This window comes from Desmodus rotundus, chromosome X (genome assembly GCF_022682495.2).
Source record: "Desmodus rotundus isolate HL8 chromosome X, HLdesRot8A.1, whole genome shotgun sequence".
In the NCBI taxonomy this organism is placed as follows: Eukaryota; Metazoa; Chordata; class Mammalia; order Chiroptera; family Phyllostomidae; genus Desmodus; species Desmodus rotundus.
Window position 1 is genome coordinate 21,314,626 of NC_071400.1, and position 140,870 is coordinate 21,455,495.

Consider the following 140,870-nt stretch of genomic DNA (forward strand, 5'->3'; position numbering starts at 1 on the left):
CAAATTAGAATGGGAATAAGGAAACCTAGGTTTTAGTACTCGCCTTGCCATTTTTTTCTTGTCCCTTGTGTGATATTGGACAACTCTTTCAGCCTTCCTAGATTTTCATTGACTCATCTTTAATATTAGTTGGTTGGCCTTATGCAATAGTTTTCATATGTTTATTATTTATTTTATATACCGACAAATGGATAAACAATCTGGTATATCCATGCAATGAAATATCATTTGATCATAAAAAGGAATAAAATACAACATGGATGAACCTTGAAAACATTATGCCAAAAAAAAGAAGCCAGTCACAAGAAATGGCATATTATATAATTCCATTTATACGAAGTGTCGAGAACAGGGAAATTTATGGAGACAGAAAGTAGACTAGTGGCAGTCTAGGGTTGGGGGGTATGCTGGGGCAGGAAGAGGCATGGTGGTTAATGTATATATGGTTTCTTTTGTGGGTAATGAAAATGTTCTTGCCCTGGCTGGTGAAACTCAGTGGATTGAGCACGGGCTGTGAAACAAAGGGTCGCCAGTTTGATTCTCAGTCAGGGCACATGCCTGGGTTGTGGGCCAGGTCCCCAGTAGGGAGCACGCGAGAGGCAACCACATATTGATATTTCTCTCCCTCTCTTTCTCCTTCCATTCCCCTCTCTCTAAAATAAATCAATAAATACAATCTTTAAAAAAAAAAGAAAATGTTCTGAAGTTGACTGTGGTGGTAGTCACATGTACCTGTGATTATACTAAAAGCCATTGAATTGTACACTTAAAATGGGTGAATTATATGGTATGTGAACTATATCTTAATAATATCATTTAAAAAAAATTGTACACCAACATTCATAGCTGCATTGTTTATAATAGCCAAAAAGTGGAAACAACCCAAATATCCATCAACTGAAGAATAGATTAAAAAAATGGTATAGCTATATGATGGAATATTATGCAGCCACAAAAAAGGAATGAATTACTGATTCATGCTACCACACGAATAAATCTACCTCTAAAACATGCTAAATGAAAGAAGCCAGATGCAAAAAAAAAAAAAAAAACCTACATATTGTATGATTTCACTTATATGTAATGTCCAAAAGAGGCAAATTTGTGGAAAAACAAAGTTGATTAAAGGTTTCTAAGGGATGTGTGTAGGAGGAAATTGGGAGTAGCTATTAACAAGTATGGGAGTTCTTTTCGGGGATGATGAAAATGTTCTGGAGTTAGATGGTGGTGATGGTTTTACACAATAATGTGAATATATTAGAAACCACTGTATTTTACACTTTAAAATAATTGTTTTTATGTGAATTTATCTTAATTTTAAAAATTTCCCAGAAAGGCTATAGAGGAGTAAATCCTGATTTAATGGCAATTAAAAAAAAAAAAAAAACCAGCACATGGTGAGTTACTGAAAAGAACCAAATAAAATACTGGGGATTTTTTAGAAGCTTGGGAGAGAGTTTTAAAGACGAAGTAGTCAGAATCATCCAAGTTCCTACATTTGGATGCTATTCTCACCAGGCATCTTTTTTAATTATAATTTGGCTCGTGTACATTTTTTTTTTTTTGAGAGAACATTTACTAACCAGAGTTTTCAGGTCTTCTTGGCCATTACATTTTTTCATGAAAAAAAGAATGAATTGATTTAGAAGAATTTTGAGTTGGTTTATGAATGTTTTCTAGTCATCCCTCTGAGGCATAGCTGACCCTCCCCCCTCCTAATTTTTGTTCCAAAATGGAGGCTCTTAACTCTCCGTACACCCAGAGAATCTGAGATAAATTTATTACTCGAGGGGCCCTGGGAAAGGAGGGGATCCAAACAGCTCTGGACTGGCTTAACAGAGAAGAAGAGGGAGTATGTTGCAACTTTATAGTCTCTAGACTACACTGACAACAAAGGAGAAAGCTCTGGGCTTTCTTATCAGCCTGCCCAGAAGTGCGGAGCTATCTATAAACGCTCCAAGATTTTGCAACTTTTAACTTTCCATGTTCGTTATTTTGATTACTCGCTGTCTTTTCTTGTAAAGCTTATTTTCAAGGCCAGTAGCAAAAACAAGTTCAGATGAGAAAGAAGAAACTAGCTCAAATAGTATTGGTAGGATTCAGTGGCTGACTGAACGTGCACGTGTGTCGAGGAACTATTACGGCAAGGTTTTAAGTCCCGTAGCTCTTGCGAGAATGACCACTACTGCTACAGAACTTGTAAGGAAAGTTGTGAGAAGAAACCTTCTTTACCATTCAAATTTAATGCTTAGAAAATGTTTGTGCAAGCAGTATCTTGGTAAATGTTTTTCTTGTAAACATATATTTCCCTTAACATTCTAATAACTATTATAGACATCTATATGATAGGAATGACGTGCAAGCAAAAACCACCAGTTTAAAACAAACTTAGTGAAATTAATCCGTCATTTAAATAACATGATTTTTATTCCTTTTATTCGTCTAGTTTAGGTCTTCAACTCCCAGTTATAGCATGTTTTAAAATTGTTGCCTCTATCCGGTATACACAGGGAGGATCCAGAATTCACATTTTTCATGTGCTGAGATCCTGGGCGCAGCCGGAATTTTAGAATTGCAACCCTAGTTGACGGGAAGATTGGGAAAGATAGCGGCTTCAGCGTCCAGCCTACCCCAGGGCTCGCAGCCCGAGACCCACCAACCACAGCGCACGGCCAAATAGCCGCTGCCTTCGAGAACATGCGAGGCCCTACACATGTCCGCGCACGCCCTCCGTCATCCGTTAGAAAAGAAACCCGGATGTGCAGTGGTCGGGGTGGGGGTGGTGGAGGAGCGGCCCCTTACCCATGAGGCAACGCGCTTAGCTATATATCTCCGCCGTGGTCTGAACCGCTCATTCCACGCCTGGAGTCACTGTGGCGGCCGATTTTCCTCGGCCGCCGCGTAGTGTTTCCGTGCGCCTCCGCCTTCTCCTCCTCCTTCCAGTCGCAGTTTGGCCGACCGGTGCCGTTGGCGGTAAGTGTCCCCCGCGCTCGCCCGCGCCTCGGGGAAGCGGGAGGAGGCTCTGGCTCGCGGTTGTTACCGCCTTGCCCTGAGGGCAGCAGCGGCGGCCTAGCGGTGAGGAAGGCATGTTGAGGGTCTAGATTCCGGCGTGATCCGCCTGGATCGCCCATGTTGCGGGGGAGGGGACGGCGAGGTGGCGCGTTGCCGGGTGGGCCACCATCTTGCGCCAGCCCTGGCGGGGAAGGGATCTGAGGAAGGTAGCGGCTCGGCGGAAGGGTTTGGCGGGCAGCTCGGGCTGTGGTCGCGGGGGCTGCCGCCACTGCCTCCTCACCTCTTCGGGTCTGTGAGTCTGTCCCATGACAGGTTTTGTCTTTCTTTTTGGAGGCAACTCCCTTTGGTCTTTTATACTTTCGATGCCGATGTTTGGCGACACCCGCCTATCCGCAAGTCTCTAAAGTCGTAGGCAAAGAAACCAGAGAAGGTTCCGAACTTTCGGGCTTCGGGGACCTTTGGGCCCATCGTTTATGCCCAGGTTCCCCCCACCCAGGTTACGGGTCGCGGAGTGCTCACATCCTTGTTCTTGGCAGAGGGACTTCGCTCCTCCGTCATAGAAATCGTGCTCTATTCCGTTATTGTCTAGAGGAGAAGAGCCCTGAGAAGAAACGTGGAGTTCGATACACAATTTTTTTTAACAGTGAGCTTTGCAGGTTTTACTTAATGGAAAAAATTCTCTCATTCTCAGGCTTTATTCTTCTCTAGACACGGAGGGAGTTCCTCTTGACTATCTCAAGTTTTAAGGCTTCTATTAGGGAGAAATCAGAATAAAATGTCAAGTGTACCAGCTTCTGGAAGCACGGGAGATCTTCAAGGGATTCTCTTTGTTTGCAAAGATTTTTTACTGTTTTTTAAATATGTGGACTTAAAATTTGCCTTTTGTTTTCAGTTTTGGTGTGTGAATTTTAATGTCTTCTAGTGCCATTAAATATAAAATCGAAACCAAGAAATAGAGTTTTAAACAACAAAAGTCTTCTCTTTGCATTCGTGAGATGTCCTGCTTTGGGGGGTTATTGTGAAAACTCAAACTGTCTCCTTAAGGATAAATTTTGCAGAGCCTATGAAGACACTGGTTTGCTTTATTAAGTTATGGCTGTATGGTCTCGATGTTTTAACATTGGTACAAATTCCACTATAATTGTATTTTACATTTGTATATTTCATTGATTATTACCCATTTTGAGGTGGGCTGTGGGTATTGATAGAACTGTTGTGGAGGTGAGGAAACAGTCTCAAGGAGATTTTACCGAAGTGGCCAGCCAGTGTTCAATTTACTGAATTATGCCCCACTTTTCACGGGACTGAGGTGGTTAAGGAAAATAAACAAGGAGGCTCACCCCCAAAAAACAGGAGAAATATTTTTCAATTCCCCTTTATATTTTTATTTTTAATACTTAACATCTTTTCACCTTTTTAGTATTTAAACAATATTATTATTTCCAAGCATGTTGGAAAGTTGAAGAATAGCACATTGAAAAAAGTTTTGATGTTGAAGGGCTCCAAATTTCAGCTTCCCCTGTTCAACCTATTTTCTTTCCTTAGTCGTTTTCTAGTCCAATCCAGTTTCTTCAGCACAGTGTTTTACTACGTAGCATCAGCATTTTTAGTTGAAGAAATGATTAAGGGGATAAGGATATATAATTCTGTACCTCCTCTTCCCTCCCATTTGTTCTCTTTATTCAAGAGGACATTTAGAACCATACAAAGTGGAGGGATGGAGCAAAAAGGAAAAAGGACTCATGGACATGGACAACAGTGTGTTGATTGCAGGGGGGAGGGGAGTATAAGGGGGATAAACGGTAATGGAAAAAAAACTACAATAAAATGTTTTTAAAAGAACAATATTTTTGTTGCTCTTGTTATACTAATAGGAGAGGGAAGTACCTAAATGAATAGCAATTTTTATAAATAAAAGAAATCTATAGTTTTAGTGACAGATAGGATATTGGAAATATATATTTAAATATTTTGTTATTTCAAAACTAACTTAAAAGATCAGAAATATGTATGACCTATTCACTAATTAGATAATATAACAATATTTTTTCTGTCTTCCTACATCAAGAAGGATTTAAAAATATTTGGTTTTCAGTCAGGTTGTTTTAAATAATGACTCAAGAAGACTTGGTTTACTCAGTAATGGTATCAAAAATGTGTGTCTAGACTTTTTGATTCATTTTCTGCAAAGCAGTTTTCTTTTAAGGAGTGTTTGTATTCACTCTGAATATGTCAGGAAAGATAGTCATCACTATGTACAATCTGGGTCCAATGGAACATTTTACTTTATTTTTTATATTTTAAGTCATTTTACAAATAACTTACATAAGAATCACAAACTAGTGAAACCAACTTTATTAGGTATTTAATAAGAATTTATGCGTGGTGTACTTCTTTGTATATAATTAGAAAAACAAAAGATACATTTCAGAAGCTGATATAGGAATTCAATTAAGACAGATATTAAAGACATTTGCAAAAATGTAAATCAGTGCCACACTTCTCATTAAATTTTTTGTTTAGAAAAAAAATATTTTCATTAAAACTATATATGAACATGTATTGGGCTTATTCATGCTTCAAATAAATAAATATTAAATTTTTTAAGTTTTTATTTTGGGGGGGGATTTTAAAAATTGTTCAATTACACTTGTCCCCATTTTTACATATTACTCTCCCCTGCCCTACCAGACCCCCACCTCCCACATTCAATCCTGCTGCCTTTTGTCTTTGTCCATGGGTCCTTTATACTTGTTCTTTGATTTGACCCTCCCCCCTTTTTCCCCTTTATAACCCTCCTCCCTCCCCTCTGGTCACTGTCAGTTCTTTATTTCCATGTCTTTCATTCTATTTTGCTCTCTTGTCTGTTTGGTGATTAGGTTCCACTTATAGGGGAGATCATATGGTATTTGTTTTTCACTGCCTGGCTTATTTCACTCAGCATAATACTCTCCAGTTCCAGCCATGCTGTCAGTGAATAGTAGGAGTTATTTCTTTCTACTACATAGTATTCCATTTTATAAAATACCACAGTTTTTTGATCCACTCATTTACTAATGGGCAGTTAGGCTTTTCCAGAATTTGGCTATTTCAAATAACACCACTATGAACATTGGGGTACATAGCTTCTTTTGCATTGGTGTTTCAGGATTCTTAGGGTATAATCCCAGCAATAGAATTGCCAGGTCAAAGGCAGTTGCCTTTTTAGTTTTTTGAGGAAATTCCATACTGTTTCCCACGGTGCCTGCACCAGTCTGCATTCCCACCAACAGTGTACTAGGGTTCCCTTTTCTTCACAACCTCACCAGTATTTGTTGATTGCTGATTTATGACAGTCATTCTGATAGGTGTGAAGTGGTATCTCATTGAGGGTTTTTTTTTTAATTTTTTTAAAGATTGTATTTATTTATTTTTAGACAGAGGGAAAGGGTGGGAGAGAGGGAGAGAAACATCAATGTGTGGATGCCTCTCATGCACCCTGGCCTGCAACCCAGGCATGTGCCCTGGACCAGGAATTGAACCTTTTGGTTCACAGGCCGGTGCTTAACCCACTGAGCCACACCAGCCAGGGCCATCATTGAGTTTTAATTTGCAGCTCTCTGATAGCTAGTGGTGCTGAGCATCCTTTCATATGTCTCTGGGTCCTTGGTACGTCTTTCTTGGAGAAGTGTCTCTTCAGGACCTTTTCCCATTTTTTAATTGGATTTTTTGTCTTCCTGGAGTGGAGTCGTGTGAGTTATTTAAATATTTTGAAGATCAAACCCTTATCCAAGGTGTCATTGGCAAATATATATTCCCATGTGGTTGATTCTTTTTTCATTTTGCTGATGTGTTCTTTACCTGTGCACAAGCTTTTTAATTTGATGTAGTCCCCCATTTGTGTATTCTTTCCTTTATGTCCCTTCCTGTAGGGAATATATCAGTGAAAATATTGCTGCATGGAATATCTGAAATTTTCCTGCCTGTGTTCTTCTCTAGGACTTTATGGTATCACAACTTATATTTAAGTCTTTTATCTACCTTGAGTTTATTTTTGTGTATGGTGTAAGTTGGTGCATTTTTTTGCATGTGGCTGTCAAGATCTCCCAATACTATTAGTTGAAGAGACTATTTTTCACTCCATTTTATGCACCTTTCCCCTTTGTCGAATATTAATTGGCCATAGGGACATGTGTTTATTTCTGGGCTCACTATTCTGTACCATTGCTATATGTGTCTGTTGTTATGCCAGTACCAGACTGTTTTGATAACAGTGGCCTTGTAATATACTTTGATGTCAGGTATTGTGATGCCACCTACTTTGTTTTTTCTCAAAATTGCTGAGACTATTCAAGATCATTTACAGTTCTATGTAAATATTTGAAATATTTGTTCTAGATCTGTAAAATATGTCATTGGTGTTTTATTAGGGATTGCGTTGAATGTATAAATTGTTTGGGTAGTATGGACATTTTGATGATATTAATTCTTCTAATGCATGAACATGGTATATGCTTCCATTTATTTGTGTCTTCCTTTTTTTTAAAGACAAAAACATATTAATTTATTAATTTATTTTTTTTATTTTTTAATTACTTTATTGTTGTCCAATTACAGTTTTCTGCATTCCCCCCCCCACTGCTCCCTATTTGTGTCTTCCTTAATTTCTTTCTTCAGTGTTGTATAGTTTTCTGAGTACAGATCTTTTACCTCCTCGGTTAGGTTCATTCCTAGGTTTAAAAAAAACTTTATTTGTTTTGTTGCTATATCAACTGGGATTTGTTCCTGATTTCTGTTTCTGATATTTCATTGTTGGTGTACAAAAATGACAATGATTTCTGAACAATTGACTTTCTATCCCACTGTCGTGCCAAAATCACTTACTAGGTTGAGTGGCTTTTTGGTGGAGTCTATAGGGTGTTATATGTACTGTATTTTTCAGACTATAAAATGCACTCCCCACCCCCACCCCCAATTTTGGGGGGAAATGAAGCTGCGTTTTATAGTCTGAATGTAGCTTATCTGACTCGAGCGGGGGGGTGCGGCAGTAGAGCAGGGTTTTTTTTTCCCCTATTTTTCTCCTCTAAAACCTAGGTGCATCTTACGGTCTATTGCGACTCATAGTCTGAAAAATTCAGTATACTGTCATGTCATCTACAAACAATGAGTTTTGCTTCCTCATTTCCAGTTTGGATGCCTTTTATTTCTTTTTCTGGTCTGATCGCTGTGGCTAGAACTTCCAATATTATGTTGAATAGAAGCCTTGAAAGCGGATATCCTTGTCTTGTTCCTAATCTTAGTGTAAAAGCTTTAGTTTTTGCCCATTGAGTATGATGTTGGCTGTAGGTTTCTCATATATGGCTTTCATTATGTTGAGGTATGCACCCTCTACTCCCACTTTGCTGAGTGTTTTTATCATAAATCGGTGCTGTACCTTATCAAGTGCTATTTCAGCATCTATTGGTATGATCATGATTTTTGTCTTTCCTTTTTTTTATGTGATGTATTACATTTATTGATTTGTGAATATCATACCATCCTTGAATCCCAGGGAAGAATCTGACTTGATCATGGCATATGATCTTTTTAATGTATTGCTGGATGCGGTTTGCCAATATTTTGTTGAGGATTTTTAGCGTCTAGGTTCATCAGCGATATTGGCCTGAAGTTTTCTTTCTTTGTTGTGTCTTTATTTGGTTTTGGGATTAGGATGATGTTGGCTTCATAAAGAGAATTTGGGAGTCTTCCTGGTTCTGGATTTTTTTGGAACAGTTTGACAAGGATAGGGGTTAGCTCTTCCTTAAATGTTTTATAAAAATTTTCCTGTGAAACCATCCTGCCCAGGGCTTTTATATGCCAGGAGCTTTTTGATTGCTGCTTCAGTTTCAGTAGCTGTTAGCGGTCTGTTCAGCCTTTCTGCTGCTTCTTGATTCAGTTTTGGAAGATTATATTTTTCTAGAAATTTGTCCTTTTTACCCAGGTTTTCAAATTCCTTGGCATATAGTTCATAGTAATTTCTTATAATCCCATGTATATCTGTGGTATCAGTTGTAATTTCTCCTCTTGCATTTATGATTTGCTTTATTAGGGTCCTCTTTTTTCTTGAAGAGCCTAGTTAAAGGCTTGTTGATTTTGTTTATCTTTTCAAAGAACCAGCTCCTGGGTTTATTTATCCTTTGAATTGTTCCTTTAGTCTCTATATCATTCAATTTTGCTCTGTTCTTGGTTATTTCCTTCCTTCTACCTACTCTGGGCTTTTTTGTTGTTCCTCCAGTTCTTGTGGATGTAGGGTTATGTTGTTTATTTGAAATGTTTTTATCTTTTTTAGGTAGGCCTGTATCACCATGAACTTCCCTCTGAGGACTGCCTTCACTGTGTCCCACAGGATTTGGACTGTTGTGTGTTCATTTTCATTTGTTTCCAGAAATGTTTTCATTTCTTCCTTGATCTCATTATTAACCCATTCATTATTTAATAGCATGCTATTCATTCTCCATGAATTTGAAAGTTTTTTAGTTTTTTCCTTGAGGTTGGTTTCTAGTTTCAAGCCCTTGTAGTCTGAGAAAATACTTAATATGATTTCAATTTTCCTGAATTTGTTGAGGCTTGTTTTGTGTCCTGTCATGTGGTCTATCTTTCAAACTGTTCCATGTGCATTTGAAAAGAATGTATATTTTCCTTCTTTAGGATGAAAGGTTCTGTATATATTAAGTCCATTTGATGTAATGCATCATCGTTCAGTGCCACAATATCCTTGTTGATATTTTGTTCGGAAGGTCTATCCATTTTTGACAGTGGGGTATTAAAATCCCCTAGTATAAGTGTGTTGCTGCCTATATCTTTCTTGAAGTCCTCCAAGATTTTCCTTTTATATTTGGATGCTCCTATGTTGGATGCATATATGATTGCAATGTTTATGTCTTCTTGATGGCTTCTTCCCTTAAGTGTCATGAAGTGTCCTTCTGTGTCTCTTTTTATGACCTTTGTTTTGCAGTCTATTTTGTCTGACATAAGTGTTACTACCCCAGCTTTTTTTTCCTGTCCATTTGCTTGGAATATTTTTTCCCAAACCTTCACTTTCAGTCTGTGTAGGTCTTTTGTTCTGAGGTGGGTTCCTTTTAGGCAGCATATGTGCAGGTCATGTTTTCTTATCCATTCAGCTACCCTGTGTCTTATTATTGGAGCATTTAATCCATTTACATTTAAGGGTATTATTGATAGGTACTTATTCATTGCCATTTTTTCCTTTTTCTATATGTGTGCCCCTCTCTCTCTCTCTTTTTCTTCATCTTCCTAAAGCAGTTCCTTTAATATATCTTGCAGTGCTGGTTTAGTGGAGGTGAATTCTTTTACCATTCCTTTCTCTGGGAAACTCCTTATTTGGCCTTCCATTTTTGTTGAGAGCCTTGCTGGATAGAGTAGTCTCAGTTGCAGGCCTTTGCTTTTCATTACTTGGAATATTTCTTGCCATTCCCTTCTGGCTTGTAGTGTTTCCATTAAGAATTTTACAAAAGAGGAAGGGGGGAAATAGAGAGAAAAGAACATCAGTCAGCTGCCCTCTCATATGCGCCTTGACTGGGGATTGAAACCAAAATCTGGGTCTGTGCCCTGATGGGGAACCAAACCCGTGACCTTTCATTCTTCAGGATGACGCTTCAACCAATTGAGCCACACTGGCCTGGGCGAGTGATTATTTTTTAATCAATTAATCTATGATGAGATTTATTCAACTACTTTTCCTTTTAGTTAGCATGATAGAAACAAAAAATATATAAACTAAAATTTTCTTTGATCATGTTTTCTTATAATAATTACATTTATTTCTGATGTGAAAAATAAGCAGCAGTTAAATATTATTGTTACTTAGCATTTCAAAATTCAGATTCATTAAAACATATTAAAGGGTAATTCCTCATTTTTACAATAGGATGCCTTTCAAAGATTATTTGTAATTTAATAATTCATTTGATTTCTTCAAGTAATAAATGCTTTGTACATTCAACATTTGATTGACTAAGTTTGCATTCATTGAGGAGTAAACCAATTATAGAAAGTGAGTAGCATGTGTATATCAAAGACATCAAACTCAAAAGGTAAGCTTTTTTGTAGGAGAAAAGGAGTAAATGTGTGTACATACTTAATTTAACAAATCCACTCTAATTGTAGGTATGTTTATTTTATAGGTCCGAAAACTAAGACCTAACTTGCTACCTTGTGTGGAGTCTCATGGTGAGTTTTCTGGAGATTGATATCAGACCCAAAGATTCCTGAATCCCAAGTTTAATGTTTCAATATTTAGTATTAAAGTGACTCATAAAATTGATGTTGTATGTTGGTGCTTAGGTGACTCTGCAACTTGATGGATGACAATAAACCTTTTCAACCAAAAAGTAAGTATTGCTGCCAAAAGTGATGCTAGTATGCGTGACTTTTGTACTTATAACCTTGCTTCATGAGAAAAGGTGAGAAAGGTAGAGGTGAGCACATTTAACAAGCAAAATAGAGACAGACTCATAGATAGAGAACAGGTTGATGGCTGTGGGGGGTTAGAAGGTGGAGGGATTGAGCAAAAGTGAAAAAAAGACTCATGGACATGGACAACAGTGTGGTGATTGCTGGGGGAAGGGTATAAGGGGGATAAATGGTAATGGAAAAAAATACAATAAAAATGTCTATGCTAAGATAAGTAGATAACACACTTATTGAACTAATACATGCTCATAGTGAAAAGGAACAATATACAATAAAAAATGTTAGTAAACTAGAAATGAAGTATTTCTTCATCTCCAGAGATAATGATGTTTTTTATACATAATCACAAACTTACGTGTAGACAAAAACTAAATTATTTCTAAATAAAATCATGCTATATATGCTATTATGTGTCTTTAAATAATTTTTACTCAACAATATACCTTGAAATATATTGACAGTGGCAGCACCTAGTTAAAAAAATGAGGAAGACCTATGAACATAGATGTAAATAATTTTTTATTATCAGTATATATGGGTCTCCCTCATTTTTTAAAAGATAGTATTGCTTGATTTTGCCTAGTTTCTTAGCTTGTAAATTATCATATGTTAAGTGCCTGCTGCATATCCAGTAGACTACTGTATGTAAGAGAAAATATGAAGGAAGAAAAAATATATTCTTCACTCTCAAGGAGCTTACCTTGGAGTTAGACATACACAGTTCAAACACATTAATAGTGAGCATTTTGAGATTATATATAGTAAATCTTGAATTATGTGGAATAGACTGCCAATGAAGTAAGAGGTGGAAGAAAAACAACGTCTTATGGTTTATTGAGGAAGTTAAAATGGAACTAACAGTTGGAAAGAGGCAGGAAATTAATATTTTGTTGAATATCTGTATGAAGTTAGGTACTTTACACGACATTTTCTTGAATTTACCTTACCACTTCAATTAGGTTGATATTAAACCAATATTAGAAGTGAGAAAACAGATCCAAGCAATTTCACCAGAGTCATATGATTAGAAGTAGTGCAGGGAAGATTTGAATTATCCAATTTAATGTCAAGTTCATGCTCTTTCTACTATACCTAAATAATGTAGACAGTCTTCGGTAAGAAGGAAGGGTATTTTGGATGGAAGAAGCAGTACAAACGAGTACTTCAAGGGACACAGAATGGTGTTTTCAAGTAGTCAGAATATGCAAATGACAAACTGAATTACTTTTTAATTAATTTTACTTAGAGCACTCTGCGTATATAATATATATGTGTTGTGTGTGTGTATTATATATATATATTATATATAGCATATATATACACTATATATATGCTATATATAATATATATATATAAAGTATAGTTTAGAAAAGAAAGGGACCAGTTCATAAAATTGGTTACATTTGGGAGGGTGGGAAAGTTTTTTGTTTTGTTTTATGGTAGGTGGACTACTAAACATTAAGTAACATGCCAGGAAATGATTTTAGCATACCTATATAAAAGGGAAAATGATATTAAAGGGTTTTTTCCCCTCATTATATATTTTATTTATTTTTAAGTGTATTTTATTGATTATGCTATTACAGTTTTCCCAATTTTCCCCCTTTATCCCCCTTCCACCCCGCACCTCCCTAACCCTCCAGCATCCCCCCCCCCACTTAGTTCATGTCCATGGGATGTACATATAAGTTCTTTGAGTTCTCTGTTTCCTATACCATTCTTGACGTCTCCCCGTCTATTTTATGCCTACCAGTTATGTTTCTTCTTCCCTGTACCTTCCCCCCCATTCCTCCTGTTCCTATTTTACCTGTTCCTATTGCTATTATTTTAGTTTTGGTTGCTTCCTCAATACTTTTTTAACCAGAACAATACATGCCTCGTTTTAGAAAACAAATGTAATCTGAAAGTTATAACTACCATTTCTTGAAGGGTATGAAAGAGCAAGAGAGAGGATTGTTCACATGAGTATGCCTTTGTTTTGGGCCTATATACTCCCATGTTTTTTCAAGGCATCCACTATTATTAGTTTAGCTGTTTTTCTAATAATCATTTCCATATTTATAAAAATTTAATACACACACATATCTATATGTAACACAACCTCTTGAATCATAAGTTTTTGCCATTATCTAATGATTTTCCTGTAAAGCAATATGAAGATTTTAGATGTGTTACACTTACCTCTCCCTCCAAGCATCACCCAATATAGTTCTCAATTTGTTGTTAAATTTTATTTGATGTTTTCATTATGATGACCATAATAAACATTGTTCCCTGATGAGCATAGAACTATGGTATTAATATGTTATGGATACATTCACATTTTTTTCTTTTTAAAAATATATCTATAATAAGGTCTATAGCCAAGTCATTTCACACCCTTCTGTAGCCTCTTAACTCAATTTTCTACATGGTAAAACTTGTAAGGTAATTCAGCAATTTAGTATGGTGTGTACGTGTGTGTGTGTGTTCTCCTGAAGACATTCTTCCCCAAGAGTAATTGTACATTGCCTGGTTGCTCTCTAGACCTGTCAAAAGGCTATTGTCCTCGGACTTTCCTTTGTCTTTGTGTTATGTTAAATGGCATGTTTTCTGAATCCTGGGTCATCTTCCTTAAGTCTCATATTGGTGGATTCCTTCTAAGAAAGAAAGGGTGAATGGAAGGTAAATTTTGTCTGATGTTTCTGGCCTTCATTATTCATAAAAGAATATGTACCTTATGCCTAATGAAAATCTTGGCTGGGTATAGAATTTTAAATTAAAATTTATTTTTAGTAAGACTTCTGAAAGCAGTATTTTAACTTTCTTCTCTTCTCCACTCTCACTCTCACTCACTCTGTCTCACTTGCAAATATTCCCTTATCTCCAGCATTCTGAAATTTCACAATATGTCTCTCTCCTGTAGGTGTTTTCTTAATTATTGTGCTAGGTGTTGGTGAGCCCTTTCTATCTGGAGATTTATATCCTTTACTACTGGGATTTTTTTCTTATATTTTTTTACTTTAATAACATCCCCTTTTTTTCTTTGTTCTTTTTCTGGAACTTTTATTACGTGAGTTGTAACTTTAAAATTGATTTTCTAATAATCTTGTATTCCGTGCCCCCCTCCCCTCTGTCCCTCTCTCTCTCTCTCTCTCTCTTTCTATATATATATATATATAGTGCAAAAATAGGTTTACAGTTGTCAGTATGCAAAACAGAGTTTATTCTTTTTTTTTTTTTTTTTTTTTTTTTTTTTTTTTTTTTTTTTTTTTTTTTTTATCCTCACCCGAGGATTTTAGAGAGAGAGACGTCGATGTGAGAAAGAAACATCAGTCGGCTGCCTTCGGTATGTGCCCCAACTAGTGATCCAACCTGAAACCTAGGTATGTGCCCTGACTGGGAATCAAACCCCTAACCTTTTGATGTACAGGATGGCGCCCCAACCAACTGAGCAACCCAGCCAGGGCCAGAGTTTATTCTTGTATTATTTATTAATTATTGTATTTTCCATACAAACAACTGTAAACCTACTTTTGTCCACTCCTACATATATATATTTTAGTTCTACTTTTGGGACATTTATTCAACTTTGGCATTTGATATTTTACTGAATTTTGGCTATATTATTACAAACTTTTTGTTTTCTTAATGTTATTTTTTAGAACATTCTTGTCTTACCTCTCTAAAAACACTAATTATATTCTCTCTGATATTTTCTCCTGCCCTCTATATTATCTCTGTCTTCTTTACAGTCTCTCCTTCTGTTTTATTGCTTTTGTATTTCACATTGGAGGTTTTAGTCATATTTCTGATTCTCAGTAGTTGTGCATCCATATTTATGAATAAGGCACCAAGCTCTGGAGCGGGGAGCTGAGGGGGTGGAAGGATTGAGCAAAAAGGAAAAAGGACTCATGGACATGAACAACAGTGTTGTGATTGCAGAAGGAGAGGGTGAGTGAAGGTGGAAGAGAGTATAGGGAGATAAATACTAATGGGAAAAATACAATAAAATTAAGAAAAAAATTTTTTAAGTTTTTAAAAAAGAATGAGGCACCAAAATGACCACAAGGAGTTCTGTGTGCTTGGTCAGCACTTGGAGCTTGGTAGTTCTCACAGTATGTTCTTTGCTTAGTTTCTTCATGTGAGAAATGTCTCCATCTGTCCTGAGATGGAATAAGCCTCATTCAATATTCCCTATTTTCATTCTAGCACCTCATTCCTTCTTTGCTCTGTGCCTGGTACCTCTCAATCTTGTTCAGTTTTTCTATTATATCTCCCACCTGTTGCTGCTTATTCCTAGTTTATCTCCCTTTTGTTAATGCCAAAGTCTGTGGGGGTTTTTTTTAGATAATAGATACAGTCCCTTTCATAGATATAGTTATATTCTAGTCATAAAACTAAAACTCAGTTTGATTGGATTTGATGATTCCTAAAACTTTTTGGCCACTGCAAATAACTATTGTCATCTGTTATGTAGCTATCTAGCTTAATTTTACTAGTTTAGATATTAGAGATTGAATTTGAAGTTTCTTAATTTTGTTACCATTTACTGACAAATATCAATTCAGTAACTGCTATTAGCATTATTAAAGTACATGTTAAATATACTATATATTGCAAAAAAAAGTATTTAAAACTAAGATTTGCTTTTCTCCTTTTGAAAATTAGATAATTCAAAAATGGCAGAACTCTTTATGGAATGTGAAGAAGAAGAACTGGAACCATGGCAGAAGAAAGTGGAAGAAAATCAGGATGAGGATGATGATGAACTAATCTTTGTCGGAGAGATATCAAGTTCAAAACCAGCCATTTCAAGTAAGCATTTACTTTCTTTTTTATTGTTGTTTTATTACAGCCATCCTAATTGTGTCCCCTTTTGCCCTCCTCCACCCAGCCCACCCCTCTCACCCACAGTCAGTCCCCTTCAAGTAATCATTTACTTTCAATGAAATGTCATGAGATGTTTCCAATGGAAAAACCTCAATGATGTCTTATATGTCCTTGTTACTTGTGAGAAGGGACATAGAGGTCAGTAAGAATTTGTGAGACTCAGAGGGAGAATGTGGTTGGGACTTGTACTTAACAACATTGTAGGCCTTCTGAGATTGGAAATCATAATTTTTAGTGGAACCAAGTAGCCTATTATACCTGTTTATTTGTTAATTTTTATTTTTCTCCCTAAAGTCCAAATGCACCTAGACAAGGAAGTGTTTGGAATACTTTGCTTAAAATACTAGAATACTAAATAAGTTTGTGTTAGTCTCTAAGGGGGTTCTCACATCACAGTGTCATTTTGATTCGAGGCTACAGAATGAACAGGCACTGCATGATTCTACAATCTCTGGTCTGTGTACTAACATGGGCTGTGGCTTCTGACCACTGCCATCTTGCAGCAACTCCTGATTGTATTTATGAAGGAGGAGGACCTGGTCGTCAGTCCATGTACTTCAGTGATGCAGGCAGTGAGCACATTTAATCCTCATGGCTTTCGAGCAGAACATGACCATTATCTTTGTAGATTATTAGATTACAGTACATAATGTAATAATTACAATTACAGTACCTAGATTTAACATTGTAATAATATTAAAGTGAAAATACTGACGATGCTGCCTTAAATTTCCAATAAAAATGTGTAAAGTACAGAGGAACAACACACTGAACATCAGGGGAAAAAGAGGAAACAGATATTTTCTTACTTACCATGGCAGTGCATAATAGTGTGCTTGAGAGACAAGGGTTTTTTTTTCAATTTTTAAATTATTTTATTGTTCTTCAATTACAGTCATCTGCATTTTCTCCCCACCTCTCTACCCTACCCCAGCCAAACCCACCTCCCTCCCCTGCTTCCATCCTCCCCCTTGGTTTTGACAAGTTTTTAATTTTATGAAAGCCTAGTTCTTGCTTCTCTCTACTCTAAACTAGGAATAGCACTTCTCTTCATTTTCATCAGAGGTAGAATAATTTATTTTAATTTAATTCTCAGAATCATTTCTTGTGGCAAATTTGAGAGGTGCTAAGTTTAGTGCCACTTTAATTATAAAACAAACTAGGCATGTTAACGTGTTTGTTGTTGATAGTGGAACAGAATATTATATTCTTTTAATTATTGTTTCCTAGTCACTATGATTATTTTTATATGGAAATATTACTATATTTCAAGATTATTACTCAAATTATCTTACTGAAAACATGATGGTTCAAATAAGATTTATATCAACTATAAATGACTGTTAACGGTACTTAACTAGAATAAAGTGTATTCGTTTTAAGTGATTCTATCAAAAAGAAAGTTGATCCCAGTGAAATTTATTTTCTAATTTAACTCAGAATTTAAATGATTTTATTGATGTGTTATGTGTCAGCCATAAAATATTTTTACCATATGGATCATAGCTCTGTAAATACCTTGAATTTCTGAAAGCAAACAATATCAAGTTGTTTTTGCAGATTTTTCTCCTAGGTGACTTCCGTAGTGCTTAGTCATAGAGCACTGCATTCCTGTTATCATAAAACAAGCCTGTGTGGCCCTGTACTTTATAAATTATTTTATGAAAATGTGGTTCTTTTTACTAGGAGGAACAAAAGGAAATTTGCTGAGGTTTTATGGAATTTTTTAATTTAATCTTTATTACATCTTTTCTGTTACCATGTAGTCCTCTTGTATACCCCCCAGCAATCACCACACTGTTGTCCATGTCCTTGAGTCCTTTTTCTGTTTCTCACTCCCTCCACGCTCTAACCTCCCCCTGCCACTAGATGTCATCCTGCTCTCCATCTGTGAGTCTGTCCCTGTTTTCCTTGTTAGTGCAGTTTGTTCGTTAGATTCCACATATGAGTGAAATCATATGATATTTCTCTTTCTATGACTGACTTATTTCCCCTAGCATAATGTTCTCCAGGTCCATCCATACTGTCTCAAAGGGTAAAATTGTCTTCTTTTGTATGGCCGAGGAGAATTCTATTGTGTAAATGTACCATAGCTGTTTTATCCATTCATGTATTGATGGACATTTGCACTGCTTCCATTTCTTGGCAATCGTAAATAACACGGCAGTGAACATAAGGGTGCTTACATTCTTTCGAATTCGTGTTTTGAGTTCCTTTGGATATATTCCCAGAAGTGGGATCACTGAGTCAAAATGCAAACCCATTTTTAGTTTTTTGAGGTGTTTCCATACTGCTTTCCACAGTGACTGCACCAGTCTGCATTCTGTGGGATTTTTAAAAATTTAATCAATGTATATATTTTTTACATTCAATATTGTGTATTAGTTTCAGGTGGACAGCATTGTGGTTAGATAATCATATATTGAATACTTTACAAAGTGATCCCCCTATACTTCCACTACCCACCTGGCACCATACACAGTTATTACATTATTATTGACTCTATTCCCTATGTTGAACTTTACATCCCCATGGCTGTTTTGTAACTACCAATCTGTACTTCTCAATCCCTTCACTCTCTCTCCCAGTCCTCCAAACGCCCTCCTATCTGACAATCACTGGTCTGCTCTCTGTGTCTAGGAGTATGTTTCAAATATGTGTGTTTATTTTGTTCATTGGATTCCACATATAAGTGAAATTATATGGTATTTGTTTTTCTCTGACTTATTTCACTGAGCATAATGCCCTCTAGGTCCATCCATGCTATCACAAATTATAAGATTTCATCCTTTTTTTTATGGCTGAGTAACATTCCATTCTATATTATGTACCATCCCTTTTTTTTTAATATATATTTATTTATTTATTTACTTATTTACTTATTTATTTATTTTTAGAGAAAGGGGAGGGGAGGGATAAAGAAAGGGAGAGAAACATCAATGTGTGGTTGTTGCCTCTTTCATGCCCCATACTGGGGACCTGGCTGGCAACTCAGGCATGTGCCCTGACTGGGAATCAAACTGGCGACCCTTTGGTTCCCAGGCCAGCACTCAATCCACTGAGCCACACCAGCCAGGGCTGTACCACCACTTTTCACCTGTTAGTCTGTTGATAGGCACTTGGGTTGCTTCCATATCTTGACTATTGTAAGTAGTGTAGCAATAAACATAAGAGTGTACATATTTTTTTAATGAGTGTTTTGGGTTTCTTCAGGTATATACCTAGAAATAGAATCACGGGGTCATGAGGCAGTTTCATTTTTAATTTTCAGAGGAACATCCATACTGTTCCATAGTACTTACACCAATATGCATTCCCACCAACAGTGCACAAGGGTTCCCTTTAGTTCACATCCTCACCAACACTCGTTATTTGTTGATTTATTGATAGTAACCAATCTCACAGTTGTGAGGTGATATCTCATTGTGGTTTTAACCTGCATTTCTTTGATGATTAGTGACAATGAGCATCTGTTCATAAATCTATTAGCCAATTGCATGTCCTCTTTGGATAAATGTTTATTTAGGTCATTTGTCCATATTTTTAATTGGATTGTTTTCTTAGTGTTGAGTTATATGAGTTCTTTATAAACTTTAGATATTAACCTCTTACCAGATGTCTCATTGGCAAATACCTTCTCCCATTAAGTAGGTTGTCTTTTCATTTTGTTGATAGTTTCCTTTGCTGTGCAAAAACTTTTTAGTTTGGGGGATTTTCTTAATGCTGTGTACCTTTTACTGATTAGCAATTTTAGGCAAATCTCTACTCTTCCAAATTTTCATTTGACTCCCCAATAACCTACAAGTTATGGGTTCACATGGGTCCAAGAGTGAGCAATGTTAAACTGATCTAGAGGGTCATGTCAGTCTCAGATTTGCTTTTGGCATAGTCATAGATTTGAGATATTCTGGGTTCAATTTAGTCTGTAGTCTCTGACAGTGTTCCTTTTAGAACTTATGAGTAATGGTACAGATAATCCAATCAGCTTACCCTTAATGAATCTTCTAGGCTTTTAGAGGTATGAATGTGGCATGGGGATTAGGGAAGGGCTTGAGTCACAGGAACACAGGTCTATATACAAACTTGTTCTATTATCTTTTATACATAACATATTCAAATAAATTTGAAAATATATTTTTATTTTTCAACTACAGTTTACATTCAATATCATTTTGTATTGGTTTCAGCTGTATAACATAGTGGTTAGACAGTCGTACTTTACAAACTGCCCCTCCCATATTTCCAGTAACCACCTGGCACCATACATAGTTATTACAATATTATCACTACATTCCCTATGCTGTACTTTACATCCCTATGACTATTTTGTAATTTCCCATCTGTACTTCTCAATCCCTTCACCTCTTTCGCCCAGTCCCCCAACCCTGCTCCCTTCTGGCAACCACAGGTCGGCTCTCTGTGTCTATGAGTGCGTTTCACTTTTGTTTGTTCATTTTAAATAAATGTAATTTTTATAGATATTTTGAACAGAGGTAACTCCAGCTCATCTTCAAAGGGAATAAAGAATGAAGTACTCAGTCAAGGTATAGTAGTACTGTACTGTATTAACTTTAAAGTCTAATATTTTGACAAAGTTGGTTGTATAGAAAAATATTTAACTTATTGTATAATTTTAAAATACAGGTGTTGCTGATGCCTTCAAGCCTACAAGTCAGCATTACGAAGACCCACCATCAAATCCAGTGGCTGCCTTACCTAGATTTAATCCTGACTCTAAATCTTCGCCTAGCCGTGTCATTCAGAATGTGTCTAAATCTGTAAGTGTTTCCAAAACCTCATTTACCTCAGGGACACGTTGAATATTATAATACCCAGTTAGAATTGTGGTCTATCAGAGCTAGTCACCATTTCTGTAGAAGCATAATCACTATAAGAAAATATCACCATCTTTATGATAGCTCAGTATTCAAAGTAATAATTACATGAACTCCTGTGAGTAAATCAGGTAATTATATTTAGCTTAATTTAAGTAGGTATAATATTGAAAACTATGCTATCTAAATAGTATAATCAGTAGTGAATATTGCATAATAGCAAATGGTTAAGATCGTAAATCGAACCAGCTATTCTTAATTGAAAGATTGTTCTAAGGTCATTGTTGCTTCTTACTCTGAAACATAGTTTTCGGAAGTTTAATTTTCAATATGTTTAACAGAAGTGATAGATAATGGTAATATTTAATATTATTTATTAGTCTACTAATACGGAGTTTTGTTCTAACTGCTACAAATAAGTTAATCTCATTTAATTCTTACCACTTTTTTATGATATAGGCACAATAATCATCCCCACTTTATAGTTGAACAAACTGAGACTCAGAAAGGCTGTATGATTCATTCAAGGCCACACAGCTGGTAAATGATGGATTTGCAATTTCAATCCAGGTTAACTAAGGGTTTCTTTTTAAGATTTTATTTATATATTTTTAGAGAGAGGGGAAGGGAGGAAGATAGGGAGAGAAACATCAATGTGTGGTTGCCTCTCATACGCCCCCAACTGGGGACCTGGCCTGCAACCCAGTCATGTGCCCTGACTGGGAATCAAACCAGCAAGTCTTTGGTTCATAGTCCAGCACTCAATCCACTGAGCCACACCAGCCAGAGTGAACTGAGAGTTTTTAAAATATGCACATACACACATCTATCCATTTTGGTATATACTTTTTAAAATAGAAGCATTGCCTTAGGGCAGGGGTGTCAAACTCATTTTCACCGGGGGCCACATCAGCCTCGAGGTTGCCTTCAAAGGGCCGAATGTAATTTAGGACTGTATACATGTGACTACTCCTTAACAGTTAAGCAAGAGCTCGGCGCTGCCGCCAGGTAGAAACAAGGTGCCGGGCTGGATTCGGCCCAAGGGCCTTGTGTTTGCCACCTGTGCCTTAGGGCGACAGTGTGGACCACAGACTATTGGGGTTCCCTGAGACTCTTAGGGTTCTGTGAAGTTAAAATTTAAAATTAGTCATAGTAAGACATTTTCCTTTTTACTTGTCAACATTTGCACTGGTGATGCAAAAGCAATGGAGGGTAAAACTTCTCGTACCTTAATATGAATCAAGGCAAAGGACCCAAACTATACGAGTAGTTTTTTTGTATTGGTGACTGCTGAGCATACCCACAGTAGAAAAATTTTATTTAAGAATATATTTCATGCCCTGGCTGGTGTGGCTCAGTGGATTGAGTGCCAGCCTGTGAACCAAAGGGTCGCCAGTTTGATTCTCAGTCAGGACACATGCCTGGGTTGTGGGCCTGTTTGGGGGCATGTGAAGGGTAACCACACATTGATGTTTCTCTACCTCTCTTTCTCCCTCCCTTCCCCTCTCAAAATGAATGGATAGAATTTTTTTTTTTAAAGAATATATTTCACTTAAGAATATCCTTGAAGAAATAATATTTTTTTTACTGATTTTATTAACTCAACCTTTGAATATACTTCTTTTGAAATATTCTGTGTAATGAAATGGGTGAGGTGCATAAAGCATTTCTGTATATGCAGTATAGGATTTTCTTAAGCACTTGTGTGATTCAATTGCAAGCTGACCTCACTGTCTTTTTTAATGGAATGTCATTTTTACTTGAAAGAATGACTGACAAAGCACCATATATTAGTTATTTATTGCTGAATAACAATAATACCACAAACTTAGAAGCTTAAAAGCAATATACTAGTTATCTCACAGTTTCTGTGAGTCAGGATTAGGATATGTCTTAACTGGCTTCTCTGCTTCAGGGTCTCATGAGGCTGCAATCAAGATGTTCGCCAGGGTTGCAGTAACATTTAAGAGTGCTTCCAAGCTCACTTGGTTGTTGGTGGTGTCCAGTTCTTTGTGGGTTGTCAGACTAAAAGCGTCGGTGTCTTGCTGATGTCAGCCACAAACTGCCCTCAGTTCCTTTCTGTGTAGGCTTTCCTGAGATGACTAGTTGCTTCCTCAAAACCAGCAAGGAAAAAAGTCCTCAGCAAGATGGCTTTGTAACAATCATGCACATGTCGTCACTTTTGCCATATTCTATAGGTTAGAAGCAGTCACAGGTCCCACACGCACTCTAGGGAAGATTATATAAGGGTGTAAATATTAGGAGGGAGTTGTGAGGGCTATTTTTAGAGTCTGTCTGAAACACAGTTTTTTAGTCCTCAAAAATGTCCAAAGTGTGCCCATCACAGAAAAGCACTAATAGTATTCTTGCCAATGATAAAATTTAAGCTTTGAAGCAAAAAATAGAATTTTGGTAAACTTGTGTCTGCATTCTGAAACACTTACCAGTAATAATAGGAGCTCTGGACTAGTAGTTCAAGAAACCAGGATTGAAAATGAGAGGAGACAGGAGTACTGATTCAGCCTTTGATCCTAACTAAAATATTGTCACAACCCCTCTGGGCCTCCCTTTCTAAAATCAGAACCTTAATCCAGACTACTGGCTCTCAAATTTAGAGCATCTAAGCATCCATGGACTGTTTTTAATACTTTAAAAAAAAACTGAGCCCTGGCTGGTATGACTCAGTGGATTGAATGCTGGCCTGCAAACCAGAAGGTCACCCGTTCAATTCCTGGTCAGGCCACATGTCTGGATTGCGGGCCTGGTCCCTGGTTGGAGGCATGTGAGAGGCGACCAATCGATGTTTCTCTCACATATCGATGTTTCTCTCCTTCTCTGTATCCCTCCCTTCCACTTTTTCTAAAAATAAATAAATTTTTTTAAAAAAGAAAAACTTAATAGGTGTATCTGAAGATGGCAGGCTACCAGAAATGCAAATTTCTTGATTTTAGTTGGAATCAGATTAATTTAGTGGTGTTTTCACACCGTCCTAAGCTGTTTGGCACTAGGGGGAAAAAACGAAAAGGATACATCATGATTTAAATGCAGAGAAATGAAAATAATCCCTACATTGATTGGACCCAGGGAGAAAGATTAACAGAGAGTAGAGGGGTAGAATCTTTCTTGTTAGAAAAGTTAGAAACCAGAGCTTATTCAAACTCAGAATTTTTGTTTCTGTGAGCATGGTTGTTTAATCAAAGCTCCCCAATCAGGTTCCCAGTCCTGCTTTTAGAAAATAGAGCTTTTTAAAAATAGAGATTTTTGTCACTTCCTGTAGGGTAAGGTGAGGCCTGGGCGTGATAGATTTTTTTTAAAAAAACTCTCCAGGTTACTTTAATGTGCAGCCAGGGTTGAATAGAACCCATGTATATTCTCAAATGAATTGAGATTCTTATGATTTTCTCTGAAATTTTTAAACTTTTTTATTCTCTTTACCTCAACAACTCTTGAGCAATCAGAGAGGTAATTATTGTTATTCTTTTTAAAGTCAGTGTGATATAGCTTAAGGGCACAGGCTTTGTAATCAGGCCAACCTAGGTTCTAATTCCAATTTTATCATCAATAGCAAGCTAGGATGTATTGGGAACCTTACTTAACAACACTTAAGTTATCTATTTATAATATTAGGTACCTTACCATTGTATTTTGTATCTTTCTGAACTATTTTATAAGATTCAAGAAATTCCCACTTGGTGAATTATTTTAGCATGTTATTTGTTGAATAATGTGTCTGCTCCCTGAAATGGTGGTACTTAATTGACGAGAGTTATCACCTAGGAAAGAGTTTAAAGTATTAACATTATTTGGAGGAACTTCTGTTGAAGAACTATATCGGACATTTGGAAAAATATCTGCCTTGCAATAACATTGTGGTTGGTTACAAGTAAGTCATAAAGACATTATTGATTTTATATAATACACATTAAGGCTCAAATGCAGAAATGTGCCTGCAATACCTCAATTCTAGGAATGGAATGGCTTGGGTCAGTCAACGGAAAACTTAGGAGCAAAGGAAGATTATTAAAACCTGATTGGCTCTCAACTTGTAAGCACAAAACACTCAAGCAAGATTCTTATATTCCCATTATAAAGGTAATATGTATGGGAGGTGGAAAAGAAACAGAAGAGGATGCAGATTGTATTTTGATTTTGTTTCTCCAAATGGTTCGTGTGGTGTATAGAATATATCATTAATCCAGATTATATTTTATGTGCAGATTACTGTTCTTTTTTTCACTGAAGTTTATATTGGAAACATTTTCTTTGTCACTGGATATTTCTCAAAAACATGGTAGTCTGTGATTTAATTTGTTTAACCATTTCTCCATTGTTGGACATACAGATTTTCTTTTTTTTTTTTCTATAACAAATAATTCTTCATTAAATATTTTCATTTCCTTAGCATGAATTCTTAGAAGCAGGATATTTGAAACAATTGGATCAAAAGATAGGAACTTTTTAAATCCCTTGTTAGAGACTGCCAAAATTTTTTGCAGAAAAGTTTTACCAAAATATAACTTCTACTTTGCCAATAATATCGTTGTTTTAATTTTAACTTTTATTTCAAGCTAATTTTATATTTCCAGAAAAATTATAATAATAATCCAGAGTGTTCCCATATACTCCTTACCTAGTAGATGCTAATTTTGACAGAGTAATAATTACCTTTGTGTTTTATTAGTTACTAATAGTCAAATCATAAGGTTATCTTTATAGTAGTGGCATACAGTTAAAATCACCTTTATAAAAGTTTATGAAACAAAATAATTACAACTTTTTACAGGATTTTACAAAGAATTCATCACAAGTTGAATCGGATGATTCTTCAGACTTACTGTTTGACCTGACCCAGGACACAGTGCCACTGTCCCAGGACAGATCAACGATTTATATAGAAGGTTTGGTTTAGCACTTTTTATAAATATAAAAAGAGAACTGATGAATATATGCATGGAATGAATTTCAATTTTGAAGCCCATACCTTCATGTTAAGTTTTTCATATATTGTAAGATGGAAGGAATCTTAACAGTTTACGATTGCCTTTCTTGGGTAATTTTATATAACAGTGTATTTAATAATAGAATATTTTATTTCTTTCTATTAAGTTGACTAACATGTATTCTTTGACCTCATTCTCACTTGGAACCAGCCATAGGCTGAAAAAAATCTTAATTTCTGTGAGTCAGGGAAGTCCCCTTCATGCCCTAATGCTATAGAGTAAGTGTTAATTATTTGGGAGGTCTTTGGTATGAGAAAAATTGCATGGTTATAGCTGATTTCTTCACAAGCTAAGTTAGTGTCTTTCTATCTAAATAAATGATGTAGATGTGACTGTTAAATGTGATTATAGAGTGGTATTATAAAATGACAGTACTAAAGAAACTTTGATTTGCACATAATAAATACTCAGTAAATATCCATTTAAGGAATAATAAAAATTTCCAATTGAAGAAGAGCTACAATTCTTTGTATACTTTGCAAGTTCTTTATTATTGTTGTTAGTATTCCTTAAACGAATTTTGTCTACTTGAAAATTCCCTATAATCAAAGCAATTACTATTTCTATATTAGCAAATTTGATATATTTCACTAAAATGAAGCTAGGTTCACAAGAATTTTTTTGCATGTTTAACTTGTTTACTTAATAAATTAGTATGCATTTGCCAAACCAAAACAGTAAGAAATGTGTAGTAATATGTATACTAAAAATATTTTCCCATTCTGATAATACTTGGTTTGATAGTCACCTATCTAGGTATACAGATACAGTTAGTAAAATAGCCAAGAACCAAAATAAATGAGGAGGAAGAGTACTTGTCTGAAATCTGACTTTATAAAGCACATGGTCTTGCCCTGGCTGGTGTGGCCCAGTGGACTGAGCATGGGCTGCGAACCAAAGGGTCACCAGTTAGATTCGCAGTCAGGGCTCATGCGTGGGTTGCAGGCCAGATCCCCAGTACGGGGCACACGAGAGGCAACCACACATTGATATTAGTATCCCCCTCTTTCTCCTTCTATTCCTCTCTCTCTAAAAATAAATAAATAAAATCTTTTTTTTTTAAAGCACATGGTATTTACTTTTTTTTATTCCTCACCCAAGGACATTTTTTCATTGCCATTAGAGAATGGGAGAGATGAAGGGAGAGAGAGAAAAACATCGATTTGAAAGAGAAGCACTGATTGGGTGCCTCACATACATGCCTGGACAGGGGATGGTATGCACCTGGACCAGGGACCAAACCCACAACCTAGGCCTACGCTCTGACTGGGAATTGAACCCTGAACCCTTCAGTTACAAGAGGATGCTCCAACCAACTGAGCCACACTGGCCAGGGCAGCACATGATCTTTAATTATAGAAAAAGCCTGAATTCTTGAAGCTTCTAAGGGGTAAAGATAGTGATTCCTACACTCTCTCCTTAAGTTGTAGTACTACGAGGAGTGAAACATTGCCCTAAATAGTAGATAAGGTTATAGTTGATTAGGAGGATAGAAGTTTCAGCCTCTATTCTAAACATTTCTGTGGCCTTTATCAAGTCAAGTAACGTCTTTACACCTATTTTTTTCATATTATTAAAATAGATACTTTTATTTTTCTCACATAATGCATTCATTCTTCAGACCTGAAAGCAGCCATTTGGAGATATAATTTTAATTCTTGTTCTACTTATCTTAGAGCTTTTTTGAGGCTCAAATAAAACAAGTGAGAAGCAAGAAATACATTAAAGCCTTAAAGGACTTGACAATAAACAGTTGTTCACATGATAACTATGGATGCTAATATGTGCTATGTGTTCAGAAGACTGACTAATAGACTTCTGTCTAGGGTGATCATAGAAGGTTCTTGGAGAAAGTTGGACTTGAACTTGATTTTGGAGAATGAGAATAGGATTTTATTGGCATCAATGAGGATAGTGAACAGCACAAGTCAAAAGCAACAGATATAAATAAGTTAAAGAGTCACAATTTTAAACTATTGAGCTCAGGGTGATTTTATTTAACTTGGAGATTTATGCATACTTTAAAAAATTATATATAAAAGTCTATTTTTACTATACAGCCTGCTAGATACTCAGTTGCCTAGTCCAAAATAACCAGCACTCATTGGTTGTTCAGGTAACCTAAGCATGTGAGAAGAATGTTAGTGTGCTCACACAAAAATCAGTCCCCAGTGTCTGCAGTAGGATGTATTTGAAGATGGAAAAAATTATTCCTATGTTATCTCAAAAACTAAAACACAGATTTGATGTGAAGTTTTAGAATTTTTATCACAAATTATAATTGTGTGTTATTTTCTAAAGGAACTCTGCTGGATCTGGTTATAGCCTAAATAGCCCCACTTCTCTTGCAAATGCCCTGAATTGCATCATCCGGTAGCCTTTAAGGCACAGGTGGCAAACACAGGGCCCGAGGGCCAAGTCCGGCCCTCCACCTTGTTTTATCCAGCTGCACCTTGTTTCTACTCGGCAGCAACGCGGAGTTCTCATTCTCACTTAACTGTTAAGGAGTAGTTATATTTACACAGTCCTAAAATTACACTCAGCCCTTTAAAGGCAACCTCGAGGCTGATGTGGCCCCCGGTGAAAATGAGTTTGACGTCCCTGCATTAGACTCACGGGAATAAATATAATTTAAACCACCAGTCAGGTTGTTAAGTAGAAAAAGAACCAACTTTAGTTTTCCATAAGTACCTTAAAATGTTTCTCTAAATTTTTAGATTAGAAATTGTTTTTGTTTACAAGCACAAATGCATTTGCACGTCTAAAAATAAATTCATTTTTGGAACTGAGTTTCGAATATTCTCTGTGGTTTAATTTTGGAAGCTATTTTTTGGTCTGACTTTTCCTGGTACCTATTTATGTATTTCTTTATTCAAAAGCGTCTTTAGAATTTTTTGCTTACAAGTTTATTTCATGAGTTTAAATATGTGTGGTCTATTATAGCTGTTTGTGCAATTTCTACCTATTGATCATATAAATTTTGATCATTCTTTATTGTCATTTGTATGATATGGTAATTCAGTTGTATTACCTTTAATTTAGCGCTGAAGTATTTTTACTTAATTGTAAATGTAAGACCATTTTAGTAGCATTTGTAAGCAATGTTCTATACTAAAACATTTACAAATATCTTTCTTACTTTTTAAATTGTAGCTCTGGATGAAACTTTTCCTATACAAAAACGTTCTCTTATAGCAAGCAGACTTAATCCAAGAAAGCCAAAGACCAACGAAGATGTTTCTGAAATAGATTCTTGTGCTTCGTTATCTTTAGACAGCTCTCCTTCAGTGACATCCTCCCCGATTATGACATCAAAAGGTAAACATGAATATGGCGTATAAAAAAGAAATATAAGTGTCAGAAATTGTGATAAATTTTAAAACTATTACTACTGGTTGCTTAAGGTTTAAAATGAAAAATTCGAGTCATAATAATCCTTACTTATTTCAGATACCTCATCAATTGAACATAAAACTGGAATGCCTTTTCAAAGATCTTGCCCCAAGTGCAATGTTCAGTTCAATCTTTTGGATGCTTTGAAATATCACATGAAGGTAAAATTTTTCAAATTTTTATGTTTAGAAATACAAATATTTAAAAATATTACAGATTGATATGTAGTAAATGCTAGTTTGTCTAGACATTTAGATAAATCTCCTCATTGGTATTTTCATATAACTTAAGTAAAAATTGATATTCATAATGATCATCTTCATATAAGATTTTAAAATACTTCTCAAGTATCAAATTTTAAAAATTAAATTTATATACACTACAGTATATGCATATTGCATTTTAATTTTAATGAAAATGTACTAATCAGAATATTTTAGGTGCTTAATCTTACACGTGATTTAAAAATTCCCTTTTTTATCTTTTGTTCATTTTTTCATACATATGTCACATTACTTAATGAAACTTTTTGTCATGCATTTCAATTTTCAGTACTCAGATGTAAACTGCTAATGGTGAATCACTTCATATTATTTAAATGATTGTTTTAACTCAATCCAGAATGTAGTTTATATATAACTGTTATAAATTCTAGCTTTATATTGGTGTAGGAAGCTCTTGGAATTAGGTTTTTGGTAATTTTCAAAGTATTAGTGAACTATGGGGTTTAGGGATCAGTGTTCTGTGTGTCTAATCTGTAAAGCTAATCTGTATTCTTCTTGCATGCCTGGTATAAATGACAGAAGGGGGAAAGGAGGCAAGAAAAAAGGCAGTGTAGATTATATACAGGAGAGAAGGGATAAGAAGAGTACAAGGCGAAGAAGCAAATTAGGAAAGGTTATTATTACTATTTCAAAGTTTGACAGATTTTTCATTGAAATTCAGAATTTTCGAAAAAAAAAAATGTAATAAGCAAAAGGGCATCCCAAAATTCCAAATGCAGTATTTTTTTAATGTAAAACTGTGTTTGGTTTATCACTATTTCTACCTCTCTGAGTGACTCTTGCTAATTAGACTTTGGGTTTGGTTTTTATGTAAGAAGTAACTTCTACAGGTGCTTTTGGTTTTCCTATCTATGTAATATATAGAGATACTTGTTTTTATGTTTTGCATTAGATGGAGAGAGATAGAAAAGGGCTGAGTTTCTTAGTTATTTTTAATTTATTTAACTTTGGAAGTAATAACAGTCACATGATTCAAAAAGTATAAGAAGGTATACAGTAAAAAATCTCACACCTGTCTCCTTATTTGCCTAGTTCCCAATACAACTCACAAAGGAAATATTTTTTATTAATTTGTATCCTCTTTCATTTGCTTTCTGCATAGACAGGCACACATAAATCTTCTTATTTTTCATTCATTTTATGTACAAAACAGCATATTATATATACTCCTGCATCTGGAGAAAGTGGCAAACATTCTCTGACATGTAGCTTTTATCATCTTACAGCATTGCTTTTGATTAAAAACTATAGGAGACATATCAGTTAAAATTTTAGAAGATTACAGTAGGGTTGTCCATTTAAAAAATATGTGAATGTTATTTGGAAACTTGAAAATAAAGAGTGTTTTGGGGGAGGTATGGAGTTTGATAGCTATCAACCAGATCTAATGTACTAATACGTTATTTAGGTTCCTGTGTATTCACTTATATTTGTCTACTTGTTCTCTCATGGTTTGAGAAGGGTCTCAAAGTCTCACATTATCACCACTATTTTCTTTGGTATCTTCCAGTTCTGTTTTACAGTTGTTGCCATTTAGGAATATAGGTGAACCTATGTTTTTTAAACTTCATTATGAATGTACCCTTTTGTGTTTTTATAAACTGTCCCTTTTTTATCCTGGATTCCTTTTTTTTTTGACATCAGGCTCACAACCTTTGCTTTCTTACGATGTTCATTTGCCTGTTATATTCTGTGTTTATCTTTTTTATTTTCAACCCTTCCTAATCAATTGTTTTTATGTTTCTTGCTTTCACCAGAGTTGTTTTTTCCTTTGTGATCCTACATGAAATTTCTTTTTTTTTTTTAATTGTTCAAGTACAGTTGTCTCCATTTTCATCCCACCACGGCTCCCCGCCCCCCCATCCCCACCTCCCACCCTCAAACCTACCCAGTTTGGCTTTGTCCATGTTTCCTTTATATATCTTCCCCTATGTCCCCCGTTATCCCTCTCCCCCTTCCCCTCTGATTGCTGTCAGTTCGTTCTTTATTTTAGTGCTTCTGATTCTATTTTGCTTGCTTGTTTGTAGTGGTTGAGTTAAACATTTGTATTCATTGATAGGATAGATTTAATTGGTCTGATAGGTTTTATTGGTCTCGATTCTGTCATAATTTTTCTTGTGCTTTATTTTTTAAAGTCTTTCACTTTGTGATTGCATTGTGTGTATGTAGTTTGTGTGTTTAGGAAAGAGTTATTCTTAAAGAATAATAGGGAAATTCTACAGCTGAAAATTGTGTACAGTAAGGAAATTACTGTATACAATTTATCTCATTGGCAATAAAAAGCTTGTGTGTGAAAGTATTAACCTTTAGGGTCAGTTTATATGCAGTATTGATTTTATTCATGAGGTAGATTTCCATGATATTTTAGCATTCTAGATAGAATGTGTTGAGGTTTTCTTAAGTTTTTATTGTTATTCAATTACAGTTGTATGCCTTTTCTCCCCATCCCTCCACCCCACCCCAGCCGAACCCCCCCCTCCCCCAAATCCACCCTCACCCTTGATTTTGTCCATGTGTCCTTTATAGTATTTACTGTAATCCCCTTTCCCCACAAGCCAGACGATGAGGTTTTCAAGATGCAACTGATGCTTCTTTCCTTGGGTCGCACATATTTCCTAGGTACCTTGAGTCTGGGGAATGACAATTTACCTGTGCTCAAAGTCTAGTTCCAACCAGATTTTACTGAAATATTAATATGTTAGGCTGTATTTTAATACATATATGAAATGTTTGATTTTTGGCCAAGTTGCAAATTATTATTAGATATTTACATCAGTAAAATTTAATTGAAAGGAAAAAAGTTGATATATATAGCCATCCCGATCTTAAGGTTTTCTATCTGTTTATTTCTTTATTAAGATAAAAAGGGTGTATATTGTTTGAATTTTTTAGACTATATAAAGAAAGAAGCCAACATTTTGGTGAATATCGTTCCAGGTATAGTGCCAAGCACAGTTTTACGTGAACTGGCCCTAGTTTTAAACTCAAAATCATTTTTTGTTTTCTGATTTTTAAAAGAGATGTAAGTATGGCTTATATGTTTTTTTTCTTTCAGCGTTGTTGTCCAGACATGCTCAATAAGTTTTTGGAGATGATCAAAGTAGAAATTTCAAATACTGAAAGTAAAGAGAAGACTGGTACAGAGAAGGAAAAGTTGATCATGTTAGTTAGCGACTTTTACTACGGAAAACATGAAGGAGATGTTGACAATGAGCAGAAAACTTACACGACCTTTAAATGCTTCAGTTGCTTGAAAGTTCTTAAAAATAATATTAGGTATGTAAATATTTCTGTTTCTGTTTGAAAATTGGGATGCTACAGGTGTAATATTGTATCTTCATTTTTTTGCCATCTTATAAGCAATTTTAACAGTTTCTACAGAGAGCAAAGGCAGATTATCATGCGTGAAAGCCTTTGTCCTTTCTTGTATTTTTGGATTTTGACAGTTGGGTCCACTTAGTTGTATTTCTTTCAGATAACTTAAGAAAGGACAAAATTTACCTTAACCTAGGGGAAAATTACTTCTTTTATATTTATCATTAAAGTAGGAGGTTTCAGGGGACATTTTTATTTTTTAGTTGCTTTTCAGTCTTTTCTGTCATAAGAAGAACCACTTAATCCAGTTTGACCTCCTTCATAATAGTCTTATTTAATGCACTAATTTTTCAATTCATATTTATAACTTTTAGCACATTAACCTTGTGGGACAAAGTGATCTTTTTTTAGAGGAGGGCCAGTTCTTTGAAACATGTCTGCTTTGATTTTGTAGTTAGGCACATTTTAAAAGTAGAGGTTTAATTCTCAGTGCAATTTTGAAGGTTTATACATATATGCTTTAAATTTTAGGAATTTGTACTTTGCAGCCTTTGAGTTATATGACATATTACATATCTATCGTCGTAAGTGAGATAGTAATAAGAACAAAGTAATAAGACATTGATAGGTATTTTTCATTGTTTATACCATATAACCTGACATTGTTGTTCCAACATTTTATTATAAAAATTTCAACTATTCAGCAAAATTGAAAATTTTACAAAAAGCATCTGTGTGTATTTATCCACCTTGGTTCTACCATTAACATTTTACTACACTTGTATTACTACATATTTATTCATCCGTAGGCCCATCTGATTTTTTGATACTTTTCAGAGTAAATTGCAGGCATCAGTGCTCTTCCCCTACGTGAAATACGTGTACCTATATTGTGACTCACACACATATGTAAACTTTTAAAAATATTTACCCTTGATAACCATCATGTGTAAGCAACATTCTTAGGCATCCTGTAGGTCATTTGTAAGCCCAGAATTTATTTTAGTTTCTGGTGAATTTTAGATTTAGAATGAAGTACATAGAAAAATGCTGAACTACACTGTAATATAAGCGTAAACTAAATTGTGAATCCTATATTTAGGGTAGGGCTTTATAATTTCCAAAAGTTTTTCAAATATTGTTCATATGAGTTTTCACACTTCTTTACCGCCCTTTTATCAAGCCCTAATAGCCATCAATTACTAATGGTCTTGGTAGCTTAACAGAAGAGAAGTTGGACTTTGAGTTGTAACACGGACACACTGTGACCTCTGTCCATGTTTTTACCATGTTTACAGTAAAACACATCAGAAAATACATTAGTAATTTTGGTAAAACTCATGGAAAGTAGCTCATGGTTAAGTTCCTTATTATACTTAAATGTTATTCATGTGACAGTAGAAGTTCTATTTAGCAAAAGCTTTTTGACTTTTCTTTTAAGATTAGTCATTTAATATTAAATGAGAAATTTTCTTTTCTGTTATCATTTCAAAAGACTGATTACAGATTTCTACATTATCAGGCTATCTGGAGAGTTTAAGCTAACCATGTTTTACAGTATCTAGGAATTTTGTAGCTTTTTGACATATTATTCAGTAAATGAAACCTGAACAGTAAACACTGTCATATGTGTTAAATAACATTTTGCCTTAATAGTAAAAACTAGGATGGCAAATTACTGGTTTTAGAGAATGGTAGAAGCTAATAGCTCAAGATTTCTATTCTTTGCCCTATCAACATATTATTGGATTTTTTTTCTACATTGAGTATAACCAGTGTAGAACTATTTTGTTCTGTGAATAGCCTTGTAAGGGGGTTTAAGCAGTGTGAGCTGCTGATAGGGGCATTGTAATAATTGAAAGATAGCTAGTTGATTAAAAGATTATATAAACAGATTTTATTTCTTAAAAGTCATGAGCTGAAAGTTTAATGGCTCATGCCCTTTATATGTATTCAGGCAAGACTAAAACTTTTAAAATAGATTCAAATACAGATAAAGTTAAAATGAAAGGAAAAAAGACATTTCAAAGTGTGGGCCATAAGAGGCTCTAAAATGAAGTCGTATTTTGGAAGTATGAAAAGATGAATGTCAAAGCCTCCATAATGATTGCTGTCTAGATTGATGACATTGTCACTTCATTTCATTACTTCCTTTAGGGACTAATAGTGAATAATGGTTAATATTTGACACTGTCTTATTATTTTGATGGAATAACTTTATTTTGAAATTCAGTAAAAAGTTACAGTAAGCCTTTGAAATAGATATGCCTATTTCGATAGTACTCCCTGCCATCGAAGGTCATACTTCCTTCCTATAAGAAGCCTTTTTGGGAATCTGACATAGTAGAATGTAGAAATGGATGGTATTGTACTAAAAAGGCCATAGCCTGCAAGTTAAAAGGAATAATTTGTGCTAAAAGAAACTAGTACCATTAAATTATCAGTATTAAAATGCTATTACATGCATTTAGAAACCAAGACACATAAAAGTACTAATAATTTTTCCTTTAAGCAGCTGAAACCTATTTTATATATTTAAGGCCTCCAGAAGATTTCTCTCCTGACTCTATAGTAACTGCTTTTGGTGGTAGGGTTTCCTTCCTTTAAGTATTTTGTTTTAAAATGTAAATAGTATTTCATATATGGAAAAGAAGCCTGCTGTTTTTCTTTACAAAAAAAAATTTATTCTGAAATAATGGTGGAGAGTTCTAGCAAATTAGTAGTATTTCATATTAACTATTAATGGGTTATTTTAAAACAAAGAGATTATTTTGTACAAATAGATTTACTAAGCCACTTAATGAAAGTGATTATGTAAAGTGCACACTTTCCCCCTGTTTGGTGGGGCTCAGTGTGGGCTGTGGGCCAGCTCCCTGGTTGGGGGTGTGTGAGAGGCAGCCGGTCAATGTATTTCTCCCTCCCTTCCCCTCTCTCTATAAAATAGAGAGATTTTATAAAGATTTAAATAAAATCTTTAAAAAAACATAAAGTTGCATACTTTTCTAGAGGATTTTGTGGCTTAGAGGTATTATTTTGGGTAATACAACTGCTGTTTTACCATTTAGGCTCAGATACTTACCTGTGAGGTTTTTCGTTGATTATAAATCTGAATATTTGCACCTGTTGACAATTATTTATAGGTTTATGAACCACATGAAACACCATTTAGAACTTGAGAAGCAGAACAGTGAGAGCTGGGAAAGCCACACCACCTGCCAGCACTGCTACCGTCAGTACCCCACACCATTCCAGCTGCAGTGCCACATTGAGAGCACGCACACCCCTCACGAGTTTTCTAGTAAGTCACAATTTCACTGAAGTCCTGACATTAATGATTTTCATCATCTAAACTATGAGGAATCCTTAAGAAATCTGATAGAAAAAATAAGAATAAGAAATCAGCTTGGTAGTTTGAGGGCAAAGTTGGAGAACAAGTTTTAACTTGTAGAAACTTTTCCTTTTTTATTTTTTATTTTTTAAATTCTTATTGTTATTCTATTACAGTTGATGCCTTTCAATAAAATTTTGCTTACTAAAATTGAAGTTCCTTTTGTAAATAGGGCGTAACTCATGCATTGTATGTAAAGGGCTAAATTAGAAAACCAGATTCCCTGGTTTCCAAGTATGAAATTAATGGTCTTGATTTATACTCTAATAAGAAAAGTAACTGCAATGAAAGTTAAGATCAGAGTGAGGAGTTAAACGGCTTGGATTCAAATTCCAGCTCTGCCTCTTAATACAACTGCAAGATCTCAGGCCAGTTACTTAATCTTTCTGTGCCTCAGGTTCCTCATCTGAAAAGCAGGAATAAAAATAGTCACTCTCAATGATGGATTGGGAATTATTATGTAAGCTAATATGAGTAAAGTTCTTAGAACAGCATTAACAGTGTTAACAACTATAGAATTGTTGGAACCACCATCACTATTACTATTATTACTTGTTGTTGCTGTTGTTATAGGTGTACAAAATGAACCTCTTATTTATATACCTCCTTAATATGGTGCAATGTGTTTTTTTTCCAATTTCAGCTATTTGTAAAATCTGTGAATTATCATTTGAAACAGAACATACTCTTTTACAACATATGAAGGACACTCATAAACCCGGTGAAATGCCATATATTTGCCAGGTACACACACATTTTATTGTGTACTTAGGTGTTCATTTAATTATTGTGCGCCATGAAATAATGTTGTTCTTTTGAATTTATTAACCATTCAAAGAAAAGTTACTAAAACTGAAGAGCCTCTTCAGTCATGGAAACTCCCTTGGTTTAATTCACATATGTGTGGGTGGTGGGTTGGATTTGGCCTGTAGGTGGTAGTGTACTGGCCCCTATACTAGAAACACAGAATACTCTGTTGGAAAAAGACAAACATACGGACTTTATTACCAAGTAGGGAAGAAAATGGACATGCCAGAGAAATAGCAAATGCTATTAGTTATGAGGAACTCAACTAAATGCTTTGTGGCCTTTATTTTCCCAGAATTTGAACTGGTTCCCAATAATAGCAAGATAAAGATAAATTGCCTTTGTCATATCCTCTATGCTATTTAAAATCCAAAGAAAAGAATACTCCATTTTATATAGCAGGATAAACTTTATAGGATAAGAGGTATCAGAGTTTGAAAGTTTAAGAAAGGGGAAGGGGTAGTAGATCTGAAAAGAAGGGAATCTAGTTACATTTAGGAATATATTTTTAAACTTTGAATGATAACTTCTCTATTTCAAAGATTATCATTATTATTTACAGTAGTAAGATTATTCATCGTATAGGCAGCAGAGCTGAGTTAGTAGAACGTAATATTCCTTTGAACAAAGGATTCATCATTGCTACTTTGATGTAATTGCATATCAGTTATAAATCTTCAAGTTAAACTAAACCTTCTTTATATTTCTAGGTTTGCCAGTTTAGATCATCAATGTTTTCTGATGTAGAAACTCATTTTAGAGCATCCCATGAAAACACGAAGAACTTGCTATGTCCATTTTGCCTCAAAGTTAGTAGGATGGCAACCCCCTACATGAATCATTACATGAAACATCAGGTGAGATTTAGCAGTTTCTTATGTGTTTATTTTGTCTTAGTGAAAAGGTGTGTGTGTGTGTGTGTGTGTTTATCATTTAGACCATTGGCTAGATTTGTTCTAGAAAGAAAGCAAAGTTATTGCAAATTATACAGTTTACAATTTATGCTGAATTACTTGTGAAACTTCCACTTCCTTTATTTGTGTGCTTCCTGGTGATGAGGAGGCTCATGAATAGGGAAAATTCTGAAAGACAGGTAGAAATAGGAACCCTAGAGTGGAGGAGAAGATGGAATATGAGCAGAATGTTAAGTTGGATATTTCAGGGGTCTAAGAGTGGTAAGAATGAGAATGATTTTGAAAGTAGTTAATCAGGAGCAGGGAAAGGGATAAGCATGAACTGAGGAAGATAAGATTTAGCACTTACAATCTTTTTCCTTTTTCTCTTCAAACTTTATTTCCAATTTCTAGCCCATTTTTTATTATGCAAAGACTGGTTCTCTTCATCGGCCCAGAACGGTCTTTTGTAGCAGTCAGTGACAAAGGAAACGGCAATGAGATTTATTTCTAGATAGGTGACCTATGCCAGAGAACTACGTTTACCTTATAACTTGTTTTCTGGATGACTTGCCAGTCCTGCTTTGTAATCTCTCAGATGCCAGTGTTAGTGCTTTCATCTTTCCTTTGAATTCTCATTTTATGCCTGCTTGTTCTTTTCCTGACACAATTAGACCATCCTTTATTTTGGCCGAAAACATTGCTGTAAACCTATTCTTGAGTGTTTGAAAGACAATAGTACCTTTGCCAAAACCAGAAGTCATGAATTCACTGAATCTGATTATGTAATCAAGGTTCGTCTCCTCGCAGATCAGCTTACTACATATTATTGATTACATAGTCACGGCCAATTTATTCAGCACTACTGCTAACATTTCTTTTAATTCCAGTCATCTGGTAATCATAAAATCAACTTGTAGCTGCTAATTGAAAAAAAAATCATAAAATTAATATATCCAAATACATTTAGGACCATATATGTTATGACTGGTATGGTACCAACTTGCTAAGTTTTTAATCCTGGTGTGCCACCTTGCCCTTAAGAACCTCTGGCAAGATCTTTCTGTTCTGGGTCGGCACCAAAGTTCCATCAGATGTTAGTAGATGTCTGCTCTAAAATTGTTCCTGGAAAAAAAAAATCAGTAAATGGCTAGATTTATAAAATTAAAGGATTGGCTTTTGTTTATTTTTAAAATAAGACTTTTCAGAGCTGTTAATATGCTAAAAATCATAAATCTCCAAGCAAGGGGTATTGTCTATTTTATTCCCAAAATTTATTTGACCATTTAAACCTTTATTTGCTCAATACCTGTTAACATTTCTTGAGGATCAGGATTTGGGAAACACTGGTCTTGGCACTTTATATTTAATCTTTTGACCTTTGATATTGAAAGGAAGTAGGAGATAAAAAGCTCTATTTCATTATGAAACTTTTAACATAATTCTATCACCCATGCTTTACTAAACTCCAGGATAAAATATAGGTGTGGAGAGAGTAATATATGCTTAGAAAGGTAAGAAAAAGAAGGATGGGCCTGCTATGTGGACTCTGTCTCTTAAGTGGTTTATATGATCTGTTGTCACACTTCATACCTCGAGTTGTACATCTGAACTTGCCATATATATAGGAAAGAGTTAACCAAGCAGGTCTGAGTTACTCAAATCATGTACATTTTCAGAAGGGTTTACTTGCATAACTAACTGGCCTTGGCTAACTCCTAGAAACTGAGCTTTTGTTATTAACTGACAAGTGTTCTACATGGCTGCAACCTTGAACCATGTTGTACCAGGTTTTCTAAATCAGTTGTGCAAAAAAATATGATTTTGGTGAACAATTGCTTTTGTTCTGGGCATCTGAAGGTTTGGTGACTGAACCCATGAAAAAATCTCGGCTCTTAGACTCAAGAGAGCTCCCCTAGCCAAAAAAACCCACTTCATAGGTGTTGCTAGGGGATTGATTAAGTGTGTCTTACACAACTCCATTGGGAGAAGGCGCTTAGAAACTGGCACCAGTATCCTCCAGACTCCCATGCACTTTTTTTCCTTTATTAATCCTGCTCTGTATCCTTTCACTGTAATAAATCAGGGCTGTGGGTATCACAACTTCTAAGTCTTATCATTCCTCCTACTAGATCACAGGCCACAAACACAAGGCCTGTGGGCCAAATCCGGCCCTTTACCTTGTTTCTACCCAGCGGCAGCACCAAGCTCTCGATTAACAGTTAAGGAGTAGTTACATTTATGCAGTCCTAAAATGACGTTCAGCCCTTTGAAGGCACCCGCAAGGCTGATGTGGCCCCTGGTGAAAATGAATTTGACACCCCTGTACTAGATCATCAAACCTGGGAGTAGTCTTGGGGACTACCGACACACCTTGGGTGCCCAGGGTTTTTTGTAAGTTTCAAGTACCTAAGAGGGAGGCAGTCAGGAGTCAATAGAGGAGAAGCTCTATTAATATGAAAGGTCACCAGGCATCCTTCAAAGTATTTGCAATTTGTATAATTGTTCACAAAATACTCAAAAACTGTAAGCTTGTATTTCAGATGACATTAGTGCAATGTTACACAAGAATTGTTGAATCCAGGGCCAATTTTATTCTTTTCAAAGACTGTGGTTGTAACTTTTTTGTAAAAGAATATATTATGTTTTGAATGATTTTGGAGCTAACAATAGAGCTTGTACAACTTTTAAGAAAGGACGAAGGATTTCACATGTGTTATATAGCCTCATTAGGTCTTTATAATAATAACAAGCAGTTAACTTATACTAATCACTTGCCATGTGACTGTTACTAGTGCTTTTCCTTCATTATCTTGTTTAATCCTCACCACCACTCTACAAAACAGGCATATGGTCGTTTTCATTCCCTAGATGAGGGAACAAAGCTTTACAGAAAGTTACTTGCCCAATGTCACATTCTCTAGTAAATGGCAGAAAAAAAAATTGTCTTACAGCCGAAGCTTTTACCTCAGAGTCATATTCTTCTTTGATACTAGGTCTGAAGGCAGATTTACAAACAGTTAGGATTAACCTTGAAAATCCTTCAAATCACCCAAACAATATAGTATGCTTGTCAAAAGTTTTAACAGACACTTTTCTTTGTCCTTGGAACAGATCACTGTTGTTTTTGGTTGAACATACTATGCTATTAAAAAATTTACTCTATCATCCTTAGCACATTGCAAGCATGCGTGAGTAAAATAGGTATGCAGATTTGAGTCCAAGTAAAGGACCAGTAGATTAATGTCTCCCGTCTCAGGGCTCTGGGCAAATGCTCATGGAATGGAATGGCAGACATTCGAACTACTTAAACTGTGCCTGCTCTTCATGTGCATTCTCTGTCAGTCTCTTGCTGTGTCTGTCTCACTATTTAACAGATACAGGGTGAGACAAAGGTAGTTTATAGTTCTTCATGTGGAAAATAATACAGCAATTAATAAATAAGAATATAAGAATAAACTGTTTTGCATACTCACAACTGTAAACCTGCTTTTACCCCACCCTGTATTTATTGAGTGCCTAATATATGCCAGGGGCTGTTTTTCAGAAATGAACAAAACAAAGTTTGTGTCTTCTAGAATTTGCATTATAGTGGAGAAAATATGTGTGTGTGATATCTGAATATATGTATGCCAATTGGTGATAAGTACCATGGGAGGAAAATATAGGGAGTGCCAGGGCTTAGGAGGTAAAGAAGTAGTTTCTGGGTTTTTTAATGGGGTGGTCAAAGAGAGTCTCTCCAAAAAAAATTAAGAAGAAAGTCATATATATATCAGGGAGAAAATGCCCCTGGTAGAGGGAACAGTAAGTAGGCAGTGAGGTGAGCATATATCTAAATGTTCAAGGAGTAGCAAAGAGGTTCATGTTGCTGGAGCCCCGTAAACAGCTGAGAGGAAGAATAGTAGGAAATTAGGTTGTAGCAATAGAATGAATGCAGGGCAGATGGTATAGGGCATCGTAAGCCAGAGTCAGGATTTGGGAGTATTATGGGAAGCCTTGGAGGGTTTAAGCATGTGAGAGATTACTCTGGCAGCTATGGAGAGAGTAGACTGTTGGGAGATAAAAATGGAAACAAGGGGAAGGTAGGAGGCTATTGCAAGAGTCCAGATGAGTCGTTTGGACTGGTATGGTGGCAGTGGTTGTGAAAAGTGAAAAGACTGTTTTTGAAAGCAGAGATGACAGGTTTTATTAATGGGTTGGATGTGGGGTGTAAGAGAAAGAGAAGAGTTAAGAATGACCAAGTTCTTTTGTCCCAAACAGCTATAAGTATGGTGTTCCCATATTCTGAGATATTGGAAAAACTAGGAGGGAACAAATTTTTTTTGCGGGGTGGATAGGGGGAAATCTAGAGTTCAATTTTGTTCACCTTGATTTGAAATGCCTGTTAGATGTCAAATAATGACATTGAGGAGACAGTTGGATGGGTGATACTTTAAATCATGAAACTGGATGAGGTAGGTATAAGTACAAATAGAGGAAAAAAATTTCTGAGAACTATACTCAGTGGAAATTTCTATCTTTCCTTTTATCTTCTGGGGTTTTTTATTGTTGTTCTATTACAGTTTTCCCTGTTGCTCTCCCCTGCCCCGCCCACCCTCCCCCTCCCACAGTCAATCCCCACACTGTGGTCCATGTCCATGGGCCATTCATACATGTTCATTGATTAGACCCTTCCCCTTCTTTCCCCCTTCATCCCCCTCCCCACCTCCTCTGGTCTCTGTCAGTCTGTTCCTTGTTTCCATGGCTCTGGTTTTATTTTGCTGGTTTGTTTGTTTGACTAAGATTTCCCCCCGGCTCTTTCCCTCTTTTGAGTACATATAGATGAATCTGTTTACATTGCCTGTACCTATGATATGATCCAATGCACTTTACTTCTAAAATAGTCTTAAAATGAGCCCTGGCCAGTGTGACTCGGTTGGGTGTTGTCCTGCAAACCAAAAGATCGCGGGTTCAATTCCCTGTCAGAGCACGTGCCTGGGTTGTGGGGTTGGTCTCCAGTCAGGGTGCTGCAAGAGGCAACCAATCGGTGTTTCTCCCTCACATCGATGCTTTTCTACCTCTCTCCCTCCCGTTGCCTCTCTCTAGAATCAATAAAAGAAAAAAAATTAAATAGTCTTAAAATGATACTAAACTAGTAATACGAACACTATATTTATATATTGCTTTGAAATTTATAAAGAGTTTTTATTTATCAAATTCCTGCTATGCACCAGAAACTGTTAGGTACTTTCATAAACCTTACCTCGTTTGCTTTTCCTAAATGATTATTTGTTTCAAATATAAATAGTGATGGGCCCAAAGAGATACAGCTTTAGAGAAAAAGTCGTTTTGTATCTGTGTTTTAAATTATATATTAACATAAAATATAATTTTAATTAATGAAAGCATATGTATAAAGATTACAATTGATAATATATAATTTATAGTAGAAAAAACACTAGCTGTAAGCAAATGACTTAGGTATCTCTTGGGTCCTATTTCCCATTGGTAAAATAATAACAGGACTGGATTTGAGAAGGGACGCGGTCAAGGGGTTCTCAAACACAGTAGATTGGGATCAGCCTTCCAATATCACAGCCATTAGCCATATGTGTCTATTTTAATTAAAATTTAAGTCCTCTGTTGGACTTGCCACATTTCAAGTGCTCAATAACCAGATGTGGCCAGTGGTTACCATATTGGACAGTGCACCTGGAGATCATTATCATCCATCTGGAATGTCCTGTTGGGCAGCACTGCTTTATACAACCATTTCTACATAACTTTTATGGGAGAGTCTGGTTAAATTTTTTTGGTGTTAGAAAGTTCAGTGTATTTTACCAACTTGTGAAATAAATAGAAATAACAATTAAAAAAGAATTTGCTGTTTTCATGGATAAAAATATAGTATACCTCGTTTTCATATTATCATGTGTTTGAATAATTTCTACTTCAAATTTAAATTCAAAAAGCTTTCACCCTATAAATGCTGTAGAACTTGTCCCATTGGAACCTAATTGTTATAATTTTCATGTTGATTGCCTATATAGTAACAAATGCTTTTGAAACCCAAATACTAATGCAAGAAGTGCTTTTAAATAATGAGATTATATTTTGGTGTTATTTATGATGGAATGTGGTAAAACACTGATTTTTAAATTGCTTAGCTATTAGAATTAAGAGCAATTTCAGGTCCCAGGATTTGTGGTAGTAGAAATTATTATTTCTAATATTATTTGTAAACAGAAAAAAGGAGTTCACCGCTGCACAAAATGCAGACTACAATTTTTGACCTGCAAGGAGAAACTGGATCACAAGACACAGCATCGGACATTTATAAAACCTAAAGAGCTAGAAGGCCTGCCTCCTGGTTCAAAAGTGAGTTTTAAATATGTTGTCTTTTAAAATTTTGTGTGATAATAGAAATAAACTCCTGCCTGGTTTTATCCATTGAATATAATATTAAGATTTTAATTTTAAGATTTATCTTACGTTTGGAAAGAAAAACTTCTATCCATTCTTTTCTAACTTGGCTGACGTGTGCTATCTTGGATCATATTTCTTTGTACTGAGTGCAAGTAGATTAACTGCAGCCTGAGTCAATGGATAGAATATCCCTTCAATATTCTATAGGCTCTTTCTGAGCTATTCCAGTTGGCAGCATATATGTCTGCTTCAGCCACTAGACTATAAGGTCAGGAATCATGTTTAATTTATCTTTGTGTCTCTAGCATGTGTCATACATAGTGCCTTGAATGCCATGGTTTGTTGAAGTTGGTATTACTGAGTGTTCTCAGAAAAGCAAGTTCTGCTTCTGAATAGCATTGCTGTTTTAAGAGCACAAACACATCTGACTGCAAATTTCCTTTTCCCTGATGGCCTCGTGCACATTTTTTCTGACTTCTTTATGTAAAGTCAGCTCTTGGCTGTGCTCCAGTGGAGGGATGCCTAATCCAAATTGAAAAATTCCCAAACATTTATATTTGGCTTTGAGTACTTACCTTTGAATGTGAGTATGTCTACTATTTGAATGCACTAAAATAATGTAAAGTAATGCTCTGAATACGTAGAGCCAGAGAAGCTATCCAGTATCCTTCCTTCCATGCAGCCCATTCCTTCCATGCTGGGACCAGACATGCAGAATACTAACGTAAGCAGTGCAGTCCTCCCTCAGATCTTAATAGTAGTAATAATTAGTATATTACATTATAATAATCATAATGATTTTGGTACTTTAGCATTAAGGTTTCAATGTGCTTTTTCATACATTCCATTTTTTAATCCATGTCACAATTTAATGAGGTAGACAAGGCAGGTATGATTCCCTTATTATAAATGAGGAGGCTTAGAGAGGATACGTTACTTACTCAGGGACAAATGGCTAGGAAGAGGTAGTACTGAGATTTCACGTTGGGTCTTTTGACTCCTAGCTCAGTGATTTTTGTAGTATACTAAACCACACGTATTACGTACGACTTCTTCATTGGCTGCTTCTCAAGTACATGGAGGTTGTATAGTCAAATGATTAAAGAGAAGGTAAATAGGCAACTGTGCTTTTCATTATTAACCAATGGTGTAATCAAACATTTTCTTTTTCTAAATACTAAATGATAAATTTTATATTAGCTCCCTTAAAGGAAATTCTGAATGTTATGAAACTTTCCATGATATATGATGAATTGATGTAACCTCCACAGCAACCTTTGGAACCATAAATTTTGCTCAGTGAGCCCCCAGAGAAAGCAGGTCACATTTACTGGAGATCTGCTTCATAGTCGTCAAAGAGTAATATAGGCCCTTCTAGCCCTCACTGGTGTGGCTCAGTGGATTGAATGCTGCCCTGCGAACCAAAAGATTGCCAGTTCGATTCCCAGTCTCAGGGCACATGCCTGGGCTGCAGGCCAAGTCACTAGTTGGGGACGTACAAGAGGCAACCGATTGTATCTCTCACACACTGATGATTCTCTCCCTCTTTTTGTCCCTCTCTTCCCCTCTCTCTAAAAGTAAATAAATAAATAAATAAATAAATAAAATCTTAAGAAAAAAAGTGATATAGGCCTTTCCAGAGTTGTTATTTCAGGCCTTTGACATTCAAATTTTGACCTCTAAATTTGTGAAAGCTACTTAGCTATATCAGAGCATAAAATAGCCATGGAATATGCTTTTTTGATAATAATAATTAGCAGTGATTCCTAATTATCCATTAATACCTATGTTATATAAATACTATCAATACAACACTGTAATATTATAACAGTAAGTAAATATTGATGTAAATTTAATTGGTATAATCATTCAGAATAAATGGAAGATTTAACTGATTGTATTTTATATTTGTCATTTTCAAAGTAATGATTTTTAACTTTTTGTATTGTATTTTTTGAAACAGCTTTATTGAAATATAATTCATATACCATACTATTTTCCCATTTAAAGTATACAATTCAGTGTTATTTAACACATTTCACAGAATTGTGCAGCCATCACTACCATCCATTTTAGAACATTTTCAATGCGCCCAAAAGAAACCCCATACCTATTGACAGTCAGTTCCTATTTCCCCTCTACTTGCTCCAGGCAAATGTTAACCTTCTTTCTGTCCCTGTGGATTTTCCTACTCTGGACATTTCGTATAAATTGAATCATACAATAAGTGATCTTTTATGTCTGACGTATTTCACTGAGCATAATGTTTTTTGAGGTTCATCCATATTGTAGCTTGTATCAATATTTCATTCCCTCTTATGGCTGTATCAGTAATTATGTACCAGTACTTATGTATCAGTACTCCATTCTTTTTTATAGCTAAATGTTATTTCATTGTAGGGATACTCCATATCTTATTTATCCATTCATCAATTGGTGGACATTTGGGTTGTTTCCAGGTTTTGGCTATATGAATAATGCTTCTCTGAAAATTCATGCACACGTTTTTCTGTGAATGTAGTGCATTTCTCTTGGGTAAAATTGCTAGGATAGAACACCTAGGAGTGAAATTCCTGGGTTGTATACCTCTTAGTTTAACATTTTGAAGAACTGCCAAACTGTTTTTCAAAGCTACTGTACCATTATACATTCTCACCGGAAATAATGAGGGTTACAATTTCTCGACATCCTTGGCCACACTTGTTATTATCTGCCTTGTTTTAAGTATATTTTATTGTGCCCTGGCTGGTGTGGCTCAGTGGATTGAGCACTGGCCTGTGAACCATAGGGTCACCAGTTCCATTCCCAGTTAGGGCACATGCCTGGGTTGCGGGCCAGGTCCCCAGTGTGGGGTGTGTGAGAGACAACCACACATTGATGTTTCTCTCCCTCTCTTTCTCTCTCCATTCCCCTCTGTCTAAAAATAAATAAATAAAATCTTTTTTTAAAGTATATTTTATTGATTATGCTATTACAGTTGTCACTTTTTTTTTTCTCCTTTATCCCTCTCTGCCCTGTACCCCCTTCCCTCCAGCACTCCCCCCCCTTAGTTCATGTCCATGGGTTATACATGTAAGTTCTTTGGCTTCTCCATTTCCTATACTATTCTTAACCTCTCCCCATCTATTTTGTACCTACCATTTATTCCCTGTACCTTTCCCCCCACTCTTCCCCATTCCCCTCACCACTGATAACCCTCCATGTGATCTCCATTTCTGTGATTCTGTTCCTGTTCTGCTTGTTTGCTTAGTTTGTTTTTCTTTAGATTCAGTTGTTGAGAATTCTGCATTTGTTGTCATTTTACTGTTCATATTTTTGATCTTCTTTTTCTTAGATAAGTCCCTTTGCCGTTTCATATAATAAGGGCTTGGTGATGATCTGGGAAGCACTTGATCTGCCCTTCCATTCTAAATGATAACTTTGCTGAGTAGAGTAATTTTGGATGTATGTCCTTGCCTTTCATGACTTTGAATACTTCTTGTCTATAAGGTTTCTTTTGAGAAATCAGTTGATAGTCTTATGGGAACTCCTTTGTAGGTAACTCTCCTTTTTTCTTTTGCTGCTTTTAAGATGCTCTCCTGCCCTGGCTGGTGTGGCTCAGTGGATTGAGCACTGGCCTGTAAACCAAAGGGTCACCGGTTCAATTCCCAGGCTATGGCACATGCCTGGGTTACAGGCCAGGTCCCCAGTGGGGGGACACACAAGAGGCAACCACACATTGATGTTTCTCTCCCTCTCTCCCACCCTTTCCCTCTGTCTAAAAATAAATAAAATCTTAAACTCATAGTTACTTTTTTAAAAAAATCCTCTCCTTATGTTTAATCTTGGGTAATTTCATTATGATATATCTTGGTGTGTTCCTCCTTGGGTCCATCTTTTTTGAGACTCTCTGAGCTTCCTGGACTTGCATGTCTATTTCCTTCTCCAGATTGGGGAAAGCTCTCCTTCATTATTTTTTCAAATAAGTTTTCAATTTCTTGCTCTTCTCCTTCCAACACCCCTAGATTCGGATGTTAGAACATTTAAAGTTGTCCCAGAGGTTCCTAGGCCTCTCCTCATTTTTTTCAGTTCTTGTTTCTTCATTCTGTTCTGGTTGAATGTTTATTTCTTCCTTCCATTCCAAATCATTGATTTGAGTCCCATTTTCTTCCCTTTACTGTTTGCTCCCTATATATTTTTCTTTATTTCACTTTGTATAGCCTTCATGTCTTCCTTTATTTTGCGTCCATACTCAATCATTTCTGTGAGCATCCTGATTACCGTGTTTTGAACTCTGCATCTGACAGGTTAGCTATCTCCTTGTTGCTTAGTTATTTTTCTGGAGTTTTAATGTATTCTTTAATTTGGGCCCTATTTCTTTGTCTTGGCACACCTGTTACATTGTAAGAGGCTCAGCCTTAGGTATTCACCAGAGCGGGGCAACCCACTTCACTGTGTGGTGCGGGAGGGGTCTGAGAGGGGGCAGTGCCACTTTCTCAGCTCTTGGTCGGTGTTCAGTCACTTCCCCTGCTACCCACAAGCAAACTGCGCCCTTCTGGTTCTGATTCCCCAGTGGTTGGGTTTGTGCATGTCCTAGGATCCCATGGGCCCCTCCGACAGACTCTGCTATGAGACTGACAGTTTCTCCCGCTGCTACAACTTGTACAGGTTTTTAGAGCCAGAGGTTTTGAGGCTTTATTTCCAGTATTGGAACCCTGGGTAGTTTGGTCTGTCTCACTCCCTAGTTGTTCCTCCTGGGTTATCACACACAAGTGTGGAACCACCCGTTCCACCAGCTGCCACACCTCTCTGCCCCTCCTGCCTGTCTAAATGAATGTTTTTTTCTTTAACTCCTTAGCTGTTGGATGTCCATACAGTTCAATTTTGTGACAGTTCTGGCTGGTTTTTTGTTTTTAAATTTGTTGATGTCCTTTTGGTTGTGTGAGGAAGTGAAGCATGTCTGCCTATGCCTCCATCTTGACCCTTATCTGCCTTTTTTATTATAGCCATTCTAGGTGGTCTGAGGTGATATCACATTGGAGTTTTTATTTACATTTCCTTGATGACTAGTGATATTGAGCATATTTCATGTGCTTATTTTCTTCTTTGAAAATAAGAAAATTTTCTTCTTATATCTTTGAAGGAAGGCCTATTCAGATCACTTGCTCATTTTTCTAAAATTTTTTTATAGTTTACATTCAATATTTTTGTATTAGTTTCAGGTGTAGAGCATAGTGATTAGACAATTACATACTTTACAAAGTGTTCCCCTGATATTTCTGGTACCCACCTGACATCATACATAGTTATTACAATATACTTCCCATTTTTAAATTGGGTTATTTGTGTTTTTCTCCTTTTAATTAAATTTATTGTAGTACCATTGGTTAACAAAATTATACAGGTTTCAGGTGCACAATTCCACAACACATCATCTGTACACTGCATTGTGTGTTCACCACCCCAGGTTATTTGTTTTTATATTGTGTTGTAAGAATTCTTTATATATTTTATATATAAGTCCCTTATTACATATATGGTTTGCATATATTTTCTCTCATTCCATGGGTTACCTTTTCACTCTTTTAATTGTGTATTTGAAGAACAAGTTATAAATTTTTATGAAGTTCTATTTATCTATTTTCTTCTTTGGCTAATTATGCTTTCGGTGTAACATTTCAGAAACCATTCCCTAACCCAAGGTCACAAAGACCTGGTTTTATGTATTATGTATTATGTTTTCTTCTAAAAGTTTTATAGTTTTTTTTTATGCTCTGGTTTCTCAACAAATATATAAATATTTTGCCTTTTACTAAAAGTTTTATAGTTTTAGATCTTACAGTTTGGTCTTTTGATAAATTTTGAGTTAATATTTGTGTCTAATTGGGATCCTAATTCATTTGCATGTAGGTATCCATTTGTCCCAGCATCATTTGTTAATGTGACTGTTGTTTCCCACACTGAATTGTTTTGGTACCTTTGTCAAAAAGAAATTGACCATTCTGTGAGTGCTTGCAGTGATCTTTTTAATATTATGGTGATGATTAATTTGTAAAATACACATTGCCTTCATATTTATAGGTTACTATTCGAGCATCATTTGGACACCTTCATTCAAAACCATCAACTACATCTTCCAGTGATACTCCAAGCACTTCTTCTCTTCGGGTCTCACCTCCAAAGTCTAAAAATACAACTGTTAAAAATTCCACAAAATCTAATGCGAGTAAGACTAAGATGTGTAAGCCTCGTGCAACTACGTCCACTGCAACTAAAACATCCAATGCAAGTAAGCAAGGCAAAGGTGCATCTAAATGCAAAGCAAAAACCTCTTACAAGCAAAAGAAACAGCGCAACAGAAAGAACAAAATCAGCATTGCTTTGAAGAATTTAAGGTAATATCTTTTATTCCTGATTTGCAATGTCAATTTATGTTAAATATTAAAGGTTTATCTTAATATAATTTACCATATCACAAAACTCTCTTGACTATTTACATGTTGATTTTATCTGGCATAAACATCAAGCAGTAAAAAGGTACTTTTTACAACTGTTGGGCAGAACTTGAATTACTATGTTTATTTGTATAATTGTCATCTTTTACGCTAACCTTATATTTTGTGTTTATATCTTGTGATAATTGAATTGGTTAATATGATCCTTTTTTTTTCCAGGGAAAGGTTAACTGCTGTTAGATGTTTTACACTTATCCTAGCTTGTTTCAAAGAAAAATTTCAAATGAATAAGTCTCTATTTAAATGTGTTAATTTAAATATCTTAGCTTCAATTAAAAAAATGTTAGTAAAGCTTTACCTTATTATTTTTGTTTTACAATATCAATTTTATCATTTTTTTCTGTCTCTATAAGGTGTTGTCGAGGAGTTCACAAGTGCATTGAGTGTCATTCCAAAATAAAAGATTTTGCAAGCCACTTTTCAATATATATCCACTGTAACTTTTGCAAATACAACACTAACTGTAACAAAGCCTTTGTAAATCATATGGCGAGGTGAGTTAAACTTGTACACTGCCAATCAAAACTGCCATTCAAGGTATTTGTGGGGTTTTTTAACCAAATTTATCCTATTAGAAGCCAGTTTGTCACATCAAAGAGCTAAAGGGATCTAGCATAAGTTTGTTAAGGAAATTTATTTTTCTAACTCTTTCAAAAAGTGGTTATTTCCAAACATAAAATTTTAAATGTTTTAAAAATGTTTATTAAATAAATACATGTAACCCACATGAGCAGTCACTTTGAGAGACATCAGGTTTGTCAAAGATGGTAAGACCCATTATTGGTGATTACATATGCATGCTCTCTGTTTCTCTCCACCCCTCTCTCCCCCTCACACCCTTGTCTCTCATCCAGCCCCCTGTCCTTCGTCTTTCAAGTCATCCATGTTTGCATTCATTCAGTGAAATGTGACATGAGAGACTACAGGGATATTCCAGTCATGGTGTTATTATTGGAATTTCTTTTCATACATCAACTCAATTTAAATTACTTGAGCACCTACCATATGAGGTCTGTCCAGAAAAAGTCCAACCATTTTTAATATAACAGGAACAGTTTGCATGACATCAGTGTAACCTGGCAGCCAAGGAGAGTGGACTGGAATGTGCATGCGTGAACAATGACAACCTCACTGTACTAGTCAGTGGGGGCGGCAGACATCATTGAGTGAGCATGTGTACTGTGTGGCTGTCGCATTCAAAATGACTGAGCGAGTAGACCAACAAATCTGTATCAAATTTTGCATTAAGTTTGAACATTCCTCTGCAGAAACTATTCAGATGATTCAGAAGGCCGCAGTTATGGGCAACTGGTGATTGGCAGCTTCATCACAACAATGCACCCACTCATGCATCATGTCTCATGCAGAGATTTTTTTTGTGAAACATCAAATCACCCAAGTAACTCTGCCCCCTTAAAACCTAGATTTCGTGCCCTGAGACTTCTGCCTTTTCCCAAAACTAAAATCGCATTTGAAAGGGAAGAAATTTCAGACCGTTGATGAGATTCAGGAAAATACTATGGGGAAGCAGATAGCAATTGGGAGAACTGTGTAAGGTCCCAAGGTGCCTACTTTGAAGGGGACTGAGATGTCATTTTCCTATATATAATGTGTCGTGTATTTTGTACCTTCAATAAATGTCTCTATTTTTCATAGTACATGGCTGGATACTTTTTGGACAGACCTCATATACTTTTTACTAGAAAAAACTTCAGAGCCCACATTATTTTCATTTGGATCTCATTTGTAGTACTTCCTCAGGATGGATTCTTTTTTAATAGACAAAAAATTTTGATATAACTATGCTAAGTTGATTATTCAAATTAAAGTAGCTCTATTTTTACTCAGAAATAAGGTGTAACCAATAAAACTTTTTCTCGTAAATCATGACAAGACCTTTGTTACTTTCTGGTCATGGTTAGCTTCTACTTCCTAGGATTTGCCCACATTTTTTTATGGCTTTGCCACTTGGCCTGCAAGGTTTTTTCCTCCTTGATGATCAGCCTGACTTCATGGTACCTCAACTTCTTTAAAGCCAGCACTTCACATCCACCTGTGACATTTTCTACCCCCTTCTTTGCCACTCTCCCCTTTTAACTCATCATATACAATATTTATTTTGAATTTTCATTACTGCATGACTTGCAGTCTTGATCCATCTTTTTAACCACCAGCACCAATCCAACTTTATAGTCAACCTCACTCCCAAAATCATCTGTTTGAATGTTGCTTTGTTTTTGTCCTGTAATTCTTTATATCTTAGTTATGTTTAACCTTGCTGTCCTTCAATCTTTTATCCAATTTTTGGTTTTTTTAAAGTTAATCTTCGTTAATTTTTTCCATTACCATTTAGTCCCCTTATACCTCTCGCCCCAATAATCACCACACTGTTGTCCATGTCCATGAGTCCTTTTTCCTTTTTGCTCACTCCCTCCGCCCCTTCACCCCCCCCCCATTAGCTGTCCTCTGATTTCCATCTATGAGTCTGTCTCTGTTTTGCTTGTTAGTTCAGCTTGTTCATTAGATTCCACATATGAGTGAAATCATGTGGTGTTTGTCTTTCTCTGACTGGCTTATTTCACTGAGCATAATGTTCTCCAGGTCTATCCATGCTGTTGCAAAAGGTAAAATTTTCTCCTTTACTAGGAATTCCATTGTGTAAATGTCTCATAGTTGTTTTATCCACTCATCTAGTCATGGACACTTGGGCTGCTTCCATTTCTTGGTGATTTGTAAATAACACTGCAATGAACATAAAGGTGCTTATGTACTTTCAAATTAGTGTTTTGGGTTCCTTCGGATATACTGAGAAGTGGGGTTGCTGGGTCAAAAGGCAGATCTATTTTTAATGTTTTGAGGTATCTCCATACTGCTTTCCACAGTGGCTGCTCCAGTCTGCATTCCCACCAACAGTGCAAAAGGGTTCTCCTTTCTCCACATCCTCCCCAGCACTTGTTGTTTGTTGATTTATTGATGATAGCCATTCTCACAGGTGTGAGATGGTATCTCATGTGGTTTTAATTTGCATTTCCCTGATGATTAGTGACCATTGAGCATCTTTTCATATGTCTATGGGCCATATGTGTGGCCTCTTTGGAGAAGTGTCTATTCAGGTCCTTTGCCCATTTTTTAATTGGGTTGTTTGGTTTTTTGGTGTTGAGTTTTGTAAATTTTGGATATTAACCCCTTATCAGATGTATCAGGGAATGTGTTCTCCCAATCAGTGAGTTGCCTTTTTATTTTATTGACCATTTCCTTTGCTGTGCAAAAACTTTTTAGTGTGATGAAGCCCCATTTGTTTATTTTTTTTTTTGTTTTCCCTGCCTGGGGAGATATATTTGATAAAATATTACTATGAGCAATGTCCAAGATTTTGCTGCCTATGTTTTCTTCTAGGATTTTTATGGTTTCAGGTCTAATATTTCAGTCTTTCATCCATTTTGAATTTATTCTTATGTGTGGTGTAAGAAGGTGGTCTAGTTTCATTTTTCTGCATGTATCTGTCCAATTTTCCCAACACAATTAATTGAAAAACTATCTTTAGCCCATTGTATGTGCTTACTTCCTCTGTCAGATATTAATTGACTATAAAATGTGGGTTTATTTCTGGGCTCTCTCTTTTGTTCCATTGATCTTTGTGTCTGTTTTTCTACCAGTACCAAGCTGTTTTGATTACTATGCTCTTATAGTATAGTTTGATATTAGGTAGTATAAGTCCCTCAACTTTGTTCTTCTTTCTCAGGATTGCTGTTGCTATGAGGAGCCTTTTGTGGTTCCATATAAATTTTTGAAATATTTGTTCTAGTTCTATGAAATACATCACTGGAATCTTGATAAAAATTGTGTTGATCTATTAATTGCTCTGGGTAGTATGGACACCTTAATGATGTTAATTCTTTCTATCCATGAACAACGGTATGTGCTTCCACTTATTTGTATCTTCTTCAGTTTCTTTCTTCGGTGTCATAATTTTCTGAGTACAGGTCTTTTCCATCCTTGGTTAGGTTTATTCCTAGGTATTTTATTCTTTCTGAAGCAATCGTGAATGGGATTGTTTTCTTCTTTTCTCTTCCTGTTAGTTTGTTATTGGCATATAAAAATACAACTGATTTCTGAATATTAATTTTGTATCCTGCTACTTTGCTGAATTCATTTATCAGTTCTAGTAGGTTCTTGGTAGAATCTTTGGGGTTTTCTGTGTACAGTATCATGTCATCTGCAAAGACTGTTTCACTTCTTCCTTTACTATTTGGATGCCTTTTATTTCATCTTTTTGTCTGATTGTTGTGGCTAGGACTTACAGTACTACATTGAATAAGAGATAAAAGCAGGCATCCCTGTCTTGTTCCTGATCTTAAGAGAAATGCTTATAGTTTTTGCCTATTGAGTATGATGCTGGCAATGAGTTTGTCATATATGGCCTTTATCATGTTTAGCTATGTTCCCTCTTGCATAATAGCCACCTGAAAACTTGTTAAAACTGATTTCTGAGCCCTACTGCCAGAGATAAATTCAGTAGGTCTGGAGTGGAACCTAAGTCTTTGTATTTCTCATAAGCTCCTAGGAGATGCAGACACTGCTGGTCCATGGCCCACACTTTAGGTAATACTACTGTGCTATGTCAATCCTAGCTAATCCCGCCTGGCTTTCTAATGCAGGAAAGCTCTCCTTATCAGTTTAAAAGGGAATATAAAAGCTATTATCATTGGCTACAAAATTTGGTTAGTGGTTTTCTGTTCTATGTGTATAGGAATTATTGTTTTAACTCCTGAGCTGTGCTTCCCTTAATTCACTTTCCTTAAAAGCTCTCCTAGTAATTGCAAAAGATTCTTTAAATGTTTTGCTTTACTAATGGTAAGTAATGTCATTAAGCCCAGATAGCACTACTTTGAGGATCATTCAGATTGTCCCTACTCACTGAGTATGCAATACAATTAGAAAGTGATAATTATTATTCATAACTTTATATTATAACAAAATACATTAGCAAATATCTGTTAACATTGTTTTGAACTCTTAATAGTTGGAAATTTCCATTTGATGGTCTTTGTATTTTAATTATGAGATTTTTTTAATAAACAATATTGAGGTACTGATCATTTAAGAATATTCTCAGGGCAATATGTTGTTAAAAATACACAGGTATAGTGAGATACAAGATAAAAACTTTGAAGTAAACAGAGATGACTAATAGAATTTTACAATGTAGACCAGGCTCTTTTATTCAAAACTAATAAACTAAACATAGACTTGAAATATGGTCATAAAATTAATACAACTTATTGTGTAATAAAATCTCATTTGTCTCTTATCTCTCCAGCTCTCATAGCAGCCATCCAAGTAAACAGTTTTCTATTTTTAAGAAGCATTGTAAAACTCTCAGGTAACTAATTGATCTTTTTTCATTCTCTCTATTGAAAAATTACAGTACCTAACGTTTTTACTTGTATTTTTTTTAAATATTTTATTTATTTATTTTTAGAGAGTGGGGAAAGGAGAGAGAAAAAGAGGGAGAGAAACTTCGATGTTGGTAATTGTGGGTGGAGAGGGGGTGGGTGGAAGTGCAAGAGGGTATAACGAGAATAAAGTAACGGAAAAAATACAATAAAAAATTTATTGTAAACTTATTTTTTTAAAAATCCATCTTTAAAAAAAAGAAGCATCGATGTGAGAGAGAAACGATTGGTTGCCTCTCGTACACACCTCAACCAGGGATCAAACCCACAACCTAAGCATGTGCCGTGACTGGGAATTGAAGTGGCAACCTTTTGCTGTGTGGGACAGTGCCCAAGCAACTGAGCCACACTGGTCAGGACTATAGTAACTTCTTTTAACCTGATGCTGGAGTGCCTCGTTCAGAAAATGAAATGATTGCTACTGAACATATAGAGTTCTGTTCATTATATCCTTGGATCAAAGAGGGGATATAGTCTCTGGCTAAACTGTGTTTCTGTGGTGTTAGTCATTAAGATGAAACTTTCGTAGTTTTGCAATAAAAAATAAAAATTCAGGCTGTCCAACAATATTTGAATATAAAAGACATTTAAGATTCCTAGTAAAGTAACTAACACTTTTTAATCAATATATAGCCTCATAATTTGTAAGGTTTTTTTTTTGTTTTGTTTTTGAAATAAAGTGCACAACTTATTTACAGTACAGAAGGAATTGTCGATAAACATTTCTAAAGGCACTTACAATTAACTTTGGTTATACGCTCAGAAGCCACTAAATAACTGCAGTAATACAAGAGGTTTATAATGAGTGCTTTGAGAATTCATGATTTCAAAGGAAGGAGAGGTTTCTACTTATATGAAGGGGCACAAGGGCATTCTAGGTAGAAGACAGCATGAATAAAAATGCAGAAAGTCATAGTACAATTTAGATAGAGCATGAAGTTGATACAAATGGTATTGAGATCAAAGTCTGGGGGATTAGTTTTTAGCTTAGATCCATATTGCGGATGCCTTGAAAAAGGCTAGGGAATTTGGACTTCGTTTTAATTTGAGGACATTGGGGAAACCATTGGTGTTTTGTGCAGAATCAAGAGTACTGAAGAAAGGTCAGTTTGGAGGGGTATAAAAGGTGAGTTGCAGCTGTATAGGGCACATACACTAGTTAAGACTATTGTTGTAGTTAAAACTGATTTAATAACCTGGGGTAAGGTGGCCAGGTGGCATTACATCATGTTTAAGAACATGTGCTCTGGAATCCAAGGGCTGAGTTTCAAACCTGGCCCTTGCTTTGCTAAGTTACCAAACCTGGCCCTGTCCTCTATTTTTAAAAATTATCATTATAGCACCTACTTTTGGGGTTTCTCTAAGATTTAGATGAGATGATATGTTAAACCTTCAGCTTGACACAGGAAGTGCTCAATAAATTGTTAATATTATAAAATGTTTGCCCTGACTGGTGTAGCTCAGTGGATTGAGGGCAAGCCTGCGAACCAAAGGGTCGCCAGTTTGATTCCCAGTCAGGGCACATGCCTGGGTTGCAGGCCAGGTCCCCAGTATGGGGCATGCAAGAGGCAACCACACATTGGTGTTTCTCTCCCTCTCCTCCCTTCCCCTCTCTCTAAAATAAATAAATAAAATCTTAAAAGAATAAAATGTTTGAAATACTGACAATTTTAAAGAAAAAAAGTGAAAACTACAATTTTGAGGGAGTGTTGTTGTTGCTGTTGTTGACATGACATCATAAGAGAGACCATTCAGGAGGAGTGACTTTCAGGGGTGGGGAGGAAAGCACATGACTTCAGTTGTATGAAGATCATTCTTTAATGCTATGTACTACACTTTATTTGAATTTTTAAAATTTGGATCATAGTAACCATAACCTTTCTTAATCAGGACACTTCCATGTATATACATACTTCATTAGTGGAAAAAGTAGTCTAAATTTAATAATAAATACACATACATGCAAAACAGTTTTAATAGAATAGTAAATTCTGTAAAGAAAATAGAATTTCAATGAACCTATCAATGAAAGAAACCAGTCACAAAATGCCACATAGTATATATTTGCATTTATATGAAATGTCCGGAGTAGGTAAATCTACAGAAGCAAAAAGATCAGTGACCACCATGGGCTGGGGGGCTGGGGGTGAGGAAAGGTAGGGGCAAGTGAATGCTTATGTGGGACACGGGATTTAGAGTTTCTTTTTCAGATAATGAGAACGTCCTAAACTTAGATTGTTGTGATGGTTGCACAGCTCTGTGAACATTCCAAAAATCAGTAAATTGTACTCTTTAAATATCTGAAGTGGATAGCATGTGAATTATGTATCATAAAACTTTCCTTTAAATACCACCTCAGAGATGGTTTCCGTAAGCTGCCCCACGCATGGGTAGGTCAGTAAAATCCAACCGAGAGAGCGACCAAACCTTTGGGTGAATCTCCTTTTCTCCACCCTCTCCTCTTGCTTTGTCAGTGGTGTTTGACTAATCTCTGCTTCAGTCTCTTCTTTCATCCCATTGACTGGGAATCATGCTTTCCCATCTATTCATGAACTTCGCTTTGAATTTCTGGTCCTCCTTAAAAATAACATCAAGTGCTCTTGTAGAATGTCCACTGATCTAAAATGCTGCCTCCTGGATCTCATACAAAGTCTGACAGCCTGAGCACATTCTGCAATTCTGGACCAGCACACTCATGGCCTCTGCCAAATTTCCATTGTTTCTAATCCAAACATCAGTCTTCTCCCAGCAATGTTAAGTTAGTACTAGGGTAGGGGCTCTGATTGAGGCCAGGCGCCTCAAAGATACTTTGCTTCATCTTGTGGCAGTCCCGTGTATCTAAATGGGGTGTCATGAAATACAGGGGAACTTACGCTGGAGAGTACCCAGCCTTTTCTTTAGCCATTAAACTAAGAAACTAGTGGGTTTTCCATTTGGACTGGACTACCCTATCCCCCATCAGGATTCAGGTTACAGAACAGAATGTCGGGGAGTTCACCGCAATACTATCTGGTCCCCAGCATCAAAGATGCCCCCACCTACCTATCATATTCATGTAGACCCAGGAAGCACCTCTCCAAATACTGATCACTTACTTAATGTTTGTATTTAGAATGACTTAGAAAAAGGAAAAATCCTAAGAGCTTATCTGATCTCATGGAAAGCTACAAGTCAGACATGCAGTGTCCTTGGGTGGTTCAGTTTTCCCTAATTTTCTCCACCTCACATTATTATGAAGATCATTCTTGAAGTGCTAACGTGGCAGCCAGATATAAACATACAATGAACTATTAAGACTAGAGCTGCAGAAGTCAGTCTAAGGTATACTAATGGTTTGTATTCCTATACAGATCAAATACTTAAATTTAAAATGAATTGTAAAAAGTATATTTACACTTGTAAGCTGATAATAACAATAATTACATTACGTTTAATGATTTCTTTTTAAAGCATTCCCATTTTTTTATGATTTTTGTTGTCATTTAAGATTCTATATTGTAGGCTCTACAAAGTACATAAAAGTCCTTAACAGATAAAACCAGCGACATTGAAATAAAGAACAAACTGATAGTAGTAACCAGAGGGGAGTGGGGAGAGGGATAATAGGGGAAGGGCCATTAAGGAACATGTATAAAGGACACATGGACAAAGCCAAAGTGAGGGTAGGTTTGAGGGTGGGAGGCGGGGATAGGTGGGGTCAGGGGGGAGTGGTGGAGGGAAATGGAGACAACTGTACTTGAACAACAATAAAAATATTGCTAAAAAAAAGGTTCTCAACAAATATATATTGCATGAATGAATATTCTTGCTTTGCAGATGGGCAAAGGCACAGAAATATTGTGCCTTGTACAAGTTATACAAGTTGTTAGTGGAGCCATACTGGGCTTTAGGTCTCTCGACTCTTATCTTTTAGCAACTGGTATGAGAGGGAACAGTTTATAAAGCACTAAATGTTAGCATAACTTAGGCGTGGCTATGCCATTTTCTAAAGCACCATTTCAAATATATCAGGCTTATATAACAAAATTGAAAAGTAATGGTCGTGTTGCATAAAAAGCAAATCAAGGGTTACTACATGGAGCCCTGACTAGTATGGGAGTTATTGCCCTGGCTGGTGTGGCTCGGTGGATTGAGTGCTGGCCTGTGAACTGAGAGGTTGCCAAGTTCGATTCCCAGTCAGGGCACATGCTTGGGTTGCAGGCCAGGTACCCAGTTGCGAACATGTGAGAGGCAACCAGTTGATGTTTCTATTGCACATTGATGTTTCTCTCCCTCTCTTTCTCCCTCCCTTTCCCTCTCTCTGAAAATAAATAAAAATTTAAACAAGTTATTACATGGAAAAAGTTATTGAACCTGTGTATAGACTTTTATAAAAAATAATAAATATTTTTCTTTCTCTCTTTTTTTCATAGGGGCATTACTCTAGTGTGCCTTAAATGTGATTTCCTGACTGACTCTTCTAGTTTGGATCGTATGGCTAAACACTTAAGTCAACGTAAAAATCATACTTGCCAAGTTGTAACAGAGAATGGTACGTATATATAATTGCATTATTTTGGATTTCTGATATTTATACCTGTATTTTTGGTCAACCACAATATGGAGTCTTAATTTTATTAAGTTGATAGTGTCACTCATATATGCTATTTTAAGTGTTCATACTTGCCAAGTTGTAACAGAGAATGGTACGTATATACAACTGCATTGCTTTGGATTTCTGGTATTTATTTGTGCATTTTTGATCAACCACAATATAGGGTCTTAATTGTATTAAATTGATAGTCTCGCTCATCGTGTATGCTATTTTAAGTGTTCAACGCTTCTAATTTCAGTTCCCAAAAGTACCTCAACTTCTGGACCCACTTCTGAGTAAGTTGAATTTTCATTCAATGTTTTTTCTTTGATGGATTTTTAACACTGTTGCATATTTTTAATGTATCATTAATAGAAATGAAAAATATTAAAGTATTTTGTTTTTGTTTTTGTTTTTAAAGCTGCTTGTTGAAATAGATTCCTGCTCTATGGAGCTCGTGCAACCTGGTGCAAGACAAGTTGGAATTTCCTAAGTTCAAAGTTCTGAAGTGTTTTTTTTACACAGAGCCAGTTTCCTAAGTTCAAAGTTCTGAAGTGTTTGCTCACACAAAAACGGTTAAACAGCCAAGTTCATGACACTAGCTCTCGTTATTCAGCTCTTTTCAGCTTTCAGATGGCACTAGATTCTTATTCCACCTTATCTTTGTGTCAGGTTAACATATCTTAACATATGCTTTTTTTCTCCAGTTGGCTTTCTCCAAAAAATAACTTCTGTTTGTTATGGTCTTTCTCACTTTGCTTAAAAGAATTTGTGTTTTTCTCTGCTGTATTTGCCTTCAGAATATTGCATTTCAAATGCTATGGCTGTTCATCTTTTTTTTTTTTTTTTTTTTTTTTTGTCTGTCTGATTTCTTAGTTAATTTCATACAAGTCTTACATTTTTAGGTCAGGTAGTTGTCTTTCTTCTTGTTCTTTGTCTGTCATTGTTCTATTTTTCATATTTTTCAGATGCAGAAGCAACACAGAAATTTCAAAAATGTCCAGGGTACTCCTGGTCAGTGTCCCCCTTCGTTGGACACAACTGATGCCTGTTCTCTCTTTCCAAGAAATATTGAGTTGTTTAACTGTGAGACCCCCTCTAGGTTGTGGCCATAGGAAATCAGATCTTGGGAAGAGTCCCTTCCTTCATGCTGGACCATGCTAATTTGGCCACCAAGTTGAACACAACTTCCCACTGGGGGCTTTGGTTTTTACCTAAAGTTCATAGGTCAGTTCTGACCAAGAAAAGTCCATCACATCTTTAACTAAAGCCCATCAGGCTTTAACATCCAAGTTGAAGTTTAATCATTTAGATTACTGCCCTTTAGTCTTCTTCTGTCATGTATATGGTTCAAGGAGTATAAAATCTGCCTGTGTAGATTGTAAAATCCTACACTTGGAAAACAACTTTCTAAAATTACAGTTCCTGCCCTGGCTGGTGGATTGATTACCGCCCTGCGAACCAGAGGCCTCTGGTTTGATTCCCAGTCAGGACACATGCCTGGGTTGTGGACCAGGTCTCCACTGGGGGACATGCTGAGAAGCAACCACACATTGACTTTTCTCTCCCTCTTTCTTCTTCCCTTCCCCTCTCTCTAAAAATAAATAAATAAATAATTGGTTTTAAAAGATAGATTACAGTTCCAAATTTACAGTTATTAGTACTGCCATTTTAAGTTTTATCCAGTATTAACCCTAGGGGGTTTTGGCAATACTAATATTTTTTTAATTTTTAAAAGATTTTATTTATATTTTAAGAGAGGGGGAGGGAGGGGCAAAGAGAAGGAGAAGAACATTGATTGGTGCCTCTTTCACACCCCCAACTGGTGACCTGGCCCATATCCTGGGTATGTGCCCTCACTGGGAATTGAACCAGCGACCTTTTGGTTCATAGGCTGAAGCTCAGTCCACTGAGTCACACCAGCCAGAGCTTTAATTTTTTAAATTTAATTTAATGTTATCTTGGATTTTTGTGGTTCTTCAACAAATTTATTGAGTTCTGTTCTGTCCACCTTTATTTCTTTTCTCTAAAACTTTTGTGTTTGTTTTGTTTTGTTAAGAACTTTAAGAAATTCCTTAGACTTCTCTACAGATTTCATGTAGCTACCTATTGGTATCTTCTTAATTTGGTTATTTTTTACACCATTAGATGTTATTACACCCTTTGTCCATCTTAGGACTATTATTAACATTATTTTAGTGATTGTGAGTTCAAAGACATAAAGAATTGGCAAAACACTTTCTGTAGACCTTAAATTTTAAAGTTACATTTCTGTACATGTAATGCATATTATCTTCTTAGCCATTAATGTTATTCCTTTGGATAAAGATAATATATTCCAAACTATTGGGACCAAAAATGCACTTGTTTCTTGCATATGTGTGTGTGTGTGTGTGTATGTACACACACATATATATACATAGATGTATATATTTTTTAATTTGGTGTGTATTTTGGTTACATTGACTATAGATTTGGTGAACAGTTTTGATGTTATTACTTATTTTTTTAATAAAATTTGTATTGTTAAAATGCCTCAGGAATTATTTTCTAACAAATACCATTACATAAAGGCTGTAGATTTCACCACTAGGAACATTGTTTTGCTTCTTACATGGAAGCCTGATTACTTAGGCTACAGACGGAGAGCTTTATCTACTGAGTACATGTTACCATTTTCCCTCCAGCACAGTTAAAACTGTTTATGGTTTACTAATTTATTGAACTTTAAACACTGACAAGAGTTCCTTTGTGATCTTAATAACCATGAAGGTGGGCAGGCTCTGAAGTTTGATTCAGTCATGAGTGGTTTTTCTTTTAACATCAGAACCCTTGAACTATGAAACTGAGTCCACCTGGGCTGCTATAACAGAATACCATAGATGAGTAGCTGATATATAATAGAAATTTATTTCTCTTTCTCACATTCTGGAGGCTGGGAAGTCTATGATCCAGGTACTGGCAGATTCAGTGTCTAGTGAGAACCTGCTTTCTGGCTTATAGATGGTCATCTTCTTACTGTGTCCTCACATGGTAGAAAGGTGAAGAGAGTTCTCTGGGGTCTATTTTACAATCCCCTTCATGGGGGGCTCCACCCTCATGATCTAATCACCTCCCAAAGGCCCCATCTCCAAACACCATTACATTGGGTGTTAGGTTTCAATGTTTGAATTGGTTGAAGGGGGGACGCAAATATTCAGCCTATAATAAACATATTGAAAATCGGCTTTAGTGGCCATTTCTTATATAGTCTAATCTTTGAAATTAATAGTCAGAAGAGTTGAATCTACTTAGTTTCAATTTTCCAAACTGATTTCTGCTATACATGATTTTCCAAAATCTTCAAAAGTGGCTTCTTTCTTAGTAATAGGTTTGGTGACACTCTACTGTTTACTTCCATATCTGTCTCTAGGATGTTTTTCATCCACCATTTTTCTACCCTTTTTTTTTTTTTACTTTTCAAAAGTTGTGGTAAAAATATATAACATGAAGTTTGCCATTTTAACCATTTTCAAGTGAACAATTCAGCATTAATTACACCAATTTTTAAACTTTTGCCCAGAAATAACTTCTTTGTGGTTTTGACATAAGTTCTCCTTTTTATATGAATATTTTATATGCTTCTGCCATAGTTCAAAATTATAAATTACATTCTTACTATAGCAACATGTTAGATAGGGGTACAACTCTATTCTTCCATAAGATCACATTTCTTATGCTATGTATTCATTTTCTTAAAGTATAATACACTCAAAGTTCTGTGTCCTGTAGCATAATTTTTACTTGTTTAAATAAAACATTTTAGACAATCAGTACTAAGCTTATGTATTATAGTCAGTTGGGTTTTAATTGGTGCTAAGAGTTTTGGTTTGACAGTCTAAGCCCTCTACCTTCAACATATTCTAATAGTAATGCTTTCACCTGATTCAGAAATAGCCATCTCATGCACGTGTGCTTTTTCGTTACAGCTGAATAAAAGGTGTGATGGACTCAGTTTCAATCCATCACCATATTGGAAAAATAACCTCTACAGTACAGAGACTTAGTTTCTTGCTCTTGTATTGTCACACTTTGCCAAAACACTTCAGCAAATATTCACTGAGCACTTACTATGTACGTGACACTGTTCTTTGTAGTGGAAAAACAGACTGAAATATCTGCCCTCGTTGAGCTTACATTTCAGAGGTGGAAGACAAAAGAATAGAAAATAGAAAATTATATAGTATGTTAGATGATGATCAATACTATGGAAAAAAATTAAGTAAGGAAAGAGAATAGTGAGTAAGGGTTGGGAGGCTGCCATTTTCAATTTGATGGTCAAGGTCACCTCCATGAGGTGACAACTGAGTAAATATCCGAAGGAGGTGAAGAAGTGAGCTACTTCGGTATCTCTCAGAAAAGCCTTCAGGAGAGAGAACAGCAAATGCAACAGCCCCGAAGGGGCAATTGGAATCGCCGTGCATTGCTGGTGGGAATGTAAAATGGTTCAGCCACTGTGGGAAACAGTTTGGTGGTTCCTCAGAAAGTTAAGCATAGAATTACCATATAACCCAGCAATTCCACTTCTAAGTATATATCCAAAAGAATTGAGAGCAGTGACTCAGGTACTTGTACATATATGTTCATAACGGCACTACTCACAATAGCTCAAAGTTGGAAACAGCCCAAATGTCATTAACAGATGAAGAGATAAATAAATCGTAGTGTATCCATACAATAGAATATTATTTAGCCACAAAAAGTAATGAAGTAGTGATACATGCTACAGTGTGGATGGGCCTCAAAAATATGATGCTAAATGAAAAAAAATAAAAGGTCATTTCATTTATATGTAATACTTTGATTTATATGTAATATCTAGAATAGGCAAATCCGTAGAGGCAGAAAGTAGATTGGTGATTGCCAGGGGCTGAGGGGAGGGAGGAATGGGGAGTGACTTCCTAATGGGTACAGTTTTTTTTTTCTTTTCCCGGTGATGAGAATGTTTAGGAACTAAACAGAGATGGTGGTTACACAACATTGCGAATGTACAAAATGCCACCGAATTGTTCACTTTAAGGTGGTTAATTTTATGGTATGTGAATCTTGTACCAAAACTAGGAATATGAAGTCAAACTCCTTAACCTAACCTAATAACAATCTACAACTAACATAATGATGAAGGGGGGGAAAGGAGTTTTAAAGGAGGATCGTGCCTGACTCGAGGAGGAGCAACAAGACTGATGGTGCTACAACAGAGTGTGTGTAGGGTTGGGGGGTGGACTGCAGGGGAGAGCAGTACCATACGTGGCCTGAGATGTGATATACACCCATGTAGTGTAGGGTCTTAAAGCTAATTGTAAGGATTTGGCTTTTATCCTGGGATAGGAAGCCATTACTGGATTTTGATCAGAGGAGTGTGTTGCACCTCAATGAAAAACAAAACTCCTTAAATACAGTCCAAACAGAATCAGTCTAGCTGCTATCTTGAAAATAAGCTTCAGGGGATCAGGGGCAGAATCAAGATCAGCTAGGAGACTGTTGTGTTAATCCAGGTGGGAAATAACGGGTTTAAACCATTAAAAAAGCTTGCTGTCCTCAACAAACTTGGGAAGGCTACCGTGCGTCTCCTATTTTTAACCCTCCACATTGAAAAATATCTATTTATCCACATTGCTGTGAGGTATGGTGGTGAGAAGGGGGTTCAGCCATGAAATAAGACAGCCCTAGGTTTAAATTCTGGTTCTGTATCTAACCAGCTGGGTAGCCTCAAGTAAATTACCTAAACTTGGCAAGTCTCAGCTTCCTTACCAGTGAAAGGTATGTAATAAGAAGAATCACAGATTATCTACCTATCTATCTATCTATCTATCTATCTTTCTATCTATCTAGGCAGAGATGGGCAGATAGATAAAATTTGACACTGGCCTGACAAAAAGTAGGCAATGAAATGCTGTTGCTTACACAACTATCACTAATGGTAGCACTCTTCCCGCTGCTGTTCCCACTGGTACCACTGTCATTGTTACCATTGCTACTGCTGAGAGGAGACCATGGAAACTACAGAGTAGTGGAATCTTCTCATCAACAGTTTTACTGGCAATCCATCAGTACTGTGGTTATTTGTTTGTACCTTCGTCTTATAGTTCCCAGCTCTTCCAATATACTCCTCCAAACTTCTGGGTGGGTGACGTTTTATCACAGTGCTTCCATTATGTGTGGTATAATTCTCTAATGTCAGGAATGAGTCTAGTTCTGGCTTTTTCCTGTCTAAAGACTATGAAACAACGCTGCCTTGTTGCATACTAGTAGAGAATCCAATCTGTTTTGGAAGGAAACATTCCTAAGGTGCCTAGAGAATCCCTTTTTACAGGAAACTTTTTAGTAATCATTACCAGGAATTCATTTCCAGAAATCTTGCCTACTTATCCAATACTATTAATTTTGTGAAAAATATACTTGTAAATACAAGTAGTAAACTGGCCTTTCCTTTTGCAGAACTTCAAAATGATTAAAATTACCTGCTTTTCTCAGAGGTTAGGGATATTGTCATTCAGTCTTGGAATTGTTCTAACTGTTAGCATTATCTCCTTCCTCTCTTTTCTCCAGTATGTCCACGTGAATAGATTAACTATGGCCTTAGAATAGAAGGAATGTTGTAGGTGATACACATTTCTTTTCCTTGATAAAATATTGAGGACAGAATGACAATTTTCTTTTTTGTTGTTGTTTGTTTTATTTATTTTTTAAGTATATTTATTTGATTATGCTATTATACTTTTCCCAATTTTTCCCCCTTTATCCCCCCTCTGCCCTGCACTCCCCAACTCTCCAGCATTCCCCCCTTAGTTCATGTCCATGGGTTATACATATAAGTTCTTTGATTTTCTGTTTCCTATACCACTCTTAACCTCTCTCTATTTTATGCCTATCAGTTATGCTTCTTATTCCCTGTACCTTTACCCCCCTATTCCTCCTCTCCCCCTTCCCAGTGAAAACCCTCCATGTGATCTCCATTTCTGATTCTGTTCCTGTTCTAGTTGTTTGCTTAATTTGTTTTTGTTTTTTGGTTCGGTTGTTGATAGTTTGTTGTCATTTTACTGTTCATACTTTTGATCTTCTTCTAATTCTTAGATAAGTCCCTTTAACATTTCATATAATAAGGGTTTGATGATGATGAACTCCGTTAACTTGACCTTATCTGAGAAGCACTTTATCTGCCCTTCCATTCTAAATGATAGCTTTGCTGGATAGAGTAATCTTGTATGTAGGTCCTTGTCTTTCATGACTTCAAATACTTCTTTCCAGCCCCTTCTTGCCTGTAAGGTTTCTTTTGAGAAATCAGCTGATAGTCTTATGGGGACTCCTTTTTCCATAAGGAAAGGAGAGGGCAGGCACTCTCTCTGATACTCTTGCTGTTTTTAAGATTCTCTCCTTATCTTTAATGTTGGGTAAGTTAATGATGATGTGCCCTGGTGTGTTCCTCTTTTGGTCCAACTTCTTTGGGACTCTCCGGGCTTCCTGGAAGTCTATTTCCTTTGCCAGATTGGGGAAGTTTTCCTTCATTATTTGTTCAAGTAAGTTTTCAATTTCTTGCTCTTGTTCTCCTTCTAGCACCCCTATAATTCAGATACTGGAGCGTTTAAAGTTGCCTCAGAGGTTCCTAAGCATCTCTTCTTTTTTTTTTGAATTCTTGTTTCTTCATTGTGTTCCGGTTGGATGTTTATTTCTTCCTCTTGTTCCAAATCATTGATTTGAGGCCTGGTTTCCTTCCTGTCACTGTTGGTCCCCTGAATATTTTGCTTTATTTCACTTTGGGTAGCATTCATTTGTTCTTTCATTTTTCAACCAAGCGCAATCAGTTCTGTGAGTGTTGTGATTACCAGGGTTTTGAACTCTCCATCAGATAGGTTGGCTATCTCCTCATCGCTTAGCTCTCTTTCTGGAGTTTTGCTCTGTTCTTTCATTTGGGCCATATTTCTTTGCCTCAGTGCACCTGTTAAGTAGCAAGGGGGCGGGGACTTTGGTATTCACCAGGGAAGGGCAACCCTCCTTGTTGAGCTGTGGTGCTGCCTGTAGGGGAGGGGCCAGAGAGGGAACAGTAAGGCTGGCTTGCTCGGCTCTAGCCCCACTTTCCAAGGAATTCTTGTGTGAGACTGGGAGTTTCTCCCACCGCGGCAACCACTACCATAGCCCACAGTCAGCTCTGAGTCTCAGTTTCTCATTCAGTCAGCTTCTCCTGTGTGGTACACTGCCTCACCCAGGATCCTTTCAGCCAGCCCCACCCACATGGTCCACCTTGCTGTGGGTCTCCTCTGCCCAGCTGGCTGCCCATCTCCTTCCTACCCGTCTGGTTGAATGTTTCCTTAATTCCTTTGTTGTCGGAGTTCCATGCAGTTTGATTTTCTGGCACTTCTGGTTGTTTATTGTTTTTAGATTGGTTGTTATCCTCCTTTTGGTTGTGTGAGGAAATGAAGGGTTTCTGCCTACACCTCCATCTTGGCCGGAATTCCAACAATTTTCTATCTAGCAAATACTCAGTGCCTCAGGGTATAAGATTCCCTGAGTACATCAGTAAATATCTCAAGCTCAGAAAACTAGGCTATTTAACTAGTTGCCTGTCTATTGATTGAATCAAATTATTACAAGTGATTTTTCAAGCTGATTTACTTCTTTTAGTGACTTTCGGGTGGCTTTATGTTCAGATTACCTCAGTTCTGGATAATTCAAAAGAAGAATATATTCAACACAACTTTATTTTTAAAACCCAAGGACCAGGAAAAACCTGAATGGTCTTCCATTTTCATTTCTCACTAATGCACTTTATATCAGGGGAATTGAATAAAGTATAATATACAAATGTTTATTCATAAACTGGATCTCACATACATAACATTTTTATTTTAATCTTCAAAAAATCATGTAAAGATGGTTTTCTATCCCATTTTACTGAGGAGCAAACTGAGGTCACTTGTAATTCTGAAAGTGTATCAGGAAGTACTGACTTGCTCACCTTACAGAAACATCATTCTCCTGTCCCAGTTTTAGTCAAATATGAGCATTTTCTTTAATGGAAGATAAGCAATTTCAAAGCTGACATCTGATTTGTAGACAAGTGAGCAATCCTTATCCAGAGGCCTAAAACATCATTATCTTCATAGGTGGCCATCAAATAGAGGTGGTGTGTGATCGCACTATTTTTGTTGCTCATGGGAATGGAGAACTGGAAAGCATCTTAGAGGCCATTTCTTTCCATCTCAAATCGTGCAAGAAACTTTCTAAAATACCTCTTTTTAAAACATTCCAGCTGTTCAAGCCAGCCCATTCCTAGACTTTCCAAACCCCTGCCTTGGCCTACTCTCCTAGGAGGACACTTTTCCTCTCGGACCTACCCTCATATACAGCCCGTACCTGAGCTATTAGTGATTTCATCAGCTTAAGTCCTGGCTTCTAGCATCATCCGCCAGCAGATCTGCTACTTAGTCTTGAACACAGCAGAGATGGAGCCCTTAGTCTCAAACCCAGGAGCACATCCTCCTCTTAGGCTTGAAAGAACTAAAGAAGAATAAGTTGCTAGCGTTGTGGTTCTCTCTCTACTGTTAGACAGACCTGGGTTATACCCTGCTTTGCTACTGGCCAGCGGCATGACCCTGCACAAGCTGCTGTAATCATTCTGTGCCTCAGAGCTTATGAGTATTAAGCATGATAGTCCATGTTAAGCACATAACAGAGGACTTAGCAGTGCATAGTAAACAATAAATGTGAGCCGTCGTGAGTCATTTTGTCATTTCCGTTGGAGGTATAGAGGTTGCAAACTAGGCTAGGTCTGATAGCATCCTCCTCATCTAATGATCTCCCTGGAAGGATAAGCAGGACCAAAATACCTGGGGTAACTTCCTCTCCTTTACCTGAAGCATTGGGGTCTCCACCTGGGTGGGTAAGGATCAAGCAGGCCAGGTTTCTTATCCCTGCTTTCACTTGACACTTCCTCCAGTACTGTAAGAGTAAATGCAGTGGGTCACAGTGCATACTTTATCATTGGGGAAGGGATTAAGTACCAACCACAGAGTCACTTAAGACCACGAGATTCTTTTCTCAGTCTGTTTCAACTGCATCATGGCTTAGGGGGATCTTCTTTTATCTCCAGTGGTCCAGGGCTGCTTACCTACCCATCTTGAAAATCCATCCCCCTCCCTGGGCAGGTGAGATGCTTCTCAATGTCCCCTCTCTCTCCCTGCTGTCATGGTGGTAGTTCTTCGAAGCTTCAGTGATTGGGCATCAGTAGCCTACTTAGAAGAGCAGCCTTTAACATGAGATCTACCCTCTTAACAAATTTAAATGTTCTTACCATAAAAAAGGGGGCGGTACAAAGAAACTTGGAAGTGATGGATATGTTTATTACCTTCATTGTGGTGATGGTTTCACGGGTGTATGCATAAGTGCAAACTCATCAAATTGTATGAGTTAAATGTGTTCCATTTTTACGTATCAAGAATACCTCAACAAAGTTGTGTTTTTAAATTAGTAACCCTTCCAATTCCAGGTGTCCAAGTGCCCTGACTTGGACAGCATTAGCTCCTTCCGTATGGCCTTCCATCCCAGGAAATGGTTAGTACAAAAACTCCTACTGGTAAACACCTTCCAACCTTCACTAATTTTACCAGTAGAGGGCACACAGAACACATACAATCACTATTGAATTATCAATCTTCGTTTTGCGTCCAGAGTGGTCCTCACAATGTAGAGGTGTTTATATTCAGCATTAGTTCTTCACTTGTCTCTCATGCTTAAGAGGCTCTTGCATACTAGTTTCAGACACATGGCCACCAGGCTAGGGTTCCATAGTTACTCAGACTGCTAGTTTTGAGTCTCTGACCCAAGAAAAGTAGTTTCTGATTCTAGATTTTATCAGGAAGTGATGTGGACTCTGGCCAGCGGGGTCCATGTGTTGTGGCTGAGAAGAACAAATTCACACGGACTACAGAGGTCCTGTGGAGAAAAACGGTAGGCATGGCCACTCTTTGAGTGAGAGAGGGCCCCAACCCCTGCCTGGACAGGCTGTTATTGCTTTTCTGGGTACATTACTTCGAGGATGGTCCTCATTTACTATGCACAGGTATGAGGATGGTCCTCATTTACTATGCACAGGTTCACTTTAGGTGATTACCTTTTACAGATAACAAAGGAGATGATGTTGCTAATTACTTCAAAGAAAAGGATGTTTTGCAAATGCAAGGGGAAAAGTGGTTGAACTGGTTACACTCCATACTTGGGAGTTTAGCACAGATTTTAGGAAGTTACTTTAAAGATATGCAGTAAACATTTGCTGCCTCGATTCAGGGTGAGGAAGTTTTAGCAAAAAGCAAGTCTCACAGCAGCCTAGGTATAATGCAGTCCTGATCCCCCACAGGAAAACCGATCTGTGGGCTCGGTTCCTGTGTCCCAGCTCGCTCCATGCCAATTTTCCAAATCTGGGGCTTGGCTACACTCCCCACTGCCCCAAATATAGGTTCCCTATAAGGAAGTATAGGTACACATAGAGATAGATAGAGGGGGAGAGAGAGAGAGAGAAACAGACAGACCTGGGGGCACATTAGAATCAACTATGGACATTTTAAAAATTCAAATTTTGCCCTACCTGGGTGGCAGGCGGGTGGCTGGCTCTGTTGGTTGAAGCATCGTCCTGGGTGCCAGAGGGTTGTGGATTTGATCCCTGGTCGGGGCATGTGGGAAACCACAAATCAATGCTTCTCACATCAATGTTTCTTTTTTTTTTAAGTATATTTTATTGATTATGCTAATATAGTTTTCCCAATTTTCCCCCTCCCCTTTACCACCCCTGCACTCCCCCAACCCTCCAGGATTCCCCCCACCTTAGTTCATGTCCATGGGTTGTACATATAAGTTCTTTGAGTTCTCTGTTTCCTATACCATTCTTAACCTCTCCCCACCTCTCCCCATCTATTTTATGCCTACCGATTATGCTCGATTATGCTTCTTTTTTTTTAAAGATTTTGTTTATATTTTTAGAGAGAGGGTAAGGGAAGGAGAAAGAGAGGGAGAGAAACATCAATGTGTGGTTGCCTCTCACGCACCCCTCACTGGGGACCTGTGGGGACCTGGACCACAACCCAGGTATATGCCCTGATTGGGAATCGAACCAGCAACCCTTTAGTTCACAGGACAGTGCTCAATCCACTGAGCTACACCAGCCAGGGCTCCACTATGCTTCTTATTCCCTGTAGTTTCCCCCACATTCCTCCCCTCCCCCTCCCCACTGAAAACCCTCCACGTGATGTCCATTTCTCTGATTCTCTGCTTAGTTTTTGTTTTCGTTGTTTTTCTTTTTTTTTTTTAGGTTCAGTTATTGATAGTTGTGAGTTTGTTGTCCTTTTACTGTTCATACTTTTGATCATCTTCGTTTTCTTAGATAAGTCCCTTTAACAGTTCATATACTAAGGGCTTGGTGAGGATGAACTCCTTCAACTTGACCTTATCTGGGAAGTGCTTTATCTGCCCTTCCATTCTAAATGATAGCTTTGCTGGATAGAGTCATCTTGGATGTAGGTCCTTGCCTTTCATGACTTTGAATACTTCTTTCCAGTCCCTTCTTGCCTGTAAGCTCTCTTTTGAGAAATCAGCTGACAGTCTTATGGGAACTCCTTTGTAGGTAACTCTATTTTCCTCTTGCTGTTTTTGAGAATCTCTCCTTACCTTTAATCTTGGGTAACTTAATGATGATGTGCCTTGGTGTGTTCCTCTTTGGGTCCAACTTCTTTGGGACTCTCTGGGCTTCCTAGACTTCCTGGAAGTCTATTTCCTTCGCCAGATTGGGGAAGCTTTCCTTCATTATTTGTTCAAATAAGTTTTCAATTTCTTGCTCTTGTTCTCCTTCTGGCACCCCTATAATTCGGATATTGGAACATTTAAAGTTGCCCCAGAGGTTCCTAAGCCTCTCTTCATTTTTTTGAATTCTTGTTTCTTCATTGTGTTCCGGTTGGATGTTTATTTCTTCCTTTTGTTCCAAATTGTTGATTTGAGTCTTGGTTTCCTTCCTTTTACTGTTGGTCCCCTGAATATTTTGCCTTATTTCACTTTGGGTATCTTTCATTTGTTCTTTCATTTTTCAACCAAGCGCAATCAGTTCTGTGAGCGTTGTGATTACCAGGGTTTTGAACTCTGCATCAGATAGGTTGGCTATCTCCTCATCGCTTAGCTCTCTTTCTGGAGTTTTGCTCTGTTCTTTCATTTGGGCCATATTTCTTTGCCTCAGTGCACCTGTTAAGTAGCAAGGGGGCGGGGACTTTGGTATTCACCAGGGAAGGGCAACCCTCCTTGTTGAGCTGTGGTGCTGCCTGTAGGGGAGGGGCCAGAGAGGGAGCAGTAAGGCTGGCTTGCTCGGCTCTAGCCCCACTTTCCAACGAACTCTCTCATGTGAGACTGAGAGTTTCTCCCACCACAGCAACTCCAGCCATAGCCCACAGTCAGCTCTGAGTCTCAGTTTCCCATTCAGTCAGCCCCTCCTGCATGGTACACTGCCTCACCTCAGGTCCTTTCAGCCAGCCCCCACCTCGACGAGTGGTCTTGTCCACCTTGCTATGGGACCTCTCAGCCAGCCCTACCCAGGTGGTCCATTTCCTTGCCGCTGTTCTTCCTTTCCCAGCGGCTGCCCATCTCCTTCGTACCGGTCTGGTTGAATGTTTCGAGTTCCGTGCAGTTTGATTTTCTGGCACTTCTGGTTGTTTACTGTTTTTACATTGGCAGTTATCCTCCATTTGGTTGTGTGAGGAAGCAAAAGGTTTCTACCTATGCCTCTATCTTGGCCAGAACTTCACATCAATGTTTCTTTCTCTCTCCCTTCCTCTTTCTCTGAAATTAATGAATATATTGGAGTATTAATACATATATACATACGTGCTTGCATACGTACATACATACAAATTCCTGGGCCCTGCCCCCAGATCTAGTAAATTGGAGTGTTCAGGGCTGGTGCCCCAGAAATCTGTACTTTAAAAATTTGCCAACTGATTTCATGCTGTTGGCTGTGAACCAGTGTTTGGAAACCAATTACGTATGGGAATCTCTTGGACCCCTATCTCAGTCCTGCTGCCCCAGCACCAGCCCCTACAGGTGTTGACAGTCAAGGGGACTCAGAGTCAGAACCAGGTTTGAAACCATTGGAGCCTAGGCCAGCACTTCCGGAGAGAGGCAGGCCTCTCCCAGTGAGGGGATGAGGGATGGTGGGTGGAGGGAGGTCTCTACAAAGTGAGGCAGCAACTCTGACCCCTCAGGTGTTACAGGAGAATAACTGGCCTCTTTCTGCTTCTGCCACTCAGAGTTGCATGAGAGGCTGAGCCTTATTATCCAGGTAGCTCTCAGCGCATCTCCACATCCTCCATCCTCACCCCACACACATTCAGGGTGGGCTGCAATCAACTTCATTGGAGAGTGGGCCTCTCTAGCTGCTCTGGGCTGGGTATCCCTCCCAGGCACTGCTCTAGGTGGTGGTGCTCAGAAGAGCATCTGGTCTTGGGCACTTTGAAGGATCCTCCTAAGAGAGTCCTCAGCTACACTGGGCTTGGCCAGAGCAAATGCTCAGTCTGAATCTGAGGGCCTGAGCACATGCACAGATATTAGTGGAGGGGTAGTTCTGGGGGGGTAAGTGACAAGACCATATAGTCCTAAGTCTGAGCAGCAGAGTCCAGCTGTCTGTATGGCTCCCAGCTGTTGTCTAAGGCAAGGACATTTTAGGGACTCTTTTGACCCAGAGCTGACACTTCTGTCAGCCACTTGGGCTCTTGCAGGTATCTGGTCAGTGGCATCCCATTCAAGAAGGAAAGTCGCAGTCCTGGTTACTGAATGGCCTGCTCACCAAACTCCCATGGGTCAGGGGGAATGGCTGGAGTCAACCTACAATCCCTTAAAGGGTCCTGCAGCTTGGAACTAGCTGGAAAGACGGTATGATATTATACAAAGAACCTAGACTTGAAGTAAGACAGCTCTTGTTTTACCACTTACTACCCTGGATAAGCCACTAAATCTGTCAGGTCATCCATATTCTTATCTGTAAAATGGAAATTATTATCCCTACCTAATAGGGTTGAAGGAGCATTAAATGAGCTAGTGAAAGAATATAAAATGTTTTAGCACAGGGCCTGGTACATAATAAGCATTCACATGTTGGTAGTTATTGCTCCTGGTCCTGTCTCTGTAGCACCAATGAAGATTCAAGTGTACAGGTCTGGAAAGTGAAGAGGAACTGTAGAAGAGAGCTTTTGGCTATCATGGATTGTTCCAGAGACATAGCGAGGCTGAATGAGGAGCCTGGGAGCACTGTGCTTTGCTTGAAATCCCCTTGCTCCTCACCACTGCCACGGCATCAAGGGTGTAATGGTTTTCTGGTCTCAGGAGTCCCCTTCCTCTGGGTGCACCGTGGGTGCAGACCATTTCCAAGTCCTCTTGTTTAATCTGAGGGAGACCTGAGCGCCATGGTGCCAGCAGGAAGTTCAGGGGCTGGGAGAGTGGATGGAGCCCAGAGATTCTCAGGATTTCTGGAATCACAGTGGGGAGCCCGAAGACTTCTTGGCTGTCCCCAGGCACCTGAGGGACAGTAATATCATATTGTAGGGAAGGACAGGATCAAGCAGGTGAGGCACAGAGGATAGAGGCAGGTAGGATTGGGGGGTGCCTGCTCTTCACAGCAAAACTATCAGAGCCTGAAGGAGGACCAAAAGGTGAACATCTGGGAGAAGTTTTCAGAGTCTCTTTTCTAAGGTGGGGAACAGCTATCATGGAGGTTGCAGCCCTGCAGCCCACACTCAAGAGTCACCCAGGAAGGGGTGTCTATTTCTCTCAGAGATGCCATGAAAAGTGAAGGCTTTCTGCCCTTGCAGGTCAGCAAGCCTGCTGAATCTTTTCAAAGGTTACTGAGTCTAGATGATGCTAAAACCTTCCACTGGATTCCCACTGCATTTAAATAAACCCCAACCCAAGAGGTCTGGCCTTCCCTACTTCTTTGCTTCATATTCCACATTCTCTCCCTTCCTTGCTCAACCACAGTACTTTTTCTTTCTGTTCCTCAAATGTACCAACCTCACTTCTGCCTCAGGACTTTGGCATTTGCTGTTTCCTTTACTTGGGGTTCCATTCCCCCCTGACCTCACAGTTTGTTGCTTTTCTTCATTCAGGTCTGTTTAAATATTATCTCTTCAGAGATGCCTTTTGGGACCACTCTAGTTAATATGTTGCCCTCCCCCCACTTCCCTCATTCTCTATTCATTTACTCTGTTTTATGGCCTTTAGAGTCCTTAATACTCTCTCAACTTATCTCATTTATGTGTCTCATTTCTGATTTAGTGTCTGTCTCCTTTATGAGAGCAAGATTTTATTTTGCTCACCCATGTATCCCTAGGGCTTAGAACAGTGGCACATAGTAGATGTTCAGTAAATGTTTGTTGAAGTGTATCAGAGATAATCCAGGTCTAGAAGAGGCAATCCTGGTTAGAGGAGTTGGAATGTTGTCATTTTGAGCCCATTACAGCACTAAGGGGCCTAAGACAGGTCAAGACCTAGTCTAAAATGCACCCATTAGAATGGACAAGTGTACGTACAGCTATTGAGAGGTGGCCCAGCTCTGCAGCAAGGTCACAAAGATCAAATGCCACCACAACAGCAGATAATGTCCTGGGCAAGGAGTCAGTATCTAAAGTCTGAGACAAGTCCTTGGTGTACTCCATGAGGGAAAGCATAGCTACAGGGTTTTACCAGGCAGTTTGCCAACAGACAACAGGCTCTCAGCCCCTTGGGTGAGATTCAGGGGATGGACATTGGGTGGCGACAACTAGGAAGAAAACAGCTCTCACTGGGATACTAGGCAGACTCCAAAGACTGGGATCCAAGCAGAAGCCAAGAAATGAGAACCAGCCTGGGGGCTAGGCTGAGCCTAAGGCTGGCTGCGGGTGGGGAATGAGCCAGTGTGGGAGGAAGATGGTTGCAGGGACAATGTGGAAGGACGAAGCAGGCTATTTGTTTGGGTGGGAAGTGCATCTGGGATTATTACTCTGCCGGCAGGAGCTAGGGGGCAGGTGGCAGACCTGAATTCATCTACCACAGAAAGGTGCTGAGAACCTGTCTGCCTAAGACCGTATCTCCACAGACTTCTGACAACAGAGGCACCCTAAGGAGATCCCCCAAGTAAAGAGATCTACCTGAGGCTACTGTAGATATCCCGTTGGCATTTAGTTACTTTAACAATTGGACAAGGGGCTTTCACATCCCTAGGACTAGCCATATAAAAAATACCTACAAGACTCCTACTGGAGAGCCACCAAAAGCTCCCATTTGGCTCAAAAGGCAACAGACTGCCCTGCCTGATGTGCGGGCCTCCCCACACTGGGCTCCTCACTAAGGCTGCTCAGCCGTCAGTGGGCCAGACTTCAGTTGTCCTCCTGTTCAACCCCCAAAGTCATTCCTGCCCCCGGAGTTTTGCCACTCCCCACATCTTTACCAATCCAAGCTTTACACTTTATTCAGCATACGAAGTAAGTCCAGTTCTTTTTCAGTGACCCCTCCCTCATAGTACACAATGTTCTCAATTCCCATAACACTGCCGTGCACTTGGTGACACAGCTATCTAATTTTTGTTCCCAAGTAGTTTCAGTGTGTACAATGTTCCCACAACTAGATCAAAAGGTCTTTGAATGTAGAGGATGAATCCTCCTCTTGTTATGTTTCCTCCATAGCCTACAGCAAAGATCTTGGTGCATAATAGATATTCGGTAGCTTGAGCATGCCCTCTCCAAGAAAGGGGCAAGGGGCAAAAACACTTTTGGTGTCAGAGAGTGCTTAGTGGAAAATGGGGAGAAGGATGTAACTACTTTGGAAGCAGCTGGGCCCATTGGGCAATCTATGCTTCTTATTTTTTAACTTTGGGAAATAACAAGAGAGCGGCCTCTTCTTAACATCCAGGGAATCCAGGAACTACTGATGAGTCAACATCTTTCAAGTCTTCTCTATCCTGCTGCCGGCACTGGCACTGTGGAAAGACATATCTGTCCTGTATTCCACCCCCTTTGGGTGTTTCTGCCCACTGATGTAACCAAATGAGACAATGAAGTCTCATTTGGTTACATCAGTGGTCCTAAAGAAGTGACTCAGATGATGAGATCTTCAGGTGGCATAAGAGGCTGAGAGGGAGGATGCTTTGGCACGGGTGTATTCTGGTAAGGTAAGCTGCCTCTTCTACTCATCACAATTCTCTTCTACTCATCACAACCAGAAATGTCTTCTCAGAGGAAAACAAGACATGAAGGCATGTGATAATCTATACAAATTTTATTTTAGTATCAATTTGTATGGAAACAAGCAGGTGTCAGCATTATGCAGGCACGGAAAAAAAGGAGAGAAAAAACTCTAGTGATAATTGAGCTTGTATTTACACCATTTGGTTTCAACAGGGACAGGAAGTTTTACTGTTAGCTTCCTGTGGGAACTCCAGTTTCTGCACCTTCCCCTGCTGCCTCTCAGCATCACGATAGAGCAGGGATTTCTGGGCCTTCAATCGGCAAGCCAGGCACATGAAAATTGACTCCACGTTCTGACTCTCTTTGGGGTCCTTGGCCGATGTCTCAAACAAGAGCATGTTGTGGGCATCGGCAAATTTCAGGGCTAAGTTGGAGGGCACCTGGATCTGTTCCCTCAAGTCACACTTGTTGCCCACAAGCACTTTCGGGACTAGCGGGGGCACGGCATGCCCATTGCATTCTTGGATCCACATTTTGAGGTTGGTGAAGGATGTCATCTTGGTGACGTCATAGACGAAAACCACTGCATGCACATTGCGGTAATAATGCTCAACCATGCTCTTGCGGAAGCGTTCCTGACCTGCTGTGTCCCACACCTGAACCTGGAAGATACAAAAACCCATGTGTGCAGTCAGAAAAGGAAACATGAATAGAAAAGAGAAAATACGGTTCTGTGTCATTATAAAACCGAGGTGACAAGCCCTGACACAGGAAATGGTTTTTTGATGGATTGGCACAATGGACTTATAAAAGTATAGAGAAAAGTTTCTTTTATGGTTCATAAAGATTTTCTTAAGATTTTTAGTTGAAAATATTGAGTTAAAAAATCTTAAGGCTTTTAGTTGAAAAAGTGGGACGTATGTTGGTCAACTTTTCGGAGGGCAATTTGGCAATATTATCAAGAACCTTAGAAATGTTCAAAATTCTTTGAGCTTATAATCTCACTTCCAAAAATCTATACAAAAGAAGTAGCAGAGATGTGATGAAAATTTTGTACAAAGATCTTAATCACCATGTTATTTGTACTTTTAAAAAAACCAACAACCTAAATGCTCAGTAGAAGAGGAATAGCTAAAGTGTATGCACAGATCTATATAGTAGGCTATTATGCAGCCATTAAAAATGTTTTCAAAGAATAAATGGTGAGGGAAATATACACAAAATATAAATGAAACCAGGATATGAAATTTTTATATGCTATGGTCCCAATGTTTTTAATATACTAAACATAGTCATATGCATAGGAAAAATTGGAAGTATATACACCAGAACATTAATGATTATTTGAGGGAAGTGGGACTACAGCTAATATTTATTTAGTTCTTTTTTTGTATTTTCTAAATTTTCTACTGTAAGCATCCATCATGTTGGGGGGGGTGGATGACTTTTTAAAGGAAACAAAGTTAGTGTTTAAATCTCAACTTTTAGCTCAACTTATTGTTTTATTTTTTTTATTTATTGATTTGAGAGGGAGGAAGGGAGAGAGAGAAACATTACTTTGTTGCTCCATGCATTCATTAGTTGTGCCCTGATCAGGGATCAAACCCACAACCCTGTCGTATTGGGACAGCACTAACCAATTTAGCTAACTGACCAGGGCATAGCTCAATTTATTTTAAGTTCACTTCTTTGTTATGTAAAAGGTAATTTACCTCACTGGATTTTTCTTCTGAATCGCAGCTTTTAGGATAAAGGCCAAATTATTGATGGAAAAATGCTGATATAAATAACGTATACAAGAACACAACTCTCAAGGGACATGCTGGAATCGACACAGTCAGCCCAATCTATTTCCCTTTACACATCTGAAGTCTTGGACAAGAGAAATTCATACTCAGAATGATGGTCCCAAGGCTCTATACAATTCTCAGTTATCAAAGAAAATTTGATTATGGCCACTAATTGACTACTATGGCTCTTAAAACGAAGTATAGCCTTTATTTGGAGTATCAGTCAGTCAGTATAATCTAGTAAATATAATTGAATCTCCTTGCTGACTGAAGATCTTAACAAGGCCCCAGAGCCATCATTTGGAACATCGATTTTCATTGTCCAAGCTCCCCTTCATTCCCACTATGGACATGGCCACAACGTGCCCAACCTTCAGATTCACCCATTCTTGTATTTCGATTGTCATGTCCCTAGGCCAGACCCTCTTCCCCTCACTTCCGGAATACAGTGAAGTCTTTGGACTCTCGATATCTCCACTCTAGTGCTCCCTGCATACTACTTTCAAACTTGCCTTCTAAGCCCCTGCTTTTATCAGCATGTCATCATCCTCATCAGGAAATTATGTTAGCCCTCTTCTGCATGTGGCATCAAATGGAAATTTTGGTTTTCCATAATATGACCCCACCCAACCTCATTTCAAACTACTCAGCCACACACCTGGTTCATTCCCTCCACTGTACTCATGGTCCTGCTAATTCACCCTTCCCCTACAGAATCAGTTGCCCCCTCATTACCCTACGCAAATCTGACCTATTCTTCAAGGCTCGGCTCATGCCTCCACCTTCTTCCTAAAATTTTCTCCAACTTCTTTTCAATTCTCTTTTCTTAGGTATTTCTATTGTACTTTGAGTCCATACCACACCATTTAGAATGTATTTATTTGGCCCTGGCTAGTGTGGCTCAGTGGATTGAGCGCGGGCCTGTGAACAGAGATTGATTCCCAGTCAGGGTGCATGCCTGGGTTGCGGGCCAGGTCCCCAGTTGAGGGTGTGTGAGAGGCAACCAATCAATGTATACCTCGCACATTGCTGTTCCTCCCCCTCTCTTTCTCCCTCCCTTCCCCTCTCTCTAAAAGCAAATAAATAAAATCTTTTTTAAATGTTTTTATTTGTTCTCTAGTTGTTTTACCAGTACTCTTGGCATCTCTCCACCTAAACTATAAGCTGTATCAGATCACTCATCATTATGGTTGCCATAGTCACTGTCGTCATTATCAAAAAGCAGTATTGTCCTGAGCCACCAAAAGTACAAGCAGTCTGGCATCCTAGGTATTTGCCAAGGTGATTTCAGAGAGAACATTCAACTTTGGTTATGTAGAAAAACATAAGTCCTCAAAGACTGATTTGCTTCAGCAAGCAGAGCCAGAAAAGATGTTCATTTCTTCCACAGCCCTGGAGCCCTGAACAGGAATAAAGGGAGAGCAGACCAGGAAAGGAATGGAGGTCAGTGGGAAAAGAACAGGTATAGCACAAGAATATCCTGATCTCCACCCTCCCAGTAGTCCTAACTCTAGCCTCTGAGCAAGGCTAAATCCCTACCAGCCCTCAGGCATGTGGTAGATGCTTTAACACGATGAACTCAGGACTCTAAAAATACCTACCCGTAGCAAGAACACGGGTGGGAATGTGTGAGGTGTTTGGAGCTGAGTAGGTTGGCTGTTTGGCTTTTCTTTGGCTTCAAAACTGCACACCACCCAGGCTGCCAGAACTGCAGGGAGGGCCATCTCTGCTGGAAATCAACGTTGCCTTTCCAATGCCATGGAGAGCCTTGAAGCTTTTATTTGCAGGCTCAGAATTTAAACTGGGGGCACTGCTCCCATTCTAGCTCTTTAAGAGTTAGAATTCTACCCCACCCTAAATTCTTCACACCCCTGTTTGTGGTGAGAAGTGAGCTGAGAAGCAGGCTGCTCACAGTACAAAACCAGAAAAGCCATCACAAAGGAAGAGCACAGCAGTCAGGTTCATGGGACACACAAAGGACCTCATTTTTGTTTGGCAGTTTGATGTCCCTATTCTTCCCAGCATCCTCATAAGACCTTGGCCCCTGATAAGACAGTGAAAGCACCTCCTTCCCCTTTTGCAGCTGGCACTCCTCTTATTCATCTTTCATTTCCTGTGGGCACTGAGTCCACACGGTGGCCCGGGGGTTCCAACTGTCCCTTAGCCAGATGCATGCTCCTCAGAGGATGCATATGATTAAGGGACAGTTCTCTTTTGTCTCCAAAGGCCAGTGGGGCATAATGGAGTCAAACCAACTTGGGTGCAAATCTCAGCCCAATGATGTACTACTAGGTAGGTGTCCTTGGGCAGATAACTTAACTCTATCTTCAATGTCCTCCCATGGAAACTGAGGATAACCACAGCAATCTTGTAGTAATGTTGTGAGGATTAGCATTCCTTGTAAGTACATGGCACAGTGCCTAATAAACACTCTCCCTTCTTCCCGGCCCAAAACCTCCAGCAGCAAGTCCGGCCCGACAAGTAATTTAGTGGATACTGTTGAAATATGGCAGTAGCTTTGGAATTGGGAGACCTGGATTCTAGCTCCTTTGCTTAGTAGCTAAGTAAATGATTAAGCAAATGAAATAACACATGAAAAAGAGCTTTGGCAAAATATAAAGTGCTCTGCAAATGTTCGTTGGTGCCATTGTCTCAGAAGGCCTATCAGCCCTGCCCTGGTAGTCCTGCTCCTTGGACCTCTTGGTTCTTGTCCTGGAAAGCACAGAAAGCCTGGCTTCTTGACAACGAGATAGAGCCAAGGACCAGCAGTCAGTGGGGAGGGGGAGGAGAGAGGAATGCCAGCAACCTACCATGGGTGGCTGGGTGCAGGCCCAAAGTGACAGGGACGTTGGAGGAAGGTCAAGGGGCACAGCGTGGGGAGCTACCAAAGATAAATCTAGCCTTTTAAACAATTTCCCTGGGGCTACCGCTGCCTGAGCAAGTTTCTGCAAGTCTCCCACTCCTGCACATGCTCATAGCTGACATGGAGATTTATTTTCCCTAAGGAACAGCATACCTGGCACCTCTCTATACATGAGGCTTGGATGTCCTTTTGTTGGTGGCCATTGGGGGAGAGTAGAAGTGGAAAAGGGGAGAAAAATACATCTGTAACTTCTGGAAAGTTCCAGAGTGGGTGATAGGAAAAATTGAAAATAATTTTTGTTAACTAGCTGGGCAGAGACAAAGAGAAACTCATGCACAGAAAGCGAGGAAGGAAGGCAGACAGAGAAACACACTGATGGGTAATTAACCATTAAGCTAACTGGCAGAAGATGGAAGCTCAGAAGCCCTAAGGAAGACATGATGTCATTCTGACTGCAGGCAGTTTCTGAGGGAACACTTAGCTCAGCCTCTGTCCACTCGATAATGTAACACAAGAAGGTGTTTTTCCAAGTGGTGAGCAGAGGAAGAGATATCCACAGTCCTGGTTGGCACCTGCCCACAGCGTTGGCTGACCTGCAGTTTGCCTGATCCAGAGGGCTAGGGCTGAAGGGGTGCCCAGCCTGTGTAAGGAACCAAACTAGGCAGGAAAGGCTGCTTCCATGAGAATTTACAAAGAATGCTTCCAAAAGAAGTTCTGGGCCTCCACCTGTAATACCTCCTTCATCCCATCCTTCACATATTCCTCTTTGGCATTTTCCAATGCTTTTAGTCTGGTACAGGCTCAATATGATTTAGCTAGACCTATAGGAGATAGACCCATGATGGCCATTGTGGTAAGCTCCACCCTTCCTTTGGGGGCTGGGAGATGCCTCCACGAGGGCTGATGTCAGGAAGGTGTGTCAGCTTTCCCATATGATGTGTCTCTGCATCCCTATCACAGGTTACTGCATGGGTTGCATGGTCCAAGGGAGGACAAGCCTAGATCAGGGATTTATATGAAAGGAGCACCAAAAGGGAAATTAGAAGACCTGAGTTGTAAGCCTGGCCCTGTGTGATCTCGGGCATGTCACTTTCCCTTTCTGAGTATCGGTTTCTTATCTGTAAAATGAGGATGTTGGAGTAGAGATTCTCTAGGTCTCTTCCATCTCTGAACATTCTCTGCTTCTCACACCTAAGGTGAGACACTTAAGGTGCAAAAAGTGAAACTTAGATGAGATACTCAGTTCAGTGTCTGGGGTGCAGTTGAAGGAGACAACTTGAAGGATCCTGGGTCCTGGGACTACAACCCTGGACCCCTGGCCTAGAAGAGACCACCAGGCTGGCTGCCAGGTATGCCACCTCCCACTGTGCACACTCCCCCAAGGCCAGATATTTCCCCCTAGAGTAGAGTGCAGTGGTAGAGAGATTGGGCTCTGAATCTAGGTTAAAATACTTGGCCCTGTCACAGGGAGGCAGGATAATTGACATAGTAAAATGCTTAGTTGGGCTAAAAGGTCAAAGACTGAAGCTCAAGCCAAATGCCTTTGGGCAAGTTATTTAATCTCTCTAAGTATGTTTTCCTTATCTGTAAACTGGAATGACAATTACAGTCCTAATTTCATAGGGCGACTATTAAGATCAAAAAAGATAATGCATGTCAAGTGTCTAGTCTGGGCTCTTTATTCAAAAGGCAGGAGTTGTTGTTGCTGTTGTTGTTATTGTTACCTACTCATTGGAGGCTTTTCTTGATGTTCATGTTACCTAGGAAACACTGGATTATAAATGCTGTGATGAGAAGGGGGTGAAGACACATTGACTGGAGACACCAAGTTGGTTTTCAAGGCCCTACGGATAGCCCTGGTAATTAAGAGAGTAGTCCCAAATATGCTGAATCAGGTGCAGCCCAGTAGAGGCCACACCCTGCTCAGGGACTGCGAGAAGAGCTCACTGAGCCCTCTTTCCCACTCTCCTGTGAGAGCTGGCATTTTATAGCCTGACAGCCTTCTATTGCTGGCTGTGGTCTAGGACCACCTCAGCCTGGCACACTGGACTTTTCTCTTCTCCTCAAAGAGAGAAGCCTTTGGAAGTCACCTCCTAGTGTGGTTTTGATACTTGTTCCTTGAGAAACTTCAGGCCAGCCAGAGCGTGGGGCCAAATCTATTGAGATAATGTGCTCACTGCCATGCTCCGCCACCTCCCCCAGACATGCTGGTCTTCACCTGCTGGGGTTAGCCCTGAGGTTGCAACAACTTTACAAGAGGCAGGGTCACCATCTCCCCACTCCCACACCCCACCCTGAGATCCTTCAGAATGTGCCCTCAGAGAGCTACTTCATGTCATACGTGTCACAAGGCTTTGCCCTCTTGAAATATCATCTTCCCCTAAAAAGACTGCATTGAGCACTTCGCACGTGGTGTTCTGCTCAGCTCTGTTTCTAGTGAGTCACACTGTCACAGGCTCTGTCCCCTGGGAAAAGTCCAGAATCATTAGCAGGGACTGTAAAATCCAGTTTGGCTAAGTACTGGGCTGTTGCAAGAAAAGGAGTCTTTTAAAAATGTCCCCAAGACCATTGGGTTGCGGCCCTCTTCCCCTCCTTTTCACCTCCCATTTTCTACTTTCCAGCTTCCTCCTCCCTTCTCCCCCAGACTCCCAAACACTTCCTTTTTCATGCATGTAAATTTCAGGGGGACTTACTTCCCCTCTCTCACATCCAGACAGCTGTTTGGCTCAATGTGACACTTGATTTTAAACAGGTGAGAACATTACATTTTAAGAGTCTTGAGAGTTTAAGGGCACATCTGTGAGTATATTTCTACTTTGTATTGTTAAGGCATGCTTTAGAAATTCCAGAAACTTACAACCTTACATTGAATAAACTAGACACACTAAAGAAAGTCCTGACCAAGCAACAATCAACATAAAGCCCTGGGAAAGGAGAAAGACAGATACCTACTTTGACTTTAAGAAGGAAACGCAAGGGATGAAAAAGATCACTGTCTCAAAGCAGTGCCCTATTTTCCTGACCCTGGGGCTCAGTTGTTCTCAAGAGCTCCTCCTTCCCAGTACTGAGCTGCCCGTCTTCCTAAAACATCCAGCACCTTGGCTCGGTTTCTGAAGCCATTTTCAAACACATTCATTTTAATAACTAAGGAGTCAAGAGTCTTGCAGAGTTTACAGTGTTTTGTCATTTCCCCAGTTACTCAGCCCTCCTCCCCGTAGCACTCTGAAGATAGGCCTTGTGGTCATTTGGGCTCTTTTGACCAGCAGGAGGGAGGTTTACCTTCACCTGACAGGGTCTGGCCATAGGCTCAAAAAGAGGCCAGCTGTGCGTCTACTGGAGTTGGTCTTTAGTGCCCAGTGTATTTTGACGTGACTTTCCTACCCATAACCATGCCCCCCTCTGCTCCCCTGGTACATGAAGCTGTCCTTGTCATGTCCTCCCTCCCTCTATCCTCTGCACATCGAAATATTCCTGTCTTATCCAGTTTCCCCATTTTATGAACCAACAGTGAGTACAAATAGCCAGACAAGAACGTCTGTACTTAGCCTATTTCATAAACTAATGAGAAGGGAGGACCAAGACACATCCCTTGGCCCTCAGATAACTTGATCTGCCTTTTTACAAAGGCCTGGTGAAGACAATACCAACAGAATGAGTAATAGCAAATAATAACAAATGCAGAAGATATCATTTGAGGAGTACTGTTCCAAAATAACAAGTTTTGTCTATTATGAAGGGCTGGTAGGTGACCCTGTCTCAATTTCTTTAAAAGGGTTCATGACTTTGTGCCAGAAAAACCCCACTCCACTCTTATTCCATTTCAGCCCTAATGTTAACCATAAACTGTAATTTTCTATGGATTTCCATCCTTTCCTCCCCTCTAATGCCTTGGGGCTTAACCAAACTGGGTTTTTGCAGCCTACTGGCACCCAAGAGGTAGAAAAGACCTCAAGATATGTACAGTGCTCTGGGATTCATTCTATAGACCAGGATGGGGCTCCCTCCTACCGCCCTCTGCTCACAGGTGCTGCTGCTCCTGGCTCAGGGTCAAGGATGGAATCATACACGCTTTTCCTGGCAGGAGGTGCCAGGCAGGAGCAGAGGGCATGAATGCACCCACTCCGGCCTGCTCTGAAAAATGGGTGAGGTTGGAACCAGGCAGCTGAGAGAGGCAAAGGGGGGTGAGGAGGTGCCAATGATCATGGGCTCAGCAAGCATCGACACAGCCACGCACCTGACGCTTCACAACCACTAGAGCAGATACCTCAAGCGAGGACCCCTCCCAGAGCCCACCCTTCCTGGACCTGACCATCTGGATCACCTTGATCTTCTCGCCCTCGATTTCTACGGTCTTCTCCCTGAAGTCCACGCCGATGGTGGCCTCAGTTTTGTCCGGGAAGGTCCCGCCGCAGAAGCGGAAGGTCAAGCAGGTCTTGCCCACGTTGGAGTCCCCAATCACGATGATCTTGAAGATGCGAATCTGCACGTACTGATCCAGCGACGAGTCGAGCTCCAGGGACGCCAGGCCAGCGGCCGAGGCGGGTTGCAGGCTTCCATGGCCCAGAATGGGCTGCGCCATCTCCCCGGGACAGGACGGGAAGAGACCGGGGTCCCAACCCCCCTCGAGGGTTCCACACAAAGAAAACGACCACGTTAGTGCGCTCCAAGCGAGCGAGCTTTGTGCATGTGTGTGTGCGCGCGTGTCCGCAAGTGTGTCCGCGCGTGTGTGCGTGCACCGGCACCGTGCGCGCGCGCGCTTGTGCAGGGGGTGCCTCTCACCCCAGGTCCTCCTCCTCCTCCTTCGGCTCACCCTCCTCACAGCTCTGAGGCACCAACACAAAAGCCAGGCAGAGAAGGAGAGATGGAAAGACAGAAGGCAAGCCGCGAGCGTTCTCCTTCTGCCTGTGCCCTCACACAGGATGCTAAGTCAGGCGGGCGACACCGTGGCGCGCCCCGAGCCACCGTTGTGCCTAGGCCTAGACCTCCAGAGGTGAAAGAGGTGTCTGCACCCCGCAGTCCAGGGACACACCTCAGGGAGGAAGCCTAGGGAGGAAAGGGGCGGGTGGAGAGAGCGGCACACACGACCCCCGGATGGTCTTCCTTTCTCCTTGTCCCCATTTATATTATAGGTCTCAGGCTCCCCACCCCCACTTTCTAGGAGCGCTGGAGGATCAGCGGGCCCGGAACACAGCTGAGGAGGACAAAGCGATGCACCTTAAGGCATTTCTGGAGCACTTTGGCCTAGGTACAACATTATTCGGCGAGAGTGGACTGCGGGGTGGAGACACCTCTTTCACCTCCGGAGCGGAGAGCAGCTGAGCCGTGCCGCGCCTCCGTGGACCCCTCCCAAGCCTTAGGAGAGAGGGATGCTCTGTCTTATTAAAGAAGCAGGTGCACTCGCGAACTCCACTTGAGAGCCCCGAGGAAGAGGAGCCAGGGAGGGCGCTGCCAAGATATGCCCTGGGTCACGAGGGCCACGTAGCTGAGAGGAGGGAGCCAGGGGGCACTGGTGTACGTGTGTAGGGGGAGTTACTGTTTCTATCACAGACTTGCCACATGTAGGGGGGCGCGTGCCAGGCGCCAACCTCCCCTCATCACACCACGAGCACCCATCCTCTGAATGTTCAGGAGAGTGGCTCTCATTGGCTGCTGCAGTCAGTTGTGTTAGACTGGCCAATGGGGAAGGCCCGCCGTGGGAGAGGGCCATACTGGGCGTAGGGGAAGGGGGGAAGCTAGTGGTGGCAGCTCCAGCAAAAGGAGACTTTGTTTCTGGGGCTAACCATTCCAGGCCCAGGTGGAGGGATCTTGGACAAGGCACAAACCTCATAATGTCTTGCATTTCCGAGCCCTCCATATAATCTTAAGCCCTTCCAGAATGGTGGAGTTTCTAAAGGAATTGGAAACCCCTAGGAGGGTTCACCCCTCTGCAACTGAATGTAGAAAAAAGTGGTTGGGTCTAATTTGCCAGAAGCCTAGATTATGCTTGGAAGATGGTAAATGAACAGTACTTTCTCGCGGTTTTAGGGGGCAGCTTCCCAAATCTTACTAAGCATCACACATCATGGTTAAGACCGGTATTCTCTCTCTTGAAAGTGATTTGCAGGTTCAGAATTTGTTTGAAATAACTTTACTGAGATACAATTTACATACAAAAAAGTGCATCCCTTTTGAGTTTGCTTTTAAGATGCACATTTCTGAGTAGTAACATTGACAAATACCAATAGTACCTACATAAGAGTTATTTGCTAATGTCATCAAGGTCAGGGATTCCAGCAGCACACTTGGGCCCCCTTCTTACTTGTGTGTGAGGCTGAGCTGCAGAAGAGAAAAACGTGATTAAATCCATCCCTGCTATGAGAAAAAACCAATTCAGTGCATCAGTAATTGATCTGAAAGCAAATTGGAATGCAGCTGCTCGGTGAAGTCCAAGTTACACAGAGTGACTTGGAAAACGGAGTCTTCTAGTTAATAAGATTTTTAGTTGAGTTAGCAGATATATTTATAGGTAACTCTCTTAGCATATATGTGGGTCACCCATTTCTAAAACCTAGATTATGCTATTCAATATTAAAACCATCTTGAGAAGGATTTAATCTTAGTTGGTTAAACCAAGGCCATCATTATGAGTATCATTTCCCATTGTATAGTGTGAATAGCACTCATTTTGGGGTGTTTTGTTTTTGCTTTTGTTTTTGTTTTTGGATTGGCTGATGTCTAGGTAATAGTTTTCAGCCTCATTCCTCTCTGTATTTGAAGCTAAATCTGGTGATCATTATCTACAGAAGAGTAGCTATTAAAAGGAGGGGGGGCGGTGCGCTGGCTCAGCGTGTCGGTTGTTTGGAGCGTCGTCATGTACACCAAAACGCTGTGGGGTCCATCTCTGGTCAGGGTGCATATGGGAGGCAATCGGTAGATGTTTCTCTCTCACATCAATGTTTCTCTCTCTCCCTTCCTCTCTCTCTAAAATCAATAAACATATCCTTGGGTGAGGATTTTTTAAAAGAGGGGGAGGTAACTACTAATTGGGCATATCTAATAGGTAGAGTGGAAAGAAGCTTTGCCAAATCACAGCCAGAATTAATGCTAAATCTCTGAGGGATATAAAATAGTATCCACATAATAAGATTATTTAGATGTATGCTTCCGGTAAAAACTTGTCACTGAGTCTGAGAGTTCACATTATATTTGTAAGGTAGAAACATTAATTTCTGGCAATGTGGTGTCTCAAAATTGCTCCATGCCCTAATAAAAAGTTTGTTACCTCTATGGGGTGAGATTTTGGGGGAACTTCCACTTATATTTCCGGAGTTAATCTGATGTGTGTATATTGCTTTTGAAAAAAAAAAAACCCACAATGAAATATACTTTTAAATTAAAAGGACAAGAAAACTACCTCATTCCACAAATCAAAAGTGCTACACAATGCCTTTTCTTTGTTAATTGTGTATCATTAAATAATTGCCTTCCAAATATATCTGGTTGTTTTCATAGGTACCTTATCATCATGATTTGATAGTATTTTCCAAAGCTTCTTTCACCAACAGATATGATTAACTTTTATTTAATCAATCCATGTTTATTACTGGCTTTCAAAAATAGCAATAGAAATATCTGTAAGGTTTTTGAAATATTAAATAAATATAAATAATTTTTACCTTATTGTGGAATTAATATTTTCAATATTTATCCCCCAAGGCAGCCCTAGGTAAAAAGCCGCCCATTGCCTGCACTTCTGAACCTTATTCTTTTTCAAAAATATATTTATTTATTTATTTATTTTAGAGAGAGGGGAAAGAAGGGAGAAAGAGAGGGAAACATCAGTGTGAGAGAGAAACATCAATTGGTTGCCTCTTGTACTCGTACCTACCCCATCCGGGGATTGAACCCACAACCCAGGCATGTGCCCTGACTGGGAATCAAACTCATGACCCTTCGCTTTCCAGAATAATACCCAACTAACTAAGCCACACTAGTCGGGGCTCTGAACATTATTCTTTTTAAAATTTTTAAATAATTTTTTAAATAATTAAATTAAATAAATTAAATTTTTAATAATTAAATAAATTTATTGTTTATGCTATTACAGTTATCCCAATTTTCCCCCTTTGCCTCCCTCCACCCAGCCCATCCCTCACTCCCTCAGGCAACCCCCACACCATTGTCCCAGTCCTTGGGTCATTCATATACATTCTTTGACTAACCCCTTCACCTTCTTTCAACCACCTGTCTGCTCCCCTCTTACAGCTGTCAGTCTGTTCCATGTTTCTATGTCTCTGGTTCTATTTTGCTTATTAATATATTTTGTTCATTAGATTCCACTTATAGTTGAGATCATATGGTATTTCTCTTTCACCAACTGGCTTATTTCACTTAGCATAATGCTCTCCAATTCCACCCATGCTGTTGCAAAAGGTAAGAGTTTCTTCTTTTCTACTGCTGCACAGTATTCCATTGTGTAAATGTTCCAGTTTTTTTGATCCACTATCTACTGATGGGCGCCTAAGCTGTTTCCAAATCTTGGCTATTATAAATAGTGCTGCTATGAACATAGGGGTGCATATATCCTTTTGAGTTGCTGTTTTGGGATTCTTAGGGTATATCCCTAGCAGTGGAATCACTGGGTCAAAAGGCAGTTCCATTTTCAATTTTTTGAGGAAATTCCATACTGCACCAGTCTGCATTCCCACCAACAGTGCTCCCTTTTCCCCACATCCTCACCAGCACTTGTTGTTTGTTGATTTATTAATGATGGCCATTTTGGCAAGTATGAGTTGATATCCCATTGTGGTTTTAATTTGCATCTCTCTGATGGCTAGTGATAAACTTTATTCTTAATGAGTTAGGGAGCCCTGGGTCATTTTCACCTCAGTAAAGACAGTTTCCTGAGTTAAACACCAGCCAGGGCAAATGTCTCTATTTTTCATTACATGGCTGATACCTTCTGGACAGATCTTGCATCTTGTCTCCCCAACTAAACAGTGACCATGTCCTATACTTCTCATAACCCCCAGGCGTTCCTTCATAGTATAGGCCAAGTAGCAAGTGCTCAATAAATACTTGTTAAATTAGCCCTGGCTGGCGTGGCTCAGTGGCTTAAGTGACAGCCTGTGAACCAAGGCGTAGCCAGTTCCATTCCCAGTCAGGGCACATACCTGGCTTGTGGTCAGGTCCCCAGAAGGGGATGAGTGAGAGGCAACCACACATTGATGTTTCCCTCTCTCTCTCCCTTCCCCTCTCTAGAAAAATAGATAAAATCTTTCTTAAAAACCTATAAAAATAGTTGATAAATTAATATGTAACCCAAAACTTTGAGAAAAGGGATATGTTTTGCATACAGCCAAAATTTGATTTCCAATTTGGCTTAGTCAAAACACCTATTTATACTCAGCCCCACACTCGACTCCTCCCACAACTCTGAAAGTCCTGTTTAGCATTTATCTCACAGAAAGTCTTTGAAGCAGGAACGCTTTTTGCCAGCATCCTGCTCTCAAGCATGGAAGATTAATAGCAGGATCCTATCCGCAGCCCTTGATACAGCGTCCAGGAACCAGAACTGCACAATATAAAAGCGATATGGGAAAAGAGAGCACGGAATGAATACTTGTCCTGGAAACAGGGGTTGGGTAGCAAAGCGCCAGCTATTTGTAAAAGACGAAAGCCCAGTCTGAAACTGAGCAGCTGGGAGCCCCTGCTGGAGCCTGTGTTAAGACTGGTAGTAGAGTCCAGCCAGAGAATCCGAAAGGCTGAGTGCTTCGTGGTCTAAAGCGAAAGAACAAAATTCAGTGCCAGAGCCACGCTTTGTGACGTGCTGTTATCAGTTTTCTCCAGCAACGAGCAGGGGCAGCACCAGCCGTAACAGCCAGGCAGAGCGCCCCCACAGGTCCCACCTTGGAAAGCTTTCTAAATTCGCTCAGCTGAACGAATATACTGCTACCAACCCTCGGAAACCTACAGGAAAGTGCGGCGGGCACTTTGCAAGCTTGTGGGCAGCTAGGTGCATGCGCATATCTTCTCTTTGTGCGGACCAATCGCAATGCGACGCTGAGCACTACGCCTGCGCACTAGGCCTCGGGTCGCGCTTACCCTTCCTCTGCTCCTGCAAGCCTGGTGAACTGTCCAATTCCCACCCCGTGCTGGGAGGAGGAGTCTGCGTGGAGTGCGTGTGAAGGAAACGGAGGGAGTGGGCCGGACCCCACGGTGTTTGACCCATCTGTTGGTGCGTGAGAAGAAAGGAAGGAAGCGGTCCAGAGTAGCGGTTGCCAAAATGTTCTGGTGTGGAAGCCTGACAGCGGGTGCTTTGAGGCAGAACCTGGCGCCCTTGGTGCGGACTGTGTGCGTCCGAGGCCCGAGGCAGAGGAACCGGCTTCCAGGTGACTGTCCCATCCCGGGCAACCCCCACCTCGATAGACCAAGGGCCTGGGATGCTTAGGCTCCCAAAGCCTTGCAGCTTTCCCCGTCCCCCATCCCCCGGGAAAAACTTAACACACTCTCAGTCGTGTGAATTCCGAGTTGGCAGGATCCAAACCATGAGTTTTGCCAGCGGTACCGACCTGACCTTCAAGGGAATCGAACCCAGTAGTTGGCTTGAGGCCTTTTCCTGGGAGGGTTTGCTCTTCAGGGATAACGGAACAACTGGATGTCTAGTATTGTCCAATGCCACCTCCTGGCCACTCCTCGTCCGCCTTTTTAGAGCAATGAGGTCAAGTAGACTTTGTCATTTACCGATTGTGAGAATTGAAACAGGACATTTAAGCTCCACGCCCTAGTTCCTTTTGTAAATGAGTGTATTACCTGCTTTACCTTCCAAATCCCAGATTAGATCCATAGATTTGAGTGCCCTGTGAAACTGAAACAGTGCATTGCAAGTAAGGAGTCAGTGAGTTGTGCATCAGACACCAGGCCAGTTGACCCAGGATTAATTTGAGGTATCTGGTCAGTGTAGTTCTCGGTGGACTTTAATGCTTCAAAGAAAGAGTTTGCAGAATGCGTTGTATTTGCCCTGAAGCTGTTTCATCAAATTTTAGAGGTGGAAGGGGTTTTGTGGTAAAGTTCAAACCCATTGTTTTTATAGATAATAAACCGAGGCACAGAGAGGTGAAAATTTCTTGCCCAAGGTCACATAATTAATAGCTAGAGCAAAGGATAGTTTGCCTGTCTCTAGACCCCTAATACCCTTGCCTAAACTCCATTCTGCTTCCCAAAGTTTGACCTCAAGGTTAATAACGAATCCAGTTCCCCTTTAGCCCATTGTGTATCAGCTGTCTCTGAATTTATCTGAGCATGTCTTGTGCCTGCTCATTTTCAACCAGTACAGTTTCATGCAGATAAGGAATTATCCACCTGTAGGAGATGCAGGTTTATTTATTTATTTTAATCGATAATCTTGGAATGACCACCCGAGGACACTAACATTTGCAGTGTCAGAAGTTTTCCTTGAGACTTTTCCAATGTGGAACCACCTGAGTGATTTAAAAATAAAAAGCAGAAAATAGTCCCCTCATATTGTTATCTTTGGGAATGTGCATTTGAAAAGTTTTTCCAGTTGCTATGTGTCAAGAAAATGTTTCCTGATGGGTATGTATCTGAGGTAGGTCCTAAGACATATTGCTCTTGGAACTTAAAAACCTCTGCCTTGGCTTTTAAGCTAATACCACATCTGTGATGTCATCTGTATGTATGGGTTTGTGCAATGAAATGAGTTTGCTCTATGCAGATTGCACATAAATGTAGGTAAGCTAAAAATTTGCGTCCACATTGGCCTTTCAAACTTTGTGTACTTATTTTGCTTAAAACTCATGCTTTTACCAGCATTCTGAAGCCTGACCAAAAGTTCTCAGCATTTAAATATGGATTTCTAAACTGATAGTGATTTTAGACATTTGAGGGCGGTTGGTGATACTAGAACTAGTACTGAAAAATTACAGACTCAAAATGGTTTTTTCCCATTGCATAACTTTGTATGAAGGTAGTATACTATAGAGTATATTCTGACGTCTTTTGACATATCCATCCATTTCTTTGTATACACTTATTCTTTGTCTTTTGGCTAAGCACCAGAGTATAAGCAATGGGTGGGCCTGAGGTTACAATTTGAAAAAGAAACAATTATGTCACTTTACAAATTTACCCTATTTTGCTGCTTGATTGCGAATTGCTTTTAATCTGATTTCTTTTTCACATAGTCACATCAACCATACACTTTTGCGTAAGTGGGGAAAAGGCATTGTTTGTTTATATGCCATTTTCCTTTTCTTTTTCCTTCTTCCCCCTTAATTCTTTGCCAGGATTTTAGCAAGCTTTAAGACTACCTTAAGAAACGGCACACAACTGTAATTGAAAAAAAAAGAATACAAGTGTAAGTGATAGAATTGCTCAAACTGTAAAAAAAAAAAAAAAAAGACTACCTTAAAATGATCTCATCCATATCTGTCACCGGTGTCAGGTTCATTTCCATTTCATGTTGCATTTTTCCTTAAAACCATAACTACTGTTTATTTATTTTATTTGAATGTCCTGCCTGTTTCCAGAAATGATTGAAGGCATTAACAGTCACTTCAGCACTGCAGAGCAGATAGGTGAGGTAATGGATATTTTCTGTTCTGTAGTGTTTGGTCACCAAACATTATGCTGCCCATGTGATCAAACTGATCACTGATTCCTGACCTGAGGGACAAGTGATTGAACATTTTTCTCTACTTGGAATCCTTATTAACTCCTTAAAAAGGAAATTGGACTCAAATGATGCTTTTTTTGAAGCCTAAAAGCTGAGCCTTCCAAAGGGTTGCTGATTGGATTCCCAGTCAGGGCACATGTCTGGGTTGCAGGCCAGGTCCTCAGTAGGGGGTGCATGAGAGGCAACCACACATTGATGTTTCTCTCCCTCTCTTTCTCCCTTCCCCTCTCTAAAAATAAATGAAATCTTTTTTTAAAATTAGAAAAATAAAAATCAATAAATAAAATCTTAAAAAAAAAAAAAAAAAAGGTGAGCCTTCTCCCCCCTCTTTCTGCTTAGGCAGAATTTTCCAGAAGAAAATCTTTGGCAAGTTAGTCTTTTCTGCAACCAATTAATATGTTATATTTTCTAACAGCTTACAGGAGTTACTGCATATTATAACTTTCTTCTAGAGCATTCCAAAGTTGCCTAGTCATATAAATCAAGGGGAGGATGGACCCCAAACCTACCAAATGAGAATCTCCAGGAGACAGGCCTGGAAATTTATGTATGTATGTGTGTGTGTGTGTGTATACACACATATATGTATATATATACACATATATATGTATATATATACACATATATATGTATATATATACACATATATATGTATATGTATATACATATATGTGTGTGTGTGTATATATATGTTTTTAAAGATTTTGTTTATTTATTTTAGACAGAGGGGAAGGGAGGGAGAGGAGAGAAACATCAATGTGTGGTTGCCTCTCGCACGCCCCCTACTGGAGACCTGACATGGCCTGAAACCCAGGCATGTGCCCTGACTGAGAATCAAATTGGTGACCCTTTGGTTCTCAGGCTGGCGCTCAATCCACTGAGCCACACCAGCCAGGACTGGAAATTTATATTTTAACAAGCCCCTTGATGTAATTCATATGATCTGGCAAGTTTGGGAAATACTGTTTTGAATGAATAATGATTCTTTTCCTTCTCTTCCATTCACCTAAAAATGTAAAAAAAAAATAGACTGAGTCTCTTATGATGTGTATCAAGCCCATCTTCTGATATCCAGAGTAGTGGCAGCCATTCTCCCCTCCTAAATGATGCACTACCTGAGGACAGAGATTATGTCCTATTTATTTCTGTGTCCTCAGCATTTTGTACAGCCTCTGGCATGTGGTAAATTCTCAGTGACTGAGCCCTAGTACTGTAAGACTTACCTTTGCAGAACAGTTACGTTTCTTTTCTTTTTCTTTTCTTCTCTTCTCTTTTCTTTTCTTTTCCTTCCTTCCCTCCCTCCCTCCCTCCCTCCCTCCCTCCCTTCCTTCCTTCCTTCCTTCCTTCCTTCTTTCCTTTTCTTTTCTTTTCTTTTTCTTTTCTTGTCATCTGAATCATTTTTCCTCTGGTGCCTTTCTTCAGAGTGGTTCACACTCTACTGTAGTTATTACTGTCTTGATTCTTCTAAAATCCCATAAGAGTTGATGCCAAAAAAATAAAAATAAAAAGAGGCTGATAAAGGTAAGTAGTTGTTGGATTCCTTATAAAGAGGTGCCTAATGAACAGGTCATGTAGACTCGTCCTGTCCTGTGTTTTATCCATGTCAGAAAAGTCAATTTGACATTCAGAAGACAAGACTCTAAGAGTATATAGACCTCTCTATTTGAGATTCCTAGGTACCTCAATTGTGTGAAAGTATTTCTGGAAAAGGCCTTCGGGGAATATGGAAAAAGGAGATTATGCCATCGATGGAAATGAACTGGTGATGATTTAGGTGCTATTCTAATGCTAGTCATTGGTATTTGAGGTTACTGATTTATTATTAAGCAACCTGAAATAAATGGGATATGGCTAAAACTTCTTTGCAAAGAATTCTTCAAAATATTTATTCTTTATCACTAGAATTTGGAAGAATTTCTAGTTCCTTCCTTCGTTAATTTAACAAATATTTATTGAGCAAACACCTACTATCTGGTAGGCACTGTTGTGCTGTGTAACAACAATTCAAGAATTGAATCCTTGCACAGTATAGGGAATTTAGACAACAATATTATATTATAATCATCAGACTTTCTAAGTGACTAGATTCTAATTATTCCACTAAAAAAGAAATGATAATGTGATATGATAGAGGTGCTAACTGTCACTACAATGGCCATTATAATATATAAATGTATCAGATAAAAAAAGAATTGAACCCTAAGTGTGAGGCAGAAAGTGTCTGTGGTCTGACTGAAGAAAATCTAGAACCAGTAGACTGGTGCAGTAATAAGTCAAGAAACAAGTTGGCTTTCCCACGTTAGTAAGACAAGTGAAAAGGCGTGTTTCAGTCATGATGTAAAATTCCCTAAAATATTGAAGCTCCAGCAGTGGGGAGAGGTGTAGAAGTAATTTTATGGGTAAAAGAAAATTGGTGGGAAATATTAACATCCATACAATATTTACCACCTTTTACAAAGTTTAAAGTCACTTTGTAGGTATGCTAAAAGTTGGTTTGTTAATGATAATAGTGTTGTGTTACATTTCTTTTCAAGCAGTAGTTTAAATGTTAACCAATTTACTTTTTAAAAATCACTTTAGTTTTAAATGTCCTTTTTAGGGGCATATTGAGGCCAAATCTTCTGAACTTTCTCAAATCTAACAGTCTTAGTTTTATCAGTTTGTGAGAAGCAAACAGAGTAAACACATTACTATTATATTAAAATAAGGTTATTAGAATTTCCAGATTTAGAATTCTCTAGGGAAATAAATGGAACTTTAAGAAAACATTTATTTTCAGTAAACAAATGGGGTGGGGTGAGGGACAAAACTCATTGAAACTGAACTAAACTTGTATTCATTGAACTAAACCTCCTGGAACTTTTTCTACCCAGTTTCACTTTCTAAGCTCTGAGAGTTTTCAGTTTCTACTCATGTGTCATCATTTTATGGACTTCTGAACATCAAGAGCTTGCGCAGATTGAGATGAACTACTCTACCCTTGCGCATGATTTTATTTTCCTGATTTGTTATTTCCAAATATAAACTGTTTTATTTCATAAGGTGGTGAAGGATTCTCAAACAGGTAAGAAATAAAAACAGTGAAGACACATAAGTTTTTAGCCTTAAGAATATATGTCCATAGTCTCTTATCTATAATTGAGAAATCAAAATAGACTAAAAATCTAGTTTTTGTATCTCATTTGCCAGTAAAACCTGACCTGAACTAGAATGAGCCTACTTGGAATCTTTTGTTTATCCCTCTCTGCGTGATTGGTCACAGAAACATGAATGTGTGTCACTGTGGGTTGCTGGGTGCTACTTACTATATGGTATATGCACTCTATAGCCTTAAGACCAAACAATTCGAAGTTCTGCAGTGCACACATTCCTAAAGATTTCAGGTAAGAGCCCTGGCTGGTGTGACTCACTGGATTGAGTGCCAGCCTGTGATCCAAAAGGTCTCTGATTCCATTCCCAGTCAGGGCACATGCCTGGGTTGCAGGCCAGGTCCCCAGTAGCAGGCATGCAAGAGGCAACCACACATTGATGTTTCTCTCCCTCTCTTTCTCCTTCCTTCCCCCTCTCTCTAAAAATAAATAAATAAAATCTTTTTTTAAAAAAAGATTTCAGGTAAGAGACTGCAGACCTATGTTGGATGTGTTTTCACCCTTCTGTGCCCTGACATTGTGAAAGCAAAGGAGAAAGCTCCCTATTTCTGATCTCTATAAGTACATGGAATGCACTAGCAGTACCCATTCTGTTCGTCTCCTGAAGCCTGATCAGACCAAGAGCATACCTACCTGCCTCTACACAAGTGGTCTTAAAGCGCAGGCCCGCACCATCACTGGGGAACTTGTGAGAAATGCAAATTTGTGAGCCCCATCCCAGATCCCTTGACTCAGGAACGCTGGGGGTTGGTCTCTGTCCATCTGTGCTTTAACAAACCCTTCATGGGATTCCGATGCAAGTTTTAGAACCACTGCTCTAGGCCAGGATGGCAGGCTACGAATGCTTCTGTATGACTCGTTGAGCTAAGATGGTTTTTACACTTTTGCAAATGGCTGGAGAAAAATTAAAAATAGAGTATTTGGGGACGCATTAAAATGATTTAAAATTCACATTTTAGTGTCCATAAATTAAGTTTTATTGGAACGCAGTCACACCCATTCGTTTCTGTATTGCCTGTGGTGCTGTCGCTCAACATCAGCAGAATCGAACAGTTGCAGCAGTGACTGGATGGCCCGCAAAGCTGAAAATACTTACTGTGGGTCCTTCACCGAGAAAGCGTGTGAACCCCTGCTCTAGGTCAATAGTTAACATAAGGAATATCACAGGCATAGAACGTTCTAAGAGCTTCCTTCATCTGAAAATGCCAGCATCCTCCTCTACGAAAGTCTTGACATTTCTGTATTAGCGTTGCTATGATCAGCAGGTCATTGCATAGCTACACAAAATTTTACATCGACATCACTTTGTATCACTTCAGAGGACTAAGAACCAAGTAGTTGGTGGATATATTAAACTTTGTCATTCTAAAAAATACTTCATAGTTCAAAATTCTTCAGTTCTTTGGGAGTAAATTCACTTAAATTTTTTTTTCTGATTTTCTTCCTAGCTTGAACATTTCTGTCTTCCAAGACATAATATTTTTCACACAAGACTGAACTGTGTCTTGGTTAGATTGTGTGGCAGAGTTTTACTATTTTGTGTGAGGTTTGAACCAGCTGTTTAGATGTCTTCTTACGTGGCTGTTATAATGTCCTAGGTACGCTGTAATTAACTTTTTATATCTATCTATCCAGTCATCTCTCCATGGTTACTTCATTTATGGTGAAGAAGTAAGGAGAAATATTTGATGAACTGCACATATGCTTTTCATTGTCTTTTCTGGAAGCTATAAATTTCCTCCCCGGGCAGCATTCTGAAGAACACTAACCACGTGAAGAGTGCACGTTCTGATATCTGTTATATTTGTGTGTACAGTGTTGACGTCCTTTTTCATGGTCACTTAACAGCAATGTCATCCAGCCAGTGGGCAGTAAGTCCTGACTTATACAATGCATTGACGTTTAGCCATAAACATGTATTAACTATTTTATTTTTATATGTGTGTGTGTCTTAATAAATTGTGTCCCTTAGGCAACTTGTTCCAGCGATGGCATGTTCCTCTAGAACTCCAGATGACAAGACAAATGGCTAGCTCTGGTGCATCAGGGGGCAAAATCGATAATTCTGTGTTAGTCCTTTTTGTGGGCTTATCAACAATAGGTGCTGGTGCATATGTAAGTAGAAAGCAGCTTGGGTGAAGAAGCTGCCGAATAGTTCCCATTACTAGACTCAGTGCTACTCTGCTTTAAAACTTCTGCAACTGATTGCCCTTTCTCCTTTTGAAAAAATTTCCAATAAGCTTTTAACATGCCTACTGTCTGATACCCTATGAGAACCAATTTGGGAATGACTGAAATTTAATCTGTTGATTATCTTTGCACTTTTCACTTGTCTTTTTTACTTGAAAGCCACTGTGTTTTCTTAGGTTTGACCAAGTACCAAAAACTGTACCTTTTCTCTTGCATATTGAAATTCATTGCAGCTCCTTAGCACAATATTTTATTTTGACCCATTTGTCAAATATTTTATTTCTCCTCAGCTTGGGATAGACATAAAAAACAAACACAACAGCCTTCAATTCAAATACTAAGTGTTCCTAATTTGAAAACTATCCCTGAATCTCACTGAAAGCCTAAATTATAGAAGTATTCCTAGTATCTCCAATTTTAGAATGGAGTTTGTGTGAGGTAAGAAATATGGTTTTAACTTCTACGTAGTGATGGCACAATTATATCTCCTTAAATGAACTCTGATCAGCTTAGTTGGTCACACAAGAATTATTTTGTACATTTTTTTGTTCACTCGGCCGGGTTTACTGTGACTAAGTAGATCAGTGTAAATTAGCAAATCAGTCTAAAGTTGGGTCATGTAAAGTTGAGAGAAGCAACTTAGATACCAGCACCCTCGATTGAAGGAAGCTGTTTGTTTTACTTACTGAGAGCAAACGGTTGGACGACATTACAATTGTAGTTCTTTCTGTACTGGTAAGACAGCAAACTTGTCTTGCTTCTTGATCACTAGGTTCAAAAAAGAGACATGAAAATTATTTGAAGAAAATTACAAATAATAATTATTTGTAAATTATTATTTACATCGGCATACCGTGACCTGACTTCCAAATGTACAAGAAAAGTAGATAGTTCTTGCCAGTTGTGAGTCAAATTAAAGTAAAAAATAAGTACGCTCTGTCAGATAACAGACTTTAAGGAAATTTACATTATCCTCCAATCCTGGAGCGACATCTTTTTTTTTTTTTTTTTTTTTTTTTTTTTTTTTTTCCATTTTTAGCACAGGGTAACCAAACATGTGTCCCTGCCTTTGTGTTGAATGTTTCTTCATTAATACTTAGTTCTTTTTCTATTTCCTTTTGTTTCTTTCTTGGCCTTATCTTTACCTACAGTTGTGCCGTGTCATCACCTAGGATCCCCTTCTAGATCACTAGCGTCTACAGGTGCTTCTGGGAAAGATGGCAGCAGACTAGTATACTTCTTAATTGTAGGAGCAACAGTCACTGGGGCAGGAGTTCATTATGTAAGATGCTTACACTAAAGTATATTTGGGGGCATGGTGGGTGAGACTATGGCACTAATGAAAACTGGATCCAATAAGAATACAATGAAGTATTCGTAGCATGTGCTTTCTAGGTATGTGTTAAAGGGACATTGTCAGTCACTAGGGAGTCCTCAAGTCTCGTTCTTCAAACTGTTGAACTCCTACTGGATGTATTTAAAGCCACACATTTAATGAGTATTATAAATACTCATCATCAACCCTTTAAAAATGTTTGTCAGTTTCATAATTACGTTTTATGACACCAAATTATTATTGTGCTTTAGTGCTGCAAATCTAAGAAGACGGTCTCGAAGAGTAAATGTTGACTAAGCAAAGAAAGAGAACTTGAGTACCATCCATTTTGAATCATTTTAGGTTAAATGATGTGTTTTTGGGGAAACGATCACTTTTAAAAGGCATTTTACTGAATGCTTTTGAGGAGGTCCAAAAAGCCATAGAAGTCCTCCCCACTCACCCCCAGCTTCTATTGCGAAGTAAATCCCTTTGGCAGTGTCCCTTTGTAATCTCACATTTGGTCAAACTAGTGACTGAAGTGCTGTAAACTAACATTCCTGTAGATGACTGTCCTAAATGCCTCTCATGTATAATGCAGACACCCTCTAAGTCTTAACTTTTCCATTTCATAGTTCTCTCAACTTTTCCTATCAGTTCCATTCTGTTCACTCGGAAATAGATTTAAAGTGTTTGCATCTGACATATTTGTAAAATTTAAACCTATTAAACCTCTGCTTTATGTTGCTGTACCAAAGTTGGATGGCCTCCACAGAGCTGGCCAGGCAACCGCATTGGTGCCAGGCCAAAAGACAGGGCCAGTCACTGTTGCTTTCTCCTGCCTTAGAAATACCTGTGAAGCACAGGTGCCTCTCAAACCATTCAGTTAAATACCTCACTGCCCTCTGCGTTTATCCAACACTGGTAATGATAAAGCTACTATATTAGAGTGGTTTCAGTGTAAATGATAAGCTTTTGTCTACCTACAGTCATTTTCTAACTATTTTGTTGAGTTTTATATTAGGTTTTCAGTCACTGAAAATGTGATCTGAGGTGGCTTAGATATTTTTCTCTGAAACTGGTATTAGTCTACAGAGAATTGTTAAAATCAGACATCAGAGTTGATGAGATATGGCTGCACGTTGTTTAGTGTTTGCATTAGTCTGCTCTGGCTGCCGTAATAAAATACCACAGACTAGGAAGCTTAAACAACAGAAATTTATTCTCTGACAATGATGAAAGTCCAAGATAAAGGTGCCAGCATGGTCAGGTTCTGATGAGAGCACTCTTTCTGGCCTGCAGATGGCCACCTTCTCCCGTGTCCCCACATGGGACAAAGAATGTGAGCTCTCTCTTCCCCTTCACGAGCCCTATGACACAGGTGGCAAATACAAGGCTCGTGGGCTGAATCCAGCCCTCCACCTTGTTTTATCCCGACGGCAGCGCCGAGCTCTCGCTTAACTATTAAGGAGTAGTTACATTTATACAGTCCTAAAATTACATTCACCCCTTTCAAGGCAACACCCCAGTGAAAATGAGTTTGACACCCCTGGGCTATGGGATTAGGGCCCCACCTTTATGACCTCATTTAACCTTGATCACCTCCCAGAAGTCCCACCTCGAAATACCATCCCATTGGGGGTTAGGGCTTCAACATGTGAATTTGACAGGGATATAAGCATTCAATACACAACAGTGTTTCATCACAACTTTTCTCTCTCACACGGAGACGATGTGTTCCTGTATACATACTACCTTAGCAATTTCTGATTTGGGAGCCCTTTACCTTCCCTCCACTCCACCCTCCAAAAATAAGGGAGCAATGCTAAGAACAAGGAAGGTTTTTCTGAAATGTTTGCCAGGGGTCTATACCTTAAACTAGTGGGTTTAAAAAAAAATTTTACTACAACCATAGGAAGAAATAATTTTATCTTGCAACCATTATATAACTATAAATATGTAAAATCGAAAATTTCAAACTAATACTTACCAGGTGTAGTAGACTCCAGTAGTTTTTATTCTCCTATTTTTTTACAGATTTTATTTATTTATTTTTAGATAGAGGGGAAGGGAAGGAGAAAGGGAGAAAGATATCAATGTGTGCTTGCCTCTCACGTGCCCCCCACTGGGGACCTGGCCCACAACCCAGGCATGTGCCCTGACTCCTGACTGGGAATCGAACCAGCAACCCTTTGGTTCCCAGCCTGCGCTCAATCCACTGATCTACACCAGCCAGGGCACTTAGTTTTTTGTACTGGTCATAACCTACTAAACTGATTTAGCAGCTCTTTATTGGGTTGCAACTCAGTTTGGAAAACACTGATTGGAACAACACTTTTGCTTAAATTGCAGGCAGGAATTCCTGATTGGTGTAGATGTGAGCATTCCTCCCTCTCTTGCTAGTGACTTTCTCTAGGACCACAGGCACATCCCTAATCTCAGTCCTATTATTTACCAGCGGACAAGGCTAAGTGGCCTTTAGAATATGTAATGAGATTTGGTATTTGCATCCCTTGCCATTGTTCAACTGAAAGGATCACGTTGCTTCACTAAGAAAATGACCTGTTTTCCTTCAACTTCTTTAAGTTAACTAAATGCTGCCACATTCATGTGCTTTAAAAAGTTGTTTCCACTAATATTTTTCATATTGTCGTTTTTCTGAACCTTACATGTAGTCATGCCACTAATTAGAAATCTGTGCAAACTGGGAATACAGAAACACTTGGGGGAAAGATAAATTTTTATTTAGTATGTCTGCAAACTTGTTTTTATATCAGAACATCTACTTAAAGCCTAACTAAATAAGGTTATAAATATATGACAAACTTCATTCTTGTCCTTTCCCCACTAAACCTCAAGATATTTCTTAGTCTATTCTTCCTGTCAATGTGTGAAGCTACCAGGAGGTGTGACAGGGCCTAGGCTATTTTTCTGTGTCCCACTCAATGTGAACATGACCCCAGTTTTATTCCTCTGTTCACTCATGTTGACCAGGTTAAGCCATCTTTTTGGGTAAAAGTCCCTTTCTTAAAAGAAATATATATATCGGGTATATATATATATAATGGGTAAATACTGGATTCATGTATAATATCTAATGCTAAGATAAAAAAAAAACTTTCTTAGTTAATGTGAGCTGAATTCAGTTTATTTGTTGAATTCAGTGGCAAATTCAAGGAATAACCATGGTCTTTTAACATATGGTATTTAATTTTCTAATCTATCGACATCACGTGTTAGAAGACTCCAGGCTGCTGAACGTTGAGGTCTCAGGGACCAGGTCCTTTATTGCAGCCCATTGCCTCATGGGCTGCTCTGTAAGGGGCTTGTAGAAATATTCTTAAAACATTTTAGCCCTGGTTGGCGTGGCTCAGTGGATTGAGCACTGGCCTTCGAACCAAAGGGTCGCCAGTTTGATTCCCAATCAGGGCACGTGCCTCTGGTGCTGGCCAGGTTCCCCAGTAGGGGGTGCTTGAGAGACAACCACACACTGAAGTTTCTCTCCCTCTTTCTCCTTCCCTTCCCCTTTCTCTAAAAATAAATAAATAAATCTTTTTAAAAAACATGTTTTATTACACTTCCTCTGATTTTTCTTACTTTCTCCAATTAACTAATAATCTGGGGTTCCAATTGACATAGGGTCACTTAAATTCTGTCTTCTTAACCCTGTGGGATACAAAAGAGCAAAAGTGTTATGATTAAAAACAAGTCATTGTTGCCTATTGCTTTTAAAATTTTTTTCCAAATAATTCTGATGCTGTATGTAAAACACACACACACACACACACACATGTCACAATGCTGAGGTACCCTTCATCAATTTGAAAAGAGAGAGAAAATAGTATTTTTTTGAAATACCACAGGTATTTAAGCAAGGTGTTTGATCCTTAATGAATATCTAAGTGACGTGAAAGGATAAACTGTTGAGGGAATGATTATGTCATCTGTCACACTAGGGTACAGGCAGTCGTGTTTCAGGGACAAAACTCAGAACACTTACCAGGAAAATGTATGTCCTGGCTTCCACCCTAGACCACGTAGATTGGTTTCACAGCTGGCATCCAGCAAAGTCCAAAATCCCTTTTTTAAAGTTCAGTACTTCCTAGCACTTTGTTCTTCTAATAGAAAATGTTTTTCTGATTTCTTTATCTGTACCTTCCGAATTAAATACAATGTGAGGAAAATTCATCGCATAGACCCTAAGGAAATTTGAAACTAGAACAATTTCAGCTGCTTAACCTGTATTATTTCCACACCAAGTGTGTACACACTCAATATGTTTTATTAAGAAAATAATTTTGCCTTAGTGATTTTCACATAGAAGAACTTACCTCATGTAGACAAAAGCTTCTCATTTAATTGGAAGATAATGATATTACTAATGGCATGAGCTAGCTCTGTTAGGAAATCAATGTTCTCCATGTTTGGATTACAGGTCTACAAGCATATAAGAGATGACCAAAAAAGATATAATGAAAGAATTTCAGGATTAGGGCTGACGCCAGAAGAGAAACAGAAAATGGCCACATCATCTGGTGAGTATGATCTGAGGCTCAATAGATGAAGGGAAAGTTATAAACAGTTCGGATACTCTGCTTTGCGCATATCTGGCAGACACGATGATGCCGAGATACTGTAAGCTTCCAGAAACCATGGCGTTGCCCCAGGCCTGGCAGCAACTTATTAAAGTATTTGACTGGAACTTACATTTGAGAATAAAATTAGTGATGACCACGATTGGTTGTTTTCCTTCACATTAGACTCTTAAAAGGCAAGCTTTACATTAAAAAGGCAAGCTTGGGGAGGAAAGTTATTGGAAAAGAGATGAAGGCCTTTTTTTCAATGACAGAATTCTTTTGGTCTGTTTTGTTACCCTTTTGAGTCTTTGGAGTTTTCAGTTGTTAAAGATGCATGTGTTTTTCTAAAGCATACGGCCCTAGCTGGCACTTCCATTACACACGACTGGCTTGATTTTTCAGAGAGGAATGTTTTAATCCTTCAATAAGCCCCACAACCCTGGGTGGTCGATTTACACTGCTTTCATCACCAACACATCCTTGTTCGTGAGCACTGCGTAATAATCCCCAGTCGACCTTCTGGGTTTTCCCCCTTTATTGCTAACATAAGGTGAAACTGGCCCAAGAAGGTTGTGAGTTCAATTCCTGGTCAGGGCATTGTGGGAGGCAGCCCATTGATGATTTTCTCTCTCCCTCTGTCCTCTCCCCTCCCTTCTCCTCCCTTCCTCTCCCCTCCCCTCCCCCTTCCCCTCCCCGCCCTTCTCTCTAAAAATCAGTAAATACAATAAAGATTAAATCAAAAAAGAAAGAAATTGCCATAATAAAAAATACACAAACACACTCTGTTGTGCCCATAAAAAAATCAATAAACATATCCTTGGGTTAGAATTTAAAAAAAAAAAAGTGAAACTGAACTTGATTATTTCCCTGTTAGTCATTAGGAAATAAATGCAAAGGACAGAAACCTTTTAATATATACTTTCTCATACATTTTAGAAATAGCTGAACATGTAAGCTAGGTTCTAGTTCTGACATTTAATGAATGAATGACAGTGGCCTAATCATTCATTCCTTTTTCGGTTATTTTTCACTTACGAAATGAAGGGAATACTTGCTTTTCCTGTCCCATCAGGATGTTGAGAAGTTTGTAAGAAAAAACGTGTACACACAGTGTTTTGCGAGCTTTATGTAAAGGATTGAGACAAGTCAAGGCGATTTTTTTTTGAAGTGGCAAGCAGTCACCTGAGACATTAAGAAAACTCAGCCTGTCTGGTCTGTTGCTTACAGCTCTAGAAGGAGAATCAGTTTCTCAAGTCAGGATACCAACTCACGTTCCATTCCTGCTCATCGGTGGAGGTACTGCTGCTTTTGCTGCAGCCAGATCCATCCGGGCTCGGGATCCTGGGGCCAGGGTAAGGCGCACACTGTCTTGCTCGTCACGGAGGGTATAGTCTGCAAGCGCTTAGCCAATGTCAACACGTTGACATCTGCCTGTGAAGTGACTTGGTTCTGAAAAGTATCGTTATTTTGTGTCTAAAGGTACTGATCGTATCTGAAGATCCTGAACTGCCATACATGCGACCTCCTCTTTCAAAAGAACTGTGGTTTTCAGATGATCCAAATGTCACAAAGACACTACGATTCAAACAGTGGAATGGAAAAGAGAGAAGGTGTGTTCACTTATGTAAAATTGGTCTGACTACCAACTTCAACTAAAAAGAGGGAGCAGGCAAGACTTCTCATGGCCCATGTGCAGTGTATAGGACAGATGGCGTGGCTGCACACTGGAGTCTGCTCTGGTACACACTTGGTACAGCATAGGGACAACAGGTTACAGTGGCACAAGCCCTGTATTCTGTTACCAAACCTACCAACAATTGAAGGTGTAGTGTTGGCCTCTGAAGTACTAATGCTCCTATTTCTAGGACTTCTATGTTAGACTTCTCCAGGGATGGTCAGCTCAGCCTGTGTTGTCACTTCTAAGACACCGTTCTATAGCACTTTCTTTGACACCCTTGCAGACATTCAGAATTGCAGGGGTAGAGAAGGTACATTTTAAAGAAGAACCTCTTTATTAAAATGTTTACACAAGTCCTCAGTGGATTGGTGGCTGGTGGCTCAGTGGATTGAGCACCAGCCTGTGAACTGAAGGGTCATTGGTTTGATTCCCAGTCAGGGCACATGCCTGGGTTGTGGGCCAGCTCTCCAGTAGGGGCTGCTCGAGAGGCAACCACACATTGATGTTTCCCTCTTTCTCCCTTCCCCTCTTGTCTAAAATAAATAAAGTCTTTTTAAATTATATTTTATTGATTACGCTATTAGTTTTCCCAATTTTCCCCCTTTATTCCCCCCTCCACCCTGTACCCCCCAACCCTCCAGCATCCTCTCCCTTAGTTCATGTCCATGGGTTGTACATATAAGTTCTTTGAGTTCTCTGTTTCCTATACCATTTTTGACCTCTTCCTGTCTATCTAATGCCTACCAATTGTGCTTCTTCTTTCCTGTACCTTTTCCCCCCTATTCCTCCCCTCCCCCTCCCCACTGAAAACCCTCCATGTGATGTCCATTTCTCTGATTCTGCTCCTGTTCTAGTTGTTTGCTTAGTTTTTGGTTTCATTATTTTTTCAGGTTTATTTGTTGATAGTTGTTTGTTGTCATTTTACTGTTCACATTTTTTATCTTCCTTTTCTTAGATAAGTCCCTTTAACATTTCATGTAATAAGGGCTTGGTGATGATGAACTCCTTTAACTTGACCTTATCTGGGAAGCACTTTATCTGCCTTTCCATTCTAAATGAAAGCTTTGCTGGATAGATTAATCTTGGATGTAGGTCCTTGCCTTTCATGACTTCAAATACTTCTTTCCAGCCCCTTCTTGCCTGTAAGGTTTTTTTTTTTTTGAGAAATCAGCTGATAGCCTTATGGGCACTCCTTTGTAGGTAACTCTTTCCTTCCCACTTGCTGCTTTTAAGGTTTTCTCTTTGTCTTTAATCTTGGGTAACTTAATGATGATGTGCCTTGGTGTGTTCCTCTTTGGGTCCAACTTCTTTGGGACTTTCTGGGTTTCCTGGACTTCCTGAAAGTTTACTTCCTTCACCAGATTGGGGAAGTTCTCCTTCATCATTTGTTCAAATAACTTTTTAATTTCTTGCTCTTGTTCTTCTCCTTCTGGCACCCCTATGATTCGGATACTGGAACGTTTCAGGTTGTCCCAGAGGTTTGTAAGACTCTCTTCACTTTTTTGAATTCTTATTTCTTCATTGTGTTCTGGTTGGATGTTTATTTCTTCCTTTTGTTCCAAATCATTGATTTCAGTCCTGGTTTCCTTCCTGTCACTGTAGGTTCCCTGAATATTTTGCTTTCTTTCCTTTTTTGACCAAGGTCAGTCAGTTCTGTGAGCAATTTGATTACCAGGGCTTTAAATTCTCAATCAGATAGGTTGGGTATATCCTCTTTGCTTAGCTCTGTTTCTGAGGTTTTGCTCTGTTCTTTCATTTGGGCCATATTTCTTTGCTCGGGGCCCCTGCTAAATTGTAAGGGGGCAGGGCCTTAGGTATTCACCAGGTCAGGGCCACCCTCCTCCCTGCGCTGTGGCCCTGCCTGTGGGGGAGGGGCCCGAGAGGGAACCGTGCAGCTCACCTGCTCACCTCTAGCTCACTTTTCAACGAACTCTCTCTCGTGTGAGACTGGGAGTTTCTCCCATCGTGGCAACCGCCATAGTGCTCAGCCACCTCTGAGTCTCAGTTTCCCCTTAAGTCAGCCCTGCTCACACAGCCTGCCATCTCACCGCAGCCAGCCCTGCTTCAGGGTCCACCTCCTCACAGCAGTTTCTCTCCGTCCGCCACCTTCCCTGCCTGGTTGTTCTGTTTGACTGTTTCTTTAATTCCGTGGTTGTCGGAGTTCCATGCAGTTTGATTTTTTGGCACTTCTGGTTGTTTATTGATTTTAGATTGGTTGTTATCCTCCTTTTAGTTCTGCAAGGAAGCAAAGGGTTTCTACCTACACCTCCATCTTGGCTGGAACTCCTATTGATTAAAATAAGTAAAATCTTTTTTTAAATGTTTACAAAAGAGACTTAGAAAGCCTTTTTCTTCTGAAGGATGACTTGGATCTCTTGATTCAAGTACTATTTACTTTGGGTCCCAATTTTTTGTCATTGGTTATTCTTTTGATATTGAACAGATTTCATAAATCTGCCCACCCCCTCACCCTCACTGTCATATACCTTTCTCAAGCAGGATGCATGCTTCCAATTCTCTTACCATCCCTTAATTTATATTTTATAGTTACTGTCTACTGTTTGAGGCAAAATCATCTCAGGAGCTAAACCTAGTTCATTTTGAAATGAACCTACATCCAGAGCAGCATTTCTCAGCCTCAGTACTTGGCATTTGGAGCTGGATAATTCTTTGTCAGGGGGGTGGTCTGTGGACTATCGGGTGTTCAGCAGCATCACTGGCTTCTACCCACCAGATACCAGTACATGCCTCCACCCAAGCTGTTATAGCCAAAATACCTCTAGACATTACAAATCCCCCAGGGGAGGGACAAAATTGCTCCCAGTTGAGAACCACTGCTCTAAAATACGTCTGTATGTATAAGTCACAACCAAGATTCAGTGGCCTTGGAGACTTTGGAAAATGTTTAAAAGTGTTTCACGATAGAAACAATTTTTCTAAATTTATGGGGGAAGTTGACAGCAGTTCCATATGCATCTAACATTTTCTCCTTCTTCTCTGTACAGCATATACTTCCAACCACCTTCTTTCTATGTCTCTGCTCATGACCTGCCTCACATTGAGAATGGTGGTGTGGCTGTCCTCACTGGGAAGAAGGTGAGCTTGTAGGCTGCTTCCTTTGTCAGGCTCCACGTATGTGCCCATGTGGGCAGTGAGTGTGGTGACTTGTATTCCCAGTACCGTTTACAGCTGCCCTGCCATTGCAGCTTATCAAAGAAGGGTTGAGTCATTTTAGGATTAATACTGCCAGTCTACAATGCTTAGTGTGTCTTCTTGGGGAAAGCACCTCAGAACCTAGAGTAGCTTGCCAACTGACCGTTCCCAGGGAGGTCAGGTCATTGAGGACCATGGCCCTGAAGCTGTTCCCTATCCTGATTTGCATCTCTGCCCTTCGTCCTTCTTCCTATTTCTGCACACTAACATTCCCTTGGGATTATTGATGATGAGAGATTGACAAATGTGTATTCCATAAAATAATTCAGACGTAGATGAGCATGGAAATACTGTCAGACTTTACAAAGGTAAGCGTCTGAGTAATGGGAGCAGGTATGAGAGGGCATTTGTGGGGTGCAGGGAACCGTAACATTGTTGCGTTATGTTTCACTTTTGTTAATAGGAGGTACTAGAGTATATTTGTAAACTAATGGCAGTGTTCCCGTTGAGAGGGAATGGTTATCAGGAGCAAAGACCAGACTAGATGAGACCTAGCGCACAAGTGGAAGCATTGATTTGTGGGAGGGACAGGCCCACTTCTATAAAGGGGCTTTAGGCAGAGGAGGTGGATATATGTTCATGGATAAACGGGTAATGAGACATTATGTATTAAGTATCCCCTGTGGGTAAATAACACACAGGCCCTTGCCCTCTAGGGGCTAACAGTATTAGAAATACGCACAGATAATCATAACAAACAGATGTGGAATATGAAAGATACACACAGTATATTGTGGGACTTATACTGGGAAGCGTGCTCAGTATAGCGATGATTTCAGGGAAGGCTTCCTGGAGGAGGAAGTCTTACAGAATGGGAAATATTATGGAATGAAGAGGCATTCACAAGATGAGAGTGAAGAGCATTCAAATAAAAAGGAACTGCATAAGGAAAGGCACGGGGGTATGGAAAAGCATGTTGGGTGCAGGGAAACAAGCAGCTAGGTACTGACAGAGCAGAAAGTACAAGTTAAGGGGTGGCAAGAGATGAGACGGAGAAGTCATACAGGGGCCTGATCCCAGAGAGCTCTGTCATGTGAAAGAGGCTGAGCCTTATGTCATAGGCACCGGAGAGCTGTTGGGTTTTAGACAAGGATATAATACCATTGGACTGAAGTTTAAGCAATCACTCCATGGACTGTGATGAGGAGGGATGGATTTCACGGGGACAAGACTATTTAGAGATAGACCATTTCAAAGACTGTTGCAATGATCCATCTGAGAGATGATGGGGGCCCAAATGAGGGCAGTAGTGGTGATGACAAAGTAAGCACAGTTCTAAAACACTTTATGTGTATTATCTCATTTTCTCCTCACAATAATCTCATGAGGTTGGTACTATTACTATTTCCATGTTATAGAGACAGACACTGAGGTTAAAAAGGAGGTTAAATAACTTGCCCGTGATCACACAGCTAATCAGTGGTAGAGACAGAATTTGAGCCCAGGTCTGTCTGACTGCAGTCTTCTGATTGCAGAGCTCAAGCTCTTACCAACATCAGTGTGCAGCTTCCCGACAGCAAGGTGGCGAAGAGCGGGACGCCGCAGACATGCTTAGGAGGCAGACTTGACAGCTGTGGCGATAGATGGAAGGTGGAACATGAGGGAGAGGAAGGAGGCAAAGATGACTTTCTGGTTTCTAGCTTGTGTGCTAGGTGTTGAGGTATCCCCAAGTGAAAGAGACAAGAGGAAGATCTAGTTTAAGAGAGAAATAAAATTTGGTTTTGGACTGTTAAGTATGAAGTAGACTGTCTGTGGAGCTGTTCTGTGGGCAGTTGCACATATGACCGTGATGCTCAGAGGAGGGCTCTAGACTCAGACAGAGATTCAAAATTATCCACATATGTGTAGGAGTTGAAATCATGTGAGTGGGTGAGGTCTCCCACGGAGTCTGTAGTCAGAAGAGGAGCAGGGTAAGGATGGAACCCCGGGAACCTAACTTTTCAGAGGCAGGCTTAAGAAGAGGCCGCTAGGGAGTCTAGGAAAGAAGTTAAAGGGCAGTATGAGGAGAGCCCAGGACAGGGGCCAAGGTCGGGGGGACTTTCAAGGAGGAGGATGTGATGCACGATGTTACTTCAGCAAAGGAATCTGGTAAAAAAACGAATTATAAAATGACCCATTTGATTTAGTGGCTCAGATATCATTGTGAAGTTAGAAAGGAGTTGATACACTGGTCTTTTAAAAGGTCTGAATGAGGACAGGGTGATGGCACTTGGACAAAAGCTTGGGGAGGACCTAGAATCAAAGGTGAGACTGTCAGGATGGGACAGACTTAGGGGAATGAATGGGAGACTAATAGGGGAAGGTTCTGGGAGAGAAAGTGAGGAATGGGGGTCAGACACAGAAACAGAACAGAAAAGATGACTCATCCTAGAAGCTGGAAGAAAGAAACTACAGTTTTTATTTGAGGGTTGGGAGTTGGGAACCTTATGGGAAGCTGAGACAGGTCATATCTAAGGGCCTCACTTGTTTTTACAATAAACTAGGATGCCAGGTGGTTATGTGAAAGTGAGGTGTGTGAAGGTTGAGTAGAGGGGTTGGATTGAAGAGGAAGCTTACCCACCACAAATCAAAGGGGGCTAAAAAGCTACTCAACCATCCGATCTCAGTGTATGTCATTGCCTCCAGAAAGCTTGATTGCGTGTGCCTGTCCTACATTCCTAGAGCTGTCTCTATTGCCCTTATCACAGCATTTCTCAGCTGATTTCTCCTACTTGCTTGTAGTGCTTGTTAAATTGTCTTTGCTACTAGACTCTGAAGGCAGGGAAGGTATCTTGTCTTTCTTACCATCGTACCCCCAGCACTTAGTGTAGTGCCTGACACATAGTAGGTGCTTATTAAATATATCTTGAATGAATGGTCTCAAAGCTAATAAGGAGTGGAGCAGAAATTGGAACCCCAGTCTCTGTGACTCCAAAGCTCAAGCTTTTCACCATAAGAAGGAATAGGGTACAGGGAACTAGGGGTGCTCACAAGAGAGCAGTTTGGATGATCTACCATTAGCCCAGTTGAGGTTGAATAGCCTGCCAGGTAAACAGAGAAAATCGAAAGCAAGTATAGATGAGAGTGGGACTGAGAGAACGCTGGAAGGATGGACAATTGTGACCAAAGAGTGAGGTGTCTGAGGTAGAAGTAGAGGTTAAGCAATAACAAGATTCTAGAGGTGGCTCAGAGGTCTCCAGTGAATGAGGAGGAGTGGCCAGGGGGTGACTGGATAACAGTGGCTTGTAGGGATATAGGTAGTTGTCCCTTGAAAGGAGATGAGGACACTAGCATCTGGAAGCAACAGCAGCCAACAGCCCTTCCTGGACCTGTGACAGGGAGGAGTAGGGGGGCAGATAAGCAGTCTTGGGAGGCATCTGTTTTAATGAGGGCTAGAGGCTGGAGAAAACATTCCATAAAAATGGTGACAGTGTAGGAGAGTTGTTAACAAGGAAGTCAGGGTTCCAAAGCACCAGACAGAAACGTCTGTCCCTGTTCTTCATCTCCACAAATTGCACAGGAACTTTGGGCCTGTAGGGACTTGCTCTCATGTTGGCTGCTTAGGGAATAAGGACCACCCGAGGGAACTGGGTACCCGAAGCTGTGGTGCCAGTGATTACTCAGAAATGGTTTCTGAAGGATTGATCATTTTAGGTTAAGAACTAACTCTTCTCATTGGGCTGATAGCTAATAGGTACAGGGATCCTTTTGGGGGCAGTGGAAATGGTCTGGAATGATAGTGGTGATGGTTGCACAAGCTTGTGAATATACTAAAAATCACTGAATGGGTACACTTTAAAATGGTGGATTTTAACATTAAGTGAATTATATCTCAATAAAAATGTTTTGAAGCTAATTTATCTTTAAATCTTTTGTGTGTGTGTGTACGTGTGACTGTACCAGGTAGTACAGCTGGATGTGAGAGGCAACATGGTGAAGCTTAATGATGGCTCCCAGATAACCTATGAGAAGTGCTTGATTGCAACAGGTGAGTGTTTCTGGAGATGACTGTCTTCCCTGATATATAGCTCATTCAAGTGTCATTATAGAAGGTATCACTTTTTTAAGTTTTCATTTATTTATTTATAGAGAAAGTGGAAGGGAAGGAGGAAGAGAGGGAGAGAAACAGCAATGTGCGGTTGCCTCTCATGCACCCCCAAACAGGGACCTGGCCCACAACCCAGGCATGTGCCCTGACTGGGAATCAAACCAGTGACCCTTTGATTCGCAGGCCTGTGCTCAATCCACTGAGCCACAGCAGCCAGGGTGGTATCACTTGAATTTAAGAACACCAAAACCCAGACTCTGTGAAGTGGGTGTCTTTATCTTTGTACAAAGCCCAGCTACCTCTAGATGTCCCATCAACAGTGCTTCTGGATTATCCTTACTGTTCCTTCCCCAAAAAGCATGGATGGGTATTAAGGGGGATTACAGTTTTTTTACTCTCCCTGTATGCTGCCCTGTGCCCTGAAAGTGATACAGCCTTGTGGGTTCATTGCCCAGTTCCAATCAGAAATCAAGAAAAAGAGACTGGAGCAGTTGTTTCAATAAAGTAGCTATGCTGTCTGGTGAGAAACTAGTGAAAGAGAACCGGGAAGCAGAAAGTGAGGCCTTGTGACCATCTGTGAGGAAGGCGGGGCCTTTTGAAGACATACTCTTAACTGTGCTTCTCAAAGGAAATGGACAAAAGCCTGCTGCAAGTTGCAGCAAAAAAAAAAAGCCTCCAGTCCTGTTGCCGTAGCACCAGCGGGAACACGCACACCACAGTGCCACCGTTGTGGGGGGATAGTTTGGGCTAGCTCTTGCTTGTTGGGCTGAAGGCTTTTCCTCTTCTTATTTCCAGGAGGCACTCCAAGAACTCTGTCTGCCATTGATAGGGCTGGAGCAGAGGTGAAGAGTAGAACAACACTTTTCAGAAAGGTAATTGTCTGCTTTAGTGCTTTCAGTGTGTCGATTTTGAAGAGGTAGCGTAATCTTGTGGTCCCTAAGTACCCACCAGGGAATTGGGAGATTCGAGTTCTATTTATGGCTCTTCTACAGACTGGTTATTTGGCCTTGAGAAAGTCACTTCCTCTCTATGCACCTCAAATACCTCACTCAAGGGTTTTAAGCTCCTAGGAGAAAAATACATTTGGTGTTTTCATTGCTTGCTATAGTTCCTTCCGATTGCCCTTCTGTGTTATTTTTTCCTGATGCATTTGAGTCATTGGAAGTCCTTATAGCCTCTTGGCATTTTTCATTGCAAGTTCTATAGTGGATACTTTGGGGAGAAAAGGTAAGAGTACCTAAGTGAGAAAGGAAGGGGGGTTGCTTATCACTGTGCTTTGCTTATGAAAACTGCCGAAATTTTCTAGCCACTGATATGGGTATTTGAAAAGATGTGTACAATCCTTTAAGTTCTTGGCAGAACAAGATTTGTCAGCCTCTGCACTACTGACATTTTGGGCTGGATAATTGCTATGAGGGTCTGTCCTGTGCTTTGTAGGATGTTTAGCAGTGTCCCTGAACTCTCCCCACTCGCTGCAAGCAGCACCTCCCCACCCCCAGTTGTGACAGCCAGAGAAATACCAAATGTCCCCTGGGGTGAAGGGGTAAAACTGCCCCCAGTTGAGAACCACTTTTGCTGGAAGGAGTGTGACCGTGGGAAAAGAAATGTATGTCCATAACATGGGCTATCCTGAAACGTGACCTCTGTAGTTAAAGGACACTAACAAGCTGTGTGACCTTGAGCAAGTCACCTGTCCTCTCTGGGGTTCCCTTTTCTGACCAATCAGTTCAAATTATGTTCTATCAGCCACTTAATATGGACACAGTTTGTGTTAGGAAATGCTTTATTTATGTATCGTCTATTTTATCTCTCATTACAAAACTCAGCTGTTGCAGTTTATTTTCTTCATTTTATAGTAGATGTAACTGACGCAGAGAACGGTAAGTGGCTTGGTGAAGTGACCTGGGCAATAAATGGCGAAGTTGGATTTCAAACTCAGGCATTTCAGCTACAAAACCTGTTTTCTGGAAACAGTGTTCCAGGCTTTACTTATATGAGAAACCAGTGCCCTCCATAAGCTATGTAATTCTTTGATATAAAAGGTACTAAAATAAAAACACTATTTTAATGCTTAAAAATAATATATGAGCTGTAATTGAGCCACTTTATATAAGGAGATCGTACGTGCAAATTACTGTTGTCAAAGATTTAGCAGGAGATGGTTCCTGGTAGTACCATCCTGTGCCCCTTTGGGAAATCAATGGACTAAACTGGTGTGATCCTGCAGATTGGAGACTTCAGAACCTTAGAGAAGATTTCCCGGGAAGTCAAGTCCATTACAATTATTGGTGGAGGCTTCCTTGGTAGCGAACTGGCCTGTGCTCTTGGCAGAAAAGGTGAGTGTTGGGGAGTGACCTCGATTTTTTCCCTCTGATCTGATATCACATGCTTTTGGGGGCTCTCACAAACTCCAGAGATGCATTTGCTAGGCTCAGTATAAAAAGTTCCACTAAGGTTGGTATTGTAAGAAGCTAGTTCTGAGCTTAGTTCTGATGAGGGATCATTTAGTGACCACAAAGCTGCTGCTATCCGAGCAGCTGAGCAGCAGCGCTTTCTTTCCTTTTCTCTAACTTCCAGGCTAAGAGGCCTTAGAAATAAAAGGTTAAGGAAAGCGACTTATTCAGATGGTAAAGGCAGTGTAAACTACAGAAGTGGGGAGGTGGGTTCAGCTGGGGTGGGCTGGAGGGCTGGGGAGAAAAGGCAGACAACTGTAATTGAATAACAATAAAAATTTTAAAAAAAACTACAGAAGGGTACACATCTTTAAACTGCTGCTCCCTGTAAAAGTCAAAGACTTCCCTCAGAGGCACGATGGTCCCCAGCTTGACATATCTGTGAGTTCCAATCTGAATATTTCATGGCACACATTTTTCCTAAGCTGTGTGAAATCGAGGCATCTTCTCAGGAGGGTACTTACTATTCAGAGGTCCCCAGGCACTGTGTAAGCCTGAGGTGAGGCCTGAGCGCAAGCGCACTGAGTTCACAGTATGTAGTCCAAGCCAGGGACAACAGTTCTGGCACCTGTTGTGCTGGCTTATGTGAATGCCCTCGTGCCCCAGTGCCCCACAAATGGGAGCTCTCACCTGGGTCAGAACATTGTCCTTGCCACAGCAGATGGCTGCCTGCCTGCTGCTCCTTTACTTCTCTTCCTGTTTTAGGACTGGCCTTTGCCTCCAGCTATCCCTAATCTTTTTTCTCTTTTTCCCAGCTCAAGCCTTAGGCACTGAAGTGATTCAGCTCTTTCCTGAGAAAGGAAATATGGGAAAGATCCTCCCCGAATACCTCAGCAACTGGACCATGGAAAAAGTCAGACGAGGTAAAGAGACTTTCCATATGCTGCCACTCTTTCCTCTGAGTTAGGCCTAATGCCATGTTTACTTCTTTGGGAACCCCTTTGACATAAGCGATATCACCCCGCAGTTGAAATGTTCCCAACAGTCTCTAGCCAGCTAAGTTCATATAGGTGTTCTGAATCTTATGCACCAAATTCCCAGAAGTGCTGCAAACGAACTGTGGGTATAGGTTCTCCAAGATTGCCTGCATGTGGACGATTAGTGGTTTTCAGATGGGGTGCCTCTAGTCGGCTTCCCTACTTTTCACAAAGGTGGTATGCTCACAGGCTCAGCCTCAGGTCTTGTTTGCCTTCACAGAGGGGGTTAAGGTGCTACCTGATGCTATTGTGCAATCAGTTGGAGTCAGCGGTGGCAAGTTACTCATCAAGCTGAAAGATGGCCGGAAGGTAAGGAGGGGGAGAAAGGCTGCCAGATGACCTTCCAGCCCTCTCTTCCCCCTTCCTCATTTTTACTTGTTCGGTTGATACCCGTAGATTAGTTTTCCTGGCAGCAACCATTAACCTGTCATGATTTTCCGAATGAACTGTCCCTGCATTAAAATAAGAATGATGAGGGCCAGAGTAGACACCTGTGACCCACTTTTCCATCTGCCTTTCCTATCTTATCACAGATTTTTGAGGCCTGACTAAGGTGACAGATTTCTTTTCAGGTGATATGGGGTATGAGTGTGTGGAGCAGGAAACTTTACCAGAGGTCAACGAACCAATGATTTAAAAAAAAAAAAAAAAAAGAAAAGCCCCATTCTTAATGGCATCATGTGCAGTTGCTGTGTCCATGGGCATACAGGGAAACTGTGGTGATTGACTGAATTATTTTTTTTTTCCTTAGGTAGAAACTGACCACATAGTGGCAGCTGTGGGCCTGGAGCCCAACGTTGAATTGGCCAAGACTGGTGGTCTAGAGATAGATTCAGATTTTGGTGGCTTCCGGGTAAATGCAGAGCTCCAAGCACGCTCTAACATCTGGGTGGTAAGTATGCTGCAGCAAGACCAAGCGTGGTTCCTTATCCCCGGCTTAAGAGCAGGTCTATCCAGTGGGGTGCTAAAGCTCATTAGTAGCTTAGCACAATAGGGTCGGGGTGTTTGGAAGCCATGCGTAGAGAACAGATACTTATGAGCTGCTTGATTTACAAGACCAGGTGTGGCCTCACAATGCAAGCTAGTGGAAAAGGAAATGAACAGTGTGCATGCCGACAGAACTAGAGCTCTTCCAGCGCTGCTGCTGGCAGCAGCCATCAGCATGAGCCTGGTGGGCGTGTGCACAGCTTTCAGACACATCTGTTGTTCCTTCTGCCTGAGTGTGAGTGCAGGGATTGGAGGATGAGGCAGTTTTATGATATTCTCTAGAAAAGAAAGTTACTACATTTTCATTCCTTAAGAACTATTTTTAGTTGTTTTAAACAATCTGATGTGACACAAACAACACTATACAGTATGTAGGAACCGTGAGGTCATTTCCCCATTGTTAGAGCATTACAAGTGTATTGTGTTTGACTGTGGGCTCTACAGCTAAGGACATAGAAACTTTGAAGGGTGTTTTCCCTTAAAGCTTTTTTTAAAAGACAAAATGTACTGGATTTTTTTTAACTTGTTATAAAAGAAAACCATGATCAAAATGGTAGACAGACAAGAAGGAGAAAGGGAGAAATCACCTAGAAATCACCTGCAGCAACCACTGGTTTTTTTGGTGTATTTCCTTCTCCTTCATTTTATTGTGCATAGATTTTTTTTCTTTTGTTGTAGACAGTCATGGCAAGCATACTCTGTATGAATATTTATATTCTTTTCTTTTTCACTTAACATTATAATGTATTTTCCACATTGCTTCAGATTCTCTAAACAGTTTGATGACCGTATACTATTCCATTAAGTGGACTTCATGATTTATTTCACCATGGCTCATGTGTTGCATTTTTAGGGAAGTCTTTGAGGGAATCTGAATAGCCACAAAGGTGAGCAAAGGGTTGGAGGGCTCGCATACCACCTCCTTCGCGAAAGTGGCCGCATTTACCTCCAGCCGTGGGTTCTCTGTCTTTGAAACACTGAGCTCACTTAATTTGTACCTCTCAGATGGCACATTTCTTGTTTGCACTGCACCGCAGTGAGGAGCAATGCTGCACCTTCCTCAGCTACGTCATACGCTCCTTGGGGCAAGCAATCCGGACAGTATAATGCTTTGCACAGTATTAGTGCTCTCTCTATATATTTGTTCAATGAATGAATACTGAATAATGAAAAAAATTTTATCTCGGAAAAGAGTTCTAGATAAGAGGCATTCACATCTAAAAACCGTTTCTACACATAGGAAAGACTATTCTGCAAATCATGGTTATTAAATATCCTGTCTCTGTTAAGGGTAAAATGAGAAGAAATAATTATGAGCTAGAGCATAGAAGATTTAGGTTAGCTCTGTGGAAGCATAGAATACTTTTGTTTTGTTTTTAATGGAATCTCAACTATTTCTGATAGTGTATATATGATTCTGGCCTATAGATAGAAAACATTAAGTAGTTGACATCACAAGCGTTTCTGAGCCCAAAAGTCTATGTGCTGCCTTTAACTTGCTCTTTTTTTGTCCCGTGCTCATGTAATGTATTTGTCCCCACAGGCAGGAGATGCCGCATGCTTCTATGATGTCAAGTTGGGTAGGAGGCGGGTAGAGCACCATGATCACGCTGTTGTGAGTGGAAGATTGGCTGGAGAAAATATGACTGGAGCTGCTAAGCCGTACTGGCATCAGTCAATGTTCTGGTAATAGTTTTGTGCCTTGAGGACTGAACTGGTTCGAACACAGAATTAATGGAACCAGAGTTATGGTTTGGTTTCCTTGTGGGTCCATTCATGTTATATGAGGGTGGGGTTCCAACTTGTGTGCACACATTCTACCCCAAAGCAGCCGTCTGGTAAAAGGGTCCCATTCGACATAACTTAGACTAGCTGAATGAATGGAGAGGGCATCGGCACTTCTATTAACATAGCTCAGAGTGCAAACTATAGTAGGGGGTACAAAAGTGTGCTCTTAGGTGGAGATAGCAGTGTATTTTCATCTGTTCTTTGCTGCTAACCCTAATGAGCCTTACATGCTGACAAAAAAAAAAAAAAAAAAAAGGTAGCCCACTCATTTGTAACCCTTAAGATCAAGAGTTCAAAGTAAGGTATATATAGGCAGTTCTCTGGGTAGCAAAAAGTTAGCAGCGGACATTCCTGAATACTGGGGCTGGCCCTGCTTGCCACATTCTCATCTTGTTGATTTGAAAGATTCGGGTACATAAAAAACCTGAAGGTTTCAGAAACCTCTAAGAAAAATTCTCAGCTGATGAGAATACATATTAGGATGATCACACACAGGTTTATGAGTGGGCAGCAAAAACATAGCAGATGGGTTTCAGGGTTAATACATGTAAGCTAATTCAGTTAGGAAACGAGTAGTCCATAGCTACGCGATTATCAGCTAGGTCTCAGGAACAGAAAGCAAGAAGTCATTGTAGACTGTTCCTTGAAGACACCAGTCCAATGCGCTTCTGTGGCCAAGAAGATAACAAAATGCAGAGCACAGAAACAAAACAGCCCAAGTACCCTAGATGATTACAAAACCATGGTGTGTCTGTGCTGTAAATATTCTGTGAAGTTCCTAGCATATTAAGAACAGATGATGATGATGATGATGATGATGATGATGATGATGATGATAGGGAAACTTTCCAAGAATAGTTAAAATAAAACGGGACCAAGTGGGTGAAGGTACCTCTTTATAGAAAGCATTCTGACCTTGAAAAATGGAGGCTAAGAGGAAATACTGTCAGTTAATGAAACCATAAAATGTCTCAGATTCTGAATTCCATAAATATGGATCACTCTTTAAAGCTTCTAAAAGGCAGTTTCAGGACAAGTTAAAGGAAGGTTGTGAATAGTAAATGTGGGGAACCCATCACTCCCCAAATGTGGTATGGGATAAAAGCATGACTAAATTGAAGAAAGTGTAGAACATTGTATGGATATGTGATATGGAGAATGGCTCTTTAAGCAAAATAAAAGTTGCTTAGGAGAATCATGCTCTCTCATAATTATTCCCAAGTGCCCTAGAAGGAGACAGAACAATTCGGCCTTTGTCTTGTTGTTGCTCATAAAGTTCTTCGGTTAGCATAAAAGTGCAGAGTCTTAGAAAAGTGTCCTACTGTGTCATTCTTTACAGTCCCATGACAGAACACCCTCTTCTCTCTTTCCTTAGGAGTGATTTGGGCCCCGAAGTTGGCTATGAAGCTATTGGTCTCGTGGACAGTAGTTTGCCCACAGTTGGGGTTTTTGCAAAAGCCTCTGCACAGGACAACCCAAGATCTGCCACAGAGCAGTCAGGTAAGGAAGGCCAACCACTTCCCTTAGAAGAGTGTTGAGAAGCAGTGGTCCACATTCTCCTGAACAAGGGCTTTCTGTATTAGCCAGGGAGGACTGTCAGTGAAAGTCTCTCTTCATGTGTGCTTTAAAATAAACCAAACCTGCCCTGGCTGGTGTAGCTCAGTGGATTGAGTGCAAGCCTGGGAACCAGAGGGTCACTGGTTCGATTCCGTGAGTGCACATGCCTGGGTTGCAGATCAGGTCCCCTTTTGGGGTGCATCAGAGGCAACCACACATTGATGTTTCTCTCCCTCTCTTTCTCCCTCCCTTCCCCTCTCTCGAAAAATAAATAATCTTTAAAAAAATGAAATAAACCAAACCCAAAGTCCCTCACTCTTTCGTGATCTGAGAGCTGGCAAAATCAGGTATCCTGGTCAAAGCAGAGGCACAGGTATTGTGGGTGTCCATCCTAGACTCGGGGACAGTGGCTTGCTCAGCTAGTCTGCTGTTCAGTGTGTCTAGGTAATAGGGAGACCTACGTGATAAAGGAAACCTGGCATGTTAGATGTTTTTTGTTTCACTTTTGTTTTGCTTTTTTTTTTTCTTCTTCCTGCTAATCCTAAAAACTAAGTCCGAGAGCCATAGTTTAGAACCTGCTATCCTCCATGGGCCCTGGGCAGTGAAGAAGTTGGCTGAGTGAATCTTGAGCTATCTCTAATTCCATTTATTAGATCTTAATGCCAGATTTTCTTTAGATGGGAGGCACCTCTCTCAGAATGAATTTCTCTCCCACACACATCTTTCATTAACTCCTAGGCCTATTCTCTCTCCCTTCCATGACCTTGGCTGAAGTTATTTAACCCCCATGTCCTCTTGTCAGAGGTATTTCAAGGGCAAGTTGCTCTTTAGGAAGGAAAAAACCAAGACATTATATGGGTATTTAGGTCCTTTTTCTGTGTAATCCAAGTGGATCACATCACCTCCTCCTTAATTCTGACCTCTCCTGGGAAGTGGATCCAGGAGAGGGACCTAGGGACTTAGAAAGTCCAGGTTACTGCTCTGTCCACGAAACAGCATTACTTGGAACTTGGTCGTTCTCAGAAGATAAGATGCCCCTTCCCCATGCGGCCTCCTGTCCCCACCCTCACCAGGAGGAAGCAGCTCCACTGTGGTTTTCCACATGGAAATGCCTTCTCCTGCCTGGCTAGAGTGTCTCTATGGTAGCTCTGCACAACAGAACATTCCACTGTGATAGCATTGTTCTGTCGCTGCTCTGTCCAGTACATGAGCCACTGGCCACATGTGGCTATTTAGCACTTGAATTGTGGCTAGTATAAATGAGGAACTGAATTTTACGTTTCACCCAATTTTAATTAAAGCATTTTAAAATTTAATTAATTTTAACTAGACTAGTTATTTGTGACTAGTGGCTACTGTACTGGACCATGTAACTCTAGAATGTTCCTCAGACGACAGGAGCAAGTCTTTTGCCATTTGAAGAAATCCAGATACCAGGAAATACCCATAGCATACATTTAAACTGAGATCTAAGGGAGGGAATTTTTGAGTCAGACTGATGCAGTGCCCACGAGCTGGCAAGGAAGAGCTTTTGTTGCCTTTGACAATGAAGAGGGGCTGAAGAAGGCCAGTTTTCACTGAGAGAGCATAGAAAAACAAATCACCTAGAAGCAGCTTAAAGCGGCTATGAAAAACACTTTCCTTCTAGAATTTTCCAAGCTCATAATAACTGACTTTGTTTCATCTTGACTGTTTTGTTTTGGGGGTTGGCCACAGGGACTGGTATCCGATCAGAGAGTGAGACAGAGTTGGAGGCCTCAGAAATCACCATTCCTCCCAGCAACTCTGCAGTCCCCCAGGCCCCTGGGGAAGGGGAGGACTACGGCAAAGGTGTCATCTTCTACCTCAGGGACAACGTGGTGGTGGGAATTGTGCTGTGGAACATCTTCAACCGAATGCCGATAGCAAGGAAGGTAAGTACCTGTCAGAGCTCTTGGAGGAAGATGGAAGGAGCAGGCCAAAAAAAAGTTCTTGTGATTTTGTTCTTCATCAGGTACCCTGGTCAGGTATAATTTGACCAGACACCCAGGTCAGATTGTTCCTGAGCAGAACAAAGATACAGCCTTGGCTCAGGAATGTTTCTCTTTCACTCGGGATCTGGCTGGGTGGCCTGGGAGTTGGCACACGTTTGTTTGGGGCTAGTAGAAAACTGTTCCCACAACTCCCTCCCATTGTGCCTCAGGCTGCCCCATTGTGCAGCCCAGCCAGAATGCAGGTGGAGTGTTAGTGACCCACTGTTCCTCTCTCCCTCAGATCATTAAGGATGGTGAGCGACATGAAGATCTCAATGAAGTAGCTAAACTATTCAACATTCATGAAGACTGAAACCCCCCAGTGGACTAGGCAAGCAAACTGCTGTCCCTGGCAGCAGCTTGGATGACTAAAGGAGCATTTTTTATTCAGCAGAGTTCCTCTGTGTGTATGAGTGTGAATGGTCATGTCCTTTGTGAATATTTCAACGATGTAGGCAAATTCTTAATGTTTACATCGTTAAATAAAATCTGATTCTTCTAAATTAAATTCTGCTCTCTTTGAAAGGGAGCGGGTGGATGAAGGGAGAAAACCTGTGCATATCAGAGAGCGAGCAAATTGGAGCTACTACCAAGGGCGTGATTTTTCTCAGCCTAGTATTCCCTGTTCCACACTCTAAACTCCTTTCAGTCCCCCAAACTTCCGTCTTGCCCCTGTGGACCCCTCTGTGTGCACCAGCCGTGGCCTCTGCCCACAGTGCTTGACCCCTTTCCCCTCCTCTGGGGTGGGTCCTGGTCTCTATGAAGACTTTCCTGACCCTTCCAAGCCTGTTCCTTGCTTATGTCTCCCTGCTGGTCTGCGGCTTCCTGGAAGACGGAATCATGGCTTTAATTATCTTGATCTTGGTTATATGTCCAGAGTTTAGCATAGAGTCCGGCTCACAGCAGGTGCTTAGTAAAGCACCTACTTATTAATTGTTGAATAAGTGAACACGTAAGCATAGGGATAGACTCTGCTTTACCTGGAACACCACCGTATGTGCCACCACCCACCCCCAACCGCCATCCCAGAACTGAATAGGTTCTGGGGGGTGGCGGGTAGGCAGAAAGGACATTTACTGCAACCAGAGACAAGGGTTCAGGGATCTGGTACTTTGCGGCTAAACCTGCAGACTGACTCCCTGAGGGATCATGATCTCTTGACTCCTATACCCCCTGTCTCCCAGACTAAAGATCTGCTCTCTCCCAGCCCCTGTTTATCTAAGATAGGCTTATGGGCATTCTTCACTTGGTAGGTGATTTCCTGGAAATAGAAGTCAGAGTTTCATAAGTCAACTCTTTTTTTTTTTTTTTTTTTGCATTTCAAATTACTTAAACTTCTCAAAATCAAATCTTACTTCAATTAAGAGGACATTTTTAGTACTTTTGGAAGTCCAATTGTGAATCATTTTGTAAAGAGAAAATTATGGCCAGTAGATTTTTTTAAATACTGAATTTGTTGAAAGAGAGTTACAGCTACAATGAAATCCCTTTTGAACGCTGGAACGGACCAATGTCCACTTTATAAGCGAATTGTACTGGAACAATGGATACTACATAAATATATACAGTTTTGGTGAAATATAACCTGGCACATGACATACCCAAATCCATAAGTAGAAAACCCACCTGGTGTCCTGTGAGATAGGGTTCACTGCACAGTAATGATCGTTGTTACAGAGGTGGTGGTAAGATGCTGAAGTGTTTCACAAATCATTTCACAAAAGGTCAAATTGTAATTTATCTTGTTTTAGCATTGTGTGTAATTTAGTTTAATTCTTTGACAGTTGTGATTCTTTTATGGAATGTCATTGTCATTCAGTTAATTAAAATGAAATAATCTATTTATCTAATCAGTATTCATTGAGTGCCTATTACGAACCAGGTGGATGTCGGAAAAGGAAGACAGAAAACATAGCCACTTGTCTTAAGAAACTCCTAGTGTCGGTGAGGAAGGCAAACGTGTGCATGCAGAAGTGTGGTATAGTGAGATATGCCCATAGAGAGACACACAAAGTACTATGTACACGCCAAAAATAGAGATCAACCAGAGCACTGGTCAACCTTAGTTAACCACTACTGCTAGATCACTTCCTAAAGCATCAGTCAGTCCATGCCCCCCACGCCTGACCCCACCCCCCCTTGTTGAAGAACAAAGTGACTCCCTGTCACCAATCACATCAGGTCCAAAGTCTTCCATAGTGCTCCTGACCTCAGCCCGCTCGGCCCTGTCCAGGCTCCTTTCCCATGACTCCGTACAGATGCACGTGTATGCATCTGGTTTATTGCCACTTTTAAACTTTTGTTCATGCTCTTCACATCTGAACACCATCCCTAATCCCTTTTCTTAAAGATTACTTATTTATTTTTAGAGCGAGGGGCAAGGAGGAAGGAAGTGGGAAAGAGACATGGATCGGTTGCCTGTTACGCCGTCAACCGGGGACCTAACCGTCAACCCAGGCATGTGCCCTATCTGGGAATTAAGCTGGCAACCTTTTGGGCCACAGGTCAGCACTCAATCCACTGAGCCGCACCAGCTGGGCCCCTATTCCCTTTTACCTATCCAAATCCTGCTCATTTTCAAGGCCCAAATGAAATCCCACCTTGGTGACGTGGTACCAGTTGGACTAGTGCCTGTGAATGATTTCATCTCTGAACTCCAATTGCACTTACTGCCTTTGAACTTAATTGTTCTTTAAGTCATTCTCCGCATTATTAGTGCTCATTGCCTAAATTGATTGTAAGCTATCCCAGAGCAGAGACTTTTTGTCTCAGGGTGGGGACAACGTGCCCCACCCCCAAGACACTGGCAAAATGCTGAGCAAGTGCTTGGTTGCTTGGTTGGATGATGCTAGATAACGGCTTACTGTCAAAATGAGCCTCTGCCTTGCAGCCTCTGTTCTCTATAATCCAGGTCGTGAGACCCCCATCACTTCACCCACTGCTGTGACTTGCCACTGAAACCAAGGATCACAGGGACCGATTTCTGACTACAGATGAGCAGTGCCAGTTGAGGTTTGGCTCTCGATAGCCAGCCTGTAATTAGCTGGGCCACAGCACAGTGCAGAACAGGGCTAGTCACACCCTGCAAAGAAGAGTTGGGGCTCTGCCAAAATATCAAGCATTTGGAACCCACCTACTTCACTTCAACCTCACGTTTCTTTGCCACTTTACAAATGCTACCCTATGGCACCGCGGCACCTCTTCATGATGGTACTGGCCTTTGCCTGGCCACCTGTAAGGCACGGCAGGAGATGCTCTCAGACTTTAGCTTAAGAGAGGGACCTGAGGGAAGGAAGTGTGTTTGATTGGAAAGAGGTCAGAGTAAGCCTCTTAGTGGAGGATGAGGTCAACATATGTGAGTTTGTTGTTGTTTTAATTAACAGGGCCTGTTTTGGAGACAAGAAACTAAATCAGAAAAGGATGGGGGTGGGGAATCCACAGTGACCAACTGCAGGCTGCTTCCTTGAAGGAAAATCAGCCCCTCTAGAGACCCATTTATACAAAAGAACCCTCCCCTCCCTTCCACCACTACCCCTTCCCTTTCCCGCTTCTCTCGAGTTTGGCTGTGGTGATATCCCCTGTCCTTCCCTGACTCCACCTAAAGCTGGGCACCCTTGTTGCCCTAGAGATCGTTGGGACTCCATCCCAGTGCCTTGCTCTCTGAGGAGAGGGGAAGTCGTGCTGGGCCCAGAGGTGAAGCAGGACTGCCTCTGGCCTCTTTCCCATCTTATCAGGGAATTTCTGGCAGGCACAGGCACATGTACACAAAACCACACACAGAGACACACAGCCCAAGCCAGTTATGATGTTCCCCTGCCTGGCTGGTTCTACAGATGTGTGTGACTAGGTCAGAGTACAGGGAGGGTCTAAATATTTAGATACCGAACTGCCAGGCCATGGTAGGAAAACAGAGATCATCTCCACATGAACATTTTGCAAAAGAGAAACATGGCCCCTGACATCCAGAAGCTGACCTGGGACTGTCAGCTAGGCCTTGGTGCTGCTACAAACTGGCCTGGCGCTCACCACTAGGCCTGGGTGTTCTGCTGAAAATAAACAGATTCATGACATGACCATCGTACAAGGCTGCTCTGACCGTGGTGGACCTAGACAAAAACACGAGCACTCCATAATCATGTGTAAACACAGACAAAAACACGAACATTGCCCAAACCACAGAAATGATCAAATGCACTCTCCCCTTTCCTGCCTAATCTGACAGACTGCATGCTTCCTTACCAGTGACAGCATTAGCTCCACTCCACTCTGTCCTCCTAATGGATAAGATTTGTTTAATAAGATACTCAATCATTGAATTTCCCTGCTTCCTGACAGCATCCAATCCAAAGCAAAGCCCAGCTTCCTTAAACCCTCCTGAAATCACCCAGGCCAGCTCAAGTCCTATTAAGCCCTTTCTAGCACCCTCTTCCTGAGATGCCCCATGGTGCCCCATGGTTCCCCACGGTGTGCATCCCCCCTCACTTCAGTAAGCATAAACCCAACTTGTTCAACCATAGGAGCATCCTAGTAGTAGTCTCTGGCTAATGTTCATGGACAATCTGGGGACAGAGAGCCAAAATATCTTCCGGAGGCCCAGCTCCAGGCAGAGACCCCTGTGAATCTTGCCTAGTTTTGTACCTTCCTGAAGATTTTATCTAGTCTTAACAGAGTCTCCAAGGTCTGTCTGTGTCTTAGTTGGGGAAAGTACAAGAGTCATGTCTAGGACAGAGGCGCCTAGCTTCCCAGGCAGGTTCCCACCGACGATGTCTTGTCATCTGCAGTACAACACAGATGCTTCTGGAGGAGCACCTAATATGGGTGTTGAATTTATGAAAGCATACACACATTAATAACTGTATTTCATGGACAGCTAGCAACCATTTACTGTGCAGCTACTGCATACCATGGTACAATAGCCCCTGGAGATAAAAAGATGAGTCATATAGTCCCTGCTATCAGTAGCTCTGTAACCTAGTAATGGACACAGGTCAGAGGAACTAGCAGTGCAACGTAAGTGCTGGGAATATGGTGTGTGAGTTCAGATCGGAACTTCTTCACTCCTCAGAATGCTTATGGCTCTGCATCTATCTAGTCTAGGCTTTTCTTTCCCTTCATTTCCTCCTCTTCTCAGAATCTCTGCAGGTCCTCCTCCCTGTTTACCTTCTCCCTGTGTTTCTTCCTCAGGTTCCAGTAAGTGCTCCCTGCCTGTGTGTTTTTTCCCAAAGAGGAACACTTCTGAATTTGAGTCTCAGTACTACCATTCACTCCTGGAGGACCTGGACAGCCACTTCCCTAAGTCCCAGCAGCCTCATCTGTAAAGTGAGGGAAACATATTAGATCATCTCTCCACCATCAGCTCTAACCTCCTGTGTATGGCAAAGTCTCTTGGGTGCTTGCATAGAACTTTCCTCATCTTTCCATTGACTCAGTTGCTTTTGATCTCTAAGGTTGAGTGCAAATGCTAATGGGACCTAAAGCCCTTGGAAAGCATCTCCCCACATTGCCTCTGCTGTCCCGTTGGCTCAACTACATCGACAAGTTTAGTTTTGTGTTTGTTTGTAGCTTATAATTCTTCTTTGACCTAACAAGTTACATCTAGACCTAGGAACCCTAGAAATAGCACCACTGCCTTATTCGCTGTCCATGGAGAGTATGACAGCTTCAAAACTGGCTCCGTGAAAAGTGGCATCCTTCAGCCCCTAAAATGGTTGGCTTCGAGCTCAGAATTTCCCCAGTGAGGCTTTATGCTTGGCCTATTCTCAGCCATGACCCCAGCACATGCATTCCTACCCGACCATTTAATGGCTCCAATCCCTGACAAACACACCCTGCAGAGCTGGCGGTTGGACAGCCACCATAACCCAGGGCAGCTCTCAACTTCATGCTGAGAGAAGAGCTCAGAACCCCTACCCCCTCATGCCATAAAAGCCCCAAGACCAGCATTTTCACCCCCTTTGCTTTTAGTCCATGACCATTTCAACATTGGCCATGGCCTTGGCAGAGCCCTGCCCGAAAGTGCAGGGACAAGTGAGCCGGGAAGTTTGCAAGCTGCTGCAGCATCTTGGCTCTTTGCTCTTACCATAGAGACAAAAGAAAACTGCATCCAATACCGTGATTTGCTGGGTGAGAAAAGATGTTTAAGGATCAATGCCATCTGGAGGGAAAGGGGAGTTTTTGGTATTTCAGAGGAGACCAGCAGAGCTCCTCTAGCTCGAAGCCTTCCCTGGCCCTGGCCTGAGGTCCCTAGTGATGTTGTTGAGACTAATATCCCAAGCAACCAGTATGAGATTCTGATCTCCCACTCCAGTGGGAACCCAATAGGGGCACAGTAGGATGGCAGGTGGTGAAAACAGAGAATCCTTGGCTTCAACATCACCTCCACCTCAACCTAGACCAGGCCAGTACCAAGTTCTAGGAGGAAGGGCCATAGTGACCTCTCAGGTACTCTGCTTGACTTAATGCAAGGGTCGAGGGCAGCTCAAGGCTCAGAGCCCTCCATACTTGATCTTATGGTGGCATGTGTGCTGGCCTGTTCACTGGAACAGTAGGTTCCAAAGAAGAGACCTCAGCTTCCAAGTGACCTTCCCAGCCAGTTCTGAAGCACTTGGGAGGGAAGGAAATCCCCAGACGCCCTTCTCTCAGTAGGTGCTCCCAGTGGGAGGTGCTTAATTGCAAAAGGATACCTTAGTGGGGGTTTTGCTCAGAGTTAGGAATATGCAGTTCCCTCCCTGGCATTTCCTGTGCGGCCCAGAACAGCTCAGAGTGGCGGAGCTGTGAGAGAAGCCCACCACTTCCATCCCAGCTGCCCAACTTAGTCTTTTCCCGGGAGCCCAGAGCCGCCCTTGCACGCCTGACCTGACGGGTGGAAGGGGGAAGGGCTGGCGGGGGCAAGAAATAAGGGATCGAGGGGAAGTTTCAAGGGGTGTGCTGGGAGTGGGGGAAATTCTCATGAGTCAGCGGATTGGGCTCAGTGTGACTTCACTGCTTCCCAAGAAGAGGCGCCCGAGGCATGAAGCTGCTGGGAGTGCAGCAGCAGGAGCGCTGGCTGCCTGTACCGTGCTGGTTCTAGACTGGCTCGAGGCTAGCCAGGCCTTCTGGGGCAGGGGTAGTGTGGGGAAGGCACGCAGAACCGGGAAGGCTGTGGGCGAGGGAGCTGACCTCTTCCCCTCCCCTCCCGGACACCTCCCGGACGCCAGTTCCCTTCTGGGCCCCTGACGCAGCATGGCTCGCATCCCGCCTGCAGATGGCGCTGCGGAGGCGCCCTGGGCGCTGGTCTGGAGGTCGGGGGTGGAGCTCAGCCCGCGGGGATCTGAGCTTTGAAAGAGGAGCTAGCGGAGAAAGGGGGTGGCCAGGCAAAGGCGAGAGGGGCCTCCAGAACCCCCTCTGCCCCAGGGCCCGGTGCTACCCCCACAAAGTGGGAGATCCGGAGACCCTACCTGCTGTGCTAGCGCACAGGCTTGGGGCTAGCTCCGGCGCGCTTCTAAAGTCCTTCCGGCCACCTTCCTGGCCTGGTGGAGCTCGGAGCAGCTCACCTTCAGCAAAAGGATTGCTGTTTCGAAATGTCTTTGCTCTCCGTGGACGGTGCTCTTGATCCGCGGGCAGTAGAATGGAAACTTTGAGTAGCGTCGTGGGCGTTGGGGGTGGGTTTTCCTGAACAGCCACTCTAGCCCGGCACCCTTGAGACCCAGAATGCATCTCCTGCACTGGGATAGACTGTGGCTGGTGCTGCGACGCAGTCTGGGGCCCTGACTTAGCCTAGATGAGGGGTTGAGACTCAGACTTGGGCTGGATGTAAGGTGATGGTTAAGGATTCCATACTTGTGAATCCAGTAGTCAGCAGCCATAAAGGGGAAAAAAAAAAAAAAGCTAAGAGGCCCATCTGGGGCTCAAACTTACAACCTTGACCCGGGTATATAGAACTTTGTGTCCTACCTCCTTGCAGGTAGCATCTGAGCTCTGGAAGTCATGACGCAGTCGACCTCGCATTGGTTCATGATTATGTGGTGATTGTTCAGTTAGTATACTGAGAGTATCAAGGCACAAAAAGTAACCTGTGGACAGACACCTTTAAGCTGAAAAAAAAAAAAAATTGTTGGAGCTCCTCTCTCACCCTTTTCAGAGGTTCCAGTGGCTATTCCCATGATAAAACTTTACATATGTACGAAGTGTGTCTCTTTTTTTCTGTGCCAAGATATAAAAGCTTTACCCGGTACTAGTGTTCTGAGTGCCTCTTCTCCTTGTTTTCAGGGTGTCCAAAGCCATCTGAGAAAGTTATCTAAGGATTTTCCATAAAGAAGAGGAAAGGGGTAAAAAAAAAAACAAAAAAACAAAAAAAAACAAAAAAAACCCCCAAAGGATCCTAAACGTTCCCAGGTTTCAGCGTGTGCCAGGAGAAATACCGTCTGTCTCCCGCCCAGACCTCAGAGCCCGGGCCTCCTTCCTACAGGGCGGTGCCCTGCTATTCCTGGAAACCCCCTCCTTTCTACTAACCCCTTCCCCAAGGTGTCTCCTCCCAGAGCATGTCCTAGGAAAAGGATCATATTGTTGGTGCTTAATGTCCCCTCTCTGTCCCTAACCTGACTTGTCGCAGTCCTCAGCCTCCCCCCTCCTTTGATGCCCTCGGGGGACTGGCTTCTCCTCCCAGAGTAGAGCCTGAGCTTCGGCCTCTCCCTTCAGCCTGGCCCAGCGCCCCACTAGGTGACTAGGAGAGGATCTGATACACTAATTTGTGTTAATGTGATAATGGGCGCTAACGGGGTCACGTGCTAACCACGGGCCAATTTCTAACCCAGCCTCCCAGCCTCAGCCCCAAGTCTAGGCTGCAGGGCTGGGAATTTCAGGCTGACTAATCTCCACAGCGGGCTGTAGGGGGAGGGGGAATGGGAGGAACTGAAGCCCCGGACAATCCCAGGGTGCTGGTGCCTTCGAGCTGCTGCCTCGGTTTCAGTTTCATCCTTGGCTGACACTTTCCTCCGATGAGTGGAATTGCTTTGGTTTCCCTCCAGCCCCTCTCCCCTCCCCAGCTGCCCCCCTTTGGACTGCTAGCTTCCCTCAGCCAGCCCTTCACTCTGTGAAGGGGGAGATGGGAAGATAATTTGGCAGCAATGAGGAAAAAATGTACACGTAGACACCCTCAGACACACAGGCTCACATACCATACTGCCTTGCAGACACACACATGAGGGGACGCAACACTCACATCCAAGAGCTGGCCCTTGCGTGCATGTGGGCACACATACACACACTCCAGGCCAGGGTTACACCCTCACTCACATCTGAGGGACCCGCAGGGACACACACAAAGGCAGGCAAGGCCCTACAGAGACCCATCCCACACACAGACACACACGCTCACACACAAACTAGCAGCAGCAGCCGAGTTGGATGGTTTCCTCAAAAGAGGGCTGGAAAGTTTGTTTGCTGCCAGTGAAGGGGCCTAGACATTCCGTGAAATGACTCACACTGCACCTTTATAGACATTAAATATTGTATTCTTCTGGGTTAAACAACAACAACAGCCCTCAACCCCTGTCATGGGGGCAGGGTGGGGAAACTGAGGAGTGGCTGCATTCCCACTGGACCTCTGTCTAGCGCATGTCTCAGGCCTGTCCTTGCTCCCTATGGGATGGGGCAAACCTGAAAGAGCAGGATCATCCTACCTCCTGGTACAAACCTCAGCCTGGAGCTGCTCCTTGGTAGGATGTGAAGTAGGTAAAATTAGGAGCTGATGAGCCCCCCTCACAGCCTCTCCCCACCTCATCCTCAGTCCCAAGGATCTGGAGTCAAGCACAGTGGCCCCCAGTGTGGAATCCCAGTCTGAGTCCTTCCTGATTGCTCCCTTCATTCAAACACCTCTTCCCAACTCTCTTGTCCGTTCTTACTGCCACTGCTCTGCACAACTCCAGGGGGCGCTATTTGCTGTATATAATATATAATGCCCCAATGCAATGTCACTGGAGCCCCGTCCACTCCCCTGAGCCTCCTCTCCATCTGAGGAGGAAACACCCAGCTTGTTGGCTGCTTGTCCATCCCTGTCCCCCAGCCCACCCAAGGGCCCACAGAAGGCCTCCACATATTGCCACCCTTCTGCTCCCCCTCCCAATCCCTTGGCCCAGCAGCAGCTTCTTCAGCCAAGGCTTCCTTAGGTCCACTCGTTTTTTCCTGTGTGCCATGAGGGGAAGCACCTTTGGAGAGTCTTTGGCATCTCTGCAGGGCCTGGGGGCACAGTGAAGCTGCCAGCCACACAAGATGGTTGTTGGACCAGCAGATGTCAGGGGTTGGTGGGTTAACTCTGGCTCCACTGGAGAGTGCCCCCAAAGCTCCGGATGCTTCGCTGCCTCCAGTGGGTTACCAAAGCAGGCTGGTACCTTCTGCCCTGGTCCCAGGGACTTTTCCAGGCTGAGTCCTGACTTCCAGACAGGGACTAGGGACCGGTGGCATTAGAGACACTGGGGGCTTGCGTTTATTTGCTGAACTCTGCCCAAATCCACTTCTGTCTTATTTATTTATTTATTTATTTTTGCAAATGAACCGCAGGATCAGGTCCCTCCTCCTCCTCCCCAAAATCTTCCACCAACCCAGAGGGGATCTGAAGGACACCGATTTACATCTCCCTCCAGGCATGCCCCTTATCTGCTGTCCAGCCCTCCAGGAAGTGAAGCCCATCAGTCCTCTGAAGTTTTATAGGGGCTCTCATGGTGCCAGGTCCAGTCCCTGAAAAGCCCTGGAGACCAAAGGTATAACTCTACATTTAAATGAGAACAGGGTTCAGTTGGGAAACGAAGTGGCTTTCTAAGAGCCCAAGCCAAGGATGGTGGCTTGCCAGACGAAAGTTATGGACGAAAGTTATGGTCTGGTAAGTTGCTCCCAACCTCATCGTTCCATCTGTATGCCTGTACTTTGGCCTAGGCATATGCCCACCCCCGTTACCCCCTTATATAGGCCAGGGCAACAGACCATCAGGGAGGGAACACTTTGTTATAAGTTATCCCAAGGAATTCTCTTTTTTAGAATATTTTATTTATTTATTTTTTAGAGAGAGGGGAAAGGAGGGAGAAAGAGAGGGAAACACCGGTATGCGAGAGATACACTGATCAGTTGCCTCTCGCACACCCCCAGCCGGGGACCTGGCCTGCAACCCAGGCATGTGCCCTGACTGGGAATTGAACCAGCAACCTTTCGGTTCACAGGCCAGCACTCAAACCACTGAGCCACACCAGCCAGGGCCCAAGGAATTCTTTTATTTTGCAGCTACTCAACAATCTTTTTCAAACAAACACTCTGTATGATGCCCAGCTACAAACTGGGACTTGAGGCATTCTGCCTATTGCTGGATCTAGCTAGGGCCTTGTCATATAAACCCCATAGAGGCAAACCTGGGGTTACTGAACATATTAACAGAGGACTAATTGGTGGCTGGATAGACATGATTATTAGGGGGCTTCTCAACTTTACAGATGGGAAGGTTCCTTTTAAACTTTTCTCCTGGTTTTTGAATATGCTTCTCATTCTGAAAGTCTGATTGATAGGTGACTTTTCTAGCATGTGTCTATGGCAGAAAGTAAGGGCCATGACCACAGAAGCTGTGGCAGTGTGGTATTTTGTTCTGGCCATGGGTTTGAATAGACTTTGTTGAGGCCAAGGGGTTCAAGGAGGAGGAAGCAAACTCATCTCCAAAGAATCTGGGGTCATCTGCAGAAGAACACAGGCTGTCAGACACTACTGAAAGAGAGGACAAAGAGGGGCTGAGAAAGTTGCCAAGGTGGAATGGCAAGTTGAGTGGAGAAGTGGGGAGGTTTCCCTACACAGGCTATGGACAGCCAGGAGGCTCCTCCACTCCTGGAATGATCCAGGTTCTGAGGCCTGAGAGGACCCCGTAGGGGTTGGAGAATGAGGGGAAAACAGGGCTGGAACGAGACCGGCTGAGAGTGCACACTGGATGGCATAGCCTGGGCACCCACGGGCAACTCGAGAAGGGGAATTCCTGCCAAGTCAGGGAATGAGCCATTGGCAGAGACAGCATGGCTGTCATCAGGAATGGTGATCTCAGCCGGCTGGCCCCACCTGGCTGGGGCTCACCGATGGGTAAGTGGAAGAGCAGGGAGCCAGGTGGGGAAGGGCTGGCAGACTGGGGAGCAGCAAGGTCATCAGAGAGGGCAGCCCGGCTGACCTGGAGCCACAGAGTCAGGAAGGTCATTCAGGTGGCCCACGGCTTCCCAAGGTGAGGTTGGCACAAGATTTTCATCAAAGGGGTAGGGTTTGCTTTGGCTGCAACTCCCAGATCATGGGGCTGTGGTTAGTTCTGAGTAGCTAGGGAAGGTGGGAACTTATGGGATTCCCACAAGTCGTGGACTCCAGGTTACTGGCAGGCATTAGGGCCAGTCACTATAAGTTGGTTGGTGCAGTGCTGTCCTCTCTCCCCACCCTTCTCAGGAAGAAGATCTCTGCTCTGGCTCTTCCGTGTGTTGAAACTTCAGCCTTGGTTTAAACCGCACTCACAGGAGGGATCCACCATTGATCCTCCAAAGCTTCTGGACTGGCTCTGTCAGTCCTCCCACCCCTCCTGCCTGAGAGCTGCATAGAGAAAATCAAAATGACGATGAAGATGATACTGAAGGTAGCTACCATTTACTGAGGGCTTACTTGGCACTGGACACTGCCATAGACATAGGTTACCTCATTCAATACTCACTACAGCCTTGTGAAGCAGGTTCTTATTATTGCCAATTTAAAAATAAGGCAAGTGCCCTGGCTGGTGTGGCTCAGTGGATTGAGCGCCAGACTGAGAACCAAAGGGTCACCAGTTCAATTCCCAGTCAGGGCACATGCCTGCATTGCCGGCCAGGTCCCCACCCCAGTAGGGGGTGCGTGAGAGGCAACCACACATTGATATTTCTCTCCCTCTCTTTCTCCCTCCTTCCCCTCTCTAAAAATAAATAAATAAAATATTTTTAAAAATAAGGAAAGTGAGGCTTAGAGAATTTAAATGAGTTGCCAAAAGACACATAGCTGGAAGAGGAGCCCAGGTCTGTCTGTTGTTAGAGACCACTGAATTCTTAGCAAAATGGGAAAAGTGTGTGTGTGTGTGTGTGTGTGTGTGTGTGTGTGTGTCCATTAGTGAGTTTCAAGGTCAAGATAAAGGGAACTTAGGAGACAGCTGGTACCTACCACAATTTTGATAGCAATACCTCATGGACAAGAGACTAGCAGAAAACTGTGTGTCTCCAGGATACAGAATTCCCTGGGGAAAGTGTGCCCACTTAGAAAAGAAAAAAGTGGAAATTTGCTCTTAGTAATTATTTCAGGGACTTGGCCATAGGTAGCCAAGAGGTCTCAAGGGCCAGTGCCCCATTGCAGCCCCTAGGGCTTTCCCTGGAAACTTGTAATCTGCAGCCGCCTTCTCAGGCTTCACCCGCCACCAGTCCTGTCCCTCAGTCCTGTGCCAAGGACCATCTTTTCCCAAGCCCGGGGAAAAAGGCAGATGCTGGTGGCTGAGCAGGTCCTTGTATCTCAGGCCCTTTGACCACCCCTGCCCTTCAGAGGGCTCTCGTACCTCTGGGGCCCTTTCAGCCTTGGTGCTTTCTGCCAAGGAGATGCCAGGGCTGAGGCTCTGTTGGCACCCTCTTCCAGACCATGTAGAGCCATAAGAAGGGACAGCTCCCAGAGCCCCCCCCCCACCCGGAGCATCCTAACTGTAGGACTAGGTGTAAAGGCTTGTATGGAGACTGTGGCAGGTCAAAGAAGAGGATAAGGGGGAAAGAGAAGAAAATGGAATTCAAGTGGATGCTTCAAACAGAGCAGCCTGGCTTTGGATAGAAGAGGACATACGCTTTCTCCCAGCCCCCCAACTCTGGCAGTCTTTGTACCTGCTATGGCAGCCCAGCCTCTCTCTCCCCAGCCTTTCCCTAATTCATATCCTTCGGACCTCTTCCACCAGGAGCCTTAGGCTCCACTTCCCTCAGGAATCCCCCAAACTCTCCAGTCACCCCCAAGCGCATCATGTGTTTGGCTAAGGATCCTGCAGTGTTTGGGATTTGTTCCTCAATAGTATTCTCTGGGCATGTTCTGACCTCACACACCCATGCAGCTCACGCTTCCACCGGGTTCGCACACAGCAGGCGTTCAATAATCTAGAGTTCAGGGCTCGGGCCAAAGGCGTCGAGCAAGTGGACTATACAGGCCAAGGGGCTGGATAGAGCCATCCAGATTCCCCTGAGAACGGA

General features: G+C 40.4%; 3 protein-coding genes across 10 annotated transcripts; 2 read left to right on the plus strand and 1 right to left on the minus strand.

Annotated features, from left to right (window-relative positions):
• Positions 1-2,799: 2,799 nt before the first annotated feature.
• On the plus strand, positions 2,800-62,151 carry ZNF280C (zinc finger protein 280C). 6 transcript variants are annotated; one of them, XM_045200908.3, is made up of 21 exons: positions 2,800-2,973; positions 11,175-11,220; positions 11,335-11,381; positions 14,737-14,791; positions 16,114-16,260; positions 20,814-20,879; positions 20,980-21,113; positions 25,954-26,068; positions 29,324-29,488; positions 29,621-29,724; positions 32,903-33,123; positions 36,303-36,460; positions 37,194-37,294; positions 38,068-38,214; positions 44,476-44,607; positions 50,716-51,029; positions 51,503-51,643; positions 56,470-56,532; positions 61,018-61,136; positions 61,438-61,474; positions 61,600-62,151. In XM_045200908.3, the coding sequence occupies exons 3-21, from the start codon at positions 11,355-11,357 to the stop codon at positions 61,613-61,615; spliced, it is 2,262 nt and encodes a 753-aa protein (XP_045056843.2). In that variant the 5' UTR covers positions 2,800-2,973; positions 11,175-11,220; positions 11,335-11,354; the 3' UTR covers positions 61,616-62,151. The 6 variants fall into 6 exon arrangements, with proteins under 6 accessions (XP_045056843.2, XP_045056845.2, XP_053773354.1 ...); XM_053917379.2 differs by having other exon boundaries at positions 2,806-2,973; positions 14,737-14,828; XM_045200909.3 differs by lacking the exon at positions 2,800-2,973 and adding an exon at positions 3,222-3,300.
• Positions 62,152-79,475: 17,324 nt separating this feature from the next.
• On the minus strand, positions 79,476-89,363 carry RAB33A (RAB33A, member RAS oncogene family). Its single transcript, XM_024566983.4, has 2 exons — positions 88,374-89,363; positions 79,476-80,061 (listed from the first exon to the last, which is right to left on the minus strand). Exons 1-2 carry the CDS (start codon positions 88,629-88,631, stop codon positions 79,606-79,608), a joined length of 714 nt encoding a protein of 237 aa, XP_024422751.1. The 5' UTR covers positions 88,632-89,363; the 3' UTR covers positions 79,476-79,605.
• Positions 89,364-94,131: 4,768 nt separating this feature from the next.
• Positions 94,132-127,156, plus strand: AIFM1 (apoptosis inducing factor mitochondria associated 1). 3 transcript variants are annotated; one of them, XM_024566871.3, is made up of 16 exons: positions 94,132-94,422; positions 101,847-101,989; positions 107,815-107,914; positions 109,184-109,308; positions 109,436-109,566; positions 112,640-112,730; positions 116,730-116,814; positions 117,670-117,746; positions 119,102-119,210; positions 120,083-120,190; positions 120,525-120,613; positions 121,056-121,196; positions 122,835-122,977; positions 124,455-124,579; positions 126,353-126,549; positions 126,890-127,156. In XM_024566871.3, exons 1-16 carry the CDS (start codon positions 94,317-94,319, stop codon positions 126,959-126,961), a joined length of 1,842 nt encoding a protein of 613 aa, XP_024422639.2. In that variant the 5' UTR covers positions 94,132-94,316; the 3' UTR covers positions 126,962-127,156. The 3 variants fall into 3 exon arrangements, with proteins under 3 accessions (XP_024422639.2, XP_024422640.2, XP_045056772.1); XM_024566872.3 differs by lacking the exon at positions 101,847-101,989 and adding an exon at positions 103,216-103,346; XM_045200837.3 differs by lacking the exon at positions 101,847-101,989 and having other exon boundaries at positions 94,153-94,422.
• Positions 127,157-140,870: the final 13,714 nt, after the last annotated feature.

What these genes read in the sequence shown, in the direction of transcription:
- RAB33A (XM_024566983.4), bottom strand. Translation starts at nt 88,631, where the DNA reads ATGGCGCAGCCCATTCTGGGCCATGGAAGCCTGCAACCCGCCTCGGCC. An exon ending in TCGAGGGCGAGAAGATCAAG is followed by an intron (nt 80,062 to 88,373) that starts GTGATCCAGATG and finishes TGTATCTTCCAG; the next exon opens with GTTCAGGTGTGGGACACAGC.
- ZNF280C (XM_045200908.3), top strand. Translation starts at nt 11,355, where the DNA reads ATGACAATAAACCTTTTCAACCAAAAA. An exon ending in TTCAGAATGTGTCTAAATCT is followed by an intron (nt 21,114 to 25,953) that starts GTAAGTGTTTCC and finishes AACTTTTTACAG; the next exon opens with GATTTTACAAAGAATTCATC. An exon ending in CCAAGTTGTAACAGAGAATG is followed by an intron (nt 61,137 to 61,437) that starts GTACGTATATAT and finishes TTCTAATTTCAG; the next exon opens with TTCCCAAAAGTACCTCAACT.
- AIFM1 (XM_024566871.3), top strand. Translation starts at nt 94,317, where the DNA reads ATGTTCTGGTGTGGAAGCCTGACAGCGGGTGCTTTGAGGCAGAACCTG. An exon ending in CTGTCCTCACTGGGAAGAAG is followed by an intron (nt 112,731 to 116,729) that starts GTGAGCTTGTAG and finishes TGACTGTACCAG; the next exon opens with GTAGTACAGCTGGATGTGAG. An exon ending in CACGCTCTAACATCTGGGTG is followed by an intron (nt 121,197 to 122,834) that starts GTAAGTATGCTG and finishes TTGTCCCCACAG; the next exon opens with GCAGGAGATGCCGCATGCTT.